A 130,793-nucleotide genomic window follows, 5' to 3' on the forward strand; every position below is an offset into this window, starting at 1 on the left:
GTTTGATAGCATGGCCAACGATTTTAAGTCTAGTCTTTTATCTTTACTGTGAAATAAAAGACAATATGGTTAATAAACATGGAAGCATCAAACATGAAAATCCTTCAACATCTCCCTGTTGCCATCGGTCCATCCGTTTATCCATTCAATCTTTTAACAATCATTACTGAGCTCCTATCACGTACCACTGCTATTCATAAGGTTTTCACTGGCTAATGCTTTTCAGAAGTAGACTGCCAGGTCCTTCTTCGTACTTGTCAGGAGGGATGAGTCCCTGGAGAAGGACATCATGCTTGGCAGAGTACAGGGTCAGCGGAAAAGAAGAAGACCCTGAACAAGGTGGATTGACACAATGGCTGGAACAACGAGCTCAAGCATAACAATGATTGTAAGGATGGCGCAGGACCGGGCAGTGTTTCGTTCTGTTGTGCATAGGGTCGCTATGAGTCGGCACCGACTCAACGGCACCAAACAACAACAACACATACCAGGAGCCTTGGTGGCCTAATGGTTAAGAGCTTGGTTGCTAACCAAAAGGTCAGCAGTTGGAATCCACCAGCCGCTCCTTAGAAACCCTATGGGGCAGTTGTACTCTGTCCTATGAGGTCACTATGAGTCAAAATCTACTCAATGGCAATGGGTTATGGTATGGTTATCACGTGCCAAGCATTGTTCGGTTGCTGAAGAGACACCAGTTATGAAGTTTATGGGCTAATTGTGGATTGCTCTCAGAATAAACTAACCTGGCTTGCCAAGCCCTTTATGATAAAGCCTTTGGGTACTACAATTACATCTTTTCTTACCTTGTCTCCACCTTTAACTGTACCATAATGTTCGCCTTTAGGCCTTGACACATGGAACTCTCAGTCTGGAGACCCCAACCCCATTACACGGCTAATTGATATTCATCATTGGGGTCTCCACGTCGATTTAGTTTCCCCGGAGTCTTCCTGATCCCCAAGTGGTGTTGGGTTTCCTATTATGTGCTCCTTTACTCCCTGTTTACTCCTATATCGGCCCATATTACTCATTGTAGCTGCCTGTTTTCCACGATAGACTTTAAACCAGGGCTTCTGACTGGTTTGTTGGAAAGTTCCCTGCTGAGACTGCATTTCCTAAAAGTTCCTAGGAAGTTATACATAAGAATTACCTGGGGATCTTTAAAAAATATAGATTCTGATTCAGTGTATTTGGGGTGGAAATGCAAATTTTCAGTAGGGGTTCAACTGGAATGAACTTTCTAAAATCAGGGACTATGACTGGTTCATATTTGTATCCCCACTGCAGAATACCTGGCGTCTCAATATTTGTTGAACAGAATTGTTGAATTACTTGGTGAGCATCTTAACTTTGTTTGCACAAAAGGTTAGTACCCCACAGATCTGATGTGATGCTGAGGCAGTCCAAGTATGCTACCTATTTCTTCCATTCACCTAGACCCCTAGAAATGTCCCCTTTTCTCTCCTAGCTTCTCTTGGCCTCTGGTTTCCATCTTAGTCCAGTTGCCAACTTTGCCCATGCTTTTAGCTTTTAATCCTCTGGCTTTCCTCCCAGACCCACTGTCTACACTGTCCCAAGGTGCCCCAGTGGTCTTTGGGAATTCTGCTCCTGTCTTCACCCCCCCCACCCCATTCTCCTGACAGTGATGTGTTGATGCAGGTGAGAATCAAGCCTCCTGAACTCTGATGCATCGGCTGTAATGAAGGGGCAACAAAGGGCACCCAGGAAGATGCGGTGCCTCTCAGTTTCATCACACAGAAGTTCTCATAATCATTTCCAGGACAGATGGTGAAGGTAATTAAGTGAGCAATGGTTATGCTAAAGAAGAATTTTCAGGCCTGCCTATTCGGAATGCCACTCCCCTCTTGGTCAATGAATGAATCACTCAGGAGGTGAGCAGACATACATCACAGATGTGACGGTCTGCACTCCTCCTGGGCGGGGTGAGACCCATGGAGAATTCCTTGCAATTCTGTCTTGGACTCTGAAAGGGCCTGTCTTCAGCACCTTCTCCCAGGGGAGAATCTGCCAGGTGTCTTGGTCATCTAGTGCTGCTGTAACAAATACAAGTGGAGGCTTTAACAAAGAGAAATTTATTTCCTCACAGTAAAGTAGGCTAAAAGTCCAAATTCAGGGTATTGGCTCCAGGGGAAGGATTTCTTTCTCCGTTGGCTCTGGAGGAAGGTCTTTGTCCTCAATCTTCCCCTGGTCGGGGAGCTTCTCAGGTGCAAGGACCCCATGTCCAAAGGATGCACTCGGCTCCTGGTGCTGCTTTCTTGGTGGTATGAGGTCCTCAACTCTCTGCTTGCTTCCCTTTTATCTCTTGAGAGAGAAAAGGTGGTGCAGGCCACACCCCAGGGAAACTCCCTTTACACTGGATCAGGGAGGAGACCTGGGTACGGGTGGTGTTACAATCCCATCCTAATCCTCTCAACATAAAATGACAATTAGAAAATGGAGGACCACACAATACTGGGAATCATGGCCTAACCAATTTGACATATTTTTGAGGGGACACAATTCAATCCATGACACCAGGCATTTGAGCAGGTGAGATGATTTTGTCTTTACACTCTGAGACCCTCCAACCTAATCTTCACAGTGTAGACAGAGGGGTCTTTGGAAAATATTGTTTTTAAAACCCGTCAGTGATTTCCCACATCCTTCTTGACGCCTGTAAGCCCCACTGGTCTGGCTTGGTCTGGCCCCTTTAGCTTCCACTCACTGGGCTCCCCTCTTGGAATGTCCTTGAGTGTCCTTGGACTCTTCAGGGTCCTCCCACCTGAGCCCTTTGCCTGTCCTGTTAACTCTGCTTGGAACATTCTCCCCTGTGATCCCCCAGCCCTACCATGATCTCTCCCTTCCTGTGGACCTCAGCTCCAAGGTCATGCTTGACAAGATGTGCCTGACCCCCAGACTTGCTCAGGTCCCTCTTTAATGTCAGCACTCTGTGTGTGTTTTCTTTATTGGAATTATAATTCAGTAATCCATTGTATAAGTCCTCACTGCTAATTCATAAGCTCCATGACTGTGTCCTTGGGTTGCCTGTTTATGGAGGAGCTGAGCCTCATGAACATGCTATGACTTCTGCTCCTTGCCCTCTTCCTGCAGCCTCAGCCTTGCTGGGGCAGCCTGAAGTGTGGTGAACCCTGTGGGTCATTCTTATAGAGCCCCACTGCCAGTGCCAGAAGTGTTCTCTGTCCTCCTGTGGGGCAGCACAGTTCAACAAAGATGTGCTTCATTTTGGAAAGGTCTTGGTAAAAATCTCTGTGAAACAAATCCAAGGCCACCATTTACTCTACAAAAAAGGTTTCAAAGAGCAGCCTTCAGTGTTTTTGGAAATTTAATCTATAAAATACAGTTTATATACTGCATGCTGGACTCTCGATTATTAATAAAGCTGGGATAGGGTGGGTATCCAAAAGATTCCAAAGCTTCGACCGTGAGGCTGTGGATGGCATCAAATCAGTCACACACAGTTGTGCACGTCCTAGTCCCTTTCTAACTCAGGCCTTAGTTTAGAGCTTCAAACCCAGCTGAGCTCTTGGTATACAGCCTGAAGCTGAAGTGAATGTTCCCTGCCTCAGCGATCGAGCATCCCAACGAGTGGCAGGCCAGGCCTGGCTCCCATCCTGTCTTGAAGTAGAAGTGTGTCCACCTGGGAGGCTTTGCTAATGAGGCTGGAAGTTAAGACAGGCATTTGTCTACTTATGGCTCACCCTTCCTTGTTCCCTTTTCCCCCCTTGGAACACTAGTTTCATCACCTAAAGCTTTGGTGTTGTGTCTGCCAGACTTTGAGATAACACCACCCTGCCCCCCTCGTCTGGGCATGCCCTTACCCACAAGCCTGGCAGCCATATTTGTACTCAGTGATTCTGACTGATTGGAGGAGGGTGAGGTCACCCAACCCAAACTGGGCCAATCAGATTCTCTCCTGGATATTTACCTGTGAAAGATTTTCCCCATGTATCTGAACTCACAAGCTCATACACTGGGATTGGCTGTGTTCTGACAAGTGGACGGAAGAGCAGACAGAGAGAAAAAAAAAAAATCAGGAGATACTCAGGAACGGCAGAGGGACTGTTCTCACCTTTGCCATTTCCTGATTCCAGGCGCTTCCTGTTCTAGCCTCTGTGAGACACCTGGAGTGTGGTAGCAATGATGTCATGGGGTGGGGGTGTGTGGACCACACCAAGTGACACTGTCAGAGGGGGTGACACCAAAATGACTGTCTACAACATTTTTGTGCAGTTTCAGCAGAAATTTATTATTTTATATAAAAATGTCTTTGTAGTTAGTTATAACAACAAACATTTGTCGTAAGCCCAGGTTATATGTATCAACATACTTACAAGGGTAAAACCCTATGCTAATTTACTTGGGACAGAGCCGTCATTATTACTCAATTACAGTGATGCTTTCAATCACGTGGTTTCGTCTGCATGCCCTACAAGCACCTCGTTGTTGTTTTTGTTGCTGCTGGTGTTTCCATAGTTATTGATTTTGTCAAAATTTGTGATGTTTTAGCTACAGTATTGTGGTAATTAGCTTGGGAGGGGATGACACCATGAGTTACCATATTGGGTGAAGCTAACCGTAGTGATGCCACTGTGTGGTAGGTAGGATAATAACCCCAAAGAAGTCATGTTCTAATTCCCATGGAAACCTTGGTGGCATAGTGGTTAAGAGCTACAGCTGCTAACCAAAAGGTCGGCAGTTCAAATCCACCAGGCACTCCGTTGGAAACCCTATGGGGCAGTTCTACTCTGTCATACAGTGTCACTATGAGTTGGAATTGACTCGCCGGCAACGGGTTTTACAGGTTCAATTCTCATAACTTGTGAATATGTTAGGTAACATGACAAATGGAATTAAGGTTGCTAATCAGCTGACTTTATTTTTTTTTAATAATTTTTATTGTGCTTTAAGTTTACAAGTCAGTCTCTCACCCAAAAACCCATATACACCTTGCTACACACTCTCAATTACTCTCTCTCTAATGAGACAGCCCGCTCTCTCCCTCCACTCTCTCTTTTCATGTCCATTTCACCTCAGCTGACTTTAAAATAAACAGATTATCCTGGATTATCCAGATAGGCCCGGTGTAATCACTACAATCAAGATGGAGGGAGGAGGCAGAAGGAGTGAGTTAGAGTAAGACGTGATGGCATAAGCAGGGTCCTCAGAGAGATGCAACATTTCTGGCCTTGTAGATGGAGGAATGGGGCCATGAGCCAAGGAACGCAGGTGGCCTCTAAAAGCTGGAAAAGGCAAGGAGACAGTTTCTCCGCTAGAGTCTTTTGGGAGGAACTCAGGCCTACTGACACCTTGATTTTATCCCAGTGAGACCTGTGTCAACTTCCCACAGTTAAACTGATAGTAACGCATTTGTGTTGTTTGAAATCACTGAGCTTGTGCTAATTGGCTACACCAGCAACAGAAAAAACATACCTGATCATAAATTAAGATCGCTTGAGCTGGTTTCTGTTACTTGCGACTAAAGAATCCTAACATGGGCCACTTTGGTCCTTTTAATCTTGATTTTAGAATAATTCTTTGTGTCTCAGAAGGCCATTTCTTTTATAAATTACATCCCTTCATTTGTTTAATCGTAAAACTTCGATTGAGCATCCTTATAATATAATATAGGAGATATTAAAGATAATATGCAACACCTGCTTTCGGGACACTTACATATCAGGGCTTTGAACTGGTTTGTTCGTTTCCACTCCAGATATACTGAATCAGAATCTACATTTCAGCCAGATCCTCAGATAATTCTTATGTATAATAAATCTTGAGAACCACTGCTCTACTAGTGGTTCTCAGAACTGATCCTTAACCAGCAGCATTAGCATCGCCTGGGAAATGCAGATCCTCAGCAGGGGTCCGAACTGGAACAAACTATTTCAAAGTCCTGTTACATACCTAGTAGAGGTTATAGGAGATGTGTTTTGATAAAGCAGAAGAATAGAGACGGACAGTGCACTAGCTCGGAGGAGGATGGGGGTTTCAAAGAAGGTTTCAAGAAGGAGGTAATGCCTGAGTTGGGCCTTGTGGAGTGGGAGGGTTTGTAGCAGGCTTGGTGGGGTATGAAAGGCAGGCATAGGCAAGTATCTCAGTCTAGGGGACAGATGAGCAGAGGCATGGGGCAAATGAAGGCTGGTCGTCCAGTTAACTGGCATGAGGGAAGTGGTGGGGGATGAGGCTGGGCAGGTAAGCTGGCACCAAGTTATGCCAGATCATCAATGCCATGGTGTCTTAGTCATCTAGTGTTGCTGTACCAAAAATACCACAAGTGGATAGCTTTATCAAAGAGAAATTTATTCTCTCAAAGTCTAGTAGCCTAGAAGTCCAAATTCAGGACATCAGCTCCAGAGGAAGGCTTTCTCTCTCGGTTGGCCCTGGAGGAAGGTCCTTGTTATCAATCTTCCCCTGGACTAGAAGCTTCTCCGTGTAGGAACTCTGGGTCCAAATGAAGCTGTGCTCCTGGTGCTGCTTTCTTGGTAGTATGAGGTCCCCCGTTCTCTCTGCTAGCTTCTCTCTTTTGTATCTCAAAAGAGATTGGCTCAAGACACAACCCAATCTTGTAGATTGAATCCTGCCTCATTAACATGACTGCTGCTAATCCCATGTCATCAACATCATAGAGACAGGATTTACAACACATAGGAAAACCACTTCGGATGATAAAATGGTGGACGATCATGGGAATATTGTCCAATACCAGGAACCATGACCTAGCCAAATTTTGGGGGAACACAATTCAATCCATGATACATGGTAAGAAATTTTACTTTACTCAGGGCAAGTGCAGAGCTGTGGAAGGTGTTTGGGCAGGGGAATCCCAGGTCTATAGTTGTGCTTGAGAATGAGAAATCCGATTCTGCTTTCCCAATGTTAATCTTTGAGCAATACGTGTTTTCTGGGCAACAACAAGGAAGGTGGAGGTGAATTCACAACACACAAAATATGCCAAGTGTCTTAGGGAAATGATGTCATCATAAGTCCGTCACCCTCTAGTAGCTTCTCTTTACACTTAGAATAGCCCCAAACTTGGCCACAACTGTGGCCCAAAATCTCTGCCATGTCTTTTCTACCTATGGCATCTCGACTTCTACCTTTGAGCTTCAGCTCCTATGTCTCCCCCTCCATTTTAGTTACCTAGTGCTGCTATAACGAGTGGGTGACTTTAACAAAAAAATTAATTTTCTCACAGTTTAGGAGGCTAAAAGTCCAAAATCAGGGTGCTGGTTGTAGGAGAAGGCTCTCTCTCTCTCTGTTGGCTCTGGGGGAAGGTCCTTGTCTCTTCAGCTTCTGTTCCTTGGCTCCATGGTGACCTTCATGTGGCGTCCCATCTATCTTCCCTGTGTCCCAGTTTGCTGGCTTCTCTATGCCTAATCTACTCTTTTTATATCCCAAAGGTGATTGGCTTAAAACACACCCTACTGATATGGCCTTTTAACATAACAAAGACGACCCATTCCCAAATGGAATTATAACCACGGGTATAATCAAAAAGAAAAAAAAAAAAACCGTTGCCATTGATTCTGGCTCATATCAACCCTATAGGACAGAGTAGAACTGCCCTATAAGGGTTTCAAAAGAGTGGCTGGTGGATTTGAACTGCCGCCCTTTTGGTTAGTTAGCAGGCAAGCTCATAATCACTGTGCCACCAGGGCTCCAAGCCACAGGTATAGAGCTTAGGATTTACAACACATATTTTTGGAGGACACAAATCAATCCATAACACTCTTATACCGGCCATTCCTGCCCCTGTCATTCTTCCCTGTCACCCTTTTAGACTCAACAAACCACAGAGAAGGGAAACATCAACATTGGAGGCTCTTAGCAAGTCATAGATGCTCTCTGAGGCTGGGACCCTGTCTGTTTCAACTCATTGTTTGCACACCCCGTGGCTCATTGCAGGCCAAATACGTGATTGAATCCATGGATTTGGGCCCTTTTGAAGTGGACGCCAAGGCTGGTCTCCCCAAGCCCAGACCTGCAGGCTTCCACGTCCCCCTTTTGAGGCAAATCCAGGACTTGGGTAGAATAATTCAGCAAGGAAGAGAAGAAATTAATTGGGCTCCTCTCATGCTGTGCTCACAGGTAGCTCTCCCAGAACCAAAAAAAAAAAAAAAAACCGTTGCCTTCGAGTTGCTTCCGACTCATAGCAACCCAAAAGGACAGAGTATAACTGCCCCATAGGGTTCCCAAGGAGCACCTGGTGGATTCTAACTGCTGACTCTTGGTTAGTAGCTGTAGCTCTTAACCACTATGCCACCAGGGTTTCCTCTCCCAGAACAGATGGCCTGAATTTGCCTCTCGCCAGAAGGCCGCACTGCCGAGCCCTGTGAGATGACATGGATTATTTGGGGGAAGGGGTCAGGAAGCCCCAAAGCAGACCTGGGTTCTTTCCACTTCGGGGTGCTGTTCTTGAAGAACAGCCCTCCGAAGTCATCACCAGCTCCACTGGCAGAAAGGAGTGCTTTGAAGGAGTGCTGAGAAATGCCCTCTCAGGAGGCCTCACGGAGGTGACACAGTGGGCACTTGTCCAACAGTAGGGCTGGAGAGGAATGTGTCTCTGATCAGAGGAGGAGGACTAACAGCAGGGCTGGGCAGAGCCATCCGGTCCTTGCCGGGACTTTCTTACTCATTTCTTTTTCTCTTGGCTGCTCTCTTCCCTTAGTCTTACCGCCCTTGCCTCCAGGGTTTACCTTCCTATTGCTCAGGTCCTCTCCCTTCCTGAGGAGTTGGGAGAGGCTTGGCTTGTACATTTCAGGTTAGATGGGGGAGAATGAGGCTCAGAGAGTGTGCGGGCTCTTCACCCACCTTCAGGTGCTGTTGAGTCAACTCCAACTCACGGCGACCCCAGATGTGTGAGAGTAGGACTGTGCTCCATAGCGTTTCAGTGACTCATCTTTTGGAAATAGATTGCCAGGACTTTCTTCTGAGGTGCCTTTGGGTGAACTTGAACCTACAAACTTTTGGTTAGCAGTCAAGCGTGTTAACTGTTTGCATCACCTGGGAACTCCTGGGGGTTCTTCAACTAGCAACCATCTCTGTGGGATGGTCTGAAAACCTCTGTTCTCAAAGCCAGGGCCACCAGCCTAGAAAGTGTGTTTGTATGAATTTGCAAAAGGCACCCCCACCTGATTTGGTGAGTGGACAGTGCTTTTGTGCAAAGATGAAGATGGCCTTGGTCCTTGGCACACACCGCACAATGGCACTGTGGCCATGCCTTTGGCCCCCTCTGTCCACTCAGCATGCTGCTTCATCGTTTGGAAACCCCTGCTTACCACACCCTACTGAGAGAGGGATGGAGCACCTTACGATGCATTACGTCTGTCTCAAACAAAATACAGTGAACAGCAACAAAAAGAGGCTGTGTCTATGCTTATACGTGTGTGTGCAATATTTATATTCTCTAATGACAGCTTTGCTGACACACATGCTCTTCGGGAGGAACCTGAGAAAGTGAGTGACAGTTCTTTGTGTCTGACAGCTTCCTGAATCAAGTCCAGAAAATGAAGCATTCAGGGATGCCTCTGGTACCCTTATAACAGGCTAGCAGGGCAAGCAGGATCAAAGAGGGGAGCCCAGGTCAAGGTGAGGATGGCCCTTCCCACCATAAGGGCAGAGGCAGAGCAAAGCCAGTCCTGGTGCATCTGAACACGCATCTCGCCAGTAGCAGCAGAAGTTCCTCAATCAGTTGTTGATCAGTATCTATTCTGCACTTGGACTAAGGAAGGCACGGTTGTTAGGGACCTGGGTACAAAGATACCCTGGGCCTCTGGGCACTTGCCCCAGATCTGATGGGGACCCAGCTGTGCTACAGAGAATTTCTAGAAGAGAGGCAGTGGGGAGCAGACTGCTTGTTAGTGATTAATGCTTCTACCAGTCCCGGCTGACCATCCTGCAGGGAGGTACTGTGACCCTGAATCCCTGGTTTGGGGTAGGCGTTTGGGCATAGGGGAACCACCCCTCCTACTGTGTCCCCCAGTATTTACACCATTTTTTTCATTCTCATGTGGTCTTCAGGGTGGTTGTTCTTAGGCTTGTCTCCCTCCACAGACCCAGGAGTTCTTTAGAGCAGATGTGGGTCTGGTCCTCTTGCATTGTCGGTAGCTAACAGGGTACCTGGCACACACAGTGAGTGCTCAATTTCTGTTGTTGAATTTCACACTTGCAGTAGAGACTCAGAAGGAGCCCTGGTGGTGAAATGGTTAAGGCTCCTAAACAAAAGGTCAGAGGTTCGAACCTACCCAGCAGCTCCAAGGGAGAAGGACCTGGCGATCCACCCCTATAACGATTACAGCCTAGAAAACCCTATGGGCAATGCTGCTCTGTCACATGGGGCCACCATGAGTTACACATTGACTGGACGGCACACAACAACAACAGCAGAGACTCTGTGGTTAAGGATGGCACACAACAACAACAGCAGAGACTCCGTGGTTAAGGATGGCACACAGCAAGCTGGACCCTTCAAATAGGTGCAGGTGTGATCACAGCCTGGGGCTGAATTAAAGATGGAGCAACACCAGCTTGGTGGGATTTGAAATTTGCACAAGGACTTGTTCTGGCCTTCAGCCATCACATTGCCAGGGGTGTAAAACCACTCCTCGTTCCTGGTGGAAATGGTCTCTTGGGAAGGGAGCCCCAGGCTGGGACCTGTTATAGATTGAAATGTGTCCCCAAAAAACATGTTGAAACATGTTGAAATCCTAACTCCTTTTGATATATTAATAAGGTCATATCAGAGTAGGGTGGGTCTTAAAACTAATTTCTTCTGAGTGCTGTCTTATAAAAAGGGAAAACGGACATGGAAGATACACTCACAGGGGGAAGAGACCATGTGAGGAACCACCTACAAGCCAAAGAACATCAAGGAATACCAGGAATACCTGGGGCAATGGACAAGGAAGGACCTTCCCCTAGAGCTGATGTCCTCTAGCTTCCACACTGTGAAACAGTAAACTTTTGCCATCCATTTGTGGTATTTTTGTTACGGCAGCACTTAGGAAACTAAGAAAGGGCCCTTTGGAATTCAGTTCCTCAAAAGGGCCCTTGCAAGTGAGTGGGTCTCAGAGGCTGTAAGAAACAACTCCACAATCTCAGTGCCTAAAAAACAAAGGTTTATTTCTTGCTCATCCTACATTCCCACTGTGGGTTGGCAGGTAAGAGTGGGAGGTCCTGCTCATCATAGTCACTTAGGAAGCTGGGCTGGCAAAGGCTCTATCACTAGCCGCCCTGTCACGAAGGGGGTGCTTCTTCTAAGGCTGCAGCCCGGAACTGATCCTCAACACTTCTGCTCACGTTTCTCTGACCACGCCTAACCTCATGTGGGGGGACAGAGATTCAGTGTTACCCAAGGGTGCCCAGAAGAGGGGAAACAGAGTTTTTATAAACAGCACTGAGATTACTGCAGCCCTGGTGGCGCAGTGGTTAAAGCCATCAACTGCTAACCAAAAGGTCGACAGTTTGAGCCTACCAGTAGCTCCTTGGAAGAAAGTGTCAGTCAGCTTCCATAAAGATTTATAGCCTTGGAAACCTATGGGGTCGCTGTGAATGGCAATCAACTCCCAGCAGTAGGTTTGGTTTTGGTTTGGTTTCAGATTACTGCAGAGGGGAAACCGGCGAGCTCGATTGAGAGCAGAGGGGGCGTGTTCCCCTTTGCTAGGTCTCCTTTCTCTGCAAGGGCTGACCCAGCGGAGGCAGAGCAGGTTAGTAGGAAAACTGGGTTTCAGAGCTGTATATGCAGCTTTAGTCACCCAGCAATGTTTATGCCCTACCTTATTTTAAACTTTCTCCAGGCCTGGGATCTCGGGGGCTGTGAGAACCACTCTGGAGTGCTCAGCAGTGCCTGGGAATTCTAACGTTATCACAGCAATCCTGGGGGAAACACAAGCATCCGTGTTAGGGTTTAAAAAACCATCATGAAGGTGGCACAATTTGAGTAATGTACAATAACTGAATTGTACATGTAGAAATTGTTAAATTGGTGTATGTGGTGTTGTGTATATTTTCACACACACACACAAAAAAACCTCAAACAAAAAACAAAAACCATCATGAGCCGCAGGGTGTTTTTGTTTTGTTTTGTTGGACTTTCAGAAACTAAGGAGAAAAGAAGTGAAGTGAGGACAGGAATACAATTTAAAGGAAAAAAAGAAAACAGAAGCAAAGACGCCCCTGCCTCTGCCAGGAGGATTGGATGACCGAACACAAGTAGACAGTTGCGTTGGGGACAGCTGCCCTAGGGATGCCGCCAGTAATCAAGTCCTTCAGGAGGAAAAGTTTTTCCATCTCCATCCTCCACAGCAAAGGCGAAGCTTCTGAGCCCAAAACTGGAGAGCGGAGAAGACATTTGCTGAGAGGAGTTGTGGGTGGTGGGGCCAGGGCACAGGAGACACAGAACAATGTGGGGCCTTCACACCTGCTTCCCTCTGGCTGGAACAGCCTGGAACACTCTCCCCGCCCCACCCCAGCTGTCATGCCTCTAGAGGTCTCTTTCTTTGCGAGTTCTCTGCCAGGCTGGATGGGCTGCTCTTCTACTGCGCAGCCTTGGAGCATCTTGTAGTTTTTCTCTTATAGCATCACTGCCCTGTACCTCTTCATGCTGCAGCTAGACTACGTCCCCAGGACCTAGCATCACCCCAGGAACAAAGAGGAGCATTGTAAATTTGCAGAATGTTTATGAAGGATGGGGCTTGTGAGGGTCCCACATTCATGCCTTGGGAGGTCATCAAGCCGGAGGCACCTGGAGGAGACAGATAGCTGGGCCTCTGGTTAGTGCCGAACCCTCCCTGGGGCTCAAGGTGGCCCTGGCCACTGCTGCAGGGCCACTCCCAGACCCTGACAAGCAACCAGAATCCGGTCAAGACTCTGAGGACCTCATTCTTCAAAACCAGTTATACAGGCCAGCCCAAGGCTCTTTGAAACAATAACCTGAGCCTGCTAAACTGTCTAGTCCGACCCAAGCACCCAGACCCTCGGCTTGCCCCATCCCAGTGGCTACAGCTTTAAACAGCCCCACACAACTCACAGAGGTAGGCTCTACAGCCTCCTCCCTGATCCATCTACTGGCCCAGGGGAACCCCTGTTTACTTCCTTCCAGGGAACAAGTGCTTTCTCACCTCTCCCAGAAACACCCAGGATGCCTCCATGCCCTCCTCACCTGAATCTCTGAGGGGTAGACTTCTCCTGAGCACTGGGGAACAGAGGAGCAACATGGTCACCACCCACCATGTACCACCTCATGCCTCAGTTTACCCATCTGTAAAACTTAGGCTGCATCTGCCCCTCCCTACATTACAGAGATTTGGGGAAGGTTAATTAATATTTGGAGACCCTGGTGGTGCTGTGGTTAAGAGCCACAGCTGCTAACCAAAAGGTCTGCAGTTCGAATCCACCAGGCGCTCCTTGGAAACTCTTTGGGTCAGTTCTACTCTGTCCTATGGGGTTGCCATGAGTCAGAATCGACTCGATGGCAACGGGTTTGGTTTTTTGGTTTAATTAATATTAACACACTTTGGAACATTCTTTGGAAAAAAAGAGACTCTATTTTCACAATTTTGTCCTTTAGCTCCCTCCTACCCTCCGGAATCTTCCGGAATTGAAATCTGCTGAGTTGGCCAAACTAAAGAAGGGAAACCAGGGGCTGGTGCGGGTTGGCAAGTGAAAGGTGCCAGGTGCCCGAACATTCAAACATCGGCAACTATTTTGTCCGAATGCCTCCAGTTCAAAGGAAGCAGGTTCAAAGCTGCTAGCCTTTCAGGTGGGGTCCTTGGGCCCTGTGAGGGCGGCTGAGGGAAGGGACCTCAGAAATGAGGCGAGGCCTGCAGAAAGGGCCTCCAGGTGTGGGTCAGCCTGGGCACCAGGCCCAGCTGCTCCAGCTGCAGCCGCGTGGGCCTGTAGGCGTTGAGGTTGCTGTAGAGCGCGGGCGGGCCGTCGTGGGGCCTCGCGGACACGGGGGCCTGTGCTAAAAGGGCTCCCCATGGGCCGTGGTAGGGCTGGAACCTGGGGGCCGCTGGTGGGTTTGGGGCCAGGGGGCTGCCGGGCCCCGAGGACATAGGCTGACTCTGGTTCTGAGGGTTGCTGCCTGTCGACGGGCTGCTGAAGGGGTTGGAGGACGTGCGGTCACTGGCCGAGCAGCTGCTGTCACTCAGGGGGCCATGTGGGGGGCTGGGGCCCACTGTGGGCTGCAGGGGCGTGGCCAGCCTGGGGGACTTCAGGCCCATCACCGGCTTGGAGGAGGCGTAGAGGTGGCGGAATTCCTCGTCAAACAGCTCCACCGCCTGGCCCGTGAACTTGGACAGGATGTTGCGGTGGACGTGTCCGGAGAGCCAGGTGAAGCTGGAGGACAAGAGAAGAGAGTGAGCGGAACAGTGGGGAGGCCACGGCCGGGCCTCTGGGGGCTCCTCAACTTGGACACGAGCTCCAGGGAGGAGGGAGGCAGCAGTGGGAGCTAATGGCAGAGTGTGACTGGTCTGGGAGGGAGGGGGCCGCCACATGCCCGCTGCTCCTCTGTGCCGGCTCATGCCATCCGGGCAGAAATCCAGGGAGGAGGTATTGTTATCCCCCTTTCACAGATGACAAAATGGAGGCTCAGAGACCAGAAAACGTTTGCGGATTAATGTTAAGCCGCCGGAGTGGATTCCTGGCCTCAGGCTCCCTCCTGGTGCTCAACCTGTGGACCCTTTCAGGCTCCCAGTGGAGGAAGAAGGGCTGAGCGTGAGCTGAGTCCTCAGATGAGAAACCTGGCGGCTGGGCCTCGGCTTCTCCACCTGTGAAGTATGGGGACACCTGCCTCCTCTAGCAAATAGGGGTCGGGAAGCGCAGCTGTGAAAAGGTGGCTGCTCCTTGGAAGGCGGGGGCTGTATTTTCATGAAAGTCTAACGTGCTCTTGGGAGGGTTTGGCCCCCTGGACCAGGAAGTGCTGCGATGAGGGGAGAGAACCATATGCCCTCACCTTGGGAGGCAGAAAAGGGAATATATATAGGCAAAGCCCAAGAGAACTGGAGATGCCTCATAGGTGCAATTTATGCGAGAAAGTGTCCCAAATGCCACTGGAGGGCACCCTCGAGCAGAGGCCTGGCCCTCCATTGTCCTAGCTGCTGCCAGTTGAACGCAACTCATGGTGACCCCATGCACAACAGAACAAGATGCTGCCCAGCCCTGCTGCATCCCCAGGATCATCTGGGGATCTGATTGTTGTGATCCATAGGGTTTCATTGACTGATTTTTGGAAGCAGATTGCCCGGCCTTTCTTCCTTGGAAACCCTGGTGGCGTAGTGGTTAAGTGCTATGGCTGCTAACCAAAGGGTTGGCAGCTCGAATCTGCCAGGTTCTCCTTGGAAACTCTATGGGGCAGTTCTACCCTGTCCTATAGGGTCGCTATGAGTTGGAATTGACCCGATGGCACTGGGTTTGGTTTGGTTTTTTGTTTCTTCCTCGTCCATCTTAGTCTGGAAGCTCTGCTGAATCCTGTTCAGCATCATAGCAACATGCAGGCCTCCACTGACTGATGGGTGGTGGCTGTGCGTGAGGGGCATTGGCTGGACTCGAACCCAGGCCTCCTGCATGGAAGGTGAGAATTCTACCACTGAACCACCGCTGCACCCCACTGGATCTCCATCTACAGGTTTTAAATAAAAACCAAGTTTAAGGCATTTATGTATCACCATTTATGATTCATTGATTTAATCAAATTCTTTTGTATCTCTGATGGAAAACCCTCCTCACTCCCAAAAAATTCCTTGATGGTCCCAGATGACAGCATAGACAGACCTATCCAAGAGCCTTGTAGGTCACCTACTACACAGTGGCGTCACTGGGGTTGGTGTCACCCAGTGCGGTAACTCATGGTGTCATCCTCCCACCCCATGGACCTTCTCCCATACCAGACCATACAGAATGTTGTTTGTACTTTGCTTGTAAATTGTAATTCCTATATATCACTCCTTCTTTTCCTTTAATTACTACTTCATTCTCAAAAAAAGTTATTGATACAGGTTTACAAATACTAATTACCACAATATTGTAGCTAAAACACCAAAAAATTTGACAAAATCAGCAAGTATAAAAACACCAGCAACAAAAACAACAGTAGGTACTTGTAGTGCGTGCAGACAAAACCACGTGATTTCAAGTGACGTTAGAACTGAGTAATAATGACAGTTCTGACCAGAGTGCATTAGAAGGTTCAAAAATTAAATTAGCTTAGAGTTTTAATACATGTAAGCTGTGCTTACGAAAAAAGTTTTTGTTGTTTAACCACAGGGATATTTTTATAAAGAATAATAAATTTCTTTAGAAACACTGCACAGAAATTTTATAGACAGTCATTTTGGTGTCACCACCCCCCGACAGTGTCGCCTGGTGCAGTCCGCATCCCCGCATTCCCCTAGTGACGCCATTGCAACTATATAAGGTGAGCCCAGGGGTGAGAGCCATGGGGGGCAGGATGGTCAGAGGGTGATGGGGACAAGCTGTCCCTATGCAGTGACGGTGCCTGAGCTGAGCATAAACGAATGCCACTCATGACTGGGCCCTCAGCCCAGCCTGGCTGTCGTGCCCCCAAAGGCCTGTCCAGCTCACCTGGTTCACCCAGGCAGGCAGGCAGGCAGGCAGGCAGGCAGGCAGGCAGGCAGGCAGGAAGGGCACATGCAAAGCTCTGGGTAATCTTTGGAACAATGAAGCTTTGTTTAAATCTCACCTGGGCCCAGAAGCCACCCACACACACCCCAGAGAGGCAAGCAGCTGAGGCTGAGCCAAGGGCCATCCAGGTAACAGGGGATGAAGCAAACACAGTGGCAGAGGGACTCGGCTACACTACAACATCAATCACCCTGTGTTGTTTGGTATCCTGCATATTAGGCCAGTTAACTGCAAGCTTTGCACAACAAAACGAGTCCAGAGGAGCCCTGGCAATTTTTCAAGCCCCCACGCACGCCGTGCGCCCCTGCTGCACTCTATGTGTGCACTCCTGGGGACTCTGCATGTGCCCACATGCCCACGTGCCCTGCGGGTCCCCACGCCAACCCTCCCCTACCAGCACTCCTGCACTCCTGCACCCCTGCCACGTGCCCCTGTGCCTCCTGTGGACCCTGCGTGTCACCTCGCGCTCCTGTGCGCACTGTGCTCCAGCTTTTACCCTTGTTGGTCACAACCCACAGTGAGAAATACCATGAAGTATTTTTGTTGGCCCTGAAGAGCATAGAATTGACTTAATCATTATCTTTAGCTCAAGGTCCATTCTTATCATTGGTCTATTTTTATTTATCTGGCTAATTAGTTATTTTAAATAATGTAATAAGCACATTCAAACCCACCCAGCAGCTCCACAGGAGAAAGATGTGGCAGCCTAGGAAATCTATGGGGCAGTTCTGCTGTCCTACAGGGGTGCTGTGAGTCGGTATCCACTCGACCACACACACAAGTTTTTTCACTTGCTTATTGTTGTACTTCATTCATTTTGACTGTTGTATAATATTCCATTGCATGAATAGATTATGATTTATTCACTCACTCTTCCACTGATGGCCATATAGGTTGTTTACATTGCTTTGCTGTTGTGAACACTGCTGCTGTGATCATTCTTGTCTATCTCCTCTGCTGTTCCACTTTCTAAGGGGTGGAATTGCTGGATTATAACTAATCAAACACCAAACCCAGTGCTGTCGAGTCGATTCCGACTCATAGCAACCCTATTGAACAGAGTAGAACTGCCCCATAGAGTTGCCAAGGAGCACCTCGCAGATTCGAACTACCAACTCCTTTGGTTAACAGCTGTAGCACTTTACCACTATGCCACCAGGGTTTCCACTGGATTATAAACTAGGTAAATATTCAGCTTTAGGAGGAACTCCAAACTCTTTCCAAAGTCACTGCACCAGTTTATGATTCCATTAAACCCTTTGCCATGGAGTCGATTCCAACTCATGATTACCCTATAGGACAGAGCAGAACTGCTCCATAGGGTTTCCAAGAAGCAGCTGGTGGATTTGAGCTACTGACCTTTTCTGGTTAGCAGCCAAGCTCTTAACCACTGGGCCACCAGGGCTCCTGCAATCCCATTCGTAGTGTATAAAAGATATTGTAAATCCAACATTTGGTAATTTCAGGCTTTTAATTTTTCTTTTCCTCTGATTTTGCTGGTTGAAAAGGTGCAAAAGAGTAACTCATTCTAGCCCTGAGTTGCATCCTGTGATCACTAGTGATGTTGAATATCTCTTGGATTGCCTTTTGGCCACACGTCTTTCCTCCTCTGTGAAACCCGTTTGTGCCCGTGGCCCTCTTTCTATTGTGCTCTTCCTGTGATTCGTAGGAGTTGTTCACGATTCTTGACACTAATCTTTGCCAGGGGTGAACTCCCTGACTACCTGCTCCCAGCTCCTAACCTGTTTTCTCTCACTTGCTTTAAGATGTATTTTGATGAGCCAAAGTTCTTAATTTTAATATAGTCAGATTTAGCCATCATTTATAGTCAATGAGTTTTGTATTTTGTTTAAGAAATCTTTCCCTATGCTAATGCTTACAATATATCCATCTATACATTTTTTAAAATGGTGGTAAAAATATATATAACAAAAACATTTGCCAACTCAACAATTTTTAAGTGTATGATTCAGTGACATTCATCTATATTTTCTACCAAGCGTTTTAAAGTTTTTTGACATTTAAGTCCTTTTAATCTATTGGTGGCACAAATGGTTAGTCACTTGACTAGGAGCAGAAAAGGTGGGAGTTCAAACCCACCCAGTGGTACCTCAGGAGAGAGGCCTAGTGACCTGCTTCAGAAACGTCACAGCCTTGAAAACCCTACGGGGCAGCTCTACTCTGTACACAGGGATCGCCATGAGTTGGAATCGATTCAATGGCAACTAACAACAACAACCCTAAGGAGTGGATTTTTGGGGGATGTGTGGGATAGGAATCCAATTTTCCATGTGAAGAAATTTTTTCCAGCTCCTCCTCTCCCCACTGCTCTGATGTGCCCTGGCATGTGTGGGTCTGTGTCTCAGCTTCCTATCCTGCTCTGTTTGTCAATTTATCTGGCTCTCCTCCAAGGCCATAATGTCTTGCCTACCACAAAACCAAAAAACACCAAACTCAATGTCTGTAGAGTCGATTCTCACTCAGAGGAACCCTACAGGGCAGAGTAGAACTGCCCCATAGCGTTTCCAAGGAACGGCTGGTGGATTCAAACTGTCAACCTTTTGGTCAGCAGCCATGCTGTTAACGATTACACCAGCTGCATGACAAGTCCTGATTGCTGGTAGGGCAAGGCCCTCCCTGGTCTTCTTCTCCAGACCTACCTTGGCTATTCTTGGAGAAATACATTTTACATCCTGACCCACTCACATTTACAAATACACACCTACTCATGATTTCCAGACATAGTCTACCTCAGTCACTCTGCATTTTTATTCTATTCAGGTGGCCCTGCGTGTCTTCACATCCACTGCCACCCAACTTTTGCTGCCTCCTCATATCAAAGATGACAGCCCAGCCCAGCCTCAGCAAGGAACTGGGGGCCTGGAAACCCTAGTCAAGTGGCGAGTGTACCAGCACCCTGTGATCCTGGAAATCAACCATCATTAAGAAAATCCCCCTATCCTTTGTGTTCCAGAAAACAGCTTACTGCAAATAGCCGCCTTTCCCATATGACTTAGATAAGACTCACAATTTCCCCTTTTTTAAACCTGTGACAAGGCCAGACACCACCCCCCCAATCCCCATTCCTTACCTCATAAATGATCAGCTGAGCTTCTTGTCCCCACTGATTTATCAGAAACAAATTGCTTGTGAACCAAACTTTGGTTAATCTTCTCTCCTTCCCCCATGTTCCTGAACTTTGGCCCACCCTCAGCCTGAGCCAACATACTACCCCTCCTTAAGAACCTCTCCCTTATAGGAATGGGCTGACCTCAGCATAAAACATTCTGACTTACTACTGTCTGATGATGTCACCCTTTTATCCCATTTCCCCACACCTGGTTCTTTCTAGCCTTGTTTACGCTCGTCTCTAAAAGAAAAACCCATTTTGTCCAACTCTTGCTGATCTTACGGTCAGAGTGGTCTCCCTATTACAATAGACCCCTCCCACTATTATAATAGTCCCTCCCCACTGGCAGTGGTCTTTCTTTCTGAACAAAGCCTGTCCCTAAGTTTGGATTTGTTTTTTGATTTGACACAAGGGAGCTGATGATCCTGGACCAATTACCTAACCTTGGTTCCTGCATCTGTAAATTGGAAGAATAATGCCTGCCTGAAAGTGTTGTCATGAGGATTAAATCTTTCCTAAAGGTCTGAGGGTCAGGGAAAAAGAGGAAGACCCTCAACAAGGTGGACGTACACAGTGGCTGCAACCGTGGGTTCAAGCATAACAATGATTGTGAGGATGGAGCAGGACCAGGCAGTGTTTTGTTCTGTTGTACATAGGTTGCTTTGAGTCAGAACTGATTCAACGGCACCTAACAACAAAAGGCCTGACAGCAGTTGGCCCAGTGCCTGGCGCATAGCTCAACAATGTTAGTCTGCTTCGTCATGCCCCTACGTCTCTCCATTTTGCGTGATGGGCTCCCATGGGATGGCGGGGGCGGGGGGGGTGGGGGCGCTTACAGACAAGCTTCTTCATGCTGGAGGTTTTCTCCAGTGCTTTCCGTCTTACAAACTCTGTAGACGGGATGAGACGGGTGAAGGGCTTTTACCTCCTGGAATAATGCTTTCCAAATAATAAAATTATTATACTTGTTTTTGTAACAACAGCTCTTTCCTAATTCACAGGAACGCACTGGAAAGTTTATATAACAGATAATGTTTGTTGAATGTAAGAATGCTACTAGCAACAGTGATCATTGCCAGCCTACTCAGTAAATCTCACTACTCCTTTTCAAATTGATCCTGTTTAGAACTATAATTATCAAAATAAATTAGAAATTATAAGTAATACATCATAAACCATAATACACTATTAAGTGACTTTTTTTGAGTGTGTCCCATATGTTGGACACCAGCTGTGTATTTGTACTTGCTGTTATACTTAATTCTCACAATAATCATATCCAGTATTGTAAAGATGACGTAATGGGGGTACCTGACCTCCTCTAACTTCACAAGGGGGAAGGAGAATCAAGATCAACAGCCCAAGGCTAATTCCTATGAGGCGGAGGTCAGACGACATGTCTCCACCCACCAACCTTTTTCCCAGTTCCGATACCAACCCTCCCTCCCACGTCATTCTCTATTTCTCTGCTGGGTTCTATAATTTGTTGCAATAGCCACACAGAAATCACAGACAGTACTCACGATTACGGTGTTTATTAGGGAAGTAACAGGTTACAATTCGGGTTTAGGAACGACTTAGGATACGGTTCTTTGATCAGGACAGCCTCTTTCCAGCTGTGTCCGAAGGCGGGCATCTCTCTGGCCCCTTGGCCTCTGCCCTGCTCGGGCAAGTGTTACAGAGCTCTTTTAACTCTGCTGATAAGTGCCTGGAGTACCCCTCTCTGCCAGTAAGCCTTGTGCTTGACAGTCCTCAGCTTTCTTGCTCTGTGGGCCAGAAATCCTACAGCGCTGTCTCCTGCCGGTCTCCTGGTTCTGCTGTCTCTGCTGCTGCCGTTTCTCTGCTGCTGCTTCTCACCGTCTCTGGTGTTACAGCTCTTCCTCTCTGTCCTGGTTCTGCTGCCTCTCTCTGTCTTTGGTGTTACAGCATCCCTCTCTTTCTTTCTCTGTCTCCCTTTGAGCCAAGCAGGATGGCAAAACTGACCAATCCCCCTGTTAGGGTTCCATACACCTTATTTACATAGTCCCACACCCACAAGGGTACCATGCAACTTATTTAGATTATTAGCAAGCTGTCCAATTCTCTAGGTGGGTCACAAGCACTTCATTTGCATAGTCCCACCCAGTCATTTGGTGGGAATTACAAAGACTATGGCTAGAAGAGCCATATTAAGTAATCCACTGCACCACAAGTAGTATTATCAACCATTTCTTTTTTTTTTTCTGATGAAGAAACAGGCCCAGAGGGATGAAGAGCTGTTCAGAGTGGAGACATGTAACAAGCTCAAAATTTTGTTCTTCATACAAAAATCACTTGGATTCCTCTACACCAACAAAAAGAACATTGAAGAGGAAATCAGCAAATCAATACCATCTACAGTAGCCCCCAAGAAGATGAAATATTTAAGAGTAAATCTTGCCAGAGACCTATACAAAGAAAACTACAAGACACTACTGCAAGAAACCAAAAGAGACCTACATAAGTGGAAGTACATACCTTGCTCATGGATAGGAAGACTTAACCTTGTAAAAATGTCCACTCTACCAAAAGCAATCTATAGATACAATCAATCCAATTCCAATGCAAATTCCAATGACATTTTTTAATGAGATGGAGAAACAAATCAACAACTTCGTATGGAAGGGAAAGAGGCCCCGGATAAGTAAAGCATCACTGAAAAAGAAGAACAAAGTGGGAGGCCTCACTGTACCTGATTTTAGAAACCATTAGGCTGCCACAGTAGTCAAAACAGCCTGGTACTGGTACAACAGACACATAGACCAATGGAACAGAATTGAGAATCCAGACATAAGTCCATCCACATATGAGCAGTTGATATTTGACAAAGGCCCAAAGTCAGTTAAATGGGGAAAAGACAGTCTGTTTAACAAATGGTGCTGGCATAACTGCAAAAAAAAATGAAACAAGACCCATACCTCACATCACGCACAAAAACTAACTGAAAATGGATCAAAGACCTAAATATAAAATCTAAAACAATGAAGATCGTGGAAGAAAAAATAGGGACAATGCTAGGATCCCTAATACATGGCATAAACAGTATACAAAACATTACTAACAATGCAGAAGAGAAACTAGGTAACTGGGAGCTCCTAAAAATCAAACACCTATGCTCATCCAAAGACTTCACCAAAAGAGTAAAAAGATTACCTACGGACAGGGGAAAAGTTTTTAGCTATGATGTTTTCAATCAGCGTCTGATCTCTAAAATCTACATGATACTGCAAAAACTCAACTACAAAAGGACAAATAACCCAATTAAAAAATGGGTGAAGGATATGAACAGGCACTTCACTAAAGAAGACATTCAGATAGCTATCAGATACATGAGGAAAAGCTCATGATCATTAGCCATTAGAGAAATGCAAATTGAAACTACAATGAGATTCCATCTCACTCCCACAAGGCTGGCATTAATCCAAAAAACATAAAATAATAAATGCTGGAGGTGTTGTGGAGAGACTGGAACACTTACACACTGCTGGTGGGAATGTAAAATGGTCCAACCACTTTGGAAATTGATTTGGCACTGCCTTAAAAAGCTAGAAATAGAACTACCTTACGAACCAGCAATCCCACTCCTTGGAATATATCCTAGAGAAATAAGAGCCTTTACACAAACAGATGTATGCACAACCATGTTCATTGCAGCACTGTTTACAATAGCACAAAGATGGAAGCAACCAAGGTGCCCATCAGTGGATGAATGGATAAATTATGGTATAGTCACACAATGGAATACTATGCATCGATAAAGAATAACGATGAATCCGTGAAACATTTCATAACATGGAGGAATCTGGAAGACATTATGCTGAGTGAAATTAGTTAGTTGCAAAAGGACAAATATTGTATAAGACCACTATTATAAGAACTGGAGAAATAGTTTAAACAGAGAATAAAATATTCTTTGATGGTTATGAGAGTGGGAAGGGAGGGAGGGAAAGGGGTTTTCAGTAATTAGATAGCAGATAAGAACTATTTTAGACGATGGGAAAGAGAACACACAATACAGGAGAGGTCAGCACAGCCGGACTAAACCAAAAGCAAAGAAGTCTCCTGAATAAACTGAATGCTTCGAAGGCCAGCAGAGCAGGGGGAGGGGTTTAGAGACTATGGTTTCAGGGGACATCTAAGTCAATTGGCATAATAAAATCTATTAAGAAAACATTCTGCATCCCACTTTGAAGAGTGGCGTCTGGGGTCTTAAACGCTAGCAAGCAGCCATCTAAGATGCATCAATTTGTCTCAACACACCTGGACCAAAGGAGAATGAAGAACACCAAAGACACAAGATAATTATGAGCCCAAGAGACAGAAAGGGCCACGTAAAACTAGAGACTACGTCAGCCTAAGACCAGAAGAACTAGATGGTGCCCAGCTACAACCGATGACTGCCCTGACAGGAAACACAACAGAGAATCCCTGAGGGAGCAGGAGAGCAGTGGGATGCAGACCCCAAATTCTTGTGAAAAGACCAGACTTAATGGTCTGACTGAGACTAGAAGGACCCTGGAGGCCATGGTTCCGAGACCTTCTGTTAGCCCAAGACGGGAAGCATTCCCAAAGCCAACTCTTCAGACAGGGATTGGACTGGACTATGGGATAGAAAATGATCCTGGTGAAGAGGGAGCTTCTTGGATCAAGTAGACACATGAGACTGTGTGGGCAGCTCCTGTTTGGAGGGGACATGAGAGGGCAGAGGAGGTCAGAAGCTGGCTGAATGGACACAAAAATATAGAATGGAGGGAAGGATTGTGCTGTCTTATTGCCGGAGAGCAACTAGGAATATACAGCAAGGTGTATATAAATTTTTGTATGAGGCACTGACTTACTTGATTTGTAAACTTTCACTAAAAGCTCAATAAAAATTAAAAAAAAAATCTTGTTCTTCTGGGGGAAAGCGTGATATAAGGCAACTTTCTGATTTAGTTTAGTTTTGTTCAAAGGTGAAAAACACACCTTTTTGAGGATTATAGGGTGGGACTAAACAGCCCTGGTGGCGCAATGGTTAAGTGCTTGGCTGCTAACTGAAAGGTCATCAGTTAGAGCCCACCAGCAGCTCCAGGGGAGAAAAGACCTGGTGATCTGCTCCCATAAAGATTTCAGCCTAAGGAGACCTATGGGACAGTTCTACTGTCATTTAGGGTCGCTATGAGTCAGAATTGACTCTACTGCACATAACAACAAAAGGGTGGGACGATCCGCATTTTGAGAAATTTAAGATAAACATAGGGAATGTGTTTTCCTTAAGGTGCTCAAACGAAGGGGGTTATTGATCTCGGGAAGGAGTTTTGGGTTGAGTTGAATCTGCCCGGGGCTTGCAGGCCTGGTCCTGATGTCCCTGAAATGCTCCTTCAGCTCAGAATCCTTCCTGTCCATGAAGCTCCTTCACTGGCTTTCATTATGTGCACAGATGATAGGAGCTAGTCTGCCCCACTTTTATCTCTCCATCATTCTCAGACTTTCTAAGTGACTGTGTTCTCAGACCTCCTCATGGTTCTTTCCAATGAGATAACCACGCCTACTGTCATGCAAAGTACAGCTGGTGGGTTCTGGGAGGGTAAAATGTGCTAGAGAGAATTGTCCTAATCTCTGTTTTGGGGGCTGGACCTTTTTGATAAGAGATTCTGTTTTTTAAACACCCAAAGTTTGAATGTTCAGATAATTTTAAATAGGATCATGTTTGGGGACTATTAGGTTGGGGGGTGGGCAGAGATGGCACTTGTTCTGTTGATTTCTTCCCACTGTCCTTTTCCGTTTACCTGGCTATTGTTTATCTCCCCAACTTAGTAGGGTTCCAGGAGGCACCCCCAGTCCTACAATGGGCCTGGTGTCTAGTGTTGTTGTTAGCTGCCATCAAGTTGGCCCCAGCTCATGGCGACCCCATTGCACAATGGAACGAAAGTTTGCCTTGTCCTGTGCCATTCCCATGATCGGTTGCAGTTCTGACCCTTAGGACTTTCATTGGTTGATTTTCAGAAGTAGATTGCCAGGCCTTTCTTCCTAGTCCATCTTGGTCTGGGAGCTCTGCTGAAATCTGTTCAGCACCATAGCAACATTCAAGCCTCCACTGACAGATGGTGGTGACTGAGCATGAGGTACCTTGGCTGGGATTTGAACATGTGTCTCTGGCATGGAAGGTGACAATTCTACCACTGAACCACCACTGCTCCCACACTGCTGGTAAGAATGTAAAATGGTGCAGCCACTTTGGAAAAAAAAATTTTTTGGCAATTCCTCAAAAGGTTAAACATAGAGTTACCATGTTGTTGCTGTTAGTTGCCATTGAGTCATTTCCATCTCATGGTGACCCCATGTGTGTAGAGTAGAACTGCTCCATAGGGTTTTCAAGGCTGTGACCTTTCAGGAGCAGATCTCCAGGCTTTACTTCCAAGGTGCCTGTCTTAGGCTGGGTTCTCTAGAGAAGCTAAACCAGTAAAGTGTATAAATATATATATAGAGAGAGATTTATATCAAGGAAACAGCCCATGCGATTGTCGAGGCTGGAACATCCCAAGTCCATGGATCAAGATAGAGGCTTTTCCCAATTCACGCAGCTGTAGGAGCTGGCGAACCCAAGATCGGCAAGTCAGAGAGCAGGGCTCCAGCTCACAGGCTGTGAAGGTCGATGAATCCCAAGATCAGCAGGCAAGACCATAGGATTTCTCCTGATTCATGTAGCTGCAGGGGCTGGCAAACCCAAGATCGGCAGGCCAGGGAGCAGGACTCTTGCTCGCAGGCTGTGGAGATTGACAGGTAAGCTGCTAGCTCAAGTCCCAAGAACCGGAGGTCAGATGACAAGAGACAGCTGCTGGACCCAGAATAAGCAGAAAGGAAGTAGGCTGCAAAGGGTGGAGAGGTGAAGGCCGAGGGGGCACTGAGCAGCCACAGGCCCCACCCAGGCTGGTACCACTCAGCAGATTCCATCATGGGGGTGATCACATATCAAAGTTCCACAGGGAAGTGGTCACAACATTATACAACTGCCAAAACACTGAGAATCATGGCCCAGCCAAGTTGACACACGATCTTAACCATCACAAGTGCCTCTGGGTTGGTTTGAACTGTCAACTTTTTGGTTAGTAGTCCAGCCAGCAATTCCACACCTAGGCATGTATCTAAGAGAACTGAATATATATGTCCACAAAAAAACTTGTATACAAATATTCATAGCAGCATTATCCATAATAGCCCCAAAGTGGGAACAGCCCAAATGTTGATCAACTGATGAATGGATAAATAAAATGTGGCATATCCATAAAATGGAATTACTTACTACTCAACAAGAAAAAGGAGTGGCATACTGATACATGCCATGACGTGGATGAAGCTTGAAAACACTGTGCTAAGTGAAAGATTAGACCACATCTTGTATGAGTCCATTTATATGAAATGTACAGAGTAGGTGAATCGACAGAGATAGAAAGTAGATTAATGGCTGCCGGGGCTAGGGATGGTGGGGGGGAAAATGGAGAGTGACTGCTAATTCTTACTTTTTAGAGATGATGAAAATGTTCTCAAATCGATTGTGGTGGTGTTTGCACAACTCTGTGAATATGCTAAAACCACTGAATTGTAGACTTTAAATGGGTGAATTACACAGTAGGTGAATTATATCTCAATAAAGCTGTTATATTAAAAGAACAAAAATAAAATGGAGCATATGCACGCTCACAAACAAAACAAATCCTGTGACTCTGTAATCACACCTAGGAGATCTGAGAAGGGAAACCGATGATCCTATGTCCTATTGTGATTTCCGAGGGAAACTGAGGCATTTGGAAGTACACCTCCACCTAGAAGTTCCCAGGAAGGGCCCAGATTTCCTCCTTTGGCCCAGACTGGTCCTATTCTCAGAATCAGAGGTGGATTAACCAGTAAGCACAGAACTCATCGGCTTACAGTAAGCAAGGTATGCCCGGGCTTGACTATGTTTACTTACTAATCTACAGTGCCCAATTTCACTGGGTTTCACCACGTCCATGTGAAACTGTGCACTACAGATTAGTAAGTGAACACAATTAAGCCTGAGTGTGCCTTGCTTATTGGGTAATCAGTCCCTGGTGGTGACCCTCCTGCTCTGGGGAGTGGAGCATCTGGTGGGTGGGTGTGGGTGGCTGGGAGCTGATCTGACCCACACTCAACCCTGGACCTCTCAGAAGACGGAAGAGGATGTGAAACCCAGTGCTCACCTGTACGATCCAGACAGGACGTATCTCCAGTCCGAGATGATGAATTTCTCCCGGATTTGGCCGGCGAATTTCCTGCCTGATTTGGCACAGTACACCTCTCCTTCCACACTCCGGATGGAAATGTTCTATGGATGGAAAGTCAAGCTGTCATTCACTAATTATGTATTTACAGATATACATTTGTATAGGAAAAAGTGTGGAACGATGTTCACCAAGACTTAAACAGGGGTTATCTCTGATTGGCGGGATTATGGGTCATTGACATGGTTTTCTTCAGTGGTGTCACCAAGGGGGGTGCAGGGGTGCAAACTGCACTGAGTGACATTGTCAGAGGGGGTGACACCAACATGACTGTCTATAAAATTTTTGTGAAGTGTTTCAGCAGAAATTTATTATTTTTCATGCAAATATCCCTGTAGTTATTTATAATGACAAAGACATTTTTCTTCAGCCCAGCTTAAAAACTCGTTGATGAGTGGACGCTGACTCATAGTGACTCTGTAGAACAGAGTATAACTGCTCCGTAGGCTTTCCGAGGAGCAGCTGGTAGGTTTGAACTGCCCACCTTTTGGTTAGCAGCAAAGTCCTTCACCACTGTGCCACCAGGGCTCCAAGCCCAACTTACATGTATGAATATACCTGCAAGGCTAAAACTCTATGCCAACTTACTTTCTGAACTTTGTAATGTGTCAGAGCTGTCGTTATTATCCAATTACAATGACGCTTTGAATCGTGGTTTTGTGTGTACACCCTACAAGCACGTGCTGTTTTCCTTGATGCCAGTGTTTTTATAGTCACCAATTTAAAATCATTAGTACAAAAAACGTTGCTAAGGATTCTGTATGGTCCAGTACAGGAGGAGGGCCATGGTAGGGGGAGGTGACATCATGAGTTACTGCACTGGGTGACACCAACCCTAGTGACACCACTGTTTTCATTTGCTGAATTTTCTAGATTTTCTTCACTGTCTTGGCATTATTTGGGTAATGGAAAAAAAAAAAAAAAAAGGGACAGGGGTTAGAATTCAAACAAGGCAGCAAATAAAAACACGAGTGGGCTGATGCCATGGAGCCCTCAGCTGGGCCACCATGGGGCACAAGAGGTCTGACAGTTACTTGGGGGAAGTCCCTGGCCCCAAGGTGGTCAGCAGGAAAGCTTGTTGTAGCCGAGGAGGCAGCTCCATGGAGGCACCAGTGGACTCTGAATTGTTCTAAGAGAAGGTGGGTTCACAACCAAATCATGTCTCCATTTGTCCCTTTCCTCCCCAGCAGCTCCTGGTGCCCCAGCCTGGGGCTGGAGCCCTTGGAAGCCTGGAGAAATGACAGAGCTGATGAACTGTGTGAATGTCTCTGCAACAGCCAGGCAGAGGAAGGTGGTGGAATACTGCCTGCATCCCACAAATGCCTGCTAGTGGCTGGGCTGGCTCTCTGATGGGCACACCCAACTGCAACGCCTCCACCTGCTCCTTCCTGGCCTCTCCATGAGCTCTGTGAGATCTTGGAAGGCGTGACCCGTCTTTCCTTGCTGGGCAGAGGACTCTCAGTTTTGTGGACTGTGTGGCCCATAAAGGCAACTCCAGTGCCAACTCCCATGACCTGTTTCAATGGCCTCATGTCAAGAAGGATGATCCAGGTAATATCAAGCAGACCCCAGGTCCTGAGGCCTAGGCACCTGGAGGGAGCCCTGAACTCAGTTGCATCCTCCATGTGGAGGGAGAGATAGATATGTAGGAGCCTTCATCCTAATCTGGGAGGATGGAGAAGGAGGGGTCCCTCCAGCCTGAGGTGCAGGAGTCTTCAAAGGAACCCTGAGGACTGCCCCTAGCTTTTCGGCTGGGTCCACTCGTAAGAGCTCTGAGTGGTTTTATATTTGACCTTGAATTAGGTGCCACATCCTGAATTTAATGTGACTAAATGAACCCTTATCTCTGGATTTCTTTTCTCCCTGCCAGGAGAGGGAGGTGTGGGGTTCAATTAAGTCCAAGAAGACCTTCATGTTTGGGCCAAAGGGTTCTTAACACATATCAGACAGGCCCCGGTGTTGTCTTGCCCATAGAAATGTATCAACTGGGTCTTCTCTGCTAAAACTAGAAAAGGAGAATGTGGCCAAGATGATTGCTCACCATGTACCCACAGGCTCCTTTATACTTCCCACCCCTTATGCATCCAGGTGAGCACTTACTTCTGGTCAATGGGAGATGGGAGGAAGTGATGAGAACCCCTTCCGGGTCAGGCCCTAAAAACACCCTGTGCAATCCTCCAGCTTACTCTTCCCTGTCACTGCAATTTGGAGGCCACGTATCCCTTATGATGTTGCTACAAGATGGAAGAGGGCCATCTGCTCTACAGAGAACTTTGAGCAAGAAGTAAACCTCAATTGTGTTAAGCCATTGAGGGGGAGGGTATTTGTTACCACAGCATAGCCTATTCTATCCTCACTAATACAAAGTACTTTCAGGGCCCCTACCTTGAGGTGACTGTCAGAGATTTGCACTTTGTCACACATCTCCTGGAAGAGCTTCACACCTCCCTGGTCCAGGAGCACACAGACGAACACCCCACGCTTGTTGGCCGCCTCTAGAATGTCACAGAAGATCTCCACATCCGTGAACACATCCATCAGTATGGCCAGGACCTGGGCCAGGGCAGAAAGGCTGGTGACCAGAAGAGTTAGGGCCAGGTGCTAACGGGTTTCAGCCAAACTTCTCGAGGCCCAGTGGGCCTGGGCATTTGGGGGTGGGGAGAGCTGTTCCCGTTGCTGCTGTGATGGAGGGAGAGGAGGAGAGGATGGCGGTAGGGATCTGCTTGGGCAGGTTCAAGGAAAAGAAAAGAAGGGCTGAATGGAGGCCTGACCCCGTCCTGACCCCACCTCTCTGGCCTCATCACGTATCCTTTGGTCTCTAGACCTAAGAAATCACTAGAAAAAGACATCATGTTTGGTAAAGTGGAGAATCAGCAAAAATGGAGGAGGCCCTCTATGAGATAGATTGATACGGTGGCTGCAACAATGGTTTCAAACATACGAACAATTGTGAGGATGGCGTGGGACCAGGCAATGTTTTGTTCTGTTGTACATAAGGTCTCCATGAGTTGGAACCAATTAGACAGCAACTACCAACAACTATGCCTACGGAGTGGGGAGAACAGAGGAGAAAGAGGAGAAAAGCTAGAAAGAGAAGGAGAGGAGAGAGGAGAAAAGAAGAACAAGCAGAGGCATTTGGGCAGGCTCAGGTGGAGAGGAATAAATTTCTCAGGCGGGTCTCCACAATAGGTGACGAGATGGCTGCCAGCTTAGCTCCTACCAGCTAAATAACCCCGAAGAAAGAAGGCCTTATTTTCCCAAGAACCTCAGCAAAAGGCCTGGGGCTGACTCTCATTAGAATAACTGAGACATGTGGCCACTCATGGATTGGTGTCTGTGGCAGAACTCTTACTGGCCTGGCCTGGGTCATGTACTCTCCCCAATTCCAACCCAGGGATGGCAGAAGCCCACCCAAACCACATTGAGAGTGGAGGACTGGTGATTCCTTGAAGTCAGATTGGGGTGCTGTTGACAGAAAAACGACAATTGAATGCTTGGCAGGCAGGAACACGGACACTGTCCCCTTGTCTTATAGAAGCACCACTCCAATCCCTGCCTCCATCTTCACATGGCCTTCTCTGTGTCTCTCTGTCTCTGTACAATAGTCCCCCCTTATCTGCAGGGGCATGGACGCCTGAAACCTTGGATAGTACCAAACCCTATATATATTATGATTCGTCCTATACATACAAGCCTATGATAAAGTTTAATTTATAAATTAGACACAGTAAGAGATGAACAACAATAACTAATAATAAAAGAGAACGATTTTAACAATATATTGTAATAAAGTTTGTGTGAACGGCGGAGCAGGATGGCGTGTGATTTCGTCATAGTACATACTCATCTAACATTTTCCAACCACAGAAAGCAAAGCCGCAGATAAGGGGAGGGCTGCTGTATATCTTCTCTTCTTATAAAGGCATCAGTTCTGTTGGGTTAGGGCCCACCCTACTCACTGTACTACGCACTCTGCTCCAATATTTTAACTAATTACATCTACAAAGACCCTCTTTCCAAATAAAGTCACATTCTGAGGTTCTGGGTGGGCATGATTTTCGGAGGACCCCTATTTAACCCAGTACACACATGATTCATTAGAACCATGACCACGTTATTGCACGATTAAGTTTTCACACACACTTAAGCTTACGGCACCAATACCAGCTGAGGCTCTCTTTTGGCTGAAAGATAAACGCCTCCTGTCCCCAGTACTGGACAAAAGAGACAATTCCCTCTCTCTCTGCTAAGGCAGTAAATCCTTCTGGTTCTGTTTCAGTGAGTCCCGTTTCCCTGAGATGGGGCTGCTGAGCAAGTGGTCTGTTGAACAGCGAAGGGGCAGGTTTGGCAGTAGCCCAGCATCCTGATGGAAGGGATGCTTGGAAATAAAGCTCATGATGTCTAGGTTTATCTTGTTGGCTTCCTGTTGGGCCTGTCTCCCAGCTGGATCAATTCCAGGCCAATAACTGCTTTGGACCACTCTTCTTCAGTGGCCTGGGTGTGCTGCCTTAGAGGGTGTGTCGTTGTTGGTAGGTGCTGTCAAGTTGGTTCCAACTCATAGTGACCCTATGTACAACATAAGGAAACACTGCCAGGTCCTGCACCATCCTCACAATTGTTGCTATGAGCCCATTGTTGCAGCCACTGTGTCAATCCATCTTATCGAGGGTCTTCCTCTTTTTCACTCACCCTCTATTTTACCAAGAATGAGGTCCTTCTCCGGGGACTGGTCCCTCCTGATAACATGTCTTCCATCCTCGCTTTCAAGGAGCATTCTGGCTGTACTTCTTCGAAGACAGGTTTGTTTGTTCTTCTGGCAGTCCATGATATATTCAATATTCTTCACCAACACCGTAATTCAAAGGCATCAATTCTTCTTCAGTCTTCCTTATTCCTTGTTCAGCTTTCACATGCATATGAGGTGATTGAAAATATCATCGCTTGGGTTAGGTGCACTGTAGCCCTCAAAGTGACATCTTTGAGGGTGTAGTGAGTTGAATAAAGCCAGTTGCTGTGAAGTCCATTCCAACTCATAGCAACTTCATGTGTTTCAGAGTAGAACTGTGCTCCACAGGGTTTTCAGTGGCTGATTTTTTGGAAGTAGGTCACCAGGCCTTTCTTCTGAGGTGCCTCTGGGTAGACTCTTACCACTAACCTTTTGGTTGGCCTGGCAATCTACTTCTGAAAGATCACAGCCATTGGAAACCCTTTGGAGCGCAGTTCTACTCTGACAGGCACGGGGTTGCCATGATTTGGAATCTACTGGTTGCCAACTGGGTTGGTTTATTTGTTTATTCTCCCTCTTGAAGCCCCTGGCTGGCTCAAACGGTTAATGCACTTGGCTACTAACTGAAGGGTTGGAGGTTCGAGTCCTCCCAGAGGTCTGTCTCAGAGGCAGAGGCCATAGAAGAGGGACGATTCATCCCTTATCTCCTCTCTCGTCTCTCCATCTCTGTGTGGTGGGGAGGACACAGCTGACATCCATGGACTGTGGATAGGATCCAGCCCGCCTGGCAACTCTGTGGGACATCCTGAGCCCTCATGTGCATGTGTGGGTACACGCATGCAGGGGTGTGTGTGCAGAGGTGTTGTGTGTGCATGAGTGTTGTGTGTGCAGAGGCATTGTGTGTGCATGGGTGTTGTGTGTACAGAGGTGTTGTGTGTGCATGGGTGTTGTGTGTGCATGAGTGTTGTGTGTGCATGGGTGTTGTGTGTGCATGAGTGTTGTGTGTGCATGGGTGTTGTGTGTGCATGGGTGTTCTGTGTGCATGGGTGTTCTGTGTGCATGGGTGTTCCGTGTACATGGGTGTCGTGTGTGCAGAGGAGTTGTGTGTGCATGGGTGTTGTGTGTGCAGAGGTGTGTGTGCATGGGTGTTCTGTGTGCATGGGTGTTGTGTGTGCAGAAGTGTGTCCATGGGTGTTGGGTGTGCATGGGTGTTGTGTGTGCATGGGTGTGGTGTGTGCATGACTCGTGTGTGCATGGGTGTTGGGTGTGCATGGGTGTTGTGTGTGTGTGTGTTGTGTGCATGGGTGTTGTGTGTGCATGGGTGTTATCTGTGCATGGGTGTTGTGTGTGTGCATGGGTGTTGTGTGTGCACGGGTGTGGTGTGTGCACGGGTGTGGTGTGTGCATGGGTGTTGTGTGTGCATGGGTGCTGTGTGTGCAGAGGCGTTGTGTGTGCAGAGGCATTGTGTATGCAGAGATGTGTGTGCACAGGTGTTGTGTGTGCATGGGGGATATCACAAACTCTCTGCCTTCGGGGAGCTGGCAGGCAACAAAATGGGTGGAGTTCCTGGTGACTTGGGACAACAAAAAGTTGTGGGGACTGCAACAAACGGGACAGACCTCAGGGGTGACCACCACCCCGTACCTGCAGAACCAGGTCTTCCTATCTGCTAAGAGGCGCTAGAAATTCTTACTTTTAGGTGAAATCTTCAGATTTGTAAATGTTGTCTCAAATTCATAAATGCTCTGCTAGTTGAACAAAGGACTGTAGCGGCCTCAGACTTGGGGAGTAGGAAGCTTTGCTGGGTGGGGAGTTGGGGGCAAGGGAGGGCTCAGCTGGGGGACTGCGTTTCGCAAGCCTCAACCTGGCTTCTTTCCAGGGTGTCTCACTCACCCTTGCAGTGGCAGCTGTGGCTGAGAATCTCCCAGACACCACTGATTCCCACCCCCTGGGAGAACATTGCACACACAGAGAGTGAGAGAGCGGAGCGAGTGTGGTTACGAACAAGCCTTTTGGAGCTGGAAGGATCCTTAACTCCAGAGGGAACCTGAGGCCCGGGAGGTCGGGGGCTCACTGAGGTTGGACAGCCAGTGCTGGTGGCTGCCTGTTGGGCATCTGTCAGTCTCTACTGCCGCCCGCCGTGGTAACACGAGATACTGCTTGAAAGCAGCACAACAACAACAAAAAAACACTGCTGTTGAGTCAATTCTGGCTCATAGCGACCCTATAGGACAGAGTAGAACTGCCTCATAGAGTTTCCAAGGAGCACCTGGTGGATTCAAACTGCCAACCTTTTGGTTAGCAGCCGCAGCTCTTAACCATGAGTCCACCAGGGTTTCCCTAAAGCCGCTCAGAGACATGAAAAACCATGTTCCACCCACTGCTACCTTCCATTTAATTTTCCACAACTCCACTCCCTCCCTTCCCCTCCACGCACAGCCTACCTAATCCTGCTGGCTTTTCCCAGAACCTTAAGATTTCACATGGAATCCCTGGGTGGTGCAAACAGTAACACGCTTGGCTGCTAATCAAAAAGTTGGAGGTTCAAGTCCACCCCGAGGTGCCTCAGAAGAAAAGCCTGGTGATTTACTTCTGAAAACTCAGCCGTTGAGAACCCTGTGGAGGGTGATTCTACGCGGACACATGAGGTTGCTGTGAGCTGGAGTCAACTCGACAGCAGCTTGGTTTGGTTTAAAATTTCAGACAGTATTGAACCCAGGAGGGGATTTTGTCAGACAACTGGGACTCTAGTAAAAAAATGAGTTTAAATATCAGCATGCTCTTTTATGAGCTGTTTTAAATGTAACAAAATAATTTTAGTGAGGAGAGTGAGAGAGAGAGAGCCTTTTCACAGATGACAAATTTCTTGGGGCCCATTCCCCCCCTGCACCTCTTCAGCTTTGGGAGCGAGGAGTGGGCACCCCTACACCAGGGTTAAGTAGTCATTTTGGCACCTGGAAAGAATGAGGCCCCAGAGCTGGGGCCCTTCTACCCACTCCCCAGCTGAGAGCAAGCTGCCACTTAAGGCCCACTTAAGACGGGTGTTTCCAGAGCTTGTCCATGTGCCTTAACTGGAAGAAGGGATCCAAGTGCCTGTCACTGAGCCTGGAATTCTATTAGCCAAGCTTTGGGTTTGGGTTTTGGTCTTCAAGGCATTTTCCTCTTCCAAAGTCACCTGTTACAATGTAAACACTGTGGGGAGGGAGGGACCTTCTCAGCTGCCTCCCCATCTTCTGCCTGACCCCCAGCTGCATTAGTCACTGAAGGGTCATCTCCGGCAGACGGGTCTAAGCTGAGTCTGAGGGGACAAGGGCATGCTCCCCAATGGAGTGGCCCACCTTCATTTGGAAACACAGAGGTGGAGCGCCTAACCCAGCCTGGGGACTCAGGAGAGGCTTCCCAAGGAAAAGACTTCATGCCGGGCCTGAGGAACTAGTAGGCATTTGTGGTTGTTGTTAGCTGCTGTTACTTTGCCCCCCACCCCCACTCACGGGAACCCCATGCGCGAGATTGGCCCGTTGTGATCTCTACGATTTTCACTGGCTGATTTTCGGAAGTAAATCTTCAGAGCCTTGTCCCTAGTCCATCTTAATCTGGCAGCTCCACTGAAACCTGTTCAGCGTCGTGACAACACAGAGCCTCCACTGACAGCTGGGTGGTGGCTGTGCAAGAGTTGTATTGGGTAGGAATCAAACCTGGGCCCACCAGTGTCCCCGAGTAGGAACTACTCATGTGAAAAGCAGGGCAGGTGAGGGAATCCCAGGCAGAGGGGACAGCGCATGCAAACACATTAAGACAGAACATGGTGGGTTCAACGGTCCACAGGAAGGAGGTGGGAGACATGCTGGAGAGGCTGAGATCCCTGCTAGGGGTTTGCTCTTCCCTCTTGGAAACCCTATGGGGCAGTTCTGCTCTGTCCTATAGGGCTGCTGGGAGTCGAAATCTAGTCGCTGGCAATGGGTTTGGTACCACAGACAATTGAGAGCCAGCAAAGGCCCTTAGCAGGGAATGGGTCAACTTAGGTGCATAGCGTAGAAGCTGCAGCGTAGAGACCACCGGGAGGTAGGGGATGGAGATGAAGGGAGAGCCAGGCAGAAAGCGATTGCAGGAGGTCTGGTGATGGATGGTGGTGGCTTGGATCCAGGTGGTGACAGGTGGGGTCAGGAAGTCAGGGATCCCGGAAAGGCAGAGGACAACATCTTAGACTCCATCCTAAGCCCCAATCACCTGGACCCTCACCTTTAAACGAGAATGTGTCCCCCTCTTTCTGCTCCACCAGTCCCATCCCTCCCCAGCTGGTGGCCAAGGAGACCCAGGCTCCGCCATGGCTACCTGACTGGTCCGGGTGATGCAGCGGCGCACCAGGTCTCTGATGTTGCTGTGCTTGTCCGTCTGCAAGTACACGGTGGCGGTGGACTTCTCCTTCAGGTAGGGCTTCTCGGCCGAGGCCCAGGTGTGCAGTAGGGCGGGCTCACTGCTCTCTGAGGCCACTGGGAAGTAGGTACCTGACTGCAGGGAGGCTGAGTCGTGTCCTCTGAGGCCTGCCTCGGCCCCTCCGGTGGGCTCTGGGGTGCAGGGGGGCTCCTTGGCCTTGGCCTGGACGTAGTGGGCCTCCTCTGAGGACAGGAAGTCCACCTCTCCTTCCTGGCTGAGTGCCAGCCAGTAGGCCTCAGGACCCCCATCCAAGAGGGCATCCGTGGCCAGGCGGGCACTCTCGTTGTCGCTGAAGTCAGCCCTGGCTGGCCGGATCCATTGGTTCATGACATCTTCCAGGCGTTTCCGGATCTTGCCCACATGCCTTGACCGGCTCATGCTGCTCTGTCGCTGCCTTGTGGAGAGGAGGCTGGTGCTAGAGCTCTTCCTGATGTAAGGAGCTGCCACCAGGCACAGAGGAACGGAGCACCTGCCTCTGGGAAGCACCAGCTCCCAGGACTGGTGAGCAGGGCGCCTTGCGCCCTTCACTGCACTCAAAGGAAGTGATTTACTACTGTCCTGAACAAAGCCTTACAGGAAAACTTGGTAGCAGCCAAGGACTGGCTTATCTCTGAGGGCCACCCGCCCTGCCCGCAGGCGGGAGCGCTGGCTCACACTCCACCCTGGCACAGTCAGCCACCAGTGATTTCCTCCCCTCCCAGCACAGGGGGAGGCCAAGGTGAGCCTGCATTCCCGCTCGGTTGCACAACTCTCCCAGAGCCCGGAGACCCTCAGGCCTTGTGACAAAGCTGGGAGACTCTCCCAGGCCATCACCCAGGCAGGTGGATGGGCCTGGAAAAGGACTATGCCAGTGGTCCCCTCCTGCAGTCCCCATTCACAAGCTGATGGGTTCAAACACCAGCCTTTCCCTGTAGGCAAAAATACTGTCCCTGAGGCCTGCCTTGTGAAGGAGGGAAGCTGGAGGCAGGCCAGTGCTCACCAGGTGCTCCTCCTTTCTCGGGGTCACACCCCGAGTTCCCACCACTCCCTGCCCTCTGAAAAAGCTCTTCTCGCCTATCTCTCTCCTATGTTATGCTTGTCATTGTCATGTTTGAACAGAGTCCACAAAGAGATCCCAGCTCTCAGGCCAACGCTGATCTGTTGGAAGTGGCTGCTTGGGATACTGTCCTGAGCAGAAGCTGCGGCTGTGTCTAGACCCATGACCTCATGGGGTCAGCCTGTCCCCATGCTGGAGGGAGAGGTGAAAGCACGTTGTTTAAAGTACAGGAACAGTGAAGGCAGCAGCCTCGTTTTCCTTCCAGATCAGGTCATGGTCTAGAAAGGGAATAGAATACTATCTGGAATCCTGATTGTCTTTGGGTTCTGCCAGAAACAGGCTATGAGATTAGCATTTGAGTACTAGTAGTTAATTTGGAAGGAGTCCCTCGTGATGCAAATGGCTAAGGCGCTCAGCTGCTAACCGAAAGGCTGGAATCTCAGTCCACCCAGAGGTGCCTTGGAAGAAAGGCCTGGCAATCTACTGCTGAAAAATGAGCTGCTGAAAACTCTATGGAGCACAGTTCTACTTTGACACAAACATGGGGTCACTATAAGTCGGAGTCAACTCCACAGCAACTTTTTTTTTTTTGAAGTTAATTTGGAAGGTGACCCCCAGAAGCACTGGTAAGGGGATAAGGAAGTGAGATGCAAAAGAGAGGAAGCCCATGCAAGCTGTGTTAGTGAGTAGGTTACTGCGGTGGGCATCTGAGATTCAGTCTGCTGGGACCTCTGGGAGATGGTAGAGACTATGTCTGAGTTTTCCCACCTGACGATGAGAAAGCAGGAGTTTTTTCCGCCAATCCCCACTAATCACTGGTTGAGGCTGCCTGTCCTGCATGTTCACCTAGCACACCCCTGAAGCCAGAGAAAGCCTTCAGCAGAGTCACAAGCACTTATAGTAAGAGACTCTCGTGGGAGTGGTGGGTATTGAAGGGATAAAACCGAGGCCCTTCCGAGAACTATGCCAGGAAACCAGGATTGTGGGGTCTTCAAACAGCTAATATATTTAAGAGCTGGATATCTCTCTCTGGCATATCTCCTCTCTGGAGGAAAACAGCTATAAGCACCTGTAACCCCACTGAAGTTGTAGCCCAAGTGGCTCAGCTCAAAGAGGAGAAAAGCAATTTAAAAGGAATTTCTTCTTCTCTCTTGAAGAACATTGAGGGAATCCAAGTCATGACCCCTGACAACACTCCTTTGCTTCATTTCGTCCCATCCCTACAATCCCTGAAACCTCTCAGGGGACAAAACCAACAAACTCTGTATTGCCCTTTTGGCTCCGTGCCCTTTCCTTTATATCTTCTGCCAACTCTTGCTTATGTAGATTGGCTTAACCTCTTTCCCCGTTCCATCTGATCTTCCCTCCTCTCTGGTCTAGTATGCGTTCTCCTCAGCCCACTCTCTGATTCCAAACCACATCAGTCTAGTCCCATCTGGTGAGACAGGTTAGGGAGAAGGGAGGAATAATCTGCAGGATTTTCTCTGGTTCATTCCACTACTGAGAAACTTTCAGTGGCTCCCACTCCCTGCCAAATTAAGTACCAAGACCTGAGCCAGAACGTGAGGCACTGCGAAAAATACCCCTGTGAACATTCCAGTCTGACCTCTCCTACACTTGGGCGTCATTAAGTGCTCACGGTGTGTTGACTCTGTGCTGAAGGAGGGAGGGATTACTAGGCCTCATTTTATAGATGAAGAAACCAAGGCTCAGAGAGGTTGAGTAACTTGTCCAAGATCACAAGCTAGTAAGTGGTAGAACCAGACACTAATTTCCAAGCTCATGTACTTTCCATTGTGCCAAGCTTCACTCTTTTCCTACTCCCTCTTCCCTTTCTACTCTCAAAATATCACAAACCCTATTACAAGTTCCAGAATGTACGTAGGGGAGAATGAAACAAGTAGGTGGATATTCTGGGGTCTTCCTCTCACCTAAGCCTAATTCTCTACAAAATATGCCAAGTGCTAAAGTAGATCCAGCCCTTTTTCTGAGGGTCAGGAGTCTATTCAAGTGCCAAGATACACAGAGAGGGGTAATGAGGCTCAGGTCAACCACACCCCTTCCCCCCTTTTCCTGTGATGTGTGTGCGTGTATGTACCTAACACACATACTCCTAGACACTGCCCGCTCCTACTTCAGAGTTGTAGGGAGACCCGATCCATACCAATTTGGCCTTGTCTGGGCACCAGGCCAGTGACCAGATGGTCTATATGGCCTCCTAGTTTTCAGAATTTATTATTAATTTCCTGATAAGCTTTTTGACCAGGGCCTAAAATGAACAAGGATTTGCTTTTGATGGCCTTAAATTCCACACTATGGCTAAAATAGCAATGCAATTCTCTTACAAATTTCGAAGCTACCCAGAATCAAAAACCAAAACAATGTGTACCAGGATGTTAAAAATGGTTGTCTTTGGTGAATTTTTCCCACCTTCTTTGATTTTCTCTATATATTCTAGTTATTCCAGAACGCAAAATGTAAGTTTATAATGACGAATTTTTTTTTCTCCCACAAGTCAACGAATTACAAATAAGCGACCCAAGCAAGAAGGTATTTTTCTTGGCTACCCCCATGTTCCCACTCCCTTCTGGCCCTACTCTCAGAGAGGGATTGAGATTTATGGAGTTGGAGCCATTCTGGTCCTCTCATTGCTATAGATGAAGAAACAGAGGTTCAGAAAGGGACAGGAGACTTGGCCTAACATAAGGATAGGAACCTAGCTTCATGCTTCAGAGGTAAATCTCCCTGGGCTATCCGGACCTGTCCACCTGTAAAGCAACTTTCATAGGAAAAAAGCAAGAGAGAGAGAAGGGAAAAAAGAAAGAAGAAAAGAAGGAAGGAAGGAAAAAAAGAAAGAAGGAAGAAAAAGAATCTGAGCAGAACTTTTCCCTATAAAGCTGCTGGGGGAAGAAGAGCCCTGCTTCTCTTGTCCCCAGCTCCTTGTCCTCACACAGACCCCCGGGATTCTAGGTGTACCCTTCAGTGCAGTCAGCACACACACTATACAGTGTGTTGGCAGTCCCTCCCCTCCCATCACTGCACTCTTAGCAGACATTACTAATTGATCACAGAACTTTTTTCCAATGAGCTGAGAACCATCTTCTCATCACTCTTTATAGGGCTCAAAGGGAAGTTCTCACCTGGAGGAATCTTGGATGCACCACAACTCCTACAGTTAACTGATGAGAAAACTGTGGCCCAGAAAGGGAAAGTGACTGATTTTGTTGTCACACAGCTGGTCAGTGAGTATCATCAGCTTGTCCCTCATCTCCTCTCCTCTGTGACTCTAGTCTGTGAAATGTCATCATTATTGATAGGTCCACTGGTTGTAATAACGAGTTTCCCCACCTGGGACTGCACTTCTGGGCCAGGAAGTCTGTCCAGCTATTAAGCCACATACTCATATCTTGAGAAGTCCTTATCAAAAAGCCCTCAGTTACAGGCACTGTGACTTTTGGAGGACTTTACTTCCCTTCTTATTTCCTATGGTTCTCTGAAGTGTTGTCTGGTTGTCTCCTGCTCAGTGAGGTTAAGAATGAGAACCTGGGCTCCTATTAGCAACTGGGTAGTGTTGGGCCTTCCTGAAAATTCCGTTTATCTAAGGCAATGGTTCTCAGCTTGGAGTTAGCTAGGGTTAAAGGAGCCCTGGTGGTGCAGTGGTTCAAGTGCTTGGCCGGTAACTGAAAGGTCAGTGGTTCAAACCTACCAGCCTCTCTCTGACAGAAAGATATGACATTCTGCTTCCGTAAAGATTTTCAGCCTTGGAAACCCTGTAGGGTAGTTCTACTCTGTCCTATAGGGTCACTATGAGTCGGAATCAGCTCGATGACAGGGGTTTGGTTTTGGTTTAGGGATCATTTGGCAATGTCTAGAGACATTTTTGGTTGTCATAACTGGGGGGTGCTACTGGCGTTAAGTGAGTGGAGGCCAGGAATTTTGTTAAACATGCTACAATTCACAGTCATCCCCCACAGCAAAGAATTATCTGACCCAAAATAGTGCTGAGATTGAGAAACCCTGGTCGAGAGCCCAGGCTGAGTACAGCCATCCCTCATCATGATAAGGGAGACGTGGGAGGTTCAGTACTCTGCCTTGTCCCTCAGGTCCCCACCACCATCATCCAAACTTACTCAGGCCTTTCTTGGCATTCAAGGTCTATCTTAAAGATCATATGTTAGGGAGATTTTCCTAACAATTCCCAAGCAGCTGTACTTGTTCCTCTTCCAAGGCCCCAAGATGCTCAGAAAACTTCACCCAGCCTGTCTTGTAGTAGTTATGGGTGTACTGCCTTCTCTCCCCCTAACAGTTTTTAACTCTTTGAGCTTTGGAGTCAGACACAACTGGGTTCAGATGGTGCCTATGGTAATATGTGCCCTTGGGTAGGTAACTTACAGGACCTCACTGAACTTCATTTTCTCATCCACTTAATGATGACTAACATTTTTAGAACATCGACTACATGCCAGACACAATTCTGTCTTCTGTGTATTGACTCATGTAATCCTCATAACAACCCTATGAGTGTCCATGGATGAAGACTACTGAGGCTCAGAGGTTACGTTACTAACTTGCCCAGGGACACTCAGCCAGGAAGTGGCTGTGCCAGGAATTAGACACAGATGGTCTGGCCTGAGTCCTTGCTCTCTGTTCTCAGAATGATACTAATCTCAAAGGCTCGAGATGGAAGGGGGATGGCCTGTGTAGTAAGAAAGCAAACGCTGAAAATTCCTTCAGCCTACAATCCCTGGGCAGTGCAAACGGTTTGTGCTCAACTACTAACCTAAAGGTTGGTGGTTTGAAACCACCCAGTGGCATCACAGAAAAAAGGGCTGGCAATCTGCTTCTGTAGGAGTACAGTCAAGAAAACCCTACGGAACAGTCCTCTGTAATACCTGGGGTTGCCATGAGTCGGAACTGACTCAACAGCAACAGGTTTTTTTTAAGCCAGTGCCAATATTTTTTCTGAGCTTTTTACATGATTGCCATTATAATATACATGCAAATTTATATCGTTTTTTTTTTCATTTTTTTAACTTAGCAACATTAGGAAGTACATTTTTCATATGATTAAAAATGTGCCCTCTATCACCCCCCTTCTCCCTCATTCCCCTTCCCCCTCCCCTCCCCTCCTCCCCATTCTATTTTTCCTGACAATTCAGTCCTAAAGCCATTGAGTGGAGCAGAGCAAGGTAGGCATCTGTGTGTGTGTGGCAGGGGGTAGCTCAGAGTAGGTGTCAGAGCCCAAGCGAAGTAAGGAGGTACCTCAGGGGTCTGAGTGGCATGAGAAGGCATCCCCACAGCAAGGCAGCCCGGCATGGGTGTCAGAGCCCAAGTGGGGTGAGGAGGAAATCCAAGGCAATGGATGGGGGTGTCAGCACCTGAGCAGGGTAAGGAGAGTGTCCTTGCAGGGCAGGGGGTAGCCTGTACTGGGTGCCAAAGCTGCAGTGAGGAGAGGTGGCGGCAAAGATGAGAGACTGGTTACGTACAGGGGTATCAATTGAATAAGTAAATATATTAAGGATAATGGAAACCAGGCTTCTCACCATCAGAGCAGGGAGTAACAAATACAGGAAGGGGGGTGACTTAGTCATCTAGTGCTACTATAACAGAGATACCACAAGTCGATGGCTTTAACAAACAGAAGTTTATGCTCTCACAGCCTAGTAGGCTACAAGTCCATACTCAGGGCGTCAGCTCCAGGGGAAGGTTTTCTCTCTCTGTTGGCTCTAGAAGAAGGTCCTTGTCATCAGTCTCCCCCTGGACTAGGAGCTTCTTAGCTCAGGGACCCCTGGTCCAAAGGATGGGCTCTTCTCCTGGCTCTTGCTTCTTGGTGGTATGAGGTCCCACCTCATTAACATCATAGAGGTAGGATTTATAACACATAAGAAAATCAGTCAGATGACAAATCTGGACAATTACACAATACTGGGAATCACAGCCTAGCCAAGTTGATACACATATTTTGGGGGAACACAATTCAATCCATGACAGGGGGAAACCAGAGTGAACGCTTTTGCATTGAATATGAACTTGAGGGATCAGTGTGAACTGACAGATTTCCTTGTTGTTGTTAGGTGTCCTTGAGTCATTTTCCACTCATAGCGAGCCTACATAACACAGTAGAACTGCTTCATAGGGTTTTCTAGGCTGTAATTATGGTGTTGGCAAAGAATATTGAATATACCACGAACTGCCAGAAAAACGAACAAATCTGTCTTGGGAGAAGTACAGCCAGAATGCTTCTTAGAAGCAAGGATGGTGAGATTTCGTCTCACATACTTTGGACATGTTATTAGGAGGGCCCAGTCCCTGGAGAAGGACATCATGCTTGGTAGAGGGTCAGTGAAAAAGACCCTCAACAAGATGGACTGACGCAATGGCTGCAACAATGGACTCAAGCATAGCAAAGATTGTGAGGATGGCCCGGGTGGTGTTTTGTCCTGTTGTATATAGAGTCACTGTGCGTCAGCACCTACCTGATGGCACCTAACAATAACAACAACGTTTATGGGAGCAGATCACCAAGTCTTTCTCCCACGGACCCGTTGAGTGGGTTTGAACCATCAACCTTTTGATTAGCAGCTCAGCACTTAACCATAGCGCTACTGGGGCTCCTTCAGTTTTCATTATAGACAGATAAATTTAGAAATTGAAAGTATATATGTGCTTCTTTCTTTTAATATTTGACTCTTCTCATATTTATTTTAGCTTTCAGACATCACAAATAATTTTTGAATAACATTTCAGACCAAGGTGAAAAAATATATATGTATATGTGTATCTCTCCCTATATATGTATGTAGAGAGAGAGAGAGAGAGAAAGCCCGGGTGGTGCAGAAGTTAAGAGTTCAGCTGTTACCTGAAAGGGTGGTGGTTTGAGCCCACCAGCTGCTCCGTGGGAGAAAGATGTGGCAGTCTGCTTCTGTAAAGATTACAGTCTTGGAAGCCCTGTGGTGCCACCACCCCTCCCCGGCTCCCTCCCCGACCCACACACACAGATGCCTACCTTCCTCTGCTCCACTCAGTGGCTTTAGGAGTGAATTGTCAGGAAGAATAGGGATTGGGAGGAGGGGAAGACAGCAGAGGTCAAATTTTCAAATATATGAAGAACACACTTCCAGCTGCAGTGGGTTTATATATATACATACACACACAGGTAGTCCCTGACTTGTAATGTATTTGAGATATGATGAACTGCGTCTACCACCCATGTTCACGCACAGATGTCCAATTTTATGATTTACTGTTCAAAACAGTGCCATATAGATTTAGTTTTCTAAACTAAACCAGGGGCGTCGGTTGCTTGAAAACGTGGATCCAAATGCTGATTGCTTTGCTAAAGTCAATAGTCAGATTTGGGAAACAGATGTTACCGAGAACTATATGAAGAAAACAAGAAAAAGACCACACAGAGAACTCTCATTCATTTTTTTTATTAGAAACACCATCCCCAGTCCCAGGGACAATCCAGGTGATCCAGAACCTTCCGCAGGTGGACTTATTACCGAAACTGACAAAACACCAAAGTCATCTAACTCTGCTTCATTGTCAGATCCAAGTTTTATGATTTGTGTATTTTTTATGTATGTATCAAAAATATATCTTTAAGTTTATTTATAATGTTTCCAACCCCCAAAGAAAGATAAAGATTGGATTTATAAAGATACTGATAATAAAAGGCAATAATAATGAAAACTAATTTAAAAAATGAGGTATCTGACTTACTCAGAGCTGACTTAAGACGGAGTGGTCAGAACAGAGCCCTGTTGTAAGTCAGAGACTCTATGTGTATCTATGTCTATACCTATATCCATATCCATTCTCTAGTTCTGTCCACTAACAGCAACGTCCCAACAGCCGGGTGCACACGCGGGGCTCCTTGGAGAAATGGCGCCTTCAGGTCTGGGGCAGGAAAAGTACAGGATGACCCTGGAACACTTGTAGCCAGAAAGCAAGAAAGTGCTCACAGAATATTAGGACATGTCAAACAGACACAGAAGCCAGCTTGACAGGGTTTCCACTGACCAAGCTTGGAATAAACTGAGCATCAAAATGATGACAGTAAAGGATTATAAGGCATTAAATAAAATGAGAAACCATGAGTTCATGCGGATATAAATAAATGAATATATTGAAAGTTCGAGGAGGAACAGGATATTTACATAGTTTTGGAGAAAGTCTCCACGAAGTAATAATTACAAAGCAGGAAACAAGAAACGTCACAACGGAGAAGGCCACCTTAATCATCAGTAATGGGACAAAGTGAAGTCTTGAGCCACCTGATAGGAGCAATAAGACCACAGACAGATCATTTCTATGATATTTCTGCTAAAAAACACATAACCTGAACCTAATTACCGGGAAGCATCAGACATTCTAGAAGATAAAACCAAAAACCCACTGCCAGTGAGCCAATTGTGACTCATAGTGACCCTACAGGACCTGGTAGAGCTGTCCCATAGGGTTTCCAAGGCTGTAATCTCTACAGAAGCAGACGGCCCCATCTTTCTCCCGCAGAGCAGCTGCTGGGTTCCAACGGCCCATCCTTCAGTTAGTAGCTGAGTGCTTAATCACTGCATCACTAGGGCTCCTTTCTACAAAGTAACTGCCCTATAATCTCAAAAGTACTAAGGTCATGAAAATTGAGGAACGTCTTTGGAACTGTCCAGACCGCAGGCAACTGACTGAAGAGAACTGATAAATAAACACAACACGTGACTCTGAACTGGATTCTTTTGTTATAAAAGACATATTGGGGGCTGCTGAGGTGTACACGTGAAGACTGTGGAATCAAATATTTTGTTACATACCGTATTTTAGGTAAATAACGCACACCTTCTGCGTTTGTTTGCGGGCGACGCTCCCCACCCATATTATCATAGGCCCCCTAAGCTAGTTTTTGAAGAGGATTGACATGGCGGCGCTTGTGAGGGTGCCTTGTGGGGGAGGACACAGCCAGTAGTATTTATTTACCCCCCGCACTCAAACGACAACATATTGGGACAGTTGGCGAAACTTGCACGGGGTCTGAAGATTAAATGGTGGTCATTTATCACTGCTAATTTCCCGATTTTGGTGGTTGCATTTCGGTTTGTCCTTGCTTGTAGGAACACACACTAAAAATGTTCAAGGGTGATGCCAGTGGGTTCACAGTATATCCTCCATGGTTCAGAAGAAAGTTCTTTGTGCTGTGTTTGCAACGGTTCAATAAGCTTTTGATTATTTTTTGTTTTAAATGCTTTTTAAGTGACCCCATGAGAAAAACAATCAAATCCAGAACAGGAGGCATTCTACAAGACAACTAGGTGGGGTCATCCCGGGGGATGGAGGCAAGTGGACGCTCGTTACATAGACACCGCAGCCTACCATAGCCCTGTGGTGCTTTTGCCAAGGCACAGGGAAGTTAAGTAAATTCCTTACAGGCCCAGCTGCAGAGCCCAGCTTGGGCTTGTCTCTTAAAGCCCTGGCTCCTAACCAGTGCCAGGTTCTTTTATTGATGGTTTAAGCGAGAATCTACTCCTTTAGACTGTGAGCAATTTGGGAGGTGAGGGACAATCAGTGCATGATTTAGCATCTTGACACTCCCTGGTGCCTCACACAGTTAGCAAGTGGCACGTCTATGCTCTCAACCTATGCGTGTTAGATGAAAATGGCTACGAGCTCCCTGAGGCAGAGAGAGGCCAGTTTACAGAGACAGAATGTATACACACAGAATTCCAGATTCTGACTTGTCTCTGGGCAGCCAGGGACTGGGAGCCTGGGCTGTGGGCCCCGGAACCTGGAGAAGCAGGATGTTTGCTTAACCTTAAAGAGCAGTAGCCCCCGCCCTCGCCCCTCCACCCCCGCCCCCCCATTTCCCATCAAGGCCCCAAGCAGCATGGAAATTGCACAGTCATTACCCAGTGACCCGAGAAGTGCAATTATGTTGAAAATTAGTTGGCATAATTAATTAGACGGGTAAATAGCTCCCTGTCAACACCAATCAATCCATTTTGCATGAAATCAGCACCGCAGAGGCAGGCCAAGGAGCTCTTGCAGCTGCTGCTTTTGCTGGCAGGGGAGGGACGGGGTGGGAATGGGAACAGGCCTCGGTGTCCAGCCAGGGACCCTAACTAACTGCATTCCCAGGTCCTTACACTTGGGAGCAGGAAGCCAGGGTCTCAGGTGGAGGCCAACCTTTTTCAGCCCTATGCTTGGGGCTGGGCTGCTCACTCCCATGGTCACAGGCTGCCTCTCCCGGGCAGTCCTCCCTGATTTCATCCTCAGTACACAGAAAAAAAAAAATTTTTTTTTTTTTTTTTTAGACCACCACTTAATTCCCAGGGCCCCTTAGCTGCAAAACTCCAAGCTCTCTGCTCCATTGCTCAGGATTCCTGACATATGTTAAAGCCGAGGAAGCTCCCCTTTTTTTGTTGGTAAATTTGCATCAACTTTAAAAAATTGAGCTATAATAATTTATACGCAGTAAAATTTACCCTTGTTGGTGTATAGCTCCATGAGTTTTGAGAAATGCATGCAGTTGTATAGCCACTACCATAATCAAAACAGAACTTCTCCGTCACTGCAAAAATTTTCCTGTGTCTTCTGTAGTCAAATGATTCCCCCACCCCTGGCCCTTGGTAGCCACCAATGGGTTATCCGCTCCTGAAGTTTTGCCTAGTCCAGAATAGACAGTCCATTTAAATAGAATCATACAGTGTGAGACTTTGGAGTCTGGCTTCTTTCACTGAACAGAATGTGGTTGAGATTCATCCATGTCGTGGTGTGTGCTGGCAGTTAGTCACTTTTTATTGCCGAGTATATTTCATTGCATGGGTGTACCAAAGTTTGTTTACCCCTTCTCCGGTTGAAGGCCTTTTGGGTTGCTGCTAGTTTGGAGTGTGTATGAATAAAAAAACCACCATAAATATTCATATACAGGTTTTTGTGTGAACACAAGTTTTCATTTCACTTAGTGTCTTAGTTATCTAGTGTTGCTATAACAGAAATATCACAAATGGATGGCTTTAAAAAACAGAAATTTATTCTCTCATAGTCTAGGAGGCTAGCAGTCCGAATTCAGGGTTCCAGCTCCAGGGGAAGGCTTTCTCTTTCTTTTGGTCCTGGGAAGATGCTTGTCATCAATCTTCTCCTGGTCTAGAAGCTTCTCAGCACAGGGACCCCAGGTCCAAAGGATGCGCTCTGCTCCCACCTCTGCTTTCTTGGTCATAGGAGGTCCCCCTGTCTCTCTGCTCGCTTCTCTATTTTATATCTCGAAAGAGATGGACTCGAGATACAACCCAATCTTGTAGATTGAGTCCTGCCACCTCATTAACATAACTGTCGCCTATCCCACCTTATTAATATCATAGAGGTAGGATTTATAACACGTGGGAAAATCACATCAGATGATAAATAGTGGACAATCACCCAGTACGGGGAATCATAGCCTAGCCAAGTTGACACACCTTTCTGGGGGACACAATTCTATCCATAATACTCAGGTAAGTAGGAGTGAGACTGCTGGGTCTGATGATAGGTGTAAGGAATACCTGGGTGATGCAGATGGTTAAGAGCTTGGGTGCTAACCAAAAGGTTGGTGGTTTGAATTCACCAATAGGTGCTTCAGAAAAAAGACCTAGTGACCAGCCCTTAAAGGAGCACAGCTACTGAAACCTTGTGGAGCGTAGTTCTACTCTGACACACATGTGGCGGCTTGAATTGGAATTGACTTGACAGCAACTATATATATATATTTTTTTTAAGGTAAATATATATTTAGCTTTATAAGAAATTGCCAAACTGTTTTCCAAAGTGCCTGTACCATTTTTCATTCCCACCAGCAATGTTTCTTTGCCAGTACATACACCTTTAAAAAATGATAATATTCGCTGCTGGTGACAAGAGAGCCAGCTACATAATTTGCAGGGCCCAGTGCAAAATGAAAATGCAGGATTCCTTGTTAAAACAAAGTATAAAAAGTGCCATTAAAGATACAAAGATATATAGCTTTTTCCTTTGTTCCGTGGTCTTTCTCTCAATTTGTCATGGTGTTTTTTTTTTTTCCTATTTAATGTCACTTTAAATAAAGAAAATTGAAATTTAAAATTACTAGCATGAATTCTGCCATTCATCCTTATATTGTGCAATGTTATTTTAAAGGTAAATATGAGAGCATTTAACTTGTATGCAGAATCAGTGAAATTACGCAATTCATATTCCATTTGTATGGGCGTATATATTTCCTTCTTATCAGAACAGTAGAAACACTATACAAAATTAACACAACTTTTTTTTTTAATGAAATTGTGGTAAATGTATATATAACAACACATTTGCCATTTCAGCATTTTTCACATGTACAATTCAGTGACGTTAATTACGTTCATCGCGTCAGACAACCATCACCACTGTCCATTTCCAAACTTTTCTATCTCTCTTAACAAAACTCAGTGCCCCCCTAATTCAGCTGTTATTGTTTCATTTCTGGGTACACACACATTCTACCAACACTCGCTACCTTTGACTTACCCATGAGTATAAAGAACTATGGGTAGCTGTATCTTCCCCTTCCTCGGCCCTTTGAAATCAGGCTTTCTCCCTTTGGCCATCAGATTGTCTCCTAAATTAGTTGAAGCCGCTAAGCCTTAAATTGTGAGCCAGGTAATGGAACTTTGCCATAATGCAGTTGTGCAAATGCTATGTTTAAAATATAAGCTCAGGAGGAGATCTTAGCGATATGATTTGAAGGGACTGGCACTTGGGCAGCCCAGCCCCTGTATGTGACGCTGGTCTGGGTAAGAACCATGACACCCACTAGCTCTGTGAAAGATGAGGCCCAACAAACCCAGGGGCGACAGGACCTGCACTGTGACCCCTGCCATTGCCGTTATACCTGTTGGAACTGCTGACAAAACTGTCTTGTTCCAGGTTTGAAACTGGAAGGGGCAGACCCAGATCCTGAGTTGGTGGGGTGGGGTGGGGGGGTGGGGTGGGGAGCTAGGGGGAGCGAGGCCTGCTGGGACCACACCCACCACCTGTCTAACCTGTCAAAGGGGTGGAGTGGGAGGGTCCTGACAGGGAAGCACTGTAACCCTTTCCTCTCCCGGGCTAGGAAACCTAGCCTGCCTCCCCACCCAGCATGTGGAGGGTGGGCGATGGCTTTAGAGCGCATTCCTTGCCACCCACGTAAAATTCACTCAGTTACAGAAAGGGAGTGTTGATGGCTCAGTGGTAGAATTCTCATTTTCTATGCTGGAGACCTGGGTTCGATTCCTGGCCAATGCACCTCAGGTACAGGGATGTCGCAGGGCCGGGAAGTGGTTTGTTCCATTTTGCATGGGGTCACCGTGAGTAGGGGCTGACTCTATGGTACCAAACGACAACAGTTACAGAAGTCAGAGGTTGCATACTTTGGAACTAGAAAATACGTCTTTGGTCAGACTAAATCTTGGGAATATGGAGATGGATAAACTACAGTTCCTGCCCTCAAGGAAAGACAGCAATTGGAGTCTCGTGTGAGAAAAGTTTTCTTTCCTTCATCAAATACTCGAGGCCCACTGTGGGCTTGGCACACAGATACAACATGGCCCCGCCAACCCAGTGGGAAAGACAGACACTTAGAAGTCTTGACATTGCACTGTGACAAGTGTTGAAGTCATGTGAGTACAGGGGGCATGGGAGCTTACAGCAGGAAGGCTTGACCTAGCCTAGGGGTCAGGAGGCCTCTCTGAGGTCATGGACGTAGGTGGAGACCAGCAGGACACTAGGTATTAGCTGGGGGATTGGGAGGGATGGAATAGGGTGTTGGGAGGTGTGTGGGGGTTGTGGCGGTGCTGGGGGTGGAAAGGGATGTGCTCTAGAGGCCGGCAGTGTCTAGATCCACAGGACCTTAGGAGCCACACGAGGACTTTGGCCTTTACCTCAAGGGCACTGGGAGCCATGAAGGCTGTTAAGCAGAACGCAGACATGGTCAGTTTAGCAGTTGCGGCTGCTCCCTGTGGTCACGGTGTGGAAAGGAAGTGGAAGCCCTGAGGGAACATCTGGCATCCCAGGGGTAAGGGCTTCGTCCTTCTCCTTGCTCATGGGACAGAGGAATGGCTCTCGGATGCTTCCAGCTACAGCCTGACACACACCAGCACTGTCTGCTGAGTCAAAAATCAGAGCATTTCACCGCCCTAGACAGGTGACAAATGGTGGTTGTTTCCTGCACCCAGTGCAGCTCAAATGGGGCTCTGAAGAAAATCCCCCTCATACAACCCAGCTGGCTGCTCCCTCAGCCCTGGCTTCACAGCCACAGATGAAATATTTGGGCCCTGCAACAGACACTGCCACACTGCCTGTCTCTTTGGTTAGGAAAGGGGCTGAGCCTCGGAAAGCTTGGCAGTGTCCCAAGGTAAAAAAAAAAAAAAAAGTTGCCATCGAGTCAACTCCGACTCATGACAACCCTATTTGTGTCGGAGAACTGTGCTCTACAGGGATTCCAGTGGCTGATTTTTCTGAAGTAGGTCACCAGGCCTTTCTTCCGAGGCACCTCTGGGTGGACTCAAACCTCCAATCTTTCGGTCAGCAGCCAAGCACATTAACCATTTGTATCACCCGGGGTCTCCTCCCAAAGTGCCATGTTGTTGTTGGGTGCTGGGAGCCGATTCCGACTCGTGCAACCCTATAGGACAGAGTAAAACTGCCTCATAGGGTTTCCTAGGCTGTAGTCTTTATGGGATCAGATTGCCAGGTCATTTCTCCCTTGGAGCTGCTGTGTGGATTCGAACTACCAACCTTTTGGTTAGCAGCCAAGAGCTTAACGATTGTGCCACCAGGGCTCCTTCAAAGTGCCGTAGGAGAATGTAATCCCCCAAAAGGGCCCTTCTCCTCAGCCTCCTTCTTTTCCCGATAATCTTCCCCCTTTCCCAGCCTCTAGGCTCCCCTGACGCTTTCTTCTTTTTTCTAGCAAAGAGAACGAGAAAGGAGACAGGAGTCACAACACACGTAAATTCTGGAATGAACTCACCCTGACCTCCCACCAGCTGAGGCAGTGACCACACTGTCTGTTTGAGAAAAGACAGGCTGTGGGATGTGGCCAGGTCAGATGCCGCCCTCTCACGCGGTCCTCAAACTGGTTGTGATTCTTGCAAAGACAGACGGAGAGAGTGATCGTGGACAGGATGGACGTCCAGGGAGAGGTCAGGGGTGAAAAGAGAAGCCCTGGCTTGTACCAGTGGGAAAGCCCTCACACAAACAGATCTCTGAGCTCTGGCCTTCACCTTCAGAATTCCCCATGTGCTCCCTTGGGGGTGAAACGGCAAACCTGCCAGAATTTGGGACTAGAGCATGTTTTTTGGCTGCCCACAAGCTCCTCAGATGGCTGTTGTCAAATACATGCACAAAAATGTTCATTGTAGTATGTGTTAATAACTGGGGAGAATTGGAAGCAGCCTAGATGTCCATCAATGAAAAACCAGTTGCCTTCTAGCCAGCGCCGACTCATGGTGTCCCCACGTGTCCGAGTAGAACTGTACTCCAAAGGGTTTTCAGGGGCCGATTTTTCAGAAGGAGATCACCAACTCTTTCTTCAAGTCTTTCACCTCTGGGTGGACTTGAACCTCCAACCTTTTGGTTAGCAGCCAAACACGTTAACCTTTTGTACCACCTCGTGACCTGTGCATCAATAGGGGCATGGTTAAATACAGTCTGGAAGTGCACACCGTGTTACTCCGTTGCAGTTATGAAGAATGGTGAAGAACGACACGTATTGACAGGGAAAGGGTTCTAAGCTTATTGCTAAGTGGAAAAAGTCACAGAATAATAAGCGTAGTATGATCCCATTTATGTACCTAAAACCCAGCTGTGTTTTTATATTTGTGGTTGGAAGGGCTACTCACCCTACTGATACCAGTAGTTCCCTCTGGGGAGGGAATAGGACTCCGAGTGAGAGGGACTTTATTTACTTGTATGTATATACATGTATGGAGTCCTGGTGGCATAGTGATTAAGAGCTTGGCTGCTAACCAAAAGGTTGGCAATTCCAATCCACCAGCTGTTCTTTGGAAACCTTATGGGGCAGTTGTAATCAACTTGACAGCAGTGGGTTTGGTTTTTTTTTTTGTTGTTTATATGCACATATGTATGGCAGATTGGATTATTGGTCAATTCTTCACTTCCTGCCCTTGCCTGGGGACTTTGCAGCCTCTCCCACAGTGGGCCAAGTGTTTTCCCTTCCAACTTATGTTGAACTTGGCCATGTGACTTGCTTTGGTCAATGAAATATTGGTGGATATATGCAGAGCAGAGTCTTAAGGGTGCTTGCTTGGCACGGCTTGGTCTTTTGGACTGCTGGGACCCTTTGTGAGAAGATTATGCCCCAGGGAATGGCAGGTCCAAGGAGAATGTGGAGCCATGAAGAACAGACCTGAGCCCAAACTCAGCCTGGAGCTGAGCCCAGCTGGCCCACAGACCATGGAGCAAGAAAAATAAATGCTTATTGTGTAAGCCTTTGAGTTTAGGGTGGTTTGTTAAGCAGCACTATTGCAGCAATACAGCTATTGTTAATACAGATATATTTATATATTTTATAATGTTGTTGTGTGCATCGATTCGATTCTGACTCATAGTGACCCTATAGGACAGAGTAGAACTGCCCCATAGGGTTTCCGAGGAGCGGCTGGTGGATTGGAGCTGCTGGCGGATTGGAGCTGCTGGCCGTTTGGTTGGCAGCCTGAGCTCTTAGCACTTTTCCACCAGGGCCCCATTTTATAATGAGCACATATTATTTGTGTAGTAGAAAATGTGCAAAACCAGAATTTGAGTTCTCCGGAACAAGCCCCTCTTCCTGTTTCCTTCCCTGGTGGTGGCACTAGGACGTCTCTGGGCATTGCTAGTCCTAATTTGGAGTGACTCCTTGCTCCTTTCTCTATCCTTGGTTCCTTGCTCCTTTCTCTATCCTTGGAAGCTAACCAGACCCGAACCCTGGCATTCCTGTAGACTGTCTCCACTTGGCTCCCTTCTCTTGGTCTTAGCAGCCGCCTCCCAGAGTGTGTTTCCATCACCCTGGGCCTGGGTCCTTGCAGGTGGTCTCGCTGCCTATCCGGCGCCATGGGAGAGGAGTAGCTCTCAACATGTTTGCATTAAGTTACCCTGCTCAGCCAGTCCTGCGTACACACACACCCCCACACACCCGCACACACACTTTCCACTCTGTAACACTGGCTTACAGCAGGCTCTACTGCCTATCTAAACCCCATTAAATGCCTCCTGGAGAGGAAGTGTGGACTACTGCAAGTCCTTTAACTGTGATACATGGTCCCCCAGGGAGATGTGACGATGTCCTAGGCAGAACTTTCCTGAAATAGACCAGCTGGAGAGAGAGCTGCTGTAGAGGGTCAGCCACCGCTCTTTTCCCTTCTTCCTTTCACACCTGCCCTTCCCCCACGTTAGGAAAGGCAGTCACACCTCCCACTGGGCAGGATCTTACTACTCTGGGGCATCCAGGGAAGGAAAATCCTCAGCATCTCAAATAATAAGTTGCCATTGAGTCCGTACTGACTCATGGAGACCCCATGTGTGTCAAAGCAGAACTGTGCTCCACAGAGTTTCCAAATGCTGGTTTTTTCAGAAGCAGATTGCCAGGCCTTTCTTCTGAGGTGCCTCTGGGTGGATTCCAATGTAGGCCTTAGAACCTGCCCAGATTCTGCCCGTCCACGGAGTCTAAACAGTAAAGAAGCAGGTGTGTGTTTCATTATACTGAAATGCTCAGAGAAGTCTTTGAAAATAAGTGGCACAAATATTTTTAAAATGAGTCATTTTATTTAGTGGAATATTTGCACCCCTCTCCCACTCCCCATGTTCTTTCTACGTCACATAAACAGGTCTGGGTGAGGGTGGCAACCCCTTGCCTGGGGCCCAGCCTGGGGCCCAGCATGCGGTCGTAGCACAGCCATTGTCCCGAATCTGACCCGAGTGGGCACTCTCTCACCTGTCCGCCCCCACCAGCACCCACCTGCCCCTAACCCAGGGCTGCGGCATGGGCTTCGGTCTGTAGGAAACACCAGCACTAGATGGATTCCGCCACCCTAGTCCCGAACAAACCAAATCCGGGCGTGAGGGAACAAACTGGAGCCCGGGGCAGTGGGAAGGGCGCTCCGGACGTGAGACGCAGGATGGCAGCGGAGACGCCGCTGCAGAGCGCCCCCTCGCGGCCGCTCAGCTCTGCCAGGATCGCGAGCAGGGAAGGCGCTGGGTGGAGACCGAGCCCACTGCGGGGCCGCCCCTGGCGGGTACCTCCTCCTCCTCCTCTTCTTCCTCCTCCTCCTTCTTCCTCCCCCTCCTCCTCCTACTTCCTCCTCCTCCTCCTCCTTTCTCTTTCTTCTCCCTCCTCCTCCTCCGCCTCTACCCTTTCTCCCTTCCTCTTCCTCCTCCTCTCCCTTCCCTTCTCCCACCTTTATCCTCCTCCTTTTTCCTAATCCCTGCAGTTAAAAAGCCTTTTAATTTATTAAAAATTTCAAACAGGTAATAGATTCACATAACTCAGATATTAAAAAACAAAACTACTCAAAAATATACGGCGAAAAGTCTTTATTCCGGAAAAATATCAGACAAATCCCAACATGGAAAGACATCCTACAAAATATCTGACCAGTCCTCCTCAAAAGTGTCAAGGTCATCAAAAACAAGGGAAGCCTGAGAAACGGCCAGACCCAAGAGGCGCCTAAGGAGGCCTGAGAACTGAATGTCCTGCCATCCCGGATGAGATTCTGGTGCAGAAAAAGAACATGAGGTAAAACTAAGGACATCTGTGAATTATGTATCGATGTTGTTGATAGTTGCGGTGGTGTGGTTCCTGGCTGCCCCCTGTAAAACACTGTGCAGTCCTGCACCGTGTTACCATCGCTGCTATGCTCGAGGCCACTTTTGCCGCCACTGTGTATTTTGAGTGCCTTCCAACCTAGGATGCTCATCTTCCAGCGCTGAGTTGGACGGTATTCTATGGTGACCCATACTGTTTTCACTGGCTAATTTTTGAAGTAAATCTCCAGGCCTTTCTTCCTAGTCTTTGTACAGAAGCTTTGCTGAAACCTGTTCACCATGGGTGACCCTGCTGGTATTTGAAATACCGGTGACATAGCTTTCAGCATCACAGCAACACACAAGCCACCACAATAGGACGAACTGATAGGTGGTGGAGTGTATCAACCCTGGTTCATTAAACGTAACAAATGTACCACACTAACATAAATTGTTAGTAATAGGGGAAATTGGGTGTTGGTATATGGGAACTCTCTACCATCTTCCCCAATTTTCTGTAAGTCTAAAATTGTTTTTTAGGATTTTTTTATTTTTTAAAGCCTCCATCCCACCCCTGCCCCCAGCCTTGCAGTTTCTACCCTCTGCTGTCCATCATTGATCTAAGTTTTTTGTGTATCCTTCAGAGGTTTAGTGCACATTTACTCACAAATATAAATATATCCCCTGCTTCTACAGAGGGGCTGGCACACTGCACACACAGCTCTGCCCTTGATTTCTTCACTTATTTCTTAACAGAACACAGAGCGTCTATTGTTCTTGTGTACAGCCTGCCTGGACCATCGTCATTCCTGTGGCCAAGTGCTGCTGATGGACACTTGCGCTGTTTCCAAACTGCTGTTACTGAAACACAACTTCGATGACTACCGTGGCCGTGAGTGAGTTTATCTGTTGGGTAGATTCTCACTCGTGGAATTGCTGGGCTGGTGAGTGGGTCACTTTGTAGTTGTGGTATACAGGGCGGTTGGGAGGTATACCCCATCACACTTCTTTAATCCTCGTGTCAATCAGCGCCTCCCTGCCAGGAGATCTGGGTGAAACTGCCGTGACACCCCAAATCAGCAGTCCGCAGGGGTCCAGAGCCCCCGCAAAGATTCCTGCAAGGGTTCATGTGTTTGGATCCCCCCACCGGCCCCTCTGCCAGGGCCTCCACCCTCCTGCACCAGCGTCTCTGTCCTGGGGTCTCAGCAATCTCACCCGGAACAGGGCTCCTCCACTGGATTCTAGCTGGGGGGGAATGCAGGAGATTCCCTGAGGATTGGGGGTCATGGGAGTCCCACCAGGGATCATGGGAGTGGATGAATAAGTGTCTTGGGCAAAATTTGGGGTCCTGGCAACCTGGTCCCCATTCCCCCTTCAGCTCCTCCCTGACCTCCACCTGCCCAGGAGCACCCAGTCCTTGGCCCTCTGCCACCCCACTCCAGGAGTCCCCCACCCAGGCAGGTGCCTGCTGCTGAGATATCATGTTCTCCACCTTACACTCACACTGCCATTTGCCTCCTTAACACTCAGCTTGTCTCCCAAATTCTAGGTTAAAAAACTCCTCCCTAACATTTTATTACGAAAATTTTGCAGAACATACACCAATTCAACAGTTTCTACATGTACAATTCAAAGACATTGATTACATTCTTCAAGTTGTGCAACCATTCTGACCCTCCTTTTCCCAGTTGTTCCTCTCCCATCAACACAAACCCACCGCCCCCAAGCTTCCTATCTAACCTTTTGAATTGCTGTTGTCAGTTTGTTCTGGAAGGGTGGTTTTTACTTTAATCAGTTACGGGTTTATTTTTACACGGATTAGGGGAAAGTACCTGTTTTCCGTTTACGACCGTGACATCAAGTGTCGTCAAACAGTAGTGCGTTTAAAGGAGCTGATGTACAGGGCTGCGGGGAGGAGAGAGGAAGGGGAAGGGGGCTCCCACATGCAGAGGCTGTGACTGGAGGAGTGTGTCTCGAGCTGTGGACGCCTCTAGGAAGAGTGGCTTTACTGGGCGAGTTCCAGACGACCGTGCGGAATTCGTGTGTGTGTGTGTGTGTGTGTACGTCCCTGTGAACACAGCCCCAGCACAGTACCCGAACATAGTAGGTGCCCCATAAATGTCTCACGCTATCCTAAGTGTGCAAATGCTTTGTGAAAAGCATGCAACGCAAAAACAAAAAATAAAAAAAATTTAGTATCAAGGAAAATGCCAAATGAATTAACACCTGTGCTTTTCACCAGCCGTATGTGGCTACTGAACATTTTGAAATTAACTAGTCCAATTTGAAGAATTAAAAAAAAAAAGTAAAATATCTCATTTAATATTTTTATATTGATTATATGTTGAAATGTTTTATGTATTAGATTAAATAAAATATATGAATTATTTTTTAAAACCAAAGCTTACAAAAATAAGGGTTCACAACAACAGCGGGACCTCCTCCGCGTCCCCCGTACCCAGAACAGTTGAGTTAGCAGCGGGCAAACAGGCGGCCGGGTTTGTTGATTGACAAATGGACCGGCAGGAGAAGGATGACAACGGGGTGGGCGGACACCGGGCCGGAACTCCGCTTAATTAGCGGGAGGATCCCTCCTGAGATGGAAATACAACTGCAGTGTCCTGAGCATGCGCTCTGTCCGCCGCAACAGCTTCATTACTTTATAGGCGGAAAGAACCTGTAGGTGCCTCGTTAGCGCAGTAGGTAGCGCGTCAGTCTCATAATCTGAAGGTCGTGAGTTCGACCCTCACACGGGGCACAATACTTTTATTAGCTCCCTGTCTGCCTGCTAAGATACTGGTTTTGCTCTGCTTGTCTAACTAAGGTTTGTGGACGCGGGGGGCCCAGTGTCCGAGTATATTTCCCTTGGATTCACCGAGTCTTCCGTCTCCGCGGAAGGATCTGGGTAGGGGAGCTCCACTGGAATGAAATCTCTCAAGTCTGTAAGGGCTACGCGTTCGGCTCCGGGCCTTCTGGCCCGGGGTGCACTGGTTCAGCGGCTGATCTGCCCTTGGAATTACCCACCGTCCACTTCTTCTTTGCCTCCCCCACCATGTCTGTGAGCCTGCCTTGTTCCCCGCTCCATCTTCAGAGCAGCTCACCAGGTCTGGCACACAGCAGGCGCTCATTCAATGCCTAAACAATTGAATCTCGTTTTTTTTTTTAGCTAAAAATATAAAAAATAAAATAGGGGAGGGGGCGTTTATTGTAGAGCACCCGGGAACTGAAGAAAAGGCCAACTGCTTTTGCATGATGGAGCTTATGGGAGAAGTAGTTAATCCCATGGCCGGGAGCCTACTGCACAGATTTTACTGTGAGATGAGTGAGTCCCAAGATCAGAAGCAATGCTGAAATACAGAGTGAATAAGGTATTCTGTAAATCCATGGACGGTGGGACTGGCAAAAGTATTATGAACGGAGAAGCCTGACCCGTGTCTGGAATACCGGTCTGTTCCAGTGGGATAAATCTCTGCTGTTTTCATGATAGAAACCCTGTTGGCACAGTGATTAAGAGTTATGCCTGCTAGCCAAAAAGTCAACAGTTTGAATACCCCAAGCGCTCTTTGGAAGCCTTATGGGGCAGACCTACCTTGTCCTGTAGGGTCACTATGAGAATCAACTCGAGGGCAAGGGGTTTGGTTTCCGGGTTTTTTTTTTTTTTTTTTGTCCTTGATGGAAGGCGTCCAGGGGTCCAGTGTACTCAACCTGCCACCAGAGGGCTGGCGGTTCCCCTCCAGAGAATGGTGCCAAATAGAGGCTCAGTGTTGTCTCTGCTGTTGGCAGGTTGGACATTCAGCAGCAGACCTGGCTACCTCTACTGTTCCATCATGTTACTGTGGCCACTTTGTATGTGAGGCCATTGAGCAAGCACTGAGGTAATTGGGAAAAGGGGCAGACTAACATCCACAGAATGATTTATGCATCTGATTATTGCCAGCCAGCTGTGCAATGGGTACTCTTTGGTGAGCAATCAGATGAAACACTAATATCTTCACCCTCTATGCCCATTCTGTGAGGTTCATCTGCATAGCGTTCCCCCAGATTTCCTTGTCACAAAATTTCCAATCCTGTTTTTTTCCAAGTTCATGACCACCCAGCCAAACCAACAGTAACCGCCTATGAACAAGGATAGCTCCATACTTCTGGCCATCTCTTCTTCAGGACGGATTGGTCAAGCAAATGCATCTCTACGTTCTGCCCACGGGGAGGATTTCCTTTCTTTGCTGTTCTGCAGACCTACCTACCCCTGAGTGGGAGTGCAAGGCCGTTGCCATCTGTCTTAGTTATCTAGGGCTGCTATAACAGAAATAATACAAGTGGATGGCTTTAAAAAAACAAATTTATTCTCTCATATATAGGAAGATAGAAGTCTGAATTCAGGGGGCCAGCTTCTAGGGAATGCTTTTTCTCTCTGGGTTCTGGTTTCTCTCTCTCTCTGCAGGAACCCGAGGTCCAAAGGAAGCGCTCTGCTCTGGGCACTTCTTTCCTGGTGGTATGAAGTCCCTTCTCTTTACTTGCCTCTCTCTCCTTTTGCCTCTTGTAAGCGAAAAGGTGATGCAGGCCGCTCACCAGGGAAACTCCCCTTATATCGGATGAGGGCTGTGGCCTGAGTAAGGGTGTCCTATCCCACCCTAATCCCATTTAACATAACCTAATCTTGTCTCATTAACCACAGGCAGAGATTAGGATTTACAACACAAAGGAAAGTTACATCAGATCACAAAATGAAGGCCAACCACACAATACTGGGAATCATGGCTTAGCCAAGTGGGACACATACTTTAGGTATAACGGCACCCATTTATGTGGTTAGTGCCGGCACATCATGCGGAGCATACGTACACCAGGCCTCAGTTTTTCCTCCTCAGTCAACCAGCCATGTGCATGGCCTCAGAGAGGCCACAGGTGTGCACTCAGAGGGAAGAGGAGATATAGCAGCAATCAGCTCATGCAATTTAGTCGTTGTGCCTTCAGGACGTACTTAAGCCCAATCTCATATGCCATTTCCAACTGACAATAGACTGGTGCTGTGTGTCCCCAGCGTTATGGCTGGCTAGGTGTGTCAGATACTCCCAATTCCTGAGAGGAAGCTCAGGTCACACAGCTACTTGACATTCCATGGATAAGTGTTCAGTGTCTACAAAGGGCTAATAGCAAGCCTGGAGCTATTTCTTAAAAGGAGAACAGTTACCTGATGAGGACATGGATTTACTCCCAAAGCGTAAACGTCTGCGCTGTGATTCTCCCGTTAGTGCTCACCAGGCCTAAGCGGAAGAGCATCTTGCTTTGCAGCCTGGATTTTCTGAGGAGGCTTCTCTGGTTCTGATCCCCACTCAAAACTGGCAGACTTAGGAATCTTTAGTTAAGTGGGTCAAAGTAGCACACTCGGGTGTAGAGTATGTTGCCTCCAAATCCAAAAAGGCCCATCAAGGGGTGTGCCTCTTTCTTTAGTGGTAGGTGGTACAAGGTGTAGCAACGTGTCTTTTGTCGAAGGTGGTATCTCTGCATACTCCATCCAGACCATTGAACCCCCAGAAACAAATGAAATGGAAGGACTCTGAATTTTTGTGGAGTTTATCTTTCATCCTCTTGTTCAAACACGTATTTCTAAGCATCTGAAGTATTTGCTACTTCCTACTTATCAGATTCGATCAGCACATCATCATTGATGTAGTGCTGTGGGGGAAAGGATGTTCAAGATCTCGGTGGTTTATAGTGTGGCAGGGTCCCTGAGACCTGACCTATCTCCAGAGAGTTGTCTCCTGCTGCCCGGGGACTGTGGACCAGCTCTGGTCTGGGCAACCTGGAGAACTTTGCCACTATCCAGTGGTCTGCAACCACACCTCCTTGACATGGTCTGAGCCTAAGCTTTGGGAGGGGCTTCACTTCCAAGTTTGTCCTTCCTTGGGTACTCTTCCTTAGCCCTAGGTATCCTTCAGCAATCTCTTTACAGCTTTGTAGTTACTCCCTTATTATAGTTTAATAACTCTTTATATTAAACTTTCTCTATTCAAATTATTGTGTGGTTTCTCTCCAGATTGGTCCCAGACTGATAAAAGGTTACACATTAAATTTAGAATCTCTGATAAGTGTACCCATATCAATAATGAAGCCTTATCTAGTCCTTGTAGTCATCATTAGGTCCCTGGGTGGTGCTCAACTACTAGCTCTGTCACATGGGGTTGCTATGAGCAGAAATGGACTTGGCGCCTAACAGCTAAGCTAAAGTTGGCTATTGGAACCCACCCAGCAGTACCACGGAAGAAAGGTCTGGGCACTTAGCTTCCATAAAGATTATAACCAAAAAAACCCTATGGAGCAGTTCTGTTCTGTAGCAGGTGAGTCGGGAGTTCTTTTGGGTATAGTCACCATTACTGGCATAATGATCAATGTGTAATCACTATGTGAAGGCCATTATCAAATGCTCAAGTCTTGACATTGGAGACTAAACACTGAAGAAAAAACCCATAAATGTAATGAATGTGAAGAGGCCTTTAGCCAAGCTTAATAACTTATTCAACATCTTCGAATTCATCCTGGACAGAAGCTCTGTGAAGTGTAGAGAAAGGCTCAGATGAAGGCCAACACTTACTCACCACTGGAGAGAAACCCTGTGGATATAATACATATGAAGAAGCCTTTAGGGATCACCCTTCTTTAACAACCAAAAAAACCCCAAACCCGCTGCCGCTGAGTCAATTCTGACCCTGTAAGACAGAGTTGAACTGTTTCTAAGGAGCACCCAGTGGATTTGAACTGCTGACCTTTTGGTTAGCAGCCATAGCTCTTAACCCCTGTGCCACCAGGGTTTCCTTCCTTAACAAACTCAAGGGAAACATGAAGCTTTTTGAATACAGCCAGTGTGGGGAAGAATTTTATCAAGCTCAATTCTTATTCAGTCCCAGAGAATTCATATTTATAAAGAAACTGGGGTGGGGTTGAGGACATAATGTCAAGAGGCAAGAAGAGATCATTAGAATGTATTTTATTTAGTTCATTAAATGTGATTATCTTTGGAATGCCAACCAAGGAGAGATTCAGCCGAGGATCTGAAATCTGCTGAGGAGGTGACCTTACCAAGATTTTTATTGGGAGAACTGTAGGCGCAGAGAAAACTGGAAGAAAGTGATTTAAAAAAAAAAAATTTTTTTTTCATTTAGTTTATTAATAGCTTGCTTTTCCCTTTTTAAAAAATGAGCTGTTGCAATGCTATAAACTGTTATTATTTGTGTGTGGGAGATGTTGCAAAACCCATCTGAGTAGGTATACATTCTAGTAAAAACCCTAAGGAGGTCAAGAACTGGCAACATACAGCTGATTGTGGCTGGCAGAGTCACAGCATTCTAGAATTTGGACGCTTTTAGGTGAACAATTTCTAGTTCACCAAAGCTCCCATCCCATCCTAAGTATTTTATCTCCTGTGATTCCCTGTTACCAAACACACACCTGCCTGGCCCCTGAACGCATATGTTGGTAACCTCCTGAGAACATACAGAAAATTTGGCTGACGGACTGGCATTTTAGGACTTTGCTTATTGGACTAAAGTGAGCACTTTGCTTACTCAAAGTATCTGGTTCACTGTAATGCTTTGTCATCCCCAAAAAGAATCACTGCCACTATGTCTTGCATACTTACTATATGCCAAACACTGGACCAGGAACTTTGTACACGTCCAAGAGCGATCTCTATCCTACTCGCAGAAGTGGCGAGAGTAAGGTATCTGCCTAAGGTGCTGAAGTCCTGAGCAGTGCTGGTGGAGCTAAGACGCGTGGAAAGGCAGCGTGTCCGGAGAAGCAGGCAGACGGATAGGAGAAGCTGGAGAAGCAGTGGCAGAGATGCCGATGGTAGGGCAGTGGGATCATTCAGGGCAGTGCCTGCTGCTAGGACAGACAGACTGGAGTTTAGGCCAATCCACTTTGTTGGTGCCCAGAGTTCTCTCAGTCCAGGTTATGCAGCTGTTGAGATGGTTATTTCTCCGTTTATCTTTTAAATAAACCTTCATCTACGAAAATTACTGATGTGTATACTGGTCCTTGCCACTTGGAAGAGCTTACACGAGTTTTAATATTTCAAAAAAAATTTTATAGTGAAAAGTACAAGAAGCTATTTACAAGCCAAAAAAGCATCAGAATTAAATAGGATACATAATTGTTATGGACACATTTTTTTTCCTATATAAAAGCTAATCTTAATAGGTTTTTAAAATAAATAATCTAAAAATCAGCATCAGTGATTGCAAAGTGGGTCTCTCTCACTGTCTTGGGGTGACACACCTCCTATGTGGTCAGGAGATGAGGGGTCTGACATCTGCTACGAGCCTGAGCGGTGAGTCTCTGGCGAAGATTTCTCACTTTCTCCGTAAGATCTTGTTCTGTGGTGTCCCAGTCTAGTTTTCTTCGATTTAAAGAAACTTGAAAACAAAATTTAAAATGAACAATTCACAGTTATTTAATTCTCTGAGGTTAGCAAGGCTGTAGCATTTATTTTAAAGGTAAATGTGTTACAAATGTCAATAACGAAATAAATACTTGACAAACCAAACTTCTCGAACAAAAAGCCTAACATATTACTTGGTGCCCTTTACCGGCCAAGTTTTATTTGTTGAGTGGAAGAATGAATGGTGCCAGATAACTTATCTACCTCAGAAGCAATATAAAATAAAGTAAAATAAAAGTTCCCTGTATCTGTACTCTATTTTAAAGTTTTAAAATATAATTTTGATTTTTAAGTTGATGCCATTGTGTGCCACGCATCAAAACCCAATTGTTTCATCAGATCCTCTAAGAGGCTTCCTTGTGCTACTTGAATAAACTGTTGTTCTCAGGATCGGCTCTTGGCGAAGCACGTATTTTTTACTATAATAAACTATAATTAGCATTTCGGTTGCAAATCACTTTCTCGTTGAGGAATAGGGTGCCAAAGACCATGGAACTATGGACCACGGAACTACAGGATGGTTGAGACTTATAAAATTTTTTTAAATGGGAGTTCTGTTTTTTAACAGTTCCACCTCTTCAGCACACCCCTTCTAGCCAAAATAGACGGTAAAAATACATGGTGACTAGTGATTACCTTTTAGCTGAGCAATAATTTAAATACAAGTGCCCAAATACACCTCAAGGAGAACTTTACTCATGATGGTACGCCATAGTAAAAGAATGAATCTGTGGTACCACGAAGAGAGAGGAAGGCATTCACGGACACTCACCTTCACAATGCGGATTTTTGGCATGATCCAAAGCGTCACTTAGCTCCTGTTCTAAAAACCACTTTCTAGACGCATCTGAAAGAGCAGAAGCTCTCTTTTCTGATCTCAAACGAAACTCTTTTTCTTCAGCTTCCTCCCGCTAAGCGCAAATAAGTTAAAAAAAAAAAAAAAAAAGATTACACAGAGCTTGTGATAATGCCAGCTCCTACAGTGGCTTCCTCTACCCCACTTCCCTCCATATTCCCATGGACTCATGATCTCCTAGGTATTGTGGTCATCTGGGCCTTCGCCCCAGGCTGCCAAAGAACTGGAAAGCAGAGGCATGTTTTCTGTATCACTCCATACCTCCAGGTGCCACTTAGCACACATAGAGATCCCAACCAACAGTTGTTGAAATAACAATCATGAGATTAAGCTAACTTTTTTATTAATGGCAACTGTCTTTTATTTAATTTGAATGCTATGCCTCAAAAATACAGCCTACAGAATTCAGAGTGAATCTTTTGTCCAGTTCTGGTATATACAATGACCATAAACCAAAAAACCAAACCCATTGCTCTTGAGTCGGTTCTGACTCATAGCGACCCTACAGGACAGAGTAGAACTGCCCCATAGGGGTTCCAAGGAGTGGCTGGTGGATTCAAACTGCCGACCTTTTGGTTAGCAGCTGAGCTCTTAACCACTGTGCCACCAGGGCTCCAAAATGACCATAGGGAAGTCAAATAATCTCTATTAGCCCCTACTTTCTTCTCCATAAAATGAGAAAATAATCTTAAAATTAGCTCAAAGGATAACTAAAAAAATAAATTTAAAATACTATGCAACTCCTAAAGATTGACCAGTGTTCTAGAAATGGTACCTCTTTTACATGCAAGCACACATATCATTTTTAGATGTTATAGAAAAACTCATGCTATAAGCACCACTTTGAAGAATACTAGGGCCAGGCAGGGCACAGAACTCCATCTCTTTCATTTGACTGATGAGGAGACCGAGCCTGGGTGATCTCCTAAGGTCACCCAGTAGTTAATTAGCTTTAGAAACCAGGACATTACACACACATGAAATGTCCTTAAAGGATTCTCAGTCTTCTCTCACATGTACTTTCCCCCAGAGTCCACTCGCACCTTTTCCTAGTCTAGCCCCAGGGTCAGCAATCCCTGCCTGAAGATGTAGGCTTCCTCCACAACGTCTCTAGGAGAGCAGCCTCGCTGATCTGGGTGTCACCTCCACCTTCCCCCAAGCCCTGCTTCCCTGGCTTTGAAGGAAAGGGCTGTAAGATAGGGCCCCATATAACACTGGGATGAGGTAGCAAGAAAATGAGTCTGGAACAGTGATTTGAAAAAACATATTGTAAAAAACTTCCAGTATAGACATTCTGATATATCAGCAGAAAGAGAAATGAACTAGTCCCTGCTCGCTCCCTAAACTCTTTTGGGTCCTTAGGGAAGTCACTTACCCACTGTGTCTATGACAACACCTGCAGAGCCTAGGCCCTAGAGTCGTTGAAGGATCACCCAAATACATATGTGTGACATGCACCCTTAGTGGCCTCCTGAAAATCCATTGCTTCTCTTCTATAGGAATAGCACCTCAATTTGATTTGGGATGGTAATGCACCCTGCTAAAAATACTTCATTTCCCAGCATCCTTTGCAGCCAAATATAGCTAGAAAAACGATGTGGGACTTCTCGAAAGGAGTTAACAAGAAGCTGGCTCAGCTGAGACCTGAAACTTCTTGTACTTCCACTCTACCTTCTTCCTGCTGCCTGAATTATATATGATATTATATATAATTATTATAATATATATGATATTCTTGAGAATGAAAGCCAGGCACCAGGAAGTAGTGCAAAAGGACAAGAAGGCCATTTCCCTGATGACCTTGGAGCCAGGATACCAATCGTGGACTGCTGCTTCCCTCCAAACTGCTTTAATGAGAAATAGAAAAACACTTCTATTTTGTTGACAGTCACTACTATTGCGGGTTTTGTTACTGACAGCTACACACAATTCCTAACTATTCAAAATCTTTTACATTGTAAGTATAAAGAATTGGATGAATTTATTTTATTATCCAATCAGCCAGAACAAATCCAAGAAGCTGAGAAGTTGAGCCACATTCATGTGAACGAGAAACACGCTTAGTAATTTTTTATTTGGGCTTCCTCTCTGGGCAATACCTATTAAACTGAGGTTATCTTTAAGATCTTTGTCAGCAAAAATTACTTGGTTTGATGATTTTATCATTTCATTAGGTACCATTTCAAAATTTAATGTTTGATACAATAAGAAGTTTACAACACTTTTCTTACCTTTTCAGCTTCCGCCCCCATCATTGCATTTAATACCTCTATTTCTTTCCTTCTGTTATTCCGAAGGAGTCTGGCTACTTCCTGGTAACATTCGTTTCGTTGGAAAGCATCACATCTTTGTTTATGTAAAGCTTGAAATCGCCAGTCAGCATCTATGCATGCTTGTTCAGCATTTGCCAAATTCTCTTCAATTAACTAAAAAAGGTTGTAAGTGACCGAAACAAGGTCAGACTGTATAAAATTATGGAATATCCATCCAAATGTATCCAAGTATCTAGGGGAGTTGTCTTCAACCCTGGCTGCATAATAGAATCACCTGGGAACTTTTAAAAAATACTGATGTCCAGGCGCCACCATAAATCAATGAAATCAATCTCTGGTAACTTTAAAATGCTCCTCAAGTGATTTCAATGTATAGCTGAGGTTGAGAACTTCTAGGCTAGGGGATGGGTAGGGTTCAACAGTTTCCGTGCTTTCAACATTTTGAAAAAGGAGGCAGAAGAGCCTATTCTTACAGGCCGGACAAAACCTGTAAGAAAAGAAACGAAGGGCTGTTCTGGGGTTGTTGTAGAGTGGTAGGGAGGGAAAGCTGACACCACACCTGGCTTTCGGATCAGGGCCAGGCCCTGTTACAGTCTCACTTAACATTTTGATACAAGGTTACAAAAAAATTCTTTCTTGAAGGTCTCAAGTTCTCTTTTAATTCACTTATGCTGGCATTTCCCAAGGGAACTCCGTGAGAAATTCTATAAAATAAGTTTAAGAAATTTTCTTAGTGATTCACAATGTATTAAAAAAAAAAAAAAATTTTTTTTTAATGTATAAAAAATCCTCAAATTTGGCCTGAAAGAAATCTAAGCCAGCATTTCCAAGACTTATTTGACCAGCCCCTATTTAACTGAGTAATAGTTACCCTGAATAGTATATTCCACAGAATACGCTCTGTAAGTGCTGGCGTGCATATTAGGCGGGGACCTGATATTTTGAACTGAAGCTACTCGGGCAGTTTCTGAGACAGAACACTGCGGAGCGGTACGATCGGTAAAGTAACTGCCCCCTTTGTATTTTCCTGTAAGTACATGACTCTCCTTGAACTGAGCATCCTGGTGGCACAGTGGTTAAGAATTTGGCTGCTAACTAAAAGGTGGGTCGTTGGATACCACCTGCTCCTTGGAAACCTATGGGGCAGTTCTACTCTGTCCTATAAGGTCACTATGAGTTGAAATCCACTTGACGGCATGGGGTTTGGTTTTTTGGTCCTCAGATAAAGGAATGGGAGATTCTAGAACTGTGATAACTAAAGCAATCAGTAGAACTCTCCTGAAAGGATGACAGATGGAAATCCCCCCTCTGTATGTACACTAAATTTACCATATTTTTACCTTCTGAGCTTTCAGGCTCTGAGCTTGGTCGGTTTCCAAGAGTTTATGAAACGTGTGTTCTTCAAGCTCTACTTTTCGTCTGTAGGCATCTGTATCTTCTCTCATTTCTTTGGCAGCAGCTTCTTGATTTCTAGTAAGTTTCTGTTAAAACAAAAATCATTTGTAAAAAAAAAGAAAGTCACTGATCTATATAATAATGTAGAACACGGAAATAACTTCTCTTTTTTCAGAACACTAATGTGCACGCAAAGAGAAAAATGCAAGCATCTAATTTTCAAAGTAAAAAGCAAACGCAGTGATGTCAGAGGAAACGGCAATATAAATTCTATCACCCGAGAAGGCACTGAGAACACTGGGAAAAACTGTCAGATCAACTTTGTCAAACTCTGGAGACAAATCGAAGGCCCAGGTGAGCTGCCCTGGCTGGCCATTGTCTGTGCTGTCACATTGCGCCGCTGGGAGAATGAAGCACTGTCTGTACGACTCCCTCGGAAGAGGAGAGCTGGAAGTGTGCGCCTCGTCTCTCTATGTGGCTTTTACCTCTGCTGATTTTCATCTGTCTCCTTTCAGTGTCAAACTGTAAACATCAGTGTAACAGCTTTGCTGAGTTCTGTGGGTCCTTTTAGCCAATCATTCAACCCACAGGTGGTCTTAGGGACCCCCAACATGGACATATATATGTTATCTCATTTAATCCTTGTAGCAACCTTGGCAAGGCTGGTATTACTCCAAGGAGAAGACGTGTGAGAGGAAGAGGGAGAGAGAGAAAATGGACTTGATGAAACAAGGTCCTAGAAGGTGAAAAAGGGATGGGATCTAGAGCACAGATCAGTTTTTGCTTATTTGTTTAGTTTTTTTTTTTAAGAATAAGTTTACTCAAATTATATACTCGTATTTCTAATGGAGGTAATCACAACACTGTGTGTTTTCTAGGACATAAGTTGTTTAGAAACAGGCATATTTCATCAGCCTCATGTAAGCAAAGTTTGTCAGGTAAAGTGTTCATCACTAAAGCCAACTGGAAAGAGGCAGCAGTGGCAGACTGGCATCTAACTGACCAGATAAAGTTCAGGATTTTGTACAGTAGCTCTCCTGAGTAGGTTATCCCTTCTCTAACCCTATAAGTTGGCTTAAACAAACATTCTCTTTAAAAGACAGCAAAAGGGGGGTAATCCACATTTGCCTCCCGACATGATATGTGGAGAGAAACTCAGGCTCACTTCTGTGGTGCTCCTGCAAACAGTCATAATTTGAATTTTATCGTGAAGAAACAAGAGACAAATGCTAACTGAGGACATTCTACAAAAATATCTGGCCTACACGCTTCAAAATTACCAGTCATGAAATACAAAGACTCAGGAACAATTCCAGTTTAGTGGAGACTAAAGAGACATAACAAGTGAGAAAATGGTCTGAGATTTTCTTTTGCTCTGAAGGACATTATTGGGACAATTGGTAAAATCTGGATAAGGCTTCTACATCAGATAATATTACGTCAACGTTGATTTCCTGATTTTGACAACTGTACAGTGGTGTTTTAAGAGGATTCCTTGCTTTTCAGAAATACACACTGAAGTATTTGGAGATAAAGGAGGATCATGTCTGCAATTAAACAGTTCAGAAAAGAAATGTGTGTGTATATGTGTACAGATAGAAAGACAGAGAGAAGGATAAAACAAATGCAGCAAAATGTAAACAACTGAAGAATCTGAGAGAAAAATATTTGGAAATCCTTGGTATTCTCCTTGCAAATTTTTTGTTAAGTCTAAAATTATGCCCCCTGTCTCTTGCCTCCTCCCAACAAAGATGGTAAAAAGTAAACTTTAGCTTGGTCTAATTCAAAATCAAAGGAGACTTAACCAAACTGTAAATTCCTGGCTGAGTTCTAAAAGAAATTCAGTGTGAAAATTTTAAAAGAATTGTAGACGTGAATGGATACACTATGTTTTAAATCTTAATTTAATGTTATTTAATGTTAACCCAAACTAAACCCATTGCCACAAAGTTGATTCAGACTCACAGCGACCCTACAGGACAGAGTAGAACTGCCCCACAAGGTTTCCGAGGCTGTGACCTTTATGGAAGCAGACTGCCACATCTTTCTCCCCGCAGAGCAGCTGGTGAGTTTGAACTGCCCACCTTTCGGTTAGCGGCCGCAATTAACCACCGCACCACTAGGCATTCATATGTATGTTATCTGTTATGAATTTCAAGTTATCATTAATTTCAAAAAGGGTCTAAGTTTAAGAGGGTTGAAGGAAATGCAAGCTTACAGTTTCAACATTAATTTATAAGCGTAAATGAGCAGCAAAAATGAATAAATTTAAATATTCTTTTGCTACTCTGATACTTTTTAAAGTAAATAATGCTTTTCCCAAATAATAAATATTTACACTAACAAAGCTCCTTTTCCAGTGTCTTGTAAACTAAACTGTAGGTACTAGGCAAATATTTGTTGATTTGATTTCCGAAGTTTCAAATTCAAAGTATTTTACAGCTACGGCCTGTTTTACAGTACGAGACCTCTGTGAATTACTGGGAGAGTTTTGCGGTCACTATTACATCTGGCGTATCAGACACTAGCCTATGTTGCCGACAGAAACATGAATTAAAGGATTACAACCAACTCCATGTATTCAAACATTCTGACTACCTTACAGCCCTGGATGATGCTATATTCTGCTTAAAAAACAAACCGAACATACAAAAACCATGAGTAATTACAGTCTAAAAAGGCTTCGTACAATCCATGCTTTTCTCATGTTGGAAGTAGCTGATTTATACCTTCTCAAAAAGTCTCTTTTGTGATTCGAGTTCCAGGTTTCTCATTTCTAGGTCTTGGGCTGTGGTAGCCATTTCTTGATCTCTCATACAGACCTATGGCCAAGCAACAAACTGTGAATACGAAGGAGAATTTGCAAAATAATTTCTGCTGAAGAGATTTAGTACTCTTATAATTTGAACAATGCACTGAAAGTATTACAGTATTAAAAATAATAAGAATTGGGTTTCTGAAACCAGAACAATTGACAACACATTAACACTGGCGTGTACTAACAATATATTGACATGTGGAATCTAGGAATAATCTGAGTTAAAGTTACACTTAATTTTGAAAAAAAAAAAAAAAACCCAAGCACAACTAACCATACGCTCATCTATGCAGACCGTGAGAACAGATGGTAGACCTTACCATATTATAGCAACCAATGGTACAAGTTAGAAAAACCTGAACAGTGTCAATTTTTGCTAGGTTTACAGTTATTGTGGACTATCCAACCTGTGTGTGCTCTGCTTGGGGCTTACTTAGAGTTCACCTTTCATTCCTATATATTAGAGGGTATTGATAAGACACTCTCTCAACTACAGAATCTTAAGAACTGTCTTAAATACCTGTCTGACTAAAGTACCCATTTTTTTCAAAAAAATTTTTATTGTGCTTTAAGTGAAAGTTTACAAATCAAGTCAGTCTCTCACACAAAAACCCATATACACCTTGCTACACACTCCCAATTACTCTCCCCCTCATAAGACAGCCCGCTCTCTCCCTCCACTCTCTCTTTTCGTGTCCATTTCACCAGCTTCTAACCCCCTTCACCCTCTCATCTCCCCTCCAGGCACGAGATGCCAACATAGTCTCAAGTGTCCATCTGATCCAACAAGCTCACTCCTCACCAGCATCCCTCTCCAACCCATTGTCCAATCCAATCCATGTCTGAAGAGTTGGCTTTGGGAATGGTTCCTGTCCTGGGCCAACAGAAGGTCTGGGGGTCATGACCATTGGGGTCCTTCTAGTCTCAATCAGACCATTAAGTCTGGTCTTATGAGAATTTGGGGTCTGCATCCCACTGCTCTCCTGCTCCCTCAGGGGTTCTCTGTTGTGTTCCCTGTCAGGGCAGTCACTGGCTATAGCCAGGCACCATCTAGTTCTTCTGGTCTCAGGATGATGTAGTCTTTGGTTCATGTGGCCCTTTTGGTCTCTTGGGCTCGTAATTGCCTTGTGTTCTTCATTCTCCTTTGATCCAGGTGGGTTGAGACCAATTGAAGCATCTTAGATGGCTGCTTGCTAGCATTTAAGACCCAGTTTTTTAGTAAGAATTAAGTACATGATATTTGTTTCAAAATTAAGAAAAAACAAACACACTGTAACTGATCAGCCATCTAACCTTGTTCATTTATCCAGCAATTACTGACCACATTCCTACCTGTATTCATAAGGTGTGGTGTTAGGTAGTGCAGATAAAGACAAATGACTTACTATCAAATATCTACAGTACGTGAAATAGATAAAAACAAGAATACAGTGAGAAAGAGCTCCAAGGCGGTCATGCTTGAGTTTATGAAGGAAGAGTAGTAATAATAGCAAGAGGTGGAGGAGAGGTTTGGCACAGCCCAAAATGCTTTTCTGGAATTTCAATAAAAGGAGCTGTTGAGGGAAAAACAGATCAACTCTGCTTGCTGCTAACAGATGTCCACAATCACTTCTGTGTGTCGCTTTCATGCTGGAGCCTAAGCTCTGAGTCAAGGAGCTTCTGCAGTTTGGTGGGGTCCTAGACAATATCAGGATGGGGAGATGGAAGGACAGACAATATCAGAACAAGGAGATGGAAGAACACGGGGCTGGAAGGGCAGGCACAGGGCAGATCATGCCACTGAAAGGACTCTGCAGGAATCTTTGACCAAAAAATTGCCTTCCCCTAGATCAAAGGGGTTTCAAATAAAGAAGCCAGAGTTCTGAGCCTGCATTAATTTTAGGGAAGAACATACATCTTTTTAGAATAATGAAATATCATTCACTAGATGAGATAATTAAATAGAATTACAGATTTTAAAAACCAATTTAAAATTAGCTGGTTTTAAACAAAATAGGGAGTATTATCTCATGCTATAAAAAGAAGATATTTCTAATACAGATGAATTAAAAATACATTAAAAGACTGAAAAAAATATTTAGTATTTTATCAAAACTTAGTTTTTGATCTGGTTTTGGTCTGTTCCCTGAAACAGACTCTTTCCATTTGCCAATGCTGCCCTAAATTAATTCATAAATTCAAGGCAATCTGAATAAGTTGTGGGGAGGAGAGGATTCAGAGAATGATAAATTCTCAAAATCTATTTGGAAAAGTAAATATTGTAGAATACTAAGGAAAACTCTGAAAAGAAAGACTAATAAGTAGAAATTAGGCCTACTAGCTAGAAAATATTACAAAGACACTGTCATTAAAACAGTGTGGTACTGGCATAGGAATAGAACAAAGGAGGAGATCAAGAATATAAAGGAATTTAATATTTAATAATAATCAGTTGGCAAATGGCTTTGTCAATATCCAATAAATTGTGTTGGGACAACTGACTTACCTTTTGGAAAGAAGCAAGCCTGGTCCCTAACTCATTCCTTACCTTTAATTTTCAGACAAATCAGAGGTTGGTGAACTTTCTTTGAAAAAGGCCAGATTGTAAATATTTTAAGCTTTGTGGGTCATCCTTTCTGTCATAACTACTTATCTCTATCATTGTAGTACAAAAGCAGCCATAAACAATATGTAAACAAATGTGTGTGACTGTGTTCCAATAAAAAAGATTCATTAAATAAACCATGGCAGATACATACAATGGAACAGTGTGCAGCCATAAAAATAGAAATAGATCCATGTATACTGACATGAAAAAATATGCAATATGTACCATTAAAAAAAGCAGGTTGCAAAAATAGAATGTGTAAAGAATAATCCCATTCTTGTATAAACATAAGAAAATAGGAATCTAATTATTCCTTTATAGAAAAACAGCTGAAAGCCTATTTATTTAGCCATTTTTAACACTTTATCTCTAGGAATAAACTGAGGGAAGAGTGTAGAAGGTCATTTTTTTACTTCATGTATTTTGCTTTGGAAATGTTTTTACACTGCCTGTGCGTGAATTTTATATTACAAAAGAACATTTCCACTTCACAATTAACTTAATGGTTAACTGATACTTGCTGATATTTCTAAGGACATAGTCACTATCTTAGGCTGAGTTCTCTAGAGAAGCAAAGCCAGTGAAGCATATATATATACATATATACGGAAAGAGAGAAGCTTCTCCTGACTCATGTAGCTGCAAAGGCTGATGAATCCAAGGTTAACAGGTGCGATGGCAGGCTGCTGGCTCACAGGCTGTGGAGGCTGACTAATGCCAAGATAGACAGGCAATACAGCAGGCTGCTGGCTCAAGTTCCAAGAAACAGGAGATCAGATGATGACAAGCCAGATGCAGGATATACAGCAAGAAAGAGAGCTTAGCCAGAATGTCCACATATACTGGATGCAGGCCAGACCCTCAAGGAAACTCCTTACAACTGACTGGCTGATCACATCATAGAGGATGATTATATCATTACACAACTGCCAAACTACGTCATTACTTAAGTGCCGAACCATTGAGAATATAGCCAAGTTGACACACAACCTTAACCATCACAGTCATCAAGGATACTAGTCAACTTGACTAATTTTTCCTGGCATTTCTAAATTACTTAACCATTAATGAAATACAAAAGAGAGTATGCATAGCTATCTAAGGGGAAAAGCAAATAAAATTAAAGGGGCTACTGAGTATTCACTGTGAACTCTAGGAATAATATTTAATTTGAAGGTGTTCTTTACATTTATATGAGAGTAAATGGAAATAAAGTATAAGTACTAAGACAAAAATAACAAACCTTTCTTTCAATTTCATCATCCAGTCTTCTTAGTTCCATTTCACGTTGGTCTTGCTGTTGCTTCTGAAAACGCCTTCTGGCAGCATCTTGTAAGTGTATCTCTTTTCTTTTCAGCTCCCTCTTCACAGCAGCTAGTCTTCAGATACAAAATAAATCAAGAGGAATAAATAAAGCATTTCCCAATATAGATTTAAGTTGGAAAAAATTAAGTTTCACAACAATAGCTGCTAGCCATCTAGTTTGATCCACTTTTCCAATCTACCTGGTGCCTCTGTAACACAGCTGTACTTATAATACATAAAAGAAAGATGTTCAGTTACAAACAAGTCTGTGTTCATGAAGATGACAAATGGTCCACTGGCAACTGGCTATCCTATTCGCACTCGAAAGCTGGTCTACAGGCCTGCTACTTGGATTATTTCAATACAACTGACGCCTTTTATTTGAAGGAATGGTGTAAAAAATGCCCCAGTGTTACCAAGGATGATGCAAACTTACTCATCTAGAATTTGAGGCCAGTGGCTTAGTTCAGTGAGTCTCTTTAATCCACACTAGACATCTGTTTCATAAACTCCTATTCAAGATTAAGACTCCATAAACAGCTATAGAAGTGACAGTTTTTCAACAGTTAGCTTAGTCTCAATATTCGTCCCATAATTTTAATTAATTTAAAATTCTTACCTCATTAATCTATTTTTCAATTAGCATTTAGTACTCTTCCCAGTTCTCCAAAGTATAAATTGCATGATATAAGAGACAATCATTTTATTGCCGATTATCAAGTCACACAAATAGAGTTTAAAACAATTTTAAAAAACTATGTTTATTAAAGATGATTTATCTAGTACTCGATTATGACCTATTTCTACCCACCATGAATAACAAATGTTTCTAATAATGTCCTTCAAAGTGCCTTAAGATCCTGTGTTACTTCTGAATAACCAGTGCAAAGTTCTATCATATTTAGTGTGGCATTAGAGTTAACTACATTTACTCCGTCCCAATTTTTGGAAAAGTGGTATACGTAGATTTCTTTTTTATTAACTTAAATATTTGCTTAATGGAACTACTATAGCAGGATAATGCTGCATTTAGTGTTGTTCCTGTAATTGTTCCTATCATTTTAAAAAGCGAAAGAAAAAGAAATCATTGAACTAACTCATATATCCAGGTTTTTTTTAAAGTGATAAAACATACCTCTGTCTTTGTTCCAGCATCTTCTCTTCTTCTCGAAAGAGAATTTCTCTTCTTGTTTCTTCAGCTTTACGAAGCAGTTCTTGCTTTTGGTACCAAGCTTCATCTTCAGCTTTTTGCTGGTCTACTTCAGCTTGCATATCTTCAACTGTCTGCCTTAAGTAAATAATATAATTTATTATTCCCAAAACCCTAAGAAATGTAAGTCAAAGAACTAAAGTATGAAATGTATATCTGATTACTGTATAATTGAGTTTACTTCTATATGCAAGCATTAAATATTTTTAAAGGTATTTCTAGTCTCCAAACTCTGATTTTACATCAACACTTAATAATTTAACTGTATTATTCATAAAAAAAACCTTTGTCATATTCTGTTTCCATCAAACAAAGAACAACTATTCCATTATTACCTCTCTCTTAGGTAATCCAATTCATCATTCCTTATTCTTTCTCGTTCCTGTGTCTGATAATCCACAATAAACTTGGGATATTGATTAAATACTGGATACTGCCCTTTTGTCAGCGCGACAAAAACATCAAGCATGCTCTCTGGGTGAATATCAGCAGGAGTGGTATCTGCTAGGTGGTAAACTTCTCGAATGACAACAGTTATATCCAGGTTGTTCCGATGGTGAAAAAAATACTGTAAAGAATTATATGTTTAAGTCAGGGTTTGTAACAATTATGTGGTAGAATAAAAACAAAAGTTAAAAAAAAAATATAAACGTCAATTTGTGCTTAAGAGGGATTTTTTTTTTTTTTGCAAATTCACTGAAGCTTTTCTTAACCCAACTTTAAAAATGAAGATTCAATTTCATATTTTTCAAAATATAATAAAACTTCAAAATCGTATTGTTAACTTTTGGAGTCAAGCTTTTAAAGTTTTAACTGTCAAAATGAAATCTTCCTTTACAGTAGAGACACAAATGTTCCAACAGTAGAATAACTTCGGCTTGTTTTTTTTTTCCAAAATCTAAAATAAATAAATTAGAAGATAAATTAGCTTGACTCTTTAAATGTATCTGAAATATTTCCACATTATCTCGTTGTGCTGGCACATCAGACTTATAAAATATATATTATCATGTGATCATGAAGTAAAAAATTTCAGTTTGATGGGAACTACAATATCATTTAAAAAAATCAATCAATTCATCCATTCTACCAAAAAAGCCTCTCCTTTCTGAAATCACCTCTAACGCTCTCTTTCAGTCACCTTCTTGCCAAGCGTCAAAACTCTCAGCTACCATTTTGCGTGGCACCACGCATCCAGACTATGACAGACCACAGGGGTCACTAATAAGATCGCGCAGAACAAACAACTACCCAACTGTTCAACGTCCTTTATAAAGGGTTTAGCACAAAACTGCAATATTATCACAATCCTTTTCTGAAGCTGTAAGAACAAAGGAGACTGCTATAATTGCCTGTTTAACTCTCTATAAACTATGTCTGGGCAGGAACCTGGTCTACTTCATTCTCTACCATATTCCTAGCACCTAGCACCAGTGGCTGGCATACAATAGGTACTTAGTAAATAAATGGCTTTTTCATCCATTGAAATAACTGAAATTTGAGAAACTCCACTTAAGAACAAGGATGTTTACCTCGAAATCATCTTTGAGATTACAGTTGAGCAAAGGCGCTCTGGAACATATGTTGTAGGCGACAACAGCCATCAGGAGGAATGAAGGATGGTTGGAAAAGACATTATCAAATAATTTCAGCCACTCCTCTCTTGTCAGTACTTCTGAGAACACGGTTTCAAGAAGTGGCCATGCATATAGCTAAAATAAATTTTAAAGTTTACTACATAAAAGGACAAATATTATATGACTTCACTTATATAAAAACACAAGAAAAGGCAAATGTATAGAGATCAAAGTTTATTAGTGGTTACTGCGGGCGGAGGAGGAAATGGGGGTTAATGGTGATGGGAAATTGCATTTAGTGCTGCACAGCTGATTACTGTAATTGCTGTCAGTAAGTTGTACACTTGTAAAAAGCTGAACTGGCCAAATTGTGTGATAGGTATATTTCGAACAACAATAGCAACAACAAAAAAGAGTAGCTGCTGAGGCTGCTTATGTAAAACAAACATGTCACGGGATTTGGTTTCTTGGTTTGGAGGTTTAGGGTCACCGTTTCATGGCCCAGTTAACTGGCCTACTAACGTGTTTTGTGCTTCTGTTCTACCTCGTTGTTCTTTGTGTGTGCCTGGGGCCTTAAAAGCTTGCAAGTAGCCATCCAAGGCACAACTGGTCTCTATTCACCTGGAGCAACAGAGGAAGGAGAGTTAGGAACAGGAGGAGGATAAGGAATGTGTGGCCAATTGTCTCCGGGAACAAATGCCTCCTTTGCCGTGAGACCAGAAGAATTGGGTGGTGCCTGGCTACCATTACTGAACGTTTTGATCAAAGATTCCATAGAAGAATCTTGATCAAAAGGAGGAAAATACAGAATAGAATTTCAAATTCTCATGGACTCCAGACTTTCTAGAGTGTGGAAGTAGATAAACCCTAAAACTATTGCCCTGAGATAATCTTTAAACCTTAAACCAAAAATACCCTCTGAAGTCTTCTTAAAACCAAAAAATAATTTAGCTTAAATGATAAAAAAAGGTCTGCCTTGAGTACTGTGCTCTTTTAAGAACTATCTATATGGGATCAAATTGACAACAGCAACTCAAAAGGTTAAGACAGGAACCTCGGGGCAGTGGGTTTATGTTAATGGAGGAGGAACAACTCAGAAAAAGAGGATGAGAATGGTTGCAAATCTCGAAGAATGTAATCAATATCACTAAATTGTACATTTAGAAACTGCTGAACTGGCACATGTTTTGCTGCATATATTCTCAACAACAACAAAATAAATAAAATTATAAAAAAATTGTAATAGCTTTCTAGGGAAAGTTATAATAGAGTCATTGCTAAAATATTCTCCTAAGTTTTTTTAAGCTATTAATCTGTTGCCACTGAGTTGATTCTGACTCATAGCAACCCTACAGGACAGAGTAGAACTGCCCCATAGAGTTTCCAAGGAGCAGCTGGTGGATTCGAACTGCCAATCTTGTGGTTAATACCCACAGCACTGAATCACTACACCACCAGGGTTTCTAAGCTATTAAAAACATAATTATGAAGAGAACTACCTTAATTTGGACCTTTCACTACTTATAGATGTTCAGGAAAGCAGTTTAATGAAGAAAATGAATGTAATACTGTTAAAAATATAAAACGTAGTATGCTCTCTACTATACATTTTCAAGAAAATACTGTTTTACTTATACCAGAACCAATGATAGCTGCCAAAATAAACTAGATACTATAAAAACCTTCCACTTCATACCTGGGAAGTTATATCATGGTCCACGAAGTGCTGTAGCAGCTCTTTGTCATGAAAAGCCAAAACATTTTCTATCATACTAAGAATATTGATAGGAGGATTAGGAAAATATTCAAACCAGTGTTGACACCAATTGACTATGAAGAAAAAAATGGAAAATTTATCTTTAAATAGCTTTCTGTATTATCAAAGGACTTCACATTCTTAAATGTACCTACTCTTTATGTCTTCAACATGCTCATGAATAAAGTAAATCACACATGATAACTTTTTAAATTCTAAGACAATAGATTTTTAACAATCCATCACGTTAACATAGTTATCTTAAAAAAAAGTTATCTTAGGTGTGCAGAAATTTTGCAAACTTCCTCATAGCAGTCAACAAGAGAGTGTTTACTAAAAAAGAAGAGACCTGCAAAAGTATACTGATCCTGGTCACTGGGGTATTCTAGTTCTTCCTGGCTCCTGCGTTACATCCATTTAGATTTTCCTGGTTAACAAAATAATTCCTTTTAAAAAGGTTCCTATTTAGCCTTCATTAAATGTGATCAATGTTAAAATTCTGTCTCAGGTATCCAGTGCTGCTCTTACAGAAATACCATAAGTGGATGGTTTTAACAAACAGAATTCATTCTCTTACAGTCTAGTAGGCTACGAGTCCAAATTCAGGGTGCCAGTTCCAAGGGAAGGCTTTCTTTCTTTGTTGGCTCTGGAAGAAGGTCCTTGTCATCAATCCCACCACCACCACGACCACCCCCCCAGGAGCTTTTCAGGTGCAGGGACACCAACTCTCTGTTCGCTTCCCTTCCCTTTTATCTCTTGTAAGATAAAAGGTAGTGCGGGCCACACTCCACAGAAACTCTCTTTACATTGGATCAGGGATGTGACCTGATCCTCTTTAACATAACCTAATCTGGCCTCATTAACCACAGGCAGAGATTAGGACTTACAACACATAGGAAAATTACCATCGCAAAATGGGGGACAATCACACAATACCAGGAATCATGGCCTAACCAAGTTGACACATATTTTTGGGGGACAGAATTCAATCCATGACACATGCCAATCTATACTAAAAATTCATACCTAATTCAAAATTAGAAACATTTGGAAAAAAGTTACATATTGACAGCAATACATAAAAATAAACAGGTATATCCCTTAAATATAAGGGACCTATGAAATATAATGAGAATAAAAAAGTCCCATTACTAAGAAAAGACTGCTTTATAGACACTAACAAGTAACCACCAGAATGGTTTTAAATCTGTCAATGACGACTGGTTTCAGTAAACTTGGCTTTGAAAACCAACCAATCAGTGGCTGTGACATTCTCTGAAAATTAGAAAGTAGGATCATTCCATGAATAGGCTTCAACTCACTTGCACTCTGTAACCAGTCCAACATCCAAAACCACTTCTCCTCAAAACCCGACAGAAGACCATCGGTGTGTGATGCGCAGTGAGCCTGTGTCTAACCACCACCGCGTTCCCTTACTTGAGTAATTAATAAATTCAGCTTTTTGGTTTCAAATATTGAATGGTGGCTTCATCCTCCGATGTTAAAATTGGCTTCATCCTTTGACATTAATTTTCTTTTGTTAAGTCAGCAAAGAAGGCTTTTAGCAGAATACTGGATTACATACAGTTTATAAGGTCCTTTCAAACCTAGAAATCCATGATTTCATTTATTAACCTGTTGTTGTCAAGTTAATTTTGACTTATAGTGACCCTGTAGGACAGATGAGAACTGCCCCACAGGGTTTCCAAGGAGCGACTGGTGGATTCGAACTGCCGACCTTTTGGTTAGTGGCTGATTGCTTAATCATTGTGCCATTTCATTTATTAGTGAGTATTTTAATGCAAGTTAATAATTAAATCATACATAAAAGCTTGCAAACGCTAAACGTTGAAAGTAACATTTCAACTTCTTTAAATGGCTACTCTTTAAAAGGAAAATTTGGTTCGGTAACACTGAGTGACCCTTATTATGTCTTACTAGTATGACATTGCTAGTTCTAAGAATTAAAAAAAGTTCCACACATACTCAAAAACCTGGCCCTTTTATTCTAATTTAATCTTCATCAATAGAACATTGTTTTCCGTTAGTCAAGAGGAAAACCCCACCTTAGAGAGTAACCATTTACCTTCTCTTAAGTATTTTTATTCTGATTCAGTGTCACCATAACAAAAGTATGGGTAGAGGATTTAGAGACAGAATTGACTGATGGCAGAAAAAAGACAAATAGTAATTGTGTGGAGATCCTTTACTAAACCCAAAGTTAAGAATTCCTTCCAGTTGTAAGAGACTCTAAAAAGTATCTGAAAATAACTTCTATAAATATGTCCCAATGTATACAAAGAAGTAACTGTTTTCCTTCAAAATTTCTTTTAGGTCCCAACTAGACTATAAACAACACAAGAAAGCCAGAAACATGGCTTATCCCAAGCAGTGGGAAGTTGAAGCTCAGTAAATGTTTACTGAACAAAGCTAGTTTGAACCTTTGGTAGAAATCCAAAGCTATTCAGGTTGACCATTGTCAAGGGAACAATGAGCCCTTAAATTTAGATTTCAGGGATGTTTGCTTAGAAGAGAAAAATAAATTTCTTAGTGTATAATCATACTTCAGCTATATAATGAGATTTTACTGCAAATAAAAAATAGAGTTTTGGGTGACTCTCTAAGTTAATCTGTTTCTTTTTCTTTTAAAACAGTTAAGAGTCTAATCAGTGCTGCTGGCCGAGCACACTAGTGTAGCCCTTCTGGGGAATTAATTAGAATACTCATATCTTATGATAGCCCTTCTGGGGAATTAATTAGAATACTCATATTTTATGACCTAACAATTCCAATTCTGAGAATCTATCCAAATAAATTATAAATATTTATATACGAAGGTGCTTATAACATTGTTTCTTTTAATAGGTAATCATTAGAAACAATCTAATGTCCAACAACAGATGAAACTAGTGCATACACACTATGGAATATTACACAGTCAATAAAGTGTTTACGAAGTTTAAAAAAAAAACGTATGTAACATATTAGATAAAGGCAATAGGATTATAATGATTTAAAAAAAATGTTTTAAAAAGGTAGAACAATTAGGAAAACAAAGAAACAAACATCTAAAAGTCCTACAATAGGGAAGTAGATAAATTAAGGTACACTCAACAGATGAAATACTATATTATAAAGGCAATAAATTATGTTTTTATATATTAAATTGTATTTAATAATTTGGGGGAAATGCTCACAAGAAAGTCATCAGTATATTATCAAAGATTATCTCTGGGGAAAAAACATTGGAGAATTTTTTTTGTACGTTTTCCTGTATTTTTCAAAAGATCTTCAATTATTGGTAAAAAATTTATGAAAACAATTACAATGTCATTTGTTAAAAGTTGCAAAGGTACCAAAGGCAAACATCTAGGGATCTACTCCTGTGTTCATTATTTAATAATTTTTTACGTACTTATGAGAGTAGCAACAACTTCAAAGCAGATGAGTTGATTGTTCTGGAATAATTTTACAAACGGAAATGCCAAGAGTGGAAGATACGGCGTGTCACTAAAGATGGCAGACCAGTGAGCTAATGCAGATAGCGTTCTGTAAATAAAATAAGAAAATAGAGACCAGAAAACAATTCATTATTAAAATTTATTTGAATAAATAATACATTCACATGATGAAACATTCAACACAGAAGGTATATTTGCTGAATTTTCCCTCCTACTCCTATCATCTAGCTCACCTCTCTAGAGGCAACCACTGCGAAAAGTATAAGCCCTTTTTAGAAACCTCACAGATAGCGGTATATTATAAACACTGTTCTGCACCTTGCATTTTTCAATTAATTGTATCTTGGAAATAGCTCATATCAGCATCCATAGAACTTTCTCATGATACTTTACAGAAGAATAAGACAGCTCTCTATAGACATGTCTTTATTTAACTTGGCCCCCACTGTGGACACTGAAGTTGTTTCCAATCTTTTATAAATACTGCACTTAATGCCATTGGATTTACATCATTCTATATGTTTGAATAAATTTCTAGGAGTAGAACTGCTGAGTCAAAGGATACGTGCATTTGTAATTTCAATAGCCAAATTTTTCCTTGACAAAAACAGTGCTCACTTAAAGGGATGCCTGCTTTGGATTAAGAGACTTATAAGACACATCAACCAAATGTTATGTGTGCACCTTGTTGGACCCTGATTGAAGCTAGTTTATCATAAAAAAAATGATAAGACAACCAGGGTTAATAGGAATGCTGATTGGATATATGACATTAAAGAATTATTGTTAATTCTTCTTTTGGTGTGATAATGGTAATGTGTTAAGGGGAAAAAAAAATAGTCCTTATCCTTCAGAGGTACGTAAGGAAATGTTTAGTGGAGGAAGTGTGTTCAGGCTGGAATGGGATGGGACTGGGGGTATGGAGTGAGAGGGGATGTTGACAAAACAAGATTGGCCATGAGTTGGTAATTGTTGAAGCTGGGTGATGGGTATGAGGCTATTCATTAATATTATTCTCTCTACTTTTATTTATGCTTGAAATTTTTCATAATAAAAACTTTATTTAAAAAAAAAAGTCTCAGATTCTGGGACCTACACTTGACCCCTTATCTGACTTCTTTATGCCTTAGTTTTTAAATCTGAAAAACAGAAATAATACCTGACACATGAAAGTACTGTAAAGTGTTAGTTATTATTATCATTATTAATATTTATCTGGTGCTTACTAGGTATCAGATGTTGGTATAAGCATTCTAAAAAAGATTCTAATTCTTACTTCCCCAATACTATTATGATGTTGATGTTATTACTTCCATTTTTAGATGAAGAAATTAAGGCTGCGAAAAGTTAGGTGACATGTCCTATATCACATTTATTAAGTGGGAGAATGAGGATTCAAAATTTTTGGAGGTCCTTTACTTCAAATTCAAAGCTCTTTCTACTAGGCCTCTCTGTTCCTCTAGCTTGTCTGAAAGATTCCTATTTTCTAGAACATAAAAGAGGCTAATATTCAAATGTAATATATACACAAGTGTTTTTTTTTTTAATTAAACAAACCAACATACAGCATGGATGATCAAAGATGACCAAATACCAGGGCTCCAGTGGATTTCAGAACACTGCAATCATTAGTTACAGATTTCATACAAATTGCTGCAATATGCTGAACATACCTCTGTAATACTCTGAGTAGTTTTCTACTTTTGATAGGGTATTTCTTCTGCAGGTTGAGAAAGGCCACATGAACGCCCTTATCTACCAGGCTACTAAACGCAGTATGATTTTCAGGCAGTTGTAGCAGAGAACGCCAAATGAACATTCTGAAATTAAAATGCAATTTTAGCCAGAAAAAATTTTTTGGTGAAATTGATTTAACGTGTAAGAGCTAAAAATTTTTACCTATATTTCGTTGGATATTCACCGTAGCCCTTCAATAAGATTTGTAGGCGCTTTTTGTTTAATCCATCTGACAATTCATTCTATAAAGAGGAAGACAGTATCAATAAGTAACATAACCACAAAACTGAAAAAAATGACAGCGGTGTTCCAACTTTTGAATGCAAGAAGTATTTTACATCATGGGACCTACACATGCTCACTCCCTGAAACTCAAACACACACACACACACACATTCCCCCAGTGTGCATATATAGCCTACAAAGTTTCATGATACATTACTTACCCTAGACTTTTTCTATAAAGGACCATATACTAAGTATCTCAGGTTTTATAGGCCAAGAGGCAAAATCAGGGACATCATGTAGATTTTTACGTAACCATTTAAAAATGTAAAAACCACTCTTAGCTGGTGTGGCTGAGATAGCACCATCCTCTACCCTCCCTCCATCGTTCCCACATGGCCCTGAGAATCTTGGCAGTTATGCCAATTACTCTCCAGATAGAACAGGACTCTTCCTGGGGTGGGGTTCAGTAGCCCAAGAAGAAAGACCTAAGACACTGATAAGGAGGGTTTCCCAACAAACTCAAAACAGTCCAAGTGAAGCTCAACGCCAACTGGCCCACTCATGTTTTCAGAGCTTCTAATCACCTTTTAGTCCTTTACTTTTTTTTTAAATAATTTTCATTGTGCTTTAAGTGAAAGTTTACAAATTGAGTCAGTCTCTCGCACAAAAACCCATATACACCTTGCTACACACTCCCAATTACTCTCCCCCTAATGAGACAGCCTGCTCTCTCCCTCCACTCTCTCTTTTCGTGTCCTTTTCGCCAGCTTCTAACCCCCTCCACCCTCTCATCTTCCCTCCAGGCAGGAGATGCCAACATAGTCTCAAGTGTCCATCTGATCCAAGAATAGTCCTTTACTCTTAATCATTATTGGACAGAATAAAAATTACCAGGCATTTGAGGAAAGCCTCTAAAACAAACTAAAAAAAGCAACTTAGAGAATACAGACTTTGCTGAACAAAGAAAACATCATCAATATCCTCAGCAAGATACCATGAAACAAGAATAGGATGTCATAAAAAAGGAACATTCAAAAATTAAAAAGGTCTTGAAATTGAAAAACATGAGAGCAGAAATGAATAAAACTAAGAAAATCTCCCAGGAAGCAGCATAGAAAGATTAAGGAGGGGAGGAAATCAATGAAATAATTCAAGAAAAATTCCTGAGAACTGAAAGACATGAGTTGCTTAGCTCAGTAAATGAAAACAGGCTCACACCAAAGCACATCATTGTGAAGCTCCAGATGACTGCAGACAAAGAGAAGATCTCAGAAGCAAAGGAATAAAAATAATGTCTAACTTCTCAACAGCCACACTGAAAACAATAATGGAGAAAGACCTTTAAAATTCTGATAGAAAATTATCTCTAATCTAGAATTTTACACCCAAACTATCATTAAAGTAAGGTGGATAGTATACTAAGGACATCTTTAGACCTGCGAAGTTTAAACAATGTTACCTTGTACCTCCTGCACCTTTTCTCAAGAGCTACTGGAGAATGTATTTCCACAAAATGAAAGTGTAAATCAAGAAAGATTTTTTCTTGAATGAATTACCCAAGAGGGGGAAGGGTGATGATGGTATACAAACCAATGAGACTTGTCTACAGCAGAGCCGTGATAAACAAAAATGTAATTGTAATATATTCTTACCTCTTTATTTTCAAAATTACCAGTCAGGTCTTGTTTTAATATCCTTGTTTGTGTTTTGCTCTCCCTTGATTTTGTTGGCCGCCGTACCCTTCCTGACGTTACTTTCATCTTAAGATCACTGGAGTTCAGTTTGCTCTTGGGTAAATCTTCAATCACTTTCACTAAGGGAGGAGGTGGCTAAAAGGAAAAAACAAAAAAACCTCCAGTGGATGTCATGGGAAAACAGGCCTGTTAGTGTAAGATTTTTTAAAACTTTGCCTTAACTTAGTAACATGTCTTAATACATACTGTTATTCTTCAGGCAAAAAGTGTAAGCAAAATGGCTAAGAATGCTTCCTTGTTGACTAAAAAATTTAGGCAAATTTCTGCCAAATTACTTTTGGAAAACATAATAAAGAAAAAAAAAAGCATGATTAAATAACAGCAATAAACAGAATTTAATTAGTCCTTTAAAGCTGGCCTTAAATCATAGAAAACCAGATCATTTTTCACACTTGTATGATAATCTTAGAAATATGTAGATAATCTGCAGTGGAGAAGGCAGCATCTGCCCCCTAGAAGCTGAGGGAAGCACCCTAATATTCTTCAGGGTCAGGTGAAATTTCTCCCAGAGGGAAGAAACTATCAAATGACTTCTCCACTTCGAAGCATGGAATTCCTGCCTTGCTGTCCTTGGTTAAGGTTTTTCAGTCTGCATAGATTTGGCTCCGTGAACCCACTATTGTATCAATATCTAAGGAGGCAGTTCAGAGAGCAAGATTAGAATCCAAATCCTCATCTTTATGGGGCCTCTCAAACAGAAAATAAAAATTCAACTTGAATTTACTTAAGGTAAAATAATACACTAAAACATTTTCTCCATGAATAATAGTCTTTGAAATCATAAGATCCTTGTTCAAAGGAAAACAATGGATAAGGTAACTCAGGCTTTCTGAGTTCTAAATACCATTAAACTACAATGATTGCTTATTCTGTGATTCAAGTCTTCAATTCTTCATTTATGAGATGGAATTAAGTGGCCAGACTTCTGAATATTATCCATCTTTAATAGCCTTGAACTGTCTTCTCTCCAACCTCAACCCATTCTTGTAAATTTTTATTAACATTTCTACTCTAGCCAGCCCTACCAACCTAATCTCTCCTGACTTCCCATTCTGCAGGAGCAACTCTTGGAAAGACCTCCGGAGGCTCTTACCAATCTCCAGTGGTGTCACTAGAGAGGTGCGGGGGGCTGTGGACTGCATTGGGTGACACTGTCAGAGGGGGGTGACATCAAAATGACCATCTATAAAAATATCCCTGTAGCTAGTTATAACAACAGAAACATTTTTTGTGAGCCCAGCTTACATATATCAATATACCTACATGGCTAAAACTCTAAAAAAAAAAAATTCTATTCTAATGCCACATCTTTCCTGCTTGAGCACCATGCTCTACCACAAAGGGTGGGACAGTCTCCCAAAAGTTAGAACCTGAGATATGACCTGATTTGCCATACCTTCGTAACGTTAAAACGCCAACACACAAGAATTCCTTTACTTTCTATCAGCATAATGCTAGAAATTATCCGGTGGCAAGAAACAGGACTTGGAAGGAATGGGACACAGGTAGGTTCAGTTTTAGGGTATATGAACCTGGTCACCTGGGTGGCCTAGAACAGTAATAAAAATACCAGTAGTGCTGGTAATGTGTCCAAAAAAAGAGACTACTTGTGAGCTTTTCTGGTCAATATGACAATATGATCTCAATTGCTTAATGAATAACAGCAGAGAGGAAGTCAATGACTCACTTTACCTTAGCTTTTCTCAGATCCTTCTCCCCTCTATTAATGAGGTTTAGCTAGTTCTGTAAAATGGACTAGTTTAGTCAGACTGAAAACTCTCTGAGTCAGAGCGAAAACTCTCTCAGTCAGAGCAAATAGCAATATATTATTAAATTTTTTTTAAAAATTTGTAAGAGTATAGTCCCATATGTTTAAAGAAAATTCTGAAGGAGGGATATCATTGCTGATGTCAGATGGATCTTGGCTGAAAGCAGAGAATACCAGAAAGAAGTTTACCTGTGTTTTATTGACTATGCAAAGGCATCTGACTGTGTGGATCATAATAAATTATGGATAACATTGCGAAGAATGAGAGATCCAGAACACTTAATTGTATTAATGCAGAAACTATACATAGACCAAGAGGCAGTCTTTCAAACAGAACAAGGGGATACTAAAAAAAAAAAACCAAACCCACTACCGTTAAGTCGATTCCGACTCATAGAGACCCTACAGGACAGAGAGTAGAACTGCCCCATAGAGTTTCTAAGGAGCGCCTGGTGGATTCGAACTGCCAACCTCTTGGTTAGCAGCCATAGTACTTAACCACTACACCACCAGGGTTTCCAAGGGGATACTGTGTGGTTTAAAATCAGAAAAGGTATGCATGAGGGTTGTATCCTTTCACCATACTTATTCAATCTGTATGCTCAGCAAATAATCCAAGAGTTGGACTATACGAAAAACATGGCATCAGGACTGGAGGAAGACTCATTAACACCCTGTGATATGCAGATGACACTGTATTGCTTGCTGAAAGTGAAGAGGACTTAAAGCACTTGCTGATGAAAATCAAAGACTACAGCCTTCAGTATGGATTATACCTCAAAACAGAGGAAACAAAAATTCTCACAACTGGACCAATAAGCAACATTATGATAAATGGAGAAAAGAGTGAAGTTGTCAAGGATTTCATTTTACTTGTATTCACAATCAATGTCCATGGAAGCTGCAGTCAGGAAATCAAACAAGTATTGCACTGGGCAAATCTACAGCAAAAGACCGCTTTAAAGTGTTAAAAAGCAAAGATGTCATTTTAAGGACTAAGGTGTGCCTGACCCAAGACATAGTATTTTCAATTGCCTCATATGCATGAGAAAACTGAACGATGAATAAAGAAGAGGGAATTAGAATTGATGCCTTCAAATTATGGTGTTGGCAAAGAATATTGAATATACCACAGACTGCCAGAAGAATGAATAAATCTGTCTTAGAAGTACAGCCGGCACATTCCTTAGAAGCAAGGGTGGCAAGACTTACTTTGGACATGTTATCAGAAGGGGCCAATGCCTGAAGAAGGCTATCATGTTTGGTAAAGTAGAGGGTCACAAAAAAGCACAAGACCCTCAATGAGACTGACACCTTTTCTGATTTTACTGCAGCAGTGGGTTGAAACACATCAACGACTATGAGGCTAGCGCAGGACTGGGCAACATTTCCTTCTGTTATGCATAAGGAAGCTATGAGTCGGAACCGACTCAGTGGCACCTAACAACAACATGCACGTATACATATAAATGGATACAAATACATGTTTACACACATAGAAAAAAGACTGGGAAAATATGTATTTCAAAACCATCTGAGAATGGTGAGACTATGAGTGATTTCTGTTTGCATGAAATGTATTACTTGTAAAATAATAAAAATGATTAAAAGGACAAAAAGGAGGTGGCATATAACAACAACAAACTGTATTAAGAATCAGAACACCTGGGCCTGCTAACGCGTAGCTGTGATTAGGCTGAGGTTAGACCAGGTGAGGACCAAGTCCCTCCTCCCAGTGTTACCATGGTACAGTCCCAGACTGGGAAGGCTGCATACCGACGACCAGACTTGGCAACGAGCTGGCGGAGCTTCAGATAACCATAGAAGAGGAGCGGTGAGTGCATTTTTGGTGAAATGAAGCATGTGGCTAACGGATATAGAAATGAGAACGACGGCATCTACAGATGACAGTGAGGGAAGTTACAAGTGTGGGGACATGAGGTGGATGGGTAGAGCAGACAAGATCAGAGGGGACTTTCAGAGCCATGTAGAAGAATCTGGACTTAACGCAAAAGGAAGGAAGCCACTGAAGCAGCATTATTTTAGAAAAAATATCAACTAGAAGATGAATTGATGGGCCGGGGCAGGCAGAAGGCTCAGAGTCTGGAGATTTTGTTTAAATTACTGTTATCCAGAGTAGTTATTGACAGCCAATCCAAGGGTGGCAAACATGGGGGTGGAGAACAGACAGCACACAGATAGATATTTCAAATTTAATAAACTACAGGGCTGATTTAGGGAATAAAGGAAGAGAACCAGTCCTGGAGCGTCGAGGTTTCTAGACTACTACTTGGACGGACAATGTGTGACAGAAATGAAGAAACCATGGTTGAAGCCTCTTTTGGGGAGGAAATCATTAAAGGGATAAGGACACCAAACAGAGGCGTCCTTTAGGATGGCAGCTATGTAATCAAAGGTGAGAAATCAAGCCTGGAGATGTGGATCTTGGAATAAAAGCAAAAAAAAAAAAAAATCCATCCAGAAAAGTTCCAAGCAAGTAACAGAAACAAAGATTTTATTATTGATGATACAATATTTGAGTGTTTTTTAGAATTGATGCTATTTACTTGATAACATACCTTATTTATTTCTTGGGTTAGAGCCTGAACTGAATATATGTTCAGACTTCCATTTTCCATAATTGATGCAACGTATCGTCCATGTGGGCTAATTACTGATGAGCTAATTCCCTCGTCAAGGCTCCCAATTTCAAAGAGAAGTTTACAAGTCTGTATATTGATAAACCTCATAATACCATCTTGACTTAGCACTCCAAGAACCTACGAGTAGAAACAATATATAAAAACAAATGTGAAAGTTAAATGTCTGTAAGTCAAACTATACACAAACACATACATATACACATATACATATACGTTTTGCTTTTTGTTTGTTTTTTTTTTGAGGGAGGAAGTCAGAGGATTCTCATAGAGCTATATTTTAAAACATTATGGCTCTTGTAGATTTGCCTTGCTCGGGCCTAGATAAGCCTGGCTCTAAAACTGAAAGATTGGTGGCTCTAACTCACCCAGCAGCTCTGTGGGAGAAACACTTGGCAATGTGCTTCCCTAAAACTTACAGCCAAGAAAACCCTATGGGGAAGTTCTACTCTGTCACATGGGGTCGCTATGAGTCAGAATCGACTTGACACCACATGTCAGTAAAACCAGGAGCCCAGCCTTGGTGGCGCAGTGGTTAAGAACTACGGCCGCTAACCAAAAGGTTGGCAGTTTGAATCCACCAGCCACTACCTGGAAGCTCTATGGGGTAGTTGTACTCTGTCCTATGAGTCGGAATTAACTTGACAGCAATGGGTTTTATTAAGGAGCCCACCCTGTGGGAGTATGGAAAGGTGACCTAAAAATCTTCCCTGCTTTAGGCAGGCCGCATCTCCACTGACCTTCTACAGAGGGGACGCATGTGATTAGACAGCTCCTAATGGTGGTCATGACAAGGAGGGTGGAGGGTTTGTGTTCCTTTACCATCCACCCAGCTTCATCAGCCTGACACCCACAGAAGTTAGTGACCGCTGGTGAGGTTCCCCACTGGGCATGTTTTCAGGAACTAACATTTGGGGAGTGGAGAGAGAAAGTTTGGAAGCCACAGATAGTGGAGGGGCAAAAGGGGAAGCGGGTATTTTAAGGGAAAACTTTTTAAGTTTTAACTCATATAATTCGAAAAATTAAATCAAAGTTTAAGCAAATAAAACCCTCTGCTGTCTCTACACAACGGTTCTTTTTCTAGCACTGGTGGCTGGTAAGCAGTGCCACTATGTGACTGCTTAAGACACTGATGCCACTTGTTTGGAGGGGAACGTCTGTAAAGCAAGTTTTTCTTTTGGTGAGGCTGTAGGGAACAAACTCTCTCATTTGCAGTTGGTGCGATCCTTCTGACGGGCAATTTGGCAAAATCTCTCAGAATTACTGGCACACACAACTATGCTTATGCCACTCCTTCAGTTCTGGGATACTATCCTCACAGATCGTACCAGAAAAGGACTAAAACCAGGTTAAGTGCTCGATAACAGAGGGCTGGTTTAAAAAAAAACTACAAAACATCAAGCAACTGTAGAAAGCAACAGAGTTCTATACTGATATGGAAGAATCTTCAAGAGAAATTAAGTGAAGAAAGTAAGGTGCAAAGCTGTATAAAACCACATATAATAAGTGGTTATGGGGGAGGTAACTGGGCAAATGGGAGACAGGGATGGCTTTTCACTATGTTTTTATATAGATATATTTTTCGTTTTCAAATATATATATATACATTTTGTTTTTGAATGTTACCTGTTCAAAAAACTTTAAATAGATATGATACAGAACAAAATTATACAAATATACATAACACATATATGATAATTTGTTAAAGTTGAGATCCATGAGAGTCAATTTAAAAAAAGATGAAGACCTTCAATGAGATGGATTGACACAGTGGCTGCATCAATGGGCTAAAACACAGCAACGACTGTGAGGATGGTGCGGGACCAGGCAACGTTTCGTTCTGTTGTACATGGGGTCACATGAGTTGGAGCCGACTTGACGGCACCTAACAACAACAACAATTTAAAATAAGAAAGTTAAGATTTGACTGTACTTGACTCAGAAAGAAAAAAAAAGAATTGAGGAAGGAGGCTGGGGGGGTGTTCGGAAAAGGAAGTACTTTGCAAACTAAACCAAAAAAAAAAAAAACAAAAACACACCACCAAACCTGTCGCCTTCAAGTCAATTCTAACCCATAGAGATCCTATAGGACAGAGTAGAACCACAGGGTTTTCAAGGCTGTAATCTTTATGCAAGCAGACTGCTACATCTTCCTCCCATGGAGCAGCTGGTGGGATCAAACCGCCAACCTTTCAGTTAGCAGCCAAGTGCTTAACCACTGCCCCACCGGGGCTCCTTTTTTATAAGCTAAGATACAAATAAATAATTTTTCATGGGAATGGTAGTAAAAGCACAATATAAAAAAGTGAGAAAACTTTAGTTCCTGTTCCACCTTGATTCCTTACAATTAACAGGGATGTTGACAAATCACTTCATGTTTTTAAGCTTCAGTGTTACAATTTGTAAAATGGGGAGGATAACTGCTCTGCCTATCTCCAAAAAGTTCTTCTCAGGCTCAAAAGAAAAACAACATAAAGTAAGACATAGATTTAAGGTATACTGATTTTATAAAAGGGTAAACTGTCAGTAATAAACACAACAAAATATTTTGACATTTTTTCAATTCCAGACTCTTCATGAAAATAAGCTATTATAAGTAATTTCAAATCCTTGTAAAAGCCAGGGTATAAGTTAAATAAATATGAGCTAGGGAAGTCTAGAAATGGATGTGATCCTTATCAAAAGGTACAAATTCCTACATTTACATCACTAACCTGATGAGAACCAGCATCAAAACTATCAGGAAGAAATTCTAGGTGGCGAATGGCTCGGACTTTAGCAGGCATCTGGATGATTCTAAACAGCTGTTTAGCTTCCAAGCACCACAAATGAAGATGATTTGATTTGCCGCCAGCAGCTAGGATTCGACCATCTCTAGATAACAAAAAGGTGGGAAATAAGACTAGTTGAACTATTTATTAGCAGTGCTGTCCAATAGAACTTTCTGTGCTGATGGAGATGTTTATATCTCTATGCTGTCCAAAAAGGTAGCCATGAGCCACATGTGATTACTGAATACTCGAAATGTGGTTGGTGCTACTAAGATTAATTTTTAATTTTATTTGATTTTTATTAACTTTAATTTAAATAGTCACATGTGGCTCGTGGCTACCATACTGGACAGGTCAGGTTTATAGTGTATACTTTTCACCTACTGCACTAAGGCACCAGGTTAACAAACATTTCTGTTTGATTACTTAATTGGGGGTTTCCTGAGTAACATTTATGTTTCAAAGCATCTCAACCTTCTATATTTCGCACACAGCTGTACTGAATTGGCACTGTATTTGCTACATGAAAAAACCAAAAAAGCCCAAACTTTTTTTCCTGCTCAAAGAAAGCTAAATCATGTTTGCAAGGTGCAAAAAGAATAGCTAAATGAATAAAGTTGTATTGACTTGCAAGGTTGCTGCTCATTTATTCAACAAGGTATTGTAAAGTATCTACTATTAGCCAGGTATCATATCATTCCAGATACCAGGGACACAGTAATGAAAAAGACGGGTTAAGATCTTGCTCCTGTGCAATTTCATTCTAGAGGAAGGCAAACAAAGGTGAACTTGATCTCAGCTGGAAATGAGTTCTATAAACAATTAAAGAAGGTGGTGATGTTAGAAAGCTGGGAAAGGAGGAAGATCTGTGCTCTGAATGACATGAATGCGCCAGTCCTGGGATGGTCCGAAGGATTCCATGCTGGTCAATGCCCTGACTAGACAGTACAAAAGCAGTAAGAGGGCCTCACAGGATGTGGTTGGGAGTCTGGATTTTATTCTAAGTGCAAAGGAAAGCCTTTGAAGGGTTTCAAATAAGGGAGTGACATGCTCTAACTAAATGATATAAGAAGACCGCTCTATCTGCTGTGTAGAGACTGACTTTAGGAAATGAGATTAAGGACAGGAAACCACCCTGAGGGACCAAATTGCTGGGCTGAGGGCTGTGGGGTCCATAGTTTCTGGGAACATCTAACTCAACTGGCATAACATAGTTTATAATGAAAATGTTCTACACTCTACTTTGGTGAGTAGCGTCTGGGGGCTTAAAAGCCAGTGAGCGGCCATCTAAGATACTCCACGTTCTCACCCCTTCAGGAGGAAGGAAAAATGAAGAAAACTAAAGATACAAGAGAAAGATTAGTCCAAAGGACTAATGGACCACATCTACGATGGCCTCCATCGGACTGAGTCCAGTGCAACTAAATGGTGCCTGGCTAGCACCACTGACTGCTCTGACAGGGATCACAATAGAGGGTTCTGGACAGAGCTGGAGAAAACTGTAGAACGAAACTCTAACTCACAAAAAAAGACCAGACTTACTGGCCTGACAGAGACTGGGCAAACCCTGAGAGTATGGTCCCCAAACACTCGTTTAGCTCAGTAATGAAGTCACTCCTGAATTCACCCTTCAGCCAAAGATTAGACAGGCCTGTAAAACAAAATGAAACTAAAGGGGTACAACAGGCCAGGGGCAAGGACTAGAAGGCAGGAGGGGACAGGAAAGCTGATAATGGGGAACCCAAGGACAAGAAGGGAGAATGTTGACATGTCGTGGGGTTGTTAACCAATGTCAGAAAACAAGATGTGTACTGTTTAGTGAGAAACTAGTGTGTTTTGTAAATCTTCATCTAAAGTGCAATTCAAAAAAAAAAGAAACCAAATAGAAGGCTATTACAATAGACCAAAAGAGAGTTTGGACTAGGGTGATAGCAATGACAATGGACAAACACACACACATTGTTCTATTTGTGTGTTCATCCACAATAAAATTGAAAAACAAAAAAAAGGTTCTGCAGACCACATCTAAATTTGAAGGAAGCTTTTTCTCACATGACAATAAGACACCAACCAAAAAAAACCCAAACCCACTGCCATCGAGTCAATCCCGACTCATAGCGACCCTATAGGACAGAGTAGAACTGCCTTATAGAGTTTCCAAGGAGTGCCTGGCAGATTTGAACTGCCAATCTCTTGGTTAGCAGCCGTAGCACCTAACCACTACGCCACCAGGGTTTCCGACAATAAGATAATGAATGAAAATTGGTAAAATTTTAACAGAAGTTAAAGTCCTTAAAAATTCTCAGTGTTTTAAAATGCACGTTACCTGGTCACAGCAAACACTTTGTATAACACACTAGAGCTTTCAGGTGGAGCTGGCAATTGATATTTGCAAAAGAGAGTATCACATTCCCAGGCAAAGATGGAATTATCTTTAAAACAGCTGAGGATGGTATTACTTAATGGTAGAAAGAAAACCTAAAGAAGGAGAAAAAAAAAAGTTACTATTCACATAAGGATTGTATGTTGTTGTGTGCCACTGAGTCAATTCTGACTCACAGAGACCCTAAAGGACAGAGTAGAACTGCCTCACAGGGTTTCCAAGACTGTAATCTTTATGGCAGCAGACAGCCTCATCTTCTCCCACAGAGCAGTTGGTGGGTTTAAACTTAAAATTATACAAGTAGTCAATTTTTCTTTTTTAAAATGATCATTTCTTAAACTAGAGAAAAAATCCATTTGCAATGTATGACAAGATACTGATTATTCATGAACTACTTAAACTGAAAACAAATAGTAAATCTCTTTAAATAAAAAATAGGTGACTATAATAAGGTAATTTATAAAATACTAAGTAACAATTTTAAAAAGATTTAACCTTATAATAAAAGACTCAAATGAAAGTTATAAGATAACATTTTATGTATATCTAATTTGTTCAAAAAAATAATGCACACACATAAAGTGTATACATATAGACTATACATATACAAATGCATAATACAGTATTTATCAATTATATTAATATACTAATATAAGAACTATAGTAAATGCCGAATATGGATAAATGTTAAAAATACTAGATGCTGATGGAAGTATGGGGACATGGTACTACCATACACTGTTGCTAGGAGTAAAAATTGGTTAGAGAATGTACAACATATCTCAAAAGTCCTAAAAATGTGTATCTCTTCTGCCTTAGCCAATCTACTACTAAGAGTTAATTCTTTGGAAGTAATCAACAAAGTGCACCGTTTACAATAGCCCCCAAGAAGATAAAGTACTTGGGAATAAATCTACCCAGAGACATAAAAGACCTATACAAAGAAAACTACAAGACACTACTGCAAGAAACCAAAAGAGACCTAACTAAGTGGAAAAACACACCATGCTCACGGATAGGAAGACTCAACACGGTGGAAATGTCAATTCTACCCAAAGTGATCTACAGATACAATGCAATTCCAATCCAAATTCCAACAGCATTTTTTAAATAGATGGAGAAATAAATCATCAACTTCATATGGAAAGGGAAGAGGCCCCAGATAAATAAAGCATTACCAAAGAAGAAGAACAAAGTGGGAGGCCTCACACTACCTGATTTTAAAATCTATTATACTGCCATGGGAAGACCTTGGTGGCGTGCTGGTTAAGAGTTGGCTTGTTAACCAAAAGCTCAGCAGTTTGAATCTACCAGGTGCTCCTTAGAAATTCTGAGACAGCTCTACTCTGTCCTACAGGGTCGCTGTGAGTCGGAATTGACTCGATGGCAGAAGGTTTGGTTTTTGGTTTTATACTGCCACAGTAGTCAAAACAGCCTGGTACTGGTACAACAACAGATACATACACCAATGGAACAGAACTGAGAACCCAGACATAAATTCATCCACCTATGAATGGCTGATATTTGACAAAGGCCCAAAGTAAAAAGACCAGACTTACTGGTCTGATACAGACTGGAGGGACTTCCAAAACTATGGCCCTGAGACATACCGTTAACCCAAAACTGAAGCCATTCCCGAAACCCACTCTTCAAAGATTATATAGGACTATAAAACAAAAGGAAACTCTGGTGGCATAGTGGTTAAGAGTTTGGCTGCTAACCAAAAGGTTGGCATTTCAAATCCACTAGGGGCTCCCTGGAAACCCTATGGGGCAGTTCTACTCTGTCCTACAGGGTCGCTATGAGTCAGGATTGACTCAATGGCAACAGGTTTTTTTTTTTTTTTCTTTTAATAAAACAAAATAAAATAAAAAATAAAACAAAAAATACACACGAGGAATGTGTTTCTTAGTTCAATCAGATACATGAGGCTAAATGGGCAGCTCCTGTCCAAAAGCAGGATGAGAAGGCAGAAAGGGACAGAACGGGTCAAATGGACAGAGGGAACCTGTGGTGGAAAGGGGAGTGTGCTGTCACATTGTGAGGACTGCAACTAATGTCATAAAACAGTATGTGTATAAATTTTTGTATAAGAAATTAACTTGAGCTGTAAAAAAAAAATCTGTAAACTTTCACCTAAAGCACAAATAAATAAAAAGATACTTAAGATAAAGGTATAAATGTTAAACATTATTTATAACAGTAAAAAGTTGAAAATATATGATCATATTTAATTACAAACTGAATTTATTCAATGGACAACTGAGATTTAAATTGATAGCAAAGCAGAAAATAACATTTTATTCTCCTAGTTTTCATTTTTCTCTTGCATAAGCCCTAAATACTGCTTCCTTTTTTTTTTTTAATAATTTTTATTGTGCTTTAAGTGAAAGTTTACAAATCAAGTCAGTCTTTCACACAAAAACCCATATACACCTTGCTACACACTCCCAATTACTCTCCCCCTCATGAGGCAGCCTGCTCTCTCCCTCCACTCTCTCTTTTCATGTCCATTTCGCCAGCTTCCAACCCCTCTCATCTCCCCTCCATGCAGGAGATGCCAACATAGTCTCAAGTGTCCACCTGATCCAAGAAGCTCACTCCTCACCAGCATCCCTTTCTAACCCATTGTCTAGTCTAATCCATGTCTGAAGAGTTGGCTTCGGGAATGGTTCCTGTCCTGGGCCAAGAGAAGGTCTGGGGGCCATGACCATTGGGGTCCTTCTAGTCTCAGTCAGACCATTAAGTCTAGTCTTATGAGAATTTGGGGTCTGCATCCCACTGCTCTCCTGCTCCCTCAGGGGTTCTCTGTTGTGTTCCCTGTCAGGGCAATCATCAGTTGTAGCCGGGCACCATCTAGTTCTTCTGGTCTCAGGATGATGTAGTCACTGGTTCATGTGGCCCTTTCTGTCCCTTGGGCTCGAAATTGCCTTGTGTCCTTGGTGTTCTTTGTTCTCCTTTGATCCAGGTGGGTTGAGACCAAGTGATGCATCTTAGATGGCTGCTTGCTAAATACTGCTTATTTTTTAAGATACAAAATTGTAATCAAAATTGACTAATATTTTCTCATAAGATCTTCAATTGCCTCAGATATAATTGTATGTGTCATCTGTGTAAGACATACATATATATAATGGACTATGGAATATACCGGCTAATTAAACAATCTATTCAGAATTCGATGATAATTAAGACACAAAAATTGCTGGCAACCACATCAAATGTTCCTTGCTTTTGTCCTTGGCTCACTTTGCCAAAGATAATCTCCAGTAGGGCTTTGGTTAATAGATTTGTTAAGTTAGAAAGATTCATAACACCAAGACCTTATAGAAACAATTTGCAATGAATACATTAAAATTTATAATGAATGCATTACAACATTGTTTCTAAGCTGATGACAAAAAAAAGTGACTTAAGAAAAATTTTTATTATAATTAGCTGTCATTTTTCTAGAAAAGTAATAAAGTTTATTCCTAAGGGGAGAAGCAAACCCTTAAAAGTTAATGAGCATCGACTGCTATTTTAGGGAAAGAACTGTGATAGATTATTGCCTACATGATTATTCATTACTATATCTGTGATTTTAATTGCTAGATCTTAATGATTATAAAATTGTTCGTAATGAATCATATCATTATTATTTAGATAGTGTCATCTCCTGACAAATATAAAGAGCTTAGGAAAAACATCAAAAGCATTAACAAGATGTACTTTTGTGGGGGCTGGCGTCAATGCTGGGGCTCCCGTTTTTCCTTATAGAATATGCGTTAAGCTCCCTAATTCATTTTTCAGTCATACATTAGCTTTTCAAAAATTTAGAGTTAAGCATAGTAATATTAGCTCGTTACCGTCAAATGTACAGCTCAGCAATAATTTCATATAGAGATCATTTGAATTAAGTTCAGTAAAACAATCCTATGAAATACTTTCTAATATTCATCACAAAGCCTTTTCAGATACATACTGAACACCGTCATTAAAACCCTCAGAATTATTTATCCCAAACTTACTAACTGAAGAGCTGAATATCTTATCTCCAAGAATCAACGGAAGAATCAGAATTTACTGACTTGAAGAAGTGACTGGTGCACCTGAGTATAACAGTACTCCAGGATGGTATAATGGAATGGCTTTTGACTAAGATAGGCTTGGATGTAAACTGAAACTCTACAATTTATAAGCTATGTGAAACTGGCAAGTTACTTAATGATTCTGGGCTTCAGTTTACAAATGTGGATAATAGTATCTACCATTTAGAATTATTTAGAATTACTATACCATGTATAATTACTTAATAGTAATTATAGAAAGTGGTAAGCACATAGAAATAGAAGGTATACTTGACAATTGGTACATATTACTATTAGTATTAATTACTGCTATTGCTATGCACAAAAATTAGTGAAAAGAGCTAGGAGTGGAAGGGTCTTTGAAACACTGTGAAATCAAAAGTCCACAGTTCCTTATCTGAAACCCTCAGGGCCAAATGTGCTTCAGAATTCTGAATTATTTCCGGTAATAGAAAGGTAATACAATGCATACGGTGTACTATTATGTAGAACCTCCAATGGACCTGGGCAACCCCCCACACTAAAACATATTAATATTTCAGCCTCATGTCCATAGTTCAGGTACGGCTGCCAAATGAGTTCAGATCAGATCACATTTTTCCACCAAATATTATTAAAACACTTTTGGGTTTTGGAATTACTTCTGGATTTTTTAATTACCAATAAGAGGTTGTGTACCTATATAATGTAGTTCAAAAGAAAGATAATAAATTTATTTACCTTTCAGCTTTTTAAGAACATGTCTAACTGCACTGAGTGAGGTAATCCCGTAATAATGTACATAATAATAACAACAACAATACAAACAGCAGCTGCTGCAGCTACTTTCACTAAGCACTGAACATACAACAGCATTATAAGAAGTGTTTTGCACAGATTATCTCATTCAGTCCTGAAACTAACCCTGATGTACGTACTACTACTATTTTCATGAGTTATCAAAAAAAAAAAAAAGAGTCATAGAAGATCTACTTAAAATACAGAATCAGAAACTGGAATCAAATTATAGGTTTAGCAAACTACACTAAAATTTTATAAGAATCAAAGTTTTACTTTAAGATTAGGTTATTTATTTTCTGTTTCTTACAATAAAAGCCAGGAGTGGCAAACATCTGGCTCACTGCCAGTTTTTGTATAAGAGCTAAGAACAGATTTTACATTTTTTAAATGGTTATATCTTAAATGGTTACAAAAGTACAACCATAGCAGCTTCTATTTTGCCTCTTGGCCTACAATGCCTAAAATATTCACTATCTGGTCTTTAAAAGAATGTTTGCTAGTAACTTAGGCTATGTTGTCGCTGTTGTGTGTTGAGCAGTTGATTTTGAGTCACAGAACTGCCTGAGGATCACAACAGGCCAAGATGTCCCTCCTCACTGACCTTTTGTATACCCACTGATTGGCGAATATTCAGCTTTCTTTTTCTCTGAAAGGTATCCAAGTCCCAGAGCTGTGCGGTATCAGAAGAAGTAGTGATGGCATACCTCCCAGATGCATGCACGGAGATTGAAAATACTGACGACTCATGTCCTCTCATCCAGCTAACTAGCTCCTTGGTAACTGTGGGAAAAAATAAGGTTACTATATATTATCTGTGAACTGAGTCAACTGATGGCTACGTATTACATGAGACACCTCCATCAACATCTACAAAAATGGAAGGCTGTGGCTAGTTGATAACAGTGTATTACAGAACATGTTAGTAAGAAGTATATCATGGAGGTATCAGCAGATGAGGTCGATAAAGAGTTTGATTAAGAAATGCTTCAAATACGATGCTCAGGAGTTTGGGCTCTCTTGCAGGTATTAGTTTTATATAGAAAATACCAGTTCTGGGCTGTATTTTAGAAAGAGCACACTGGAGGATATATGCTGGATGTACTGGAAGTATGGAAGAGACTAGATAAAAAGAATAATTTGTATTTTGCTGTACAGGCAAGAGATAAGGAGCCCTTAAACTAAGAAAGTTGCAATGAAGAAAGGAATAAATTCAAGAAAATTAAGGAGAAAATCAAAGGACTTATGGGTGTGTTGAGACAAAGGAGTTAAAATTCCAATGGTTCTAAACCAAAACCAAACCAAACCCGATGCCATAGATTCTGACTCATAGCAACCCTACAGGACAGAGCAGAACTGCCCCGTAGGGTTTCCAGGGAGCAGCTGGTGGATTCAAACTGCTGACCTTTGGTTAGTAACTAAGCTCTTAATCACTGCACCACCAGGACCGCCGGTGGTTCTAGTTTAGTTAAATAAGTGCATGGTGATATACATGAGGAAGCCCTGATTTAGCAGTGTGAAAAGATAATGCATTTTTAAAAATTGATTCTGAGATATGTGTGTGTGCACAAGCAGCGAAAACAGTCTGGTAGGAAAAAAACAACAAAAATGATTCATGATAAATTTGGCCATCGTTAAGGGTGATAGTTGGACATGATGGACATAATTAATGTCCCTGAAGTGTACATATGAAAACCGTTTAAATGGCAAATGTTTTGTTACACATATATTTACACAATTAAAAAAATTGTTCATGATAATTATCATTGAGAAAACCAAAAAAACCCATTGCCATCAAGTCAATTCTGACTCAGAGCTACCCACAGGACAGGGTAGAACTGTTCCATAGAGTTTTCCAGGAGCGGCTGGTGGACTTGAACTGCCAACCTTTGGGTTGGCAGCCGTGGCTCTTTACCACTGTGCTGCCAGGACTCCTTATCATTGGGTAGTAAAATACAAATGACTTTCATTCTCTCTTTACACTTTTCTGTATATTTCCAAGCTTGCTACAGTTGATATGTATTATTTTTATGATCAGAATTTTTTTCCCCCCCGGAAAGACGGAAGGGAAGAGAACAGTCAGGAGCCAAGATAGAAATCTGGAAAACATTAAGATACAAAGTAGGTCAAATCTGAGGACAGAAGAAGAGATAATCGCTTTAGGGAGAGAATAGTGACTCCTAAACCGCAGTCTAAAGTCCGGTGTTAGTCCAGGATCCATTTTTCATTGGTCTTAGTGAAATGTGAAAAATAAGGACAACAAAATGAGTTTTTCATAAGGCTAAATTTAAAGTACTGTCTTTTAATCTAGCATTATGCTCCTCCAAATTTCATGTTTTAAAAAACCCCTTATTTATGAAATAAAATTATATCATTCCTTCCAATGTCAATGAGAAAAATTAAAAGTTGATAGCTTATGTGGGTTCCTCTACTTTTTTTTTATTTGGATCAAAACCCAAGTCTAGAAACCACTAAAACAATCTGGGGGAGAGACTACTAAGAAACAATTAGAAAGGCAGGAGAACCAAAAAAAAAAGACCAAACCCGTTGCCATTAAGTCGAGCCCGACTCATAGCGACCCTACAGAACAGAGTACAAAACAAAGGGTTTCCAAGGAGCGCCTGGTGGATTCAAACTGCTGACCCTTTGGTTAGCAGACAAACCCTTAACCACTACACCACCAGGGTTTTCCAGGTAGGAGAACAGGAGAGGTAACAGTATGAAAACTAAGGAAAGACTTAGAGTAATCAAAAGTATCTAACGCTACTGAGAAGGAGGGTGACAAGTACAGAGGATTCAATCAGAAGTTATCAATGTCCTTCAAGATTTAGTCCCCATAACATGGGCGGGGGAGCCAGAATCGGAATACATGGACAGAAGCAGTAAGAAAGTGGGGTTTGGTAGTGAAGGAAAGAGAGAGAGTAGTAGCTGAGGAGATAAGGAGTTAGGAAGGCTGAAGCGGCTTCTAAGGAAGAGGCTTTGCTGGGATGGGGAATCAATATGGGGAAAGGAATGTGATACAGAGTGGAGAATGGGTGGAATCCAAGGGAAGCATCAGAACCAAAAAACAAAAAAACCAAACCCAGTGCCGCCGAGTTGATTCCGACTCATAGCGACCCTATAGGAAAGAGTAGAACTGCCCCACAGAGTTTCCAAGGAGCACCTGGTGGATCTGAACTGCCGACCCTTTGGTTCGCAGCCGTGGCACTTAACCACTATGCCACCAGGGTTTCCAGAACCATCAGAGGTGAGTATAAAGACGTAGCATCTTAGAATCAAAATTCAGAGCAGAGACCCTGCTGCCAGACCACCTAAGCCGGAATCCTGGCTTAGGATTTCCCACTTACAAGCTGTGGGACGACCTCAAGTTACCTCTGTGCCTCAGTTTCCTCACCTGCAAGATGGAGATAATAATAGCATCCATCTCCTTGGGTTATTATGATGATTAAAATGAATTAATAGGTATAAAGACAAAGAACAGTACCTGGCAAAGAATAAACACCATATAAGTGCTTTTTTTTTTTTTAAGTGCTAGCTATCACTATTATTATTTATCTCTCTTTCTAAATTTTAAAACACATGGATTAAGAATTAAAAAACAAAGTTGAGATCGCTCTTTTAATAAGTGTAAGAGGTTCAGTCTACAGAACTCTAATATCCTATTTAAAAATACAATGTGGTGTAAAGTACATAGGTTATTTAAAAAAAAGTATCTGTATTTTATTTTTGTACCTCAGTATTTCACTGTTTCAAAAAGACAAATAGAAGGACTTCTTACCTGTATCAAAACATTTAATAGAATAATCAGCTAATGCCACAAGGAATTCAGACCTCCTACGAAGGTTAAAGGCCAGAGCTGTGCAAGCTTGCGCTGTTCGCTGAACAAGGTTAAACCTATCGAAAGATGACTGTATTAGTATCAGAAATTCTTCAAGTCATCATAGAATTTTAGGGACTTGGTGGTGCATTAAGCGTGGGGTGAAGAGGGAAGAAGCTGGAATCCCTCGTGTATAAAATGAAGATAAGAGCTGATATCAGGTTGTTTTGATAATTAAATGAAATAATATACGTAACGTGTTTAGCAGAGTACTTGGCACATAGCTAGAGCTTAATTTATACAAAATTAAGCTTTTGAGTTTGGACAAAGGAGAAGCAAGTTTGGGGATAAAAAATAATAAGTCTGATATTAAACATGTTGAGTTTAAGGCCCTCGAAAAATATTTAGAGCAGCACCGTCCAAAGAAATATAAAGTAAGTCACATATATCATTTAGTTTTCTAGATGCCACATTTAAAAAGTAAAAAGATGTAAAACAAATTTTAACAATATATTTGATTCATTTAAATATATTTTACTTAATGTTTTACAGATTATTTTTAAAATCATATATTTTATTTAAACAAAGTATCTAAAATATTATCATTTCAACATGTAATCAATATAAAAACTATTGATACATTTTACATTCTTTTCTAATACTAAGTCTTCAAAGTCCACGTGTATTTTACACTTAACGGCATATCTTGATTTGGACTAGACACATTCAAGGATTCAACAGCCACCTATGGCTAATGGCTACCATATTGGACAGCCCAATCTAGAAGTATCTTTCTCTTTGGTTTGTTGTTGTTGTGTTCCAACTCATAGTGATCCCATATGACAGAGTAGAACTGCCCCACGGGGATTCCTAGGTAGAAATCTTTATGGGAACAAATGGCCAGCTCTTTTCTCCCAGGGCGGGGCTGGTGGATAGAAGTAAATCTGAATTTTCACACATGGAAGTGTTAACATGGCAGCTAAAGCCTGAGGCATGGTGGTGATGACATAGTCAAAGAGAATACCTGGAATATGGAAGGACGCAGGCCAAGGACCAAGGACTGGGTAGTAAAACATTAAAGGGATAGACACTGGAAGAATCAGCAAAAACACCAGGGGAAAAATGATCAGAAAGGTAGAAAAACCAGGAAATAGCCTTAACACGAAGTCTAAAGAAAGAAATTTCAGGGGAGAGGGGAAGACAAGAACATTTAGTGCTTTAGAAAGATGAGAACCGAAAAGAGACCATGACACTTTGAGGGAACCCAGTGTAGAGAGCTTCAGAATCAGACAGACCTGATGTCAAGTCTGAGGTCTACCATTTACTAGCTGTGTATGTTTATAGACAGAGAAAAGGGGCAGTGAGCAAAATGAAAGAGAGGAAAACTCGTGGCGCAAAGTCCCCAGGAAGGCCACAGAAGAAGACAGGATTAAAGACCCAGTTATAGGGATTAGCACCAGAAAAACTGCGATCATCTACTTTCATGAATAAGGCAGGAAAGAAGTAAGGATAGTTGAATTTTAAATAGCAATAGGTAAGCAAGTGAATTGCTAAGCATCACGGATGTTGAAGTTCACTCTTACGTAAACGGGTCAATCAACAAATACTTTTACTTAGTCCAGTAATAGGACCAAAGAAGAGATAGTTGTACTGATTTAAGATTGGGAAATGGCAAGGTAGGTCAGGCATGAGTAAAAGAGTGGGAGAATTCTGTGCATCACTTTTTTGGCAAAGAGCAGAAACAATGGCTAACACATGTCTGCTTGATAAATCACAGAAAAATGAAGCATGTATGAAGGATCACCTCTTCTTTTCCTGAACTAGCAGAGTAAGTCGCCAAGATCACGTGTTTCCTACAAGCAAGGAAATTCTTCTACATAATCACAGTACAACCACCAAAGTCAGGAAATAACACTGATATATTAAAATACACATATATAGATTGCTATCCGGTCGATCCAGACTCATAGCCGCCCCACAAGACAGAGTAGAATGGTTCCCGGTGGTTTCTGAGTCTGTAATCTTTATGCAAGCAGACTGCCACGTCTTTCTCCTGAGGAGTGGCTGGTGGGTTCGAAATGTGGACCTTTCAGTTAACAGCCGAGCACTTAACCAATGCACCACCAGGGTTCCTACTGATATATTAAACTCAAAAACCTGTTGCTGTCCAGTCAATTCCGACTCATAGCAACCCTACAGGATAGAGTAGAGCTGCTCCAAGGAGCGGCTGGTGGATTCTAACTGCTGACCCTTTAGTTAGCAGCTGAGCTCTTAACCCCTGCACCGCCAGGGCTCCACTGATATATTACTACCATCTAATCCTCAGGCCCCATTCAAATTTTGCCAGTTGTCCCAATAAAGTCTTTACAGCAAAAAGATCAGTCCATATTTATGCCTTTTACTTGTCATGTTTCTTTAATCTCCCTCAGCTGAAATAATACCTCTTCAGTCTTTTCTCAGCTTCCATGCCTGGATGCTTTTGAAGATTATAGGCCAGTTTTGTTACAGAATGCTTTAAATTTAACTTTGTCTGATGTTTCTATCCGATTAGATTCAGTTATATGTCTTTAGCAGAATATTACAGACGTCATGCAATGTTCTTTTCATTGCATCCTCTAAGGATGGCACAAAGTTTTGATTTGGACCATTACTGGCTATGTTCTTCATTTCATTCCACTGGCATCTACCAGGCTCCCATACTGCAAAATCACTCTTTCCCCCTCTGTAATTAATAAGTATTTCATGGGGAGGTACTTTGTGACTATGCAAATAAACAAATTATTTGTTTATTGCAGCATGAACTCAAGGATTTCTATTTTATTCAATGTGTTATTAACCATTACTATTATTATTATTATTTTTGATATTCAAACTGTCTGATTTGGCCACAGGGAGTTCCTTCAAGCTGTGTCTATGTCCTTCTGAAAATTCCCATCATTCTTTGAATAATTCCTTTTTTCTTTCTACAAGATACTCCAGTGTCCTAGTCCTGAAACTGGCCATTTCGCCAAGGATCCCTGGTTAGTTTTAGTGGAGAGTGGTAATTAGAAACCAAGGACTGGACACTAGGTGTACTCATTTTATTGGGTGTTGTTGGTCCTAGGCCCATTCAGTGGACAAAGCCAAGGAGCATGTTCTCGTTAGGTGCCATTGAGCCAGTTTTGACTCATAGCGACCCTATGTACAACAGAACAAAACAATGCCTGGTCCTGTGTCATCCTCACGATTGTTGTGACGCTTGAGCCCCATTGTTGCAGTCACTGTATCAATCCATCTTGTTGACAGTCTTCCTCTTTTTTCAATGACTCTCTACTTTACCAAGCACGATGCCCTTCTCCAGGGACTGGTCCCTCTGGATAATATATCCAAAGTATGTGAGACAACGTCTCACCATCTGTGTTGCCAAGGAACACTCTGGCTGTACTTCTTCCAAGGCAGATTTGTTCATTCTTCTGTCAGTCCATGGTATATTCAGTATTCTTCACCAACACCATAATTTAAAGGGGTCAATTCTTCTTTGGTCTTCCTTATTCATTATCCAGCTTTCGCATGCATATGAGACAATTAAACATACCATGGCTTGGGTCAGGCGCATCCTAGTCCTTAAAGTGATATCTTTGCTTTTTAATACTTTAAAAGAAGTCTTTTCCAGCAGATTTGCTCAATGCAATACATCATCTGATTTCTTGATTGCTGCTTCCATGGGTGCTGACTGTGGACTCAAGTAAAATGAAATCCTTGACACCTTGAATCTTTTCTCCACTGATCATAAGGACCATATGTGCATATATTCACACACACACACACCTTTATTTATTTCTAGGTCTATTTATCTATCTGTATGTTCAAAACCATGAGTGCACACTGATATATTCCAATCTAATACTACAGAGTTCATTTTGTTTTCTACTTTTCCACATTTGTAATTCTCTTTTCCAATAGTGAGTAACCTGGCCTCTATTATCCTCAATGCATTTACATATGTGATCAAAGCCCTCTGTAATAAACGGATTCTCCATCACTGCCCCTCCCTCCCACATACACCTTCTTACTCCCTTGCTGGGCTAATATAATTCTCCCTCCTACCCACCCCCACTGCTTGGATATCTACCTTGACTGGTCCCATCTAATTGCTTTGGACTAAATTGTTTAGTAAGGGAAGAGAAGAGGAAGAAGAGTAAGGATGTATTCTTTTTAATCATTAGACCTAATTCACTGAAACAATAATGCAAAGGACATTGTGTTCTTTCTAATTTGCCTAATGAACTACTAGAAATTAACTGATACATCAGCCGTAATGAATTTTTAAATTTACAGAAAAACAAGCTACAAGAGATACTGCTAAAACCAGCATTCTAATTTGGCAAGAAATCTAACCATGCTATCTATCACTTTCTTCCTTCGGCACTTAGGACAGCATCCTGCAAGGTAGCACAGTACATGGAACATACCAAAATACCAAGCCAAACCCGTTGCGGCTGAGTGAATTCGGACTCATAGCAACCCTACAGGACAGAGCAGATCTGCCCCGTTGGGTTTCCAAGCTGGTGGATTCGAACTGCAGACCTTTTGGTTAGTAGTTAAACTCTTGATACGGTTAGAATAAATATTCCTGAGTAAAAAATGAATACAGGTCCTAAAACAATCAGTAAATTGCTAAATAAGGTAAATATCAGAAGTATCTGCTTACCTGTTTGCATACAAGTCAAAAACATAGATATTTCCTTGATGGTCCCCAGCAATTAAGCAATCACCTGAGCTATCAAAAGCCACATTCAAAAACCGCGAAACTTTTGGAAGATAATCAGAAGTGCTGTGAATGATGTTCACTATAATTCTGTCAAAAACAAAACAACACGCATTAAATTCTATGTGGAGCATTACTGGATATTATGAAAAATTCGGCCTTTATATTAATTTTGAAGATTTTTTGCCTACTCATTCTTTCCTCTCCTACTGCTGCTCTCCCTCCCACCCCTCCCCCCGGATCGATCTTTACAATCATTTCCGAAAACCAGTTCAGAACTATGTGTCAGTTACTTAGCAAGCCAGGAGCTAGGAATAATGTGACATGGTCTTTGCCCTCATAGAGCTTACAGTTTAGTGGGAAGACAGACATTCTGCAAATAAACTCACATAGAAACAAGTTGTGATTGAGGAAAAACGGCGTGATGAGAGAGAGGACATATTAGACCGAGCAGTTCAACTGCTTTATTAAACACAAACATCTGCACAAATTAATGATGTAATTACCGAAAAGTAGTTTTGTAAATCACAAGCTACCATTATTAAGAAAAATTTCAACTTGATAGCCTAACTTCAAGTTGTCTTAGTGAGAGTTTGTGATACAAGAATGGTCTAAAGGGAATTAGGTGTAAATGGGTTTTATTTCCATTTCCAACACAGCTACCGTAACACCCGAAGGTGCGCTCGGTGAGGACAGGGACACCGTGTGCCCAGGACTGCACCCCAGCACCTTCCCGATCCACAGCCCGGGCCCTTCCGCCGCGGCCTTTACCCGTCCCGAGCAGCAGGGTTTGGCTTGCGGTGCCATATCTTGCCGCTCTCCTTGTTGCCCAGGTCTGTGCTCTGCATATCTAAGCCCACGCGCGACAGCGGACTCAGGATCCGCTGCGGCCGCCACGGGAGGCTGGGTAACCGTCCTGACCTTCCCGGGACGCCCCGCGCTCCGGGCCCGGGAAATTTGAGTGCCCGCCCCACGGCTAGTGTCCGCGGATCGTACCAACCGCGCGCAGGCACTGGCCTGTCTATTTACAACCAATCGGAAGCTGAGGTTCCCTAACTCCGCCCAGGCACCCCCTCCCTCTCTAGACTATGGAATCGTCCAACCCCGCCCCTTTTCCGAGTCGTTCCCCGGTACCCAAGGCCTGCTGGGAATCGTAGTTTTCTGCGAGCGGAGCGTGGGGCTAGGAACACGCGTCTGAGTGCTGCACCCTGGGATCCCTGCGGGATCTCAGGCTCCCAACTGAGGCAATGAAAGTGATTTTCTCCTAAGGTCCCTGTGTCCATCTAGTGTAAGAAACAGTTTTAATTCTCTTAAAAAAACCCAACCCAGTGCTGTCGAGTCGATTCCGACTCTAGAATCTAGATTTCTGGGGTCCGTGGATTTGGAGTAACCTACCTAGGCCCCCTTGGTGTCCTTTTGGAACGTCAGTCTTGAGGAACACGGTCTCTTAAGAATCACCTTTAAGTCAAACAACGGTCTAGATAAAACAGTAAAAACTGGGCTCTTTTGAGGAATTCTCTATGTACAGAAACTCCAAAATCAGACTAGAAGCTGTATTTTAGGGTAAATTGTTACATCAACACTCTTCTGGCCCTGTTTCCCTGGCAATTACAATAAGATGTGGTGTAAGAATTTTGGAAGTTCCTTTCATCTTCAGAGCATTTTTGACTCCCTCGTCGAAATGTTACCCCAATTTGCAAATCATGTATTCAATAAACTTCCATCAATTTCTTTTATCGTTAGGTGCCGTTGAGTCAGTTCCGACTCGTAGTGACCCCCATGTACAACAGAATGAAACTACCTGGTCCTGCAACATACTCACAATCATTGTACGCTTGAGCCCATTGTTGCAGCCACTATGTCAATCCATCTCACCGAGGGTCTTCCTTCCTCTTTTTCAATGACCATCTACTTTACCAAGCATGATGTCCTTCTCCAGGGACTGGTCCCTCCTGGTAATATGTCCAAAGTACATGAGACCAAGTCTTGCCATCCTTGCTTCCAAGGAGTACTCTGGCTGTACTTCTTCCAAGCCATACTTGTTGGTTCTTCTGGCAGTCCATGGTATATTTAATAGTCTTCGCCAACACCATAATTCAAAGGCATCAATTTCTTTGGTCTTCCTTATTCATTGTCCAGCTTTTTGCATGCATATGAGGTGATTGAAAATACTGTGGCTCGGGTCACGCACAACTTAGTCTTCAAAGGGACGTTTATATTCAATAAACTTCCATCGATTTCTACTATTAGCTTAATAGAACTTTTGTTTTAACAGGAGAAAAAAAGATCAGCAAGGAGCCAAATGCATGAGAACTGAAGCATTCATTTCATAGAACTTCTTGATTTGTTTTACGATTGTCATGATGATTTTTTAATTCAGGAACCTGTAAGAAGCTTCAGTAATACAGTCATATACTGCATAACGTCTGTTTGGGCAACGTCTAACAACATAGAAGTTTGTGGTCCCACAGGTTCAGAAATCCGGATTGGAGAATGGGACATACAGTAGATGTAGCCAGGAGGGAGCCACCACCTTTGCCCCTTGGGCTTGGGGAACCTATATTAGGGTTGCGCTGTGCCCCTAGACCTCATCCTCAGTGAACTGGACTTGCAGGGCTGTCTGAGCCTCCAAAGGGTTCACTGCCTTCCTCAGTGCCCCAAAGACTTGCCTAAAGGCCGGGTCCCCAGACTCCACTAGCTCAGTGCACCTTGCTGTACCCTTGCTCCCCCAGGACACAGCCACTAACCCAGGACTGGACAGCAGTGAGGAGATCTCCAGGGCCTTCCCTGTCCCTTGGTAAGAAACACTTTTGCTATCTCAAAGTTGCCATAAGAAAATAATATGGTGCTCTCACAACGTCCAAATCACATAATGTCCTATTTCACAGAACATATTGTGAAAGTAAAGCCACACATGAGAGTACGGTGTCCAGTTCACCAGTTCTGATCCAGAAAGGAAATAATGTCATCACCACCAGTTATATTGACGTCAGAGAGTCCTTTTTGTAAAAGCGTATTTAGCACTTCTACAGTGCTTGTTATGTATTACTCTTTTAAGTGCTTTACACATATTACCTCATTTAATTATGGTAGCAAACCTATGACAAAATTGTTTTGATTATCCTGAGATCCAGATTTATGGTTTATGGAATTAGAGTGACCCACCCAGGCCATCCACCCTTAAGTGTCCTTTTGAATTTTGAAGGAACTGGTTCTCTGGAGTCACCTTCAGGTCAAACAATAGCTTATCAAGTAGCTTAGCGAAGAGCATTTTGCCTTAGGCAATCAGTTCTTTTTGGAAAATTATGTGCAGCAGCTGCTTCTAGAAGCAGGAACGCTGGGGTCTGACTACAGGGTGTTTTAGGATGAATGGTATGTCCTTTCATGCTTTGTCTTGAGTAATTAACATAACAATGACCTATATAACTCACTTTCACTATTCCCTCTTTTGAGCACCTTCTTGACATGTTCCCATGATGCTGCCTGACTTGAATCAAATCTACTCACAATAAATATATTCAGTTACACTAATTTTTGGTGTTTCTGTAAATAATTTAGGTTTTCGACACCTACAATGTAGGGACCTCGTGACAGTAGAACTGCTCCATAGGGTTTTCTTGGCTGTAAAGGAACCCTGGTGGTGCAGAGGTTAAGTGCTTGGCTGCTAACTGAAAGGTTGGTGGTTTGAACCCACCAACTGCTCCATGGGAGAAAGATGTGGCAGTCTGCTTCTGCAAAAATTACAGTCTTGGAAACGCTATGGGACAGTTCTACTCTTTCCTACATGGTCACTAAGAATTGGAATCAACTTGATGGCAATGAGTTTTGGACTATGAGTTTGGTTTTGCTTTGGAATCTTTACAAAAGCAGTTCATCAGGCCTTTCTTCCACAGAGCTTCAGGGTGGGTTCCAACCACCAACCTTTAGGTTGGCAGCCTATGCTTGCTCCACCCAGGTTCTTTGTGGGTACTAACATTATTGTCACTTTACAGATGAGAAAATTGAGTTAGTACGAGAGCCAAGATTAGAACCCTAGTCTTTCCATTCCTGGTCTCCATGTTTTTTCAATGACAGAAAAATGACTTTTAAAAAGCCATGGTATTTGAAAATCTCAAGTTCTCTAACAGAAAAGCAAAACTCTCAAAAATTTTGTGAACACTGATGTGGCTCCAGGGGAGAAAGGTGTGTGGTGATCTGCTCCTTATCTCTGGATTTACTTAGGCCAGAGCTCAATGTCAGGCTGACAACTGAAGAGCGGCTGCCAGCCTTCTATTCATGTTATCTCCAAATTTTGATAACTCAGACTGGTAGGTCCTTGTGCTCCAGTTCCTTCCCGATCATTTCTTGGTCAATAATAGGTACATACTATATTTTTCATTTTTTAAAAGCAGCTTTATTGAAGTGAGATTGGCATTAAAAAAAACTGCACACATTTACAGTACACAATTCATAATTTTGGACATAAGTTTACACCAAAGAAAATCAAGAAAGTAAACATATCCATCACCCCCAAAAGTTTTGTCATGCTTTTTATAGTCCGCTGTACCCCACTGACTCGAAGGCACTGGGTTTTTTGGGTTTTCTACTCCACCCCACTCTGCCTATAGGCAACCACTGGTCTGTTTTCCATCCCTTAGATTAGTTAAAATTTTCTACAAATTTGTATTAATGGATTCATAAACATGCATTCTTTTCTGGCTGTGTCTTAGACTGGGTTCTCTAGAGAAGCTAAACCAGTAAACTGCATGTATACACACACACACACACACACACGTATATGTCAAAGAAATGGCTCATGAGGCTGTAGAGTCTGGAATATCCCAAGTCTGTGGATCAGGATACAGGCTTCTCCTGATTCACATAGCTATAGGGACTGATGAACCCAAGATCAGCAGGTCGGAGAGCAGGGCTCTTGCTCACAGGCTGTGAATATTGACAAATCCCAAGTTCAGCAGGTAAGCTGCTAGCTCAAGTCCCAAGAACTGGAGGTCAGACGACCAGAAGCCAGCTGTAAGATCCAAACAAGCAAAAAGCCAGAACATCTGCTTATATTCAGATGCAGATCACACGTCCAAGGAAGCTCCCTTTCAACTGATTGGCTACTCACAGCAGATCCGATCATGGGATTGATCACATAGAAACTGAGAATCATGGTCCAGCCAAGTTGACACGCAGTATTAACCATCACAGTCTGGCTTCTTTCATTCAGCAGAATTATTATTATTATTATTGCTTTGTTCTCTTTTTTTTCTTATCTTTCTTTTGTTTTTTAATTTTTATTGGGCTTTAAGTGAAAGTTTACAAATTGAGTCAGTCTCTCATACAAAAATTTATATACACCTTTCTATATACTCCTAATGGCTCTCCCATTAATGAGGCAGCACACTCCTTCCCTCCACTCTATATTTTCCTGTCCATTCAGCCAGCTTCTGACCCCCTCTGCTTGCTCATCTCCCCTCCAGACAGGAGATGCCAACATAGTCTCATGTGTCTACTTGATCCAAGAAGCTCACTCTTCACCAGTATCATTTTCTATCCCATAGTCCAGTCAAATCCCTGTCTGAAGAGTTGGCTTTGGGTATGGTTCCTGTCTTGGGCTAATAGAAGGTCTGGGAACCATGACCTCTGGGGTCCTTCCAGTCTCAGTCAGACCATTAAGTCTGGCCTTTTTATGAGAATTTGGGGTCTGCATCCCACTGCTCTCCTGCTCCCTCAGGGGTTCTCTGTTGTGTTCCCTGTCAGGGCAGTCGTTTGTTGTAGCCAGGCACCATCTAGTTCTTCTGGTCTCAGGATGATGTAGTCTCTGGTCTATGTGGCCCTTTCTGTCTCTTGGGCTCATAATTACCTTGTGTCTTTGGTGTTCTTCATTCTCCTTTGCTCCAGGTGGGTTGAGACCCATTGATGCATCTTAGATGGCCGCTTGCTAGCGTTTAAGACCCCAGAAGCCACTCTCCAAAGTGGGATGCAGAATGTTTTGCTAATAGATTTTATTATGCCAATTGACTTAGATGTACCCTGGAACCATGGTCCCCAAACCCCCACCCTGCTACACTGGCCTTTGAAGCGTTCAGTTTCTTCAGGAAACTTCTTTGCTTTTGGTTTAGTCCAGTTGTGCTGACCTCGCCTGTATTGTGTTGTCTTTCCCTTCACCTAGAATAATTCTTATCTACTATTTAATTAGTGAAGGCCCCCTCCCTCCCTCCCTCCCTACCTCCTCCTTCTCGTAACCATCAAAGAATATTTTCTTCTCTGTTTAAACTATTTCTCCAGTTCTTATAATAGTGATCTTATACAATATTTGTCCTTTTGCAACTGACTAATTTCACTCAGCATAATGCCTTTCAGATTCCTCCATGTTATGAAATGTTTCACGGATTCATCATTGTTCTTTATCGATGCATAGTATTCTATTGTGTGAATATACTATAATTTATTTATCCATTCATCTGCTGATGGGCACCTTGGTTGCTTCCATCTTTTTGCTATTGTAAACAGTGCTGCAGGGAACATGGGTGTGCATATATCTGTTCGTGTAAAGGCTCTTATTTCTCTAGGCTATATATTCCATGGAGTGGGATTGCTGGATCGTATGGTAATTTTATTTCTAGTTTTTAAAGGAAGCGTCAAGTCGACTTCCAAAGTGGTTGTACCATTTTACATTCCCACCAACAGCAGAATTATTTGGAGATCCATTTATGTCATAGGGTGTATCAATAACACATTCTTTTCCATTGCTGAGTAGTATCCATGAATCATTATATCACAATTTGTTTATCCATTTATTTGGTAACGGACATTTGGGTTGTTTTTCTTGGGTAAATACCTTAGAGTGTACAGTAGACTGAAGAAGGCCCTGAAAGATATCCGGTCCTCAGCTCTGAAACTTGTACATGTTCCCTCATATGGCAAAGATTTTGCAGATGTGATTAAGTTAAGGATCTTCAGATGGGGAGATGATCCTGAATTGTCTGGGTGGACACTAAATACCAGCGTCCTTATAAGAGAAAGGCAGAAGGAGATTTGACACAGACTGGAAAGGAGAAGGCAATGCAACCCCAGAGGCAGAGATTGGACTGATGCAATCATGGAATGTTGGTGGCCACCAGAAGCTGGGAAAGATGAGGAACAGATTCTTCCCTAGAGTCTCTGGAGGAAGTATGGCCAAGCCAACACCTTGATTTCAACCCAGTGAAATTGATTTCAGACTTCTGGCCTCCAGAACTGTAAGAGAATAACTTGCTTTTAACCCACTAACTGTGTGGTAATTTGTTACAGCAGCCGCAGAAAATGAAAATAGAGTGCAATTGCTGGGTCACACGGTAAGTAGCAATCCTACTAAATCAGGTATCTATGGTTGTAATGGAAACCCTGGTGATGTGGTGGTTTAGAGCTACGTCTGCTAACCAAAAGGTCGGCAGTTGGAATCCACCAGGCGCTCCTTGGAAACTCTATCAGGGGGCAGTTCTACTCTGTCTTATAGTGTCACTATGAGTTGGAATTGACTCGATGGCAATGGATTTGGTTTAGTTTGGTTGTTTTCATGGTTGCAATAATGCTACAACTAACAAACCAGCAAAAACAACAAACCCCCATGGCATTCAGGGATATGCATTTATTGCTCATGCATCTGAGATCGGCCAGGCAGCTCCACTGATCTTCGCTGGGCTCCCTGACGTGTTTGGGGGTTGGCTGGCCATCAGCTGATCAAAGCTGGCCTGCCCCAGGGCAACTGGTGCAACTCAAGTCTTTTCACGTGTCCTTCATCCTCCTGCAGGCTAGCCAGGGCATGTTCTCATGACAATGGCAGTGGTGCAAGTGAGCAAGCAAACACACAATCCCTCGAGGCTGGGAGTTGGCACACCATAACTTTCTCATCCTGTTGGCCAAAGCGAATCACGCAGCTGAACCCAGGGACAGAGAACTTCACTCTGCCCATGGCGAGAGAGCACTGCAAACTTCCAAGGAGGGAGTGGATCCAGGCAGGAGTGGAGAATGGGAGTATACAATCTACAACACCTACTATGTGCCTGGGAGAGGGGAGGTCCCAATACATTTAGTGAACAGCGTTAACAAATCCCATACCATCCCTCTTTCTCATTCTCTAAAATACACCTTCACAACCCTCAGGACTCTTCCTCTTTTTCTCTTCTAGAACCTCCCTTGGAGTCCAGGAGGCACCAGGGTTCTCACCTGTCTACTCCTTATTATGTAGGTCAACTTCGACTTCTCCATCTTTGGGTCTTTTCCCCATTACTAGGAGTTGCACAACCAGAAGAGTACTGCACACAGAAGAAAGAATGAGCTTTGGAGGTAGGTATTACCATAGCACGAAGTAGCCTGTCCTGAATAAGACAGTCATTTCATGCCTGTTTTACAGATGTGGAAACTAAGGCTTGGAGTGCTCAAGTAACTCACCCAAGCTCTTATAACTATTAAGCTAAGATTCAAATGTAGACCTTTCTGGCTCCATTATCTCACTCTGCCTTTCCTTTGCTTTTCTGCCTAATTAATGCCCCAGATTGGTGTGGGATTATGTAATTCTTTCAAAAGATTGATTGCCTAGACCAGAAAAGAATTTACCATCAGCCTGGATTTCAAATCTCTGGGAACCTGTATAAGAAGATTCTGCTCCATCCTCTTTGTAAAAAAGGGCTTATTCATACATTAAAGGAAGTGTTGATAAACAGAGATGCTCTCAATATTGAGAAAAATTAAAAAAAAAAAGCACAAAGGAGGCGGAACTGGGAGAGGATATGGTAGGATTATAGACAGGGATAGTCTTGCCTACTCAGCACTCTGGCCCACTTCTGCTCACATGATTGGCAAGGTACACACAGGCCCAATTGTACCTTGCCACCAATCTGCAGTATACAATTTCACCCGTCCCCACCAGGTCAAAAATGTGGTAAAAGCCATGTGAAATTGTTCACCACAAATTAGTAAGTAAATAAAATTAAGCCAGTTCATACCTTGCTCAAAGCAAGGTGGTACATACCATGTTTACTGATTAATCTGCCCCTCACAGAAATTCAGCTGGTTTCCTGCCTTTACTTGAGCTAAAGCATTGTCGTTTATTTCTAAAGTAGATGAAACTGAAAGAAAAAGAGTTAGGGAAGTTTCAGGAGGTGGTGATACAAGAGCTGAGTCTGGAAGGATGTATAGGAGTTAACAAGGTGAAAGAGAAGTTAGGGGAGAAAATAGCCTCTGTAGAAAGGCAAGGGGATTTGTGAAGCATGGTGCCTTCCAGAAAATGGAAGAGCTCAGTGAAGTTAAAGCTCTTGATGTACAAGAAGTCGTTATTCATGTAAAATGTTTCACTCCTAAAAAGCCCTCAATAATGGTGACAATGATGATAATTATTATAAAATAATAAAACAATACATTATAATAATATATAATATGAAAGTAGTATGATGACAATATAATTAAATTATTGTTACTACTACATAGGTGAATGGTAGGAAATAAAACTAAGAAATATACAAAAGTCAGACTATAAAAAGACCTGGTCTGCCACCATTCTAAGGAGTTTGGATCTTATCCTGAAGGGCTCTAGGGAAACTTACCCTGGTTTTTAGATACATCCCTTTGACTGTAGTGGGAAGATTGCTTTAAACAGTTCGAGGCTTGTGGCAGAAAGAGGGTGGAAGCTGTTCTAATTGAGACAAATGGTGACAAGGGGTTGACCAAGTCAGTGACAGTGGAAGGAATTTGAAGAGGCAACAGTTAGATGACAAGGATTTATTGACATACCGTGTAGGGAAGCTGGCATTACAAAGGCAACAGTTCTGTTTCATCAGTAAAACAGAAATATGCGTCATACTGCATGCAAACCCAGGCACGTTTTCCATTCCTAGATGACTCAGCTACTCAGCCTTAGGAGGAGGAGGGAGGAGGCAGAAGCCGTTACAGGTGAACCAAGACATAGTACACCTTCCCCTCTATCCTTTTAAACATCAGTATTGAAAAAGAAAATCAAAGAGACGTGCTCTGAGCTGCTTAAATATTCATGCCTAGGTGTTCTCATAAAATATACAAGAAAGCAACCAAGGGCAGTGTTTCATGTATAATCAAAAGGATTCTGGCACCTACGGATGAAATAGTAAAGTATTGGAAGAGAAGGGGGAAAGTGGTGTTCTTCTTGACAGGCAGTAAGATCCTTCCCGTGTACAGTGAGACAACTGCTGGCATGGATGAGGGCTTCTAAAAAGCCTCCTGGAGAATAAAGGAAGGAGGATACCAGAGACTGAGGCTCCCTATTGGATGACAGAACGGGCAGTGCCTGCAACTTTCCACATGGCCAGGAATTATTGGGGTGTAGGTGATACAGCCTCACACATCTGTCAGTCTGTTGTACCTTGGTGGCTTGCGTATTGCTGTGATGCTGGAATGTATCCCACTATCTCAAGTACCAGCAGGGTCACCCATGGTGGTCAGGTTTCAGCTGCACTTTCAGACTAAGACAGACTAGGAAGGTCTACTTCTGAAAAAATTAGCCAGTGAAAACCTTATAAAAAGCTGTGGAACATTGTCTGATATAGTGCCAGAAGATGAGCCCCTTAGGTTGTAAGACACTCAAAATACAACTGGGGAAGAGCTGCCTCCTCAAAATAGTTGACCTTAATGACGTGGATGGAGTCAAGCTTTTGGGGCCTTCATCTGCTGATGTGGCATGACTCAAAATGAGAAGAAACAGCTTCAAACATCCACTAATAATCAGAACGTGGAATGTATGAAGTATGATTCTAGGAAAATCGGAAGTCATCAAAAATGAAATGGAACACGTAAATATCAATATCCTAAGCATTAGTGAGCTGAAATGGACTGAAATAGCCATTTTGAATCAGATAATCATACGGTTTCCTATGCCAGGAATGACAAACTGAAGAAGAATGGCATTGCATTCATTATCAAAAAGAACATTTCAAGATCCATCCTGAAGTACAATGCTGTCAGTGATAGGATAATATCCATACGCCTACAAGGAAGACCAATTAATATGACTATTATTCAAATTTATGCACCAACCACTAATGCCAAAGATGAGGAAATTGAAGATTTTTACCAACTTCTGCAGTCTGAAATTGATCAAACTTGCAATCAAGATGCATTGATAATTACTGGTGATTGAAATGCAAAAGTTGGAAACAAAGAAGAGGAAACAGTTGGAAAACACGACTTTGGGGATAGAAACAATGCCGGAGACTGCATGCTAAAATTTTGCTTAAGACCAATGACTTCTTCATTGCAAATACCTTTTTTCATCAACATAAATGGAGACTATACATGTGGACCTCACCAGATAGAGTACACAGGAACCAAATTGACTACATTTGTGGAAGAAGACAATGGAAAAGCTCAATATCATCAGTCAGAACAAGGCCAGGGGATGACTGTGGAACAGACCATCAACTGCTCATATGCAAGTTCAGTTTGAAACTGAAGAAAATTGGAACAAGTCCACAAGAGCCAAAGTATGACCTTCAGTATGTTCCACCTTAATTTAGAGACCATTGCAAGAACAGATTTGACTCATTAAATACGAATGACAGAAGACCAGACAAGTTGTAGAATGACATCAAGGACATCATATACGAAGAAACAAGAGGTCATTAAAAAGACGGGAAACAGAGAAAAGACCAAAATGAATGTTAGAAGAGACTCTGAAACTTGCTCTTGAACTTTAAAGTAGCTAAAGCGAAAGGAAGAAATGATGAAGTAAAAGAGCTGGACAGCTTTTCCTGGCGCCGCGGAAGCGATCGGCTGCTTCACCATGAAGCTGAACATCTCCTTCCCAGACACTGGCTGCCAGAAGCTCATTGAAGTGGACGATGAACGCAAACTTCGTACATTTTATGAGAAGGGAATGGCCACAGAAGTTGCTGCTGACTCTCTGGGTGATGAATGGAAGGGATATGTTGTCCGAATCAGTGGTGGGAACGACAAGCAAGGTTTTCGCATGAAGCAGGGTGTCTTGACTCACGGCCGCGTCCTGCCGCTGCTGAGTAAGGGGCATTCCTGTTACAGACCAAGGAGAACTGGAGAAAGAAAGCGCAAATCTGTCCGGGGTTGCATTGTGGATGCCAATCTGAGTGTTCTCAACTTGGTTATTGTAAAAAAAGGGGAGAAGGATATTCCGGAGTTGACTGATACTACTGTGCCCCGTCGCCTGGGGCCCAAAAGAGCTAGCAGAATTCGCAGACTTTTCAATCTCTCCAAAGAAGATGATGTCCGCCAGTATGTCGTGAGAAAGCCCTTGAACAAAGAAGGCAAGAAACCCAGGACCAAAGCACCCAAGATTCAGCATCTTGTTACTGCACGTGTCCTGCAACAGAAGCGACGGCATATCGCTCTGAAGAAGCAGCGCACTAAGAAAAAGAAGGAGGCGGCCGTGGAATATGCCAAGCTTCTGGCCAAGAGAATGAAGGAGGCCAAAGAAAAACGACAGGAGCAGATCGCTAAGAGACGGAGGCTGTCCTCTCTGAGAGCTTCTACCTCTAAGTCTGAATCCAGTCAAAAATAAAATTTTCTAAGGACAACAAATACATATGGTCATATTAAAAAAAAAAAAAGAGCTGAACAGAAGATTTCAAAGGGCGACTGGAGAAGACAAAGTAAACTTATATAATGCAATGTGCAAAGATCTAGACTTAGGAAACCAAAAGGGAAGAACACACTTGGCATTTCTCAAGCAGAAAGAACTGAAGAGAAAATTCAAGCCTTTCAATATTGAAAGATTCTATGGAGAAAATACTAAATGACATGGGAATAATCAAAAGAAGATGGAAGGAATACACAGAGCCACTGTACCAAAAAGAATTGGTTGATGTTCAACCATTTCAGGAGGTAGCATATGATCAAGAACTGATGGTACCGAAGGAAGAAGTCCAAGCTGCACTGAAGGGACTGGCGAAAAACAAGGCTCTAGGAATTGACAGAGTACCAATAGAGATGTTTCAACAAACAGATGCAATGTTGGAAGTGCTCACTTGTCTATGCCAAGAAATTCAAAGACAGCTACCTGGCCAATCGACTGGAAAAGATCCATATTTGTGCCCACTGCAAAGAAAGGTGATCCAACAGGATACGGAAATTATCATATCAGTAATATCACCTGCAGGTAAAATTTTGCCGAAGATCATTCAAAAGTGGTTGCAGCAGTCTGTCACCAGAGAACTGCCAAAAATTCAAGCCAGATTCAGAAAAGAGGATGTGGAACCAAGGATATCTTGCTGATGTTAGGTAGACCTTGGCTAAAAGCAGAGAATACCAGAAAGATATTTACCTGTGTTTTATTGACTATGCAAAGGCATTCAACTGTGTGGATCATTACAAATTATGGCTAACATTGTGGAGAATGAGAATTCCAGAACACTTAAGTGTGCTTGTGCGGAACCTGTACATAGATCAAGAGGCAGTCATTCGAACAGAACAAGGGGATACTGCATGGTTTTAAATCAGGAAAGGTGTATGTCAGGGTTGTATCCTTTCACCATACTTTTTCAATCTGTATGCTAAGCAAATAATCCAGGAAGCTGCACCATATGAAGAAGAATGGGGTATCAGGATTGGAGGAAAACTCATTAACACCATGCGATATGCAGACGACACAATCTTGCTTGCTGAAAGTAAAGAGGGCTTGAAGCACTTACTGATGAAGAACAAAGACTACAGTCTTCAGTATGGATTATTCCTTAACATAAAACAAAAATCCTCACAACTGGACCAATAAGCAACATCATGATAAATGGAGAAAATACTGAAGTCAAGGATTTCATTTTACTTGGATCCACTATCAATGCCCATGGAAGCGGCAGTCAAGAAATCAAAAGACACATTGCATTGGGCAAATCTACTGCAAAAGACCTCTTTAAAGTGTTAAAAAGCAAAGATTTCACTTTAAGGACTAAGGTGCACCCGACCAAGCCATGGTGTTTTCAGTCACCTCCTATGCATGCAAAAGCCAGATAGTGAATAAAAAAGACCAGAGAAGAACTGGAGAAGAATAATGAATATACCATGGATTGCCACAAGAAAAAACAAATCCGTCTTGGAAGAAGTACAACCAGAATGCTCCCTGGAAGCAAGGATGGCAAGACGCCATAGCATTTACTTTGGACGTGTTTCAGAAGGGATCAGACCCTGGGAAGGACATCATGCTTGGTAAAGTAGAAAAAAAAAAAAAAAAGTAGAGGGTCAGTGAAAAAGAGGAAGGCCCTCAATGGGATGGATTGACATAGCTGCAACAATTGGCTCAAGCGTAACAACAATTTTGAGAATTGTGCAGGACTGGGCAGTGTTTCGTTCTGTTGCGCATAGGGTTGCTTTGAGTTGGAACTGATTCAGCGGCACCTAAGAACAACCACACGTGGCACAGATGGTTTGTGTTCACCTACTAACCTAAAAGGTTGGCGGTTTATACTCACCCAGTGGGCCCATGGAAGAAAGGCCTGGTGATTTGCTTCCATAAAGATTACAGCTAAGAAACCCTATGGAGCAGTTCTACTCTAAAACACATGGGGTGACCATGACTCAGAATAGACTCGATGGCAAAGGATTTTTTTTTTTTTTAATCAAGTCCAAGGAGTCCCTGGGTGCTGCAAACAGTTAAGATGCTAACCAAAAGATCACAGGTTTGAGTCCTCCCAGAGGTGTCTTGGAAGAAAATCATGGCAACGTATTCCTAAAACATCAGCCATTGAAAACCGTGTGGAGTGTAGCTCTACTCTGACACACATGGGGTCGCCATGAGTCAGCATTGACTCAGTGGCAATGGATTCCTAAAACATCAGCCATTGAAAACCGTGTGGAGTGTACTTCTACTCTGACACACATGGGGTCGCCATGAGTCAGCATTGACTCAGTGGCAATGGTATCAAGTAAAAGCTCTCCTAATAAACAAGGGCGGGCTAGAACCACCTCTGCTCAGCCACGAATACATGAGGTTCCATTTTACGGAAGTAACATAATTTTATAATTACAATATTTATAATTTTCCTATTGTGGGAAGATTTAAAAAAATTATTTGCAAATATTATGCCAAAGCAATTCATATCTAATTGTATTATTCTAAAACCAAACCAAACCCCTTGCCGTCAAGTCAATTTCAACTCATAGTGGCCCTACAGTATAAGCCAGGTTGAGCAGATTCTATTTAGATGCTAAAACCTTCAAAATTGTATCCTGTAAAGATGGCCTATTTCAAAGACCTCCCTGGGCTAGGGGCTGTGGGGTCATGGGATGTTGAGAATATCTTCCACAGAACTGAATAATTATTCCTGATTTATAGACTCCTAATTTTTTTTTTTTTTTTTTACTATAGGGTCGCTGGAGCCCTGGTGGCACAGTGATTAAGAGATTGGCTGCTAACCCAAAGGTCAGCAGTTCGAATCCACCAGCTGCTCCTTAGAAACCCTATGGAGCAAGTCTACTCTGGTCTTTCAGGTTGCTGTGAGTTGGAATCGACTCGAAGGCAAAGGGTTTGATTTTATTTTTTTGGCTATAGGGTTGCTATGAGTTGGAATCATCTTGACAGCAACGGATTTGGTTTTTTGGAATAGCATTTAAGGAACCCTGGTGGTACAGTGGTTAAGGCTTGGCCGCTAACCAAAGGTCTTCAGTTCGAATCCACCAGCTGCTCCCTGGGAGAAAGATGTGGTGGTCTGCTTCTGTGATAGTTAAGGTTGTGAGTCAACTTGGCTGGGCCATGATTCTCAGTGGTTTGGCACTTAGGATGTAGTTTGGCAGTGGTATAATGATGTGATCGCTTCCATGATAAGACTTGATATAATGTTATCACCTCCATGATGGGATCTACTGCGAGTAGCCAATCAGTTGAAAAGGAGCTTCCTTCAGGGTGTGGCCTACATCCAATGTAGGTGGACTTTCTGGCAAGGCTTGTTGGCTTTTGCTCGCTCTGGATCCTGCAGCTGGCTCCTGTTCGTCTGACCTCCAGTTCTTGGGACTTGAGCTAGCAGCTTATCTGCTATCTTGCCTGTGGATCTTGGGATTTGTCAGTCCTCGAAGCCTGTCAGCCTGAACGCTACTGTCTGACTTGCAGATCTTGGGTTCAGCAGCCTCTGCAGCTATGTGAATCAGGAGGAGCCTCCAGTCTGGCTCACGGACTTGGGACACTCCAGCCTCTACAACTGCATGAGCCATTTCCTTAATATAAATCTCTCTCTACATATATTTATACGCTTTGCTCGTTTTGCTTCTCTAGAGAATCCAGCGTAAGACAGCTTCATTAAAGATTTACATACAGCCTTGGAAAGCCTATGCAGCAGTTTTACTCCGTCCTATAGGGTCACTGAGCTGGAATCGACTTGATGGCAGTGAGTTTGGGTATGGGATAGCATTTATGTGCTCAGAGGACAGGCTATCAATCAAGCATGACAGGATGCTGGTCAAATGCCGCTAATTGCTTTAAGGGAGGAAGACAAACTGAGCTAAGCTTAATTGTCCATTATTCTAGAGCAGCGCAGCATCCTTCTGGTGCCGATCTGGGCAGTGTGTGGAGAGAGGCCACAGATGACCAGCAAAAACAGTGCCTACCAGACCCCTTCTCAGCTAAATTTCATCTCATCTCAACCGGCTTCTTAGTCCCTCCCGTTTCCTACTTGGCAGTAAAACACCATCTTTCCCGAGCATTTTGTTTTGGTTACATAGGGTGCTTTGAAAAATGCTTCAAGGAGTTTTCCACGTGAGGAAAGAGAAAGATAAGATAGGGTAGGTACAATGGGATTATCTATTTAACCTATAGACCTTAGAAGAGTGTTTTCTTTTGTTAGTGAAGCAGCACTTGGAAGCTGGGGCCATCTGCTTAACTCTTTAGAAAATTCTTATATAAAAAAATAGGTGTGCACTTGTTGTGGGATGGAGCAGAGTAATGGAACCAACACTGATGGGACATCTGAACCAGGTATATGTTAGCACCAGATATATGTTAGCTGCCTTTCACTGGATTACTACACAGTTGATTCTTTAGTCTTGCTTGCTTTTGCTTTTAAACCCTATAGAAGTCCTATCTGAATTTTGCATCAAATTGAAACCTCTAATTTATGGGCATGGTGAACATATAGCCCCATATTCATATGTTTTGCCTGTTCACCCCATAAATATGCTTGCACTTATTAGATCTTGGACCCTGACTAGTGGTTTGGAAAATATGGGCAGTATAATTTAAAGGCAGGGGACCCAGAATGCCTAGGTTCATTGGCTCTACCTCTTACCAGTACTATAACCTTGGGCAAAGTATTTAACATTTTTGTGCCATTATTTCTTTGTCCGTAAAATCAGGATAATAACAGCAGCTGCCTTGGAAGAGTTGTGAGGAGTTTAGAATAGCATCAACCACATAGAAGTGCTCAATAAATGTTAGCTGTTAGGAAACCCTGGTGGCGTAGTAGTTTAGTGCTATGGCTGCTAACCAAAGGGAAGGCAATTTGAATTCGCCAGGCGCTCCTTGGAAACTCTGTGGGGCAGTTCTACTCTGTCCTATAGGGTCAGGTCACTAGGAGTCGGAATCGACTTGACGGCACTGGGTTTGGTTTTTGGGGTTTGATTGTTACTATTATTTAAGCCACTCTACAGTGGTGCAGTAGTTAAGTGCTATGGCAGCTAACCAAAAGGTCAGCTGTTCGAATCTACCAGGGGCTCCTTGGAAACTCCATGGGGCAGTTCTACTCTGTCCTATAGGATCGCTATGAGTCAGAATCAGCTTGATGCCAACAAGATGCATGATGACGGAGGCTTAAAGGAGCCCTGGTGGTACAGTGGTTAAGCACTGAGCTGCTATCCAAAAGGTCGGTGGTTCAAACCCAACAGCCACTCCATGGGAGAACGCTGTGGCAGTCTGCTTCCATAAAGATTAAACTGAACCCACCGTCGAGTCGATTCAACTCAGTGACCCTACAGGACAGAGAAGAACTGCCCCATAGTGTTTTCAAGGCTGTTGATCTTTACGGAAGCAGACTGGCACCTCTTTCTTCTGTGGAGCAGCTGGTGGGTTCCTACTTCTGGCCTTTTGGTTATCAGTCAAGTGCTTTGACCACTATGCCCCAGGGCTTGCTTCCGTAAAGATTATAGCCTTGGAAGCCCTGTGGGACAATTTTATCCTGTCCTAGAGGGTTGCTGTGAGTGGAACTGACTGGACAGCAACGGAAAAGAAAGGGAAGCTTATTATTCTTCCATATTTCTTCTTACTAGTGGTATGCTGATCAATGTTTAACAACTGGCTCTCTGGAAAAACAAAAACAAAAAGCAAGCCCTCATTTGTAGCTTTTGGCGATTCTGTGGTGTAAATAGTGTGAGAGTGAAGCAAGATGATGCATGTAAAGCACAACCACCCAAAAAACCAAACCCATTGCCATTGAGTCGGTTCCGACTCAGTAGCCCCATAGGGTTTCCAAGGCTGTAAATCTCTGTGGAAGCAGACTTCCTTATCTTTCTCCCGCGGAGCCACCAGTCATTTCAAACAGTTGACTTTTCAGTTAGCAGTCAATCCTTTCAACACCACCACCAGGGCTCCTTCAAACCAAAAAAACCAAACTTGTTGCCATTGAGTCGATTCCGACTCATAGTGACCCTACAGGACTGAGTAGAACTGCCCCATAGAGTTTCCAAGGAGCACCTGGTGGATTCGAATTGCCGACCTTTTAGTTAGCAGCTGTAGCACTTAACCACTACACCACCAGCATTTCCAGGGCTCCTGAGAGCTTGGTAAATAGTAGATGCTCAATTAAAACAAACAAACAACCTTCATGTAAGAGGGGCAGGTGATACTATTTTCCCATTTGGATGATCAACTGAGAGAAAGAGACTTGTCCATGGTTCCATAACTAGCAACCGTCAGAGGAAGGACTGGAATCCAGACTGATTCCTTACTATATAGAAGGGTATCTTTATGTAGTACATGCATGCATGAGCGCACATGTAGTAAAAGTAACAAATGGAAAATACTTTATATGCTGTTTAGTACACACCCCTCTCTCCTAGCCCAGTGAGTCAAAATTTGAAAAATTTCCCAGGCTTGTGGCTAAAAATACAAGACTAGTTCTGGCGGGTTTGACAGCGATGAGTTATTATTCTTGCCATAGCTTCATCTGCAAGATGGGGCTAATGAACTTGCCTAGTAGCTAGCGTGAGACTTCATTACATATTTGCAGTGTGCTTTGAACTTCTTGAAGAAAGATGCCCTTCCATGGCAGGCATCCCATTAGGACAGTGTTCCTCTGACTATAGTGACAGAACGATGCTTGAGTCATCGGCTCTCTGTCAGCATCACTCAGCAGCCACCCTGCCAAGCGTCAGCACGGGACCATATTGTTCTTTTGACTGTTGGGATCCCTCCAATTCATT

General features: G+C 43.2%; 3 protein-coding genes and 1 non-coding gene across 7 annotated transcripts; 2 read left to right on the forward strand and 2 right to left on the reverse strand.

Annotated features, from left to right (window-relative positions):
* Positions 1–13,826: 13,826 nt before the first annotated feature.
* FAM83A (family with sequence similarity 83 member A) lies at positions 13,827–37,630 on the reverse strand. The gene is made up of 4 exons (XM_049854062.1): positions 37,151–37,630; positions 30,478–30,645; positions 28,012–28,136; positions 13,827–14,361 (listed from the first exon to the last, which is right to left on the reverse strand). Exons 1-4 carry the CDS (start codon positions 37,628–37,630, stop codon positions 13,827–13,829), a joined length of 1,308 nt encoding a protein of 435 aa, XP_049710019.1.
* Positions 37,631–59,732: 22,102 nt separating this feature from the next.
* On the forward strand, positions 59,733–59,805 carry TRNAM-CAU (transfer RNA methionine (anticodon CAU)). The gene has a single exon. It is a non-coding gene; the product is annotated as a tRNA-Met (tRNA).
* Positions 59,806–64,021: 4,216 nt separating this feature from the next.
* On the reverse strand, positions 64,022–112,415 carry TBC1D31 (TBC1 domain family member 31). Of its 4 annotated transcripts, none has more exons than XR_007513289.1 (22): positions 112,206–112,415; positions 111,378–111,524; positions 106,649–106,764; positions 103,475–103,653; positions 97,967–98,118; positions 95,584–95,743; positions 92,789–92,989; positions 88,340–88,516; positions 86,622–86,701; positions 86,396–86,542; positions 84,677–84,810; positions 81,202–81,335; positions 79,461–79,640; positions 78,264–78,496; positions 77,854–78,006; positions 76,657–76,792; positions 72,738–72,830; positions 69,954–70,094; positions 68,572–68,766; positions 66,257–66,395; positions 64,684–65,458; positions 64,022–64,162 (listed from the first exon to the last, which is right to left on the reverse strand). XR_007513289.1 is itself a non-coding variant. In XM_049854056.1 (22 exons), exons 1-21 carry the CDS (start codon positions 112,280–112,282, stop codon positions 65,325–65,327), a joined length of 3,108 nt encoding a protein of 1,035 aa, XP_049710013.1. In that variant the 5' UTR covers positions 112,283–112,415; the 3' UTR covers positions 64,022–64,925; positions 65,322–65,324. The 4 variants fall into 4 exon arrangements, 3 of the variants coding, with proteins under 3 accessions (XP_049710013.1, XP_049710012.1, XP_049710014.1); XM_049854056.1 differs by having other exon boundaries at positions 64,022–64,925; positions 65,322–65,458; XM_049854055.1 differs by having other exon boundaries at positions 64,022–65,458.
* A 10,768-nt stretch (positions 112,416–123,183) lies between these two features.
* On the forward strand, positions 123,184–124,004 carry LOC126058782 (40S ribosomal protein S6-like). Its single transcript, XM_049854068.1, has one exon. The coding sequence runs from the start codon at positions 123,208–123,210 to the stop codon at positions 123,955–123,957; it is 750 nt and encodes a 249-aa protein (XP_049710025.1). The 5' UTR covers positions 123,184–123,207; the 3' UTR covers positions 123,958–124,004.
* Positions 124,005–130,793: the final 6,789 nt, after the last annotated feature.

The sequence above is a fragment of the Elephas maximus genome, chromosome 15 (assembly GCF_024166365.1).
Source record: "Elephas maximus indicus isolate mEleMax1 chromosome 15, mEleMax1 primary haplotype, whole genome shotgun sequence".
In the NCBI taxonomy this organism is placed as follows: domain Eukaryota; kingdom Metazoa; phylum Chordata; class Mammalia; order Proboscidea; family Elephantidae; genus Elephas; species Elephas maximus.

Coding starts and splice junctions, on each gene's coding strand:
- FAM83A (XM_049854062.1), bottom strand. CDS start 37,630: ATGAGCCGGTCAAGGCATGTGGGCAAGATCCGGAAACGCCTGGAAGAT. Junction 30,646..37,150: donor GCATCACCCGGACCAGTCAG/GTAGCCATGGCG, acceptor GCCCTGGCCCAG/GTCCTGGCCATACTGATGGA. Junction 14,362..28,011: donor GTCCTGTCTGGATCGTACAG/GTGAGCACTGGG, acceptor CTTGTCCTCCAG/CTTCACCTGGCTCTCCGGAC.
- TBC1D31 (XM_049854056.1), bottom strand. CDS start 112,282: ATGCAGAGCACAGACCTGGGCAACAAGGAGAGCGGCAAGATATGGCAC. Junction 103,654..106,648: donor TATTAAATGTTTTGATACAG/GTAAGAAGTCCT, acceptor TTTTTCCCACAG/TTACCAAGGAGCTAGTTAGC. Junction 78,007..78,263: donor TTGGATTACCTAAGAGAGAG/GTAATAATGGAA, acceptor TATTTACTTAAG/GCAGACAGTTGAAGATATGC.
- LOC126058782 (XM_049854068.1), top strand. CDS start 123,208: ATGAAGCTGAACATCTCCTTCCCAGACACTGGCTGCCAGAAGCTCATT.